Source organism: Vicugna pacos, chromosome 5 (genome assembly GCF_048564905.1).
Source record: "Vicugna pacos chromosome 5, VicPac4, whole genome shotgun sequence".
Taxonomy (NCBI): Eukaryota; Metazoa; Chordata; class Mammalia; order Artiodactyla; family Camelidae; genus Vicugna; species Vicugna pacos.
In genome coordinates this window covers 9270655-9380844 of record NC_132991.1, presented here as the reverse complement: position 1 = coordinate 9380844, position 110190 = coordinate 9270655, and the positions used below count along the sequence as shown (strand labels likewise).

The following is a 110190-nucleotide window of genomic DNA, read 5'->3' as shown; positions in this document are numbered from 1 at the left end:
GCCCCCTTTTTGAGCTGTTCTCATCCGGAGCGACGCATCTAATAAAACCCACCTTCGGGCTGGAAGAAGGTTGGGCTCGTGCCCTGTGACACAGCGGGTGCTCAGTAAATCCCTACTGCAGCTGTTCTGTGGGGCAGCTACTCTATTTCCGATTTTCACTTTATTTCTCTTCCTTACTAGTTACTCAAGCTCATTCCAGAAAGTTTCACACCCATGAGCGCCATCACACTGCAAAGCCTCTGATGATCAGGCGGGATCAAGGAGGACCCTCTGGTGCACCCAGGCGTTTGGGGCTGTGCTGAAGGTGAACCGCCCGGAGGCTTTGTGCTTCCTGGTGTCCCTGGGAGGTTACTTAAGCATCAGGCAGATATGCCCGTAGCTGCTCATCCTGAGTCGGAGTGCTCAGATATCCTGGAGGTTGGATGTTGGCCTCTCAATACAAGGCACCCTCAAATGGCTTTTGCAGACCCAATTCTTTTCATTCTCTGCCCTGGTGCCCACTCCCTTTCCTTTTGTCTCTCCTTCTCGATCTTTCTCCCAGGCACTTTTAAGTACATCAGCTCATTGAATTCTCCCTGAACCCCTAGGTGATTTTATGCCTGTTAGACAGAGGAGGGCACTGAGGGTGGAAGAAGATCAATGACGTTACCAGGAGTGGGTGACTCAGAAGATCAGATGGGAAAGCCTGGATCTACCCTCCCATGGCTGACCCTGATTCTAAGTGAGTGATCTCCTCTCAGATTGCTAAGCAGGTGTTAAAGTAACATGCGGTAGCCCTTAGCTGCCTTCCCTAACTGAAGAGGCTGTTGATAAGGTGAGACTGGTAAGTCACGGCAGAAATAGAAGGGGAAAAAATGCTTTCAGCAATCCCAGGTCCACCGTCAGTGCTCAGCACTTGTCAGCCTAATGTAGACGTAACCACTAACTTACTTTTAGGAACTTCTGCTACACAAGTGTTTACCCGAGGGCCCATGAAATATGTGCAAGGATGTTTGTAGAATCTCTATTCCAGGGACAGAAAACAGGAGGTAACGTGTGTGAAAGGGTACACTTAGCTCCACCCTCAGTGTTTCCTTCTTCATGGAGAACGGCCATTAGTATAATCATCCTGACCTCGCTCTACCCGCTCATTAACCCCCTCCCTCTCCACCCTCCCCACACACACGGAGGTGAGGCAAGCTCTGCATGAATGATGCATTTGGGATAAGGATGGCATGAGGCTCTACACATGCACACACACGCATGCATCTTTCCTTTGATGGCACTCCCACCTGCGGAGAGCCTGTGACTGGATAGCCCTGGGCCAGGCTGTCACTGGAGGTCAAGGCTCTGACTACCTCAATCTGGTGTGGCCAGTGGCAGGTGGAGGTTTATCTAATTCTGGCCCACAAGTATAAACCACATTCTCCGAGACAAACATTATCACCAACAAAAGTGATATTCGGCCCCATCTGTCTTAATCTGATTTATCAGTTAGTTCAAGATTCAGGCTGGAAAGAAAAATGTTACTGACTGGGTCCCTTAAACCTCAATGCTCTCAAGGTGTAGTTGAAAGTGCATGAGGTAAGACTTGCCGTTTTTACCCTATAGGCTTTCATGTTGCTTGAATAGTTTCTGTAACCACCCTCTATGTTGCTTTTTTTGATGAAGAGACAAAGGGAAAACAATACAAATTGCAATCTGTGCTCTAAACTGGAGCCTCCCCATCTCCAGTGAAAAAGGGAAACATTTGTCCTGGGCAATTCAATAAGTTTCTGGCCTGTGGCAAGCCATTCTTCCTTACATAGGAGGCTCTGTCTCTCAGAGTACTGAGAACAGGATCTGAAGAGCTCTGTGAGAGGCCCTTTTACAAGCCTTGGATGTAGCTGCTGACTTTGTAACATCTGCCTGAGAAAACAATTTCATAATAGGGGTGGAAGGAAGAGGGTCGGGAACTAATGATGTATTTAATATCTGCCACGTGCGAGGGAGTCTTTTAATCATTTGGGGGCTGTTATCATCGCCAAGCCTCCAAGACTATATATGAGAGAGATTTACTTTCCTTGATTAATATGATGGAACTTGAGGCTTGGGGAAGATAAGCATGTGCCCCCAGTAACACATCAAGGGGTGGGGCCCGGATGTGAGCCCAGGACTGAGCCCAAAGCTCCTGTGTCCTTTGCACTGTACAAGGATTTCTCTCCATCATGAGGATGAGTCCCTTACCATCAGGATTTCCCAAGCTCTTTGCATGAATCATCTCATTTGATCCTCAAAACAATTTCATGGGTAGGTAGCAGCAGCGCTCAGGGGCTTGCAAAAGAGAGTACCCATTCCTCGCATGGTTTCATGGCAGAGGTGTGGGCAGGGTTAAGGGGACCAACAAGCCATGGGAGGGGCCAAGGGTCAGCAGTAGTGGGTCTGAAGGGGGACAAAGACCCTCCCTGACCAAACTCTACTCAGAGTCCTTTGAGCCCTCTTCTCGACTAGGCTTTGACCTTGGCCCCATCTGTCTCTGGCCTGCCCAGCCCATCCTCTGCAAGGATCCTGCCCTCTGTTTACTGAGAATCCTCCCCCCTTGATATCTGATCACCCCTGATATCTCATCAAGTTCCTCATCCCCCACCTTTGATGTCTAAATCCTGTCCTGCCTTGAGCAAGAATGCTGTTAAGTCAGTTTAGCAAGAATCTCCCTACTCGACATCTCCTCTTAGTAATCTTGCATCCCTTGACACCCTCACCCTGCTCCTTGGCTATAAACCCCCGATTGTTCTTGTAGTCAAAGCTGAGCCCCAGCTCTCTCCCCTATTTCAATACCCTTATCATAACTTCTTGAATAAAGTCTTCCTTATCAGTTTAACAAGTGTCAGAGTAATTTTTGTTTGTCTTTTTTTTGGGGGGGCTGTAATTAGGTTTATTTACTTATTTATTTTTAATGGAGGTACTGGGGATTGAACCCAGGACCTTGTGCATGCTAAGCATGTGCTCTACCACTGAGCTACATACTGCCCCCAGAATAATTTTTCTTTAACTTTTCTCTAAGAGAGAAAGCAGTGTTCCCCAAAGCTGGCAAGAGCTGCCCTCAGAAGTGGAGCCACCCTTAGGATCTTAACCACAGAGGAAGGCAGCTCTTGTCAAAAGTGACCTGGCAAGGGGGTCAGGTGGAAGGACAGATACCTTGACCTCTCTTCTGCCCACTGAATCTCCCGGAGATGCCTTCCATTGTCTGAACCCAGCCCAAAGCCGGAGACAAGGCAGACAACTGGGGGAGAAACTGTCCACAGAGTTTAACCTCCTGGGTAGAGAGGTTAGAAAATAGATTTGGGAGAGATGAGGTGAAAGGAGAACAACCCCACCTGGAAATATCATATCATTCTACCCATTTAACAGATGGAGAAGCTGAGACTGACGGCGCTGTAACTCAAGATCACACAGCGGGGAGGTGGGATTGCTGGTACTGAAACTCTGGTCTTTTGAGCCCCAGCTGTTTCCATCACGTTTATACCCATTACCTCCCAATCCAGTGATGGAAAACCACAGCAATTATTTCTTATTCTTTCACAGTTCTGGGGGTTGCCTGGGCTCAGCAGGCAGTTCTGGTTTAGAGTGTCTTACGTGGCTGCAGTCGGACAGAGTCACTCCAAGATGTGCTGGCTCAGGGGACTGGAGCTGGAGCAGCTGGGGCTCCTCACTGTCTACCTCTGTCTCTAGGTGCTCTCCCCCCATGATCTCGGCATCAGGCAGCTTCAGGGGGCCTGGACTTCTTGCATAGTGGCTCTTGGTCTCAAAGATGCTTGTCCCAAGAAAGAGAGAGTGGATGGAAACTATACTGTGATGTATGACCCAGCCTCGGAAGTCACTGGTGCTACTTCTGCTGCTTTCTGTTGTCAAGACAATCACAAAGCCTGCCCAGGTTCTAGAGGCAGCAGCATAAACTCCACCTCTTGATGGGAGAGCAAGAAGATCCTGGAGGACCACGTGAGACCATAGATACTGTTAGGGTGATTGTGTGGAAGTACTGTATGTCCGCCCTCTACATTTCATTAGAACCCCCATGAGTGACTGAGAGGGGGCCATCTCTTTGATTTTGGTGATTTTTCAGGCCTCGAGTCTAGTCCCTTTCTCCTAGTTACACTGCGGAGGTGGAGTGAGGCATCCAAACCTAAGTCACACTGCCCCAAACACTAGAAGTCAAGTTCTCATCAGAGTAATTTGAAAGTTACTACCCTGAGGATGGGAGATCCTGTATTTGGTTTGAGGGTAACGTGTTCTCTGATGGTCTCATACAGCTGTTCTTATCACCCCAGTGAAGTAGAATAAAGGCTAAGGGCTGAAGGGCACCAGAATCTGTCACCTTCAAATATGCCACTTTGCCATAAGGACAATTTTGAGCTAAAGGCAATTGAGAACACACAGACACAGGAAAAGCTCTCTTCTTCCCCGGAACTGCCCCCAAATGAAGAATAAATATGCCCTTTTGTAAGGAAATTTCTATTTGTGAAAAATCTATATACCTGGAAAAGAGCTACTCCAGAAGACAGTGCTTATCAGCTAAGAGACGCTTGTCTGCATAGCAAGACAAACCTCCTCACCATAATGCTCCTTCCCTCTCCTGCGTAGCCTGCCTCCCCCACCCGGAAGCCCCAAATTCTCTTTTCCTTTGTTTAAGCCTAAGATGGTATATAAACCTCAATCATCTGGTCGCCTCTTCGACTCTCATTTCCTTGTGGGAACAATGCCTAGGTAAGTAATTAAAACTGTTTTTTTCTCTGTCTTTTATCAGATTGATTTGCAAGCTTCAGCCATTGAACCTAGGAGGGGAGAGGGAATGAGATTTCTCCTCTCCTGCAGTGCAAATCCCTCTCCCCCAAATTAAATTTAAAAGTTTCCCCGGTGTCAAAAGGGAAAGAGATCTTGTCTTCTCTCTCTTTTTTTCCAGGATTTCGTTTAGAAAGACTATAAATCCCCTCTGTTTCTTTGAGATGGAGGTAAATCTCTATAAACCTGGATAAGCCTCTCACCAGTTTTGCATCCTAGGAATGTCTTTCTAGAAGGTCCTGGAAGCTTCTATTTGAAATGTGAACATCAAGCAAGATGGTGCGCCATCTTCCTAATGCTGTGAGAGATTAGCCCAGGTTCTCGGCTCCAAGTTGTAGTTTCCTGCTCATCAAAAAGATAGGAGTTTTCTTTTTCCTTTGGTAAAGGCAGCTAGCATATGTGCAATGGATTGTATCCGCCTGGCTATATAAAAGGGTGAGATTTCTGTTTGTCTTTGCCATCTCTTTTGTGGATTGCCGGTGATGTGCATCAGAGTCTGGTTTAATGCTTATTCAGTAATAAACCTGATTCATTTATTTCTTCATTTTGTGGGAAGGGGTCACCTGATTGGCTGCAGGCTTATTTGTAACTACTTCTGAGACAAGAAGGAAGAGGGCAGGGCACAGCCATTCAAGAAGTAACATAGCAATTAACACCAACATGGCAGGAGATTTGGCTTCCCAGTAGACCTTGAGCTTCATTATATGCTCATTGTAATACATTAGCATGGGGAATGACACACACACACCGCCCAACCCCGCGTCGTGACAGTTCCGAGGCTGACCATAAAAGGTCAAAAAGTGGGCAGTGATCCAATTCCTGAAAACCTCAGCCCCTTCCCCAAAAGTAGTTGGAATAATCCTTTCACTTGTTACCATATGAAGTTACCGAGCCCATACAAATGAACAATCCCCACACCTCGTGGCTACTCTTCCTTCTGAGTGAAATGGACTGCACTCTGTCTATGGAGTGTGTAACTACTTCTACTTCAAGCTAAGCACCCAACTCCAACACCTTGTGGTTTTTCTCTTGCCTTCTGAAACAGCCTGCACTCTATAGAGTATGTGTCTCTCTAAATAAATCTACCTTTACTCAACTGTGGCTCGCTCTTAAATTCTTTCCTGTGTGAAAACAAGGACCCACACTTGGCGGGGCACTTCCCAGGGACTCAGCCAAAAGACCTGGGACACGGACGTTCTCTCACCCCACATTCATTTTCCTGTATCACTTCTCCAACAAGAAATTAGGTACACAAACACACACACACACACTCACACACACATGTATTTGCCTGTTTCCAATAGAAATAAACACTTGTTGGAGAACTTAAATTAAGTACATTTATTCAATGAATATTTATTGAGCGCCTACTCTGTTCCAGGTTCTGTGCCAATGATAGAGGCCTCGGGAAACTGTCTGCACAAAGCCCATGGTGCTACGATTGCACCATCAATCATAGCAAGAGGCCCAGAAAGATGCCTCAGGCTGGTAGTCGAAATGTCAGAAGCTTGCTCAACCACACATTTAACAAAGCTATTGGTTGGTTGAAGTAAGAATGTTATCATAAACTGTGATATCATAAACTGTGATAAGTTCTATGGGAACATATACTGAGGGACCAGACTGAGCCTTGTGGGTTAACGTCATAGGCTGAGTCACATCATTCATCATTTTTGTGGGTGAATTACACTTGAATATTGACCATTTTACAAGGTTCGACCTACTAGACATGTGTTGGTTGTGTCTGGCCAGCCTCCGTTCCCTCGTCTTCTGGTACAAGGAGCTCCCTCCCCAGCCCCCACTCTCAGATCACGTGGCTTGGCTGGGGCCGTCACCACCAGCAGCCCACGGGTGAGCACATGAACCAGACCTGGGCAAGGAGCGTCACCTCCACCAACTGGCCACAGTGATTGGTTCAGGGATGGGCACATGACAAAAGCTGGGCCAATAGGAGAGGCACCAACAAAAACCTAGGTATTGGCATCATGCTCAAGTTAGGAGCAAGATGGCAGCCTTTGGATGTTATGGAGAGATCCCAGAGACAAAGGAAGACTAAATCCTAACACCGTCCTCTGGCACCTACGTGCAGCTGTGATGGAATCTTCTCTTAATAGATAGATAGATAGGTAGATAGATAGATAGATAGATAGATAGATAGATAGATAGATAGACAGACAGACAGACAGATAGATAGGTAATTTCTAATTTTTTGTAACTTTTCATTTCTGTCACTTGTAGCAAAAAGAGCCCTGACATACACTTAAGGAAGTCCTCCCAGGAAAGTGACACTCTAGCTGCAGGGTCTGGTTGGGGGTGGGGGAGTGCGGGGCACACTGGGGAAGGAAGGGGTGCCCAGGTCTAAGCCTTCACCAAACGACTACACCAATGACATAAACTTGCTCTGCCCCTACAGCTGCTCAATAAACCAAACAATAAAGTCTGTTCTCTCCTGCATGTGAGCTCTTCTGGGAGTCAAGCTAATGTATTATTGATGAACCATAAATAATGGGGCACGCATGATTTCCTATTCAGTGCTGAAGTACAAAGGCATAACACTGACATTTTAATGAGGTTTTTATGGTCCACCTTCACTGTTTACACTGGAAATGGGGGTTGGCTGTCTCAGAAAAGCAGTTTTTACTTTACTTTTCTTATTGTCCTCCTCCATTTGTCAGCCTCCTTTGGAATATTTGTATGAAATATTATCATTCAAACAGATCCAATAAAAGAGAGCAAATAAAACCATACCTGAAGGACAGTGTTGCTAATGCCCTTATCTCCACTGGATGGAGCAAAGAAAGGTCAGGTGCTCTCCGGCCTCCCAGAGGCCCCCCATAATTCTGCCTCCTAAGGCCATTTGGCTTGACATTCAGAAAAAAAATGTTGGCAGCAGACAAACCTGGACTCAAATCCTGACTCAGTCATCAGTTAGCCACGTGACCTTGGGCGAGTTACTTTAGCTCTCTGAGCCTCGATTTTCTTCTCTATATAATGGGGGAAATAATACCAATCTTTCAGCATTGCCATGAGGTTGTGAGAATAACTCACTGCAATTAAATTGTCTAGATATGGCGATTAAGATGCATTTGGCTGCAGATAATCATCAAACCAGGTGCAACTGGCTGAAGCAGCAATTAGGATGAGTGTCGGCTCACATGACTGAGAGTGGAGACAGAGAGTGCTTCAGGGTGGACTAATGCATGGTCCAGGCTCTGTTTGCCCATGGTCCTCTTGGCTTTGCCCTCTTCTGAGTTGGCTAAGCTCAGGCTGGGGGCAAGATGGCTACAGTGGTTCTGTGGTCTCACATCCACAATCAATGGCAGAGGAATAGAGAATGTGGCCCTTTTAAGATGCTGACACTTCTCCATCGAAAGGTAGAGTTTGTGTTCCCTCTCCTTAGAGCTGGGTGGATTTTTGTAACGGCTTCAACTGGCAGAATGAGGAGGAGGTGATGCTGCACAAATTTCCAGGCTAGGTCATAAAAGGATATTCAGCTTAAACCTGGTTCTCCACTGCAATACTTGCCCTTGGAACCCAGAGATCATGTTGTGAGGGAGTCCAGGCCACTTGCGGGTATTTTGGCCCAGAGCCTCATCCCAGCTTCCAGCTGGCAGCTTTAGCATCAGCTGCAAGATGATACCTTCTGACCATTACACCTCCCAGCTTTCGGGTCTTCCAACTGAAGCCCCAGTCATTCTGGAGCAGAAACAAGCCATCTCTGCCATGCCCTGTCTGAATTCCTGTCCCACTGAAATCATGAGAGATAGTAAACGATTATGGTTGTTTTAAGTTGTGGAGTAATTTGTTATAGAGCAATACATAATGGGTACAACATAAAATTTAAAAAAAAATTCTGCAAGGGAAAAACCATTAACAGCAAAGTCAAATGATAAGCACTGGAAAAAACTTGCAACACTTATCAAGGAACAAAAGACTAATTCCACAATATATAAAGAGCCCCAGCAACTCAATATGAAAAAGATCAAGAATCCAACAGAAAAATGAGTAAGGGACATGGATTTACAGGAAAGGAAACACAAAAGTGACCCAACAGTAGTTATCAGTATTACACATGCACAGAGGAGGGTATAGCTCAGTGGTAGAACATGTGCTTAGCATGCACAAGGTCCTAGGTTCAAGCCCCAGTACCTCCATTAAAAAAAAATAAATAACTAAATAAATCTAATTCCCTCTCCCCCACCAAAAATACACATACACAGAGTCTTTGACCTAGAACTTCTCCTCTGAGGACATTTCCTACAGATACACTTACATGTATATGAATTGATATATGCAAAAGTTTGTAGAAATGATAAATGCATTTGTCTAAATCATTTCAACTTTGTTATAATGGCCAAAGATCAGGCACAACCTAAATATCCAACAATAGGGAACTGGCAATAGGGAACCAGTTACATAAATTACTCAATATTTGCAACCCCCAAAATGAATGAGGAGGTACTTTGCGTACAGATATGGAGTGATGATTACTGAACCAGGTCCGTTTGCCCAACGCACAGCAAGCTAGATGCTGAGACACCCAAGCTTATAGCACAGAGTTTATTTGTCACATAGCCAAAGGAGGAGATGGGAGGACCAGTCTCAAATCCACCTCCCCAAAGGGAGGGGCTTAGGATATTTATGGGTTACGCAAGGTGGTCTCAGGCGTGAGCAAAGGTGATTGGAGGTAGAGGAAAGGTGAGATGATCGTCATTCTGTGCAGGAGTGTCTCTGTTACATGTTTCTGCATATTCAGAATGGAGGCGCTTATCATGATCTGTAGTGGAGTTTTCCAGTCCTCTGAGGTCAACAGGCCATTCATCAAACCTCTGCGCAGGCTCAGTTTTAGGATCAGTAGTCCCACCCAGCCCCAGCCAGCTCCCTCTGGGCAGAAGCTGACTCCAATTTCCTGTAAAATAACTGGGCTGTGTAAAGCTGAGAGGGTATGCAATAAAAGAGAAGAAGAAGGAAGGAAGGAAGGAAGGAAGGAAGGAAGGAAGGAAGGAAGGAAGGAAGGAAGGAAGGAGGGAGGGAGGAAGGGAGGGAAAGGAAAACAAACAATTAATGAGGGCAGTTTATAAGCAAAGGGGTTTTAATGAGCTGTTCCTTTATCTGTTGTTCTGAGACAAGTTCAAGAGTTTTTATTAGTTATCAGCTTCTGTTAACTCTATGGGACATGGTTTTGTGATCACCCAGATCTATTTTTAAGCTAAAAAAAGAAGACAAAAGAGTGATCTATTGGGGCTTTTAAACAGGGGTGAACTGCTTACAAATAGAACCACATATATAATTGCTTATATATGTATAGCATATGCCCAGAAAGATAAATAAGAGCCTGATATCACAGGTTACCTCTAAGGGAATCCTGGAGGTTTAAGGACAGGGTAGGAGGGAAAATTTTTACTTCCTGAATTTTGAACTATATAAATATATTGCCCATATTCCAAATATATATATATTAAATGGAGAACCTGAAGATTGAACCCAAGACCTTATGCATGCTGAGCATGTGCTCTACCATTGAGCTATACCCTCGCCCTCACCCCATGTGTATGCGTGTGTGTGTGTGTATACACACACATATTGTATATGTATATATTATACATATATTTAGAATTCTCTTGGCATAACTCATTAGTGACTTAATTCTACAAATATCTTGGAGGTCCCACCATATGCAGGCTGTGTGCAAGGTGATGAGTATACAGCGGTAAACAAGTCAAACTTCATTGAACTTATAATCTAGGAAGACAGATAGGATAATGCCGTCCGTCTAGAACCACACACCGCGATAAGTGCATTGAACAAAGAGAACCCAGGGCTGGGAGAGAGGATAATGGGGTGGGACCTTACTCAGAAAGGGAAACCAGGAAAAACCCCTCTAAGGAAGGGATCCTTAGGCTGAGTAGGACTTCGCCAAATTTCCGGTTATACACTGCTGCAGCCTCATCTCTCCCAGAGCTGATAGGCTTGAAACAACAACCATTTTTACTTTACCTTATGAATTTGGAGGTCAGAAATTCAGGCAGGACCGGGCTAGGCAGTTAGAGCAGTCACAGATCCACCCAGATTCAATGGGAGGGCACAGGGTCCCCACCTCTCCGTGGGAGGAGCGTCAAGGACTCTTCAGCCAGCTTTAACTCACCAGGAAGAGGGGCCATGGAGGCAGCAGGGGGAGAGAGGGGCTGGCTCTCAGGTCCCGCAGAGCCTTGAAGGTTGTGTTAAGGATTTTGAATGTTCCTTTCTGTACACTGTGAAGCCACCAAGGAATTTTAAGCAAAGAAATTCACTGCTCCCACTGTGCTACCTAAGTTTATAGCTCACAGCTTCTGTGCCCATTGTCACACCCACCTCATTACATTTAGTTTAGCTGAGGCTAGGATAACCTTGTATGTTTTGTTTTTTTTTTTTTGGTTGTTGTTGGACAATTTCTTTCTTTCTTTCTTTTTTTTTTCAAAAACACCTTTATTGTGGTATGATTACCGTACTGTAAACTACATATATTTCAGATACACAATTCGATGAATTTTGAGAGATGTATACACGCATGAAACCGCCACCATAATCAAGACAGCTAACATGTCCATCACCCCCCAAGAGGTACAGATTTCGAATTCCCAATTTATCCCTTCCCACCCTCTTTACCCGTGGTAACCATAGGTTTGTTCTCTATGTCTGTGAGTCTGTTTCGATTTTGTAGATAAGTTCATTTGTGCCCTTTTTTTAAAATATTCCACATATAAGTGATATCATATGGTATTTTTCTTTCTCTTTCTGACTTACTTCACTAAGAATGACAGTCTCCAGGTCCATCCAAGTTGCTGCAAATGGCATTATTTTATTCTTTTTTATGGCTGAGTAGTAGTCCATTGTGTTTGTATGTATATATCACATCTTCTTTATCCTGTCATCTGTGGATGGACATTTGGAGGTACCCTTCTATTCTGCTTATTGCAAATGCCAAGTGAAATCAATGTGAAATACATAAATATATTGATTAAATAATTGATTATCTAAAACAGCTGGAATTGTAGGGCATCAGTTCAGTGATTCCCAAACTTTAATGTGTCCATGAATCTCCTTATTAAAAGGCAGGCTCTGATTCAGTAGATCTGAGGTGACCTGAAATCCTACATTTCTACCAAGCTTCCATGCTACAGTTTACACATTCAGTAGAAAGTGTTGAAAAGTCATTGTATGTCCAAATGCTTTTAGCTGAAAGAAAGAGAGAAAGGATTTGGGTACCGAACACTGAGAAGTGAGGTGATGTCATCTAGGTCAAGTCTTCTTCCTGTCATCCTGCTCTGCTATCCTCCTCACCTCCTTCACCTTCACCTTAACGCTAGGGCCTTTCATGACCTCTGGTGGATGCTACAGTTCCAAGGTGTCACTTCTGGACACCACAGTGTCCAGAAAGAGAAAAATACTGTTAGCTATGTATGTCTTTTACTTAGGAGAAAGGAAGCCTTTTCCTAAGGTCTCCCAGAAGCCTTTTCCTAATGTCTCTGTGGCCAGAACTGAGTAATATACTCAATCATAAATCAGTGGTGGGCAAGAGGTTTGGCAATTCCACGATTGGTGTAGACTAATCAGAATCTACTGCTGGAAGTACGGTCTAGGGAACTGGGGATTAAGGAGAAGCATTAGCAAAGTTGGGGTTCTGTTTGTAAGAAAGTAGACAACTAATGGTGTCCACTACACAATAATATGCCATTTGCTTAATTGACTGTATGAGACCTACGTATTATATCTGTATCCATACCTAACTACCTATATACCTTTACACATAAAAAAGGGAATTTGGCAAACTTAGTTGAAAACTTAAGGGCAAATCAAAAAGCATTACCCAGTACCCATTAAAAAGTGCATGGAAACAAGCATTTGATGATTTCAGCTCAATCATGGTGACTGGAAAGGTCTGGAAATATGGGAAACATAACCCCTGTTCTGAAATCTACAACGTTATTGGGGCAACAAAACAGAAAGAACTAAAGCAATATACTATATAAGCAAATGATTTTTTTTTTTTACTCACTTGGCTGACAATTACTGTGTAATCCCTACGAACAATTAGTTGTGTCAAGGGCTGTGGTAGAGGCAAAGATAAAGCACCTCTCCTCCTAAGAATTTTGCAGCTTAAAACACACAGATAATGAGGGATTCTGTATATTAAAAGTGTGAAAAAAAGATGACAAAACAAAGTGGAAGGAAACAGTTCTTCTGGTCTGGAGGGCTAAGGGAAGGGTAGAGGATATACCATCTCCAGTGATAGGTTTGAAAAACAGGGAGATTTTTAATCAGTGATGGTGCTAGGTAGAAGAAGGGAAATGGAGAGTGGGAAGATGGAAAAAAATGACCATTCCCAGTGGGAGTAGGGAGAAAACAAAAGCATATGCAGTGCAGGTGATGTGGGTGTGGGAAGGGCAGGTATCCTTATTGGATTCCTACTATAATCTCTTATCAACATGAAGGAACATATATGCAAATGTCAAGTCATTCAAAGAGGGAGTGAGCCAAGGACAGCTCCTAGGAAGAGAGAAGCCGGAGTCGTCTGTGTAAAGAATAATGTTTATGGGTGAGCAGGGTGGAGTAGACAGGGCAGGAAGTCTGAGGAGCTGGACCAGTTTCATGGTTAATAACCCCTACATATCAGTATTAGGACAGAAACAGTTTTTTCAATGAATAAATTGCAACAACAGCAAAAACGGTAAGGAGGGAGAATCTATTGGTTAAAAGAGATCTAAGGGACATATAAAATCTATTGTAATGTGTGGATTTTATTTGAATTATGATTCAAACTGTCAAACTAAAAAAAAAACCTTATGACATATAAATGTCAGCTGAGTACCAGGTGTTTGAAGATGTTAAGAAATTATTGTGATTTTTTTAGATAAAGGTATTGTGATTATATTTTTTTAAATAGTCCTTATCTTTTGGAGGTATATTCTGAAATATTTATGGTTGAAATGATGCCTGGGATTTTCTTCAAAAAAAATACAGGGAGTAGAGGAAAGGTATAGATGAAACAAAACTGGCCATGATTTGATCATTGTTGCAGGTGGATGTTGAAGGTTCATCATACTATTCTGTCTGCCTTTGTATATGTTTAAAATTTATTATAATGGAAAGCCTAACCCGAACTTTTAAAGCAGGGCGTCGAGGACTGAACGTCAGTCAGGGAAGCTCCACCCACTGAGCTTGGTAGGCTCCGCCCCCTTCTGCCCGCCGCCATCCACTCTCCCGCGATCCATTCTCAGGATGTATAGTGTATACGTCTCCCAACTATCTCATTTCCCCTCGAAAATTCATTGGTCTTGCACCTCATAAGTCCTTCTATGTCTTCTTCCTCAGTCCCCAGAGACTGCTCCGAGTCCCCAGAAGTGACCCACAGCCTCTGGACCTCGAGCCGCGACCACCCGTATCCCCCCCACGTCTCTGGGGAGTTTGGTTGCGTCCGGGAGGCGACGCCGTGAGCGCGTCTGCGTCGTCATGGCGACGCTCCCGGCAGGTGGCGGCTCCCGCGGCTTCCCGCCAGGGAACCCGCGCCAGTGCGAGGGGCCTGGGACCCGGGCCCGGGAAGGCCCCCGTGGTGGCCGGCGACCTGCGAGGCAGCCTGAACCCCGAGCGGGTGTTCTGCCGGAAGTCAGCCTGGGTCGGGGTCGGAGGAGAGGTGGGGTCTAAAGGGTTAAATGAGGATGGGGGTGGCGCGTGGGCCTGGGGTCTTGCCTACCCCTAACAGGGGATAGAGTAAAGGGGTGCTGAGGGGAACAGGCTTTTGGCAAGAGTGAGAGGACCTGCACCTTGGAGGATGGGGTGACGAAATCGAGTATAGGGGTGTGTGAGAAGGGGGACAGTTCACTTGAGGCTGAGTGACCTGGGATAGGGGCTTGGGTGAGAACGGTTAGCCATTGTGCCTGCCTGGAGTGCAGGCAGGGAATTTGAGGGGAGGGGCTGGAGGGTGACCCTGGAGCAGGCGAGGTGGAAGCTGTGCTGAGGAGTAGGGCGGCTAGTGAGAGGGGCTGGGCCAGGAAGAGAAAGGAGAAACTTTTCAGAAAATGATTATTAAGCACCTTCTTAACTGTAGTCGGTGTATTTTGCTTAATGCTGTAGACTCTTTGGGGAGTCTAAATCTGTGAGCTTTCTTGAGGGGTGAGTATAACTCAGTGGTAGAGCGTATGCTTAGCATGCAGGAGGTCCTGGGTTCAATCCCCAGTACCTCCAAATAAACTTTTTTTTAATTTAAAATATAATAAAGCTATGAGCCTTCTCAAAAGAAAAAAAAAGCACATAAAGATCCACACACGATTTTACATTCAATTTCAGGGGCTTCACAGAACAGCTCCCCAAGATTAGCGGCTTGGCTATGGAAGATACAAAGACGTGTGGGATTTATAAAGTGCCATCACAAGGCAATAAATTATTAACGCCAAATAAGTAGTGGAGGCAGTAATTGCTAAAGAATGTTAATGGATATTGGAATCAGTGTAGACTTTATGAAGAAGGTGGAACTTAAGATGAGTGTATGAAGGGAAGGCCAGTCTGGCAAAGGGTGTGAGAGGCACGGGGACCCTCAATGGCAGTGGAGGAGGTCTATAGCTTCTCCACCTCATCTCTCCAGTGAGAGGCCCAGGAAGGTGGCTCATAAATGCCAGTGTCCTGTGAACAGGGTCTCCAAAAGTTAAAGGGTTTCCTGTACTTCACGTACTTCTAAGAAACCGATTTAGAAATCTCAGAAAGAAGAGCCCTGTTTAACTGTGTACTTTCACATTTTCCAAACTTAGTTGTCTGTGAGAGTCTTTATTTTTCCCTTCTAACCCCTACTAACAGCTCAAGAAGCATCAGGACTACACTTTGGGGAAAATCCTTGAGAATTAAGGACCACAGAAGGGGTTTGAACAATGGCTCAACATTGGTTTGATGTGTGATGCCAGATTAATTGGGACGGTGTGTGTAGGAATGGAGTGGCCGGGAGAGAGACTGGGGGCAGAGGAAGCCTGAGCCACAGCAAACCTCACAGTGACAAGAGGTACATTGGTCAAGGTGGTTTCCTGGGAAATGATTATACTACTCCTGTTTTCTTCCCAGGAAATGACATTTGGCTCTAAAAGGAAGATTCCATTTTTCATGATAAAATGGCAGCAGTGAAAACCCCCAGCAGAGAAGTAAAGACCGCAGAAGAACCATTTCATAACATGTCACCCCTCCTTTTAAGGAGCCTGGTGGAGGAGCCCAAGAAAAGAAAAGAAGTACCGAATTACCTCCTAGAATCAAGTAAGTGCTTAGAAAACAGATATGCTTTACAACTCACATCTTCCCAGGGGATCCCAAGTCCAGAAAGCCTAATGGGATTTGGGGGGCTGATTTATCTATATCATTTTATAGGCTCATAATAATTTTTATTATTAAGAACAGTGGTTCTATTAAGATCCATCCACTTAGCTAGATAGATGGTGTAAATTAGTTGCCAAATTCTGTTGCTTCCATTACCTCAAATACCTTTCTTTTCTGTCCCCACTGCCTTGTTCTGCATCCTCAGCAGGTCGCCAGGACTATTGTACATGTCCCTCTCCCTGGCCATACTCTCCTCCGGTCTGCTCTTCACACCCAGCAGGCTCCTTCCTGTAATCCATGCTGGCTTTGTCACTATCCCCCTTGAATATTCTCAGGCATCCTCTTGCAAAGAGAATAAAGTTGCAATTTCTTTGCTTGGCATTTGGCCCCCTTTGCCGTTGACCTGAACCTGCCCACCCAGTGCCCCTCCTGTCCCCAACTCCAGCCACACCTGCTACTCCTGCTTCTTCAAGACCACTTGCATTTTACACCTTCTTGCCTTTTTCCATGCACCTCCCTCAGCCTGGGAAGCCTGGTCAATCCTCAAGCTATTATGTATAAGGCTAGTCATTTACCTCCATTCTTCTCACTGAATCCATCAAAACATCATGATACGTTCTATTTCTTACTGTTGCGGAAGCTGAGACTCAGAAAGGTCAAATGAAGTCCCCAAGGTGCCACAGCGAAGTGGAGGGTTGGTGTTCGGCTGTTGCTGCCCCGTGTCCAGCTCTCCACAGTCACTAGATTGCTTCTCATTCACCACTCAAGGCTCATGGCCAGGTCTGGAAATGTAGTACATGGTGGGGCTCTTTTGTCACTGTAGAACACGTTGAGCGCAAGTTGGTATACTTGACTGTTTCTGGGCATTGACAGAAAAATGCTCCTTTTACGTTTATTTTGTGGTCCTAAAAACAAAAACAAAATCTTTAGCATTAAAAAAAATTACCAAATAATGCTAATTTCAATACTTGAAAATTTACCAAATGGCCAACAGAGATCACGGTTCCCTGAGGCACCATCCTTCCCTTAATCCAGCCCTTCAGTTTGGCACGAAGCTGACGACCGATCCGCTGGGGAGGAGCAAAAATCATCAGTGACCAGTCACCTGCAGAGCAGTAAAGACACCAAGTTTCACACCCAGTTCAGATGTATACTAGAATCACAGTACTTGAAGGATGGGGTCAGGGTGTCTGGGGCTCACAGGATTTGGATATGGCCAAAGGTGAAAGGTTATCACGGAAACTGGACAGTGCATTTGTATTGAAGGAGAGAGTCTGCTGGTTGGAATCAAACAGGCCTGAGCTTGATTATTAACTGCCAGGTCTGGGTGAGTTGCTCAACCTTGTTGAGTCTCAGCATCCTCATGTACAGAATGGAAGGAACACCTGCCTCATAGGACTGGAATGAAGATTATAAACGAACGCCTGGCACCAAGCACGGAAGGCGCGGAAGTGGCTGTGTAGTGGGTTCCCAGCGTCTTTTCCATATGTCTCAGCTCTTGCTCAGTGAATTGCTGGTATCAGTTTTGTAGCCCTGGACACTTTTGTGAGCTCATCTGTCTTAACCTTCTTCTCAAAACTGGAGGTAAAAAAAAAAAAGACATTCACTTGATAAGAGCAGTTTGAGCGATGATTATTCAGAGCTTTAGGATTACTCTATATCACACTGTAACTCAGTTCAGAGGAAATCAAATCAGAACAGTTAAACACACAGTAGTAAAATGAAACCCTTGGTGTTTGGATTCTTTGAAGCGGGTGTTCATTTCTAATAAGCAGCAACAGCTCTATACAGAAAAACAGGGCTTGTGGTCTTGATGAGCTTGGGTTTTAGTATGAAGACTTGTACCAAATGTGTTCAGAGCAAATTATTGTAATAGATAAGAAACAATAAATGTGAGTTCTTACTGTGATGGTGGTATCTCCCAAGTGATGTGTGAAAAGAGAGAGAGGGCAACGCAGTTCAGTTCATTTGGAACAGGTCGTTCATCTTGTTGACAGCTGTTATTCTCTGTCTGAAACGTTCATATGCTTAAAGTATCCTAAATTAAAGGGAGCCCATGTTAATAGGATCATCTTCCACTTAATATATTTTTTATGTCTCATCTCATGATATACTTATTTTCATTGTTTTTGTAGAGATTTATACACAACTTCTGAATAACAAGGTCATACAGGCAAAACCTGGCATATTGCATTTTGGAGGCTGTCAAGTAGAAAAACACCACCAACAGCTACTGGTAGGTACTTTCGAAGTGGGATAATTAATCATAGGAATGAAATGGCATGAATGTTCTGCATTTGTATTACTCATTTATTTAAAGAGCAGCATGATCAGTAGAAGTGCAGGTGGAAATTGGACCAGAAAGGTAGGATGAGAGATTTTCAAGGTGCATCAGCGTCCTTGGTCAAGTTCCCTCCGCACTGCTGAAGGCTCCTCCCAGCACTCTTTCCAAACAGGTGCTGTTGCGGAGTGACTCTGAGGGGCCAGGAACTGTGCTTTGTGTCTCTCATGATTCGACTTGGCTCTTATACCAGCTTTGTGGAGGTTGTAGTGGTACTGTTTTTGTAGAGATGAGGGAACCGTGATTCCAAAAGGTTAAAGAGTTGCCTCAGGAACACAGAGCTGCTAAGTGATGGAGACAGACTGAACTCTTGGGCTGCCTCCCTCCCAACCAGTGCACTCTTGCTCCACGCCTGCACCACCAGGGAAATGGGTGTCCCCTTCATGGAAGGCCCCAGCAAGGGTTCCGTTTCACCTGCTCAGGTGAGATGCTCACGCCTCAATCAGTCATTCTGGCCAGAGAGATTTCAGCTGGATCTGAGACAGCAGAGGTCAGCGCCACTGAAGGGACAGGTGAAAGGATGGACTTTGAAGTGGCTGAAGCTGTAGTGACAGCAGTCCACCACAGAGTCACACCAAGGTCCAGTCCTTCCCAGGTTCCCTTCATCGACCTGGATGTTCAGACTGGGGTGGGCTCGGAGTGACTGCAGCACTCGTAACGCCCTCACTAAAAGAACCTGAACATTTAAATCAGCTCTACAATCTCAGTGACCTCACCATGACCCTGAGTCACACTGAGCAGGACATCAGAATTACTCCGACTGGGCCCTAGCTCTGAGCCAAACTGGCCTCTGGGTATGTGTTGGAGTTGGGTAGATAGAGGCGGGCTCTCTTCACATGGGCCCTCTGAGACTCTGGCCCTGTATGTGATGTCCCCCTCCCACCACAAGAGTCTCTACTTTCAGAAGTAGTGCTTTCTTAGAAGCCATGTCTTAAAGTGGATCATTTTAAGATAGAATTTTTTTTCATTTATTCAGCAGCATTTATTATGCACATTAATATTCTGGCACTACTCCAGGAGCTGGAACACAGGCGGGAAACAAGTCAGACAAGATCCCCACTTTCATGGAGGTTACATTTTAGAGTGAATAGATATATTAGATGAAAAAGTGAATAACAATCTCAGTTAAAGTGCCAGGAAGGTAAAGTGGTAGAGTGACTTGGATCAGGGAAGACATCTCTGAGCAGGTACTGACACAGGAAAAATGTAGAGTGAGAGGATGGCTGTGTCCCAGGTCTCGGATAAGTCTCTGGGACATGCCCTTCCAAGTGTGGGTCCTTGGCTTCGTGTAGGAAAGAATTCGAGAATGAGCCACAGTTGAGTAAAGGTAAAGTTATTCAGCGAGATACATGCCCCAGTATCAGAGTGCAAGGCTGTTTCAGAAGGCAAGAGAAAGGCCATGGAGTGTAGGGGTTGGTGCTCAGGTTAAAGTAAAAGTAGTTACACACTCCATAGACAGAGTGCGGTCTGGCTTGCTCAGAAGGGAGAGTGGCTTTAAGTTAGAATTTGATTATTGTGATTGTCTCACTTTCAGAGTGAGGAGAATTGCTGGAGGAAACTGACAAATGGTAAAGCTGTCAGGAAGTGAGGTTAGGTTCTATGAGGCCGAGCCCAGTGAACAGAGAATGCAGCTTCCGTGAGTCCTTACACCCGAAATGGGTAGAGAGAGAATCAGGAAAGGAACTGATTAGATGCCAAGTGCTTCCCCTCTGGAAAAGGGTCAGGATTTAAAACTGTGATTAGGAACTTTACCCCCTCAACCTACAAGGACACATCTCTTAGAACACAGTATCAAAGACCAAGGTTAATCATTCATTTTGGAACTTACTTTTCCTGGTTGTTAGATTTGCTAGTTAGATTATGGTAGGATAGATCTACAATAATTGTCATTCATAATTATTTATTGTTCATAATGAGTGAACAATTCATTACCCATCCCCAGCCCCCTCACTCTTCTCATTCCCTTACCTATCCCACCCCAACCCGAGGCACCACTGATCCACATTCTGTTAATATAGATTTGCCTGTTCTGGACTTTTCATTAAAGTGGAATCACACAACATGTGATCTTTGGTGCCTGGCCTCTTTCATTTAGCATGTTTTCAGGCTCATTCAATGTGTAGCATGAATCAGTACTTCACTCCTTTTTATGGCCAAATAATATTCCATCGTATGGATATACCACATTGATCTATTCATCAGTTGATGGACATTTGGATTTTGTCTTTGGGACTATTATGAATAATGCCATCATGACCACTCATGTCCATGTTTCTGTGTGGACATATTTTCAGTTCTCTTGGGTATATACCAAGAAGTAAAATTGTTGGGTTGTATGGTATATTAGTTTTCAGTGGCTGTCATAACAAATTACCTCAAATTTAGGGGCTTGAAAAACCAGAAACTTGCTCTGGAGACCAGAGTCCAAAATCAAGGTGTTAGCAGGGCCATGCTCCTTCTGAAGGCTCTTGGAAAGACTCTTTCCTTGACTCTTTCAGGTTGTGGTGGCTCCAGGTGTTTTTTTGTCTCAAGGCTACATAACTCTAAATCTTGGCCACCATTTTCACGTGGCCTCCTCCTCTGACGCTCTGTGTCTTCGCTTCTGTGTCTTAAAAGGACACTTGTCATTGGACTTAGGGATCATCTGGGTAATCCAGGAAGATCTCATCTCAACATCCTTGACTTAATAGCATCTGCAATATAACTCTTTTCCCAAATAAGGTCACATTCACAGGTTGCAGCTATTAGGGTGTGGATATATGTTTTGAGTTCATCACCCAACTCACTATTGATGACTAATGATGTTGAGCATCTTTTCATGAGCTTGCTGATCATGATGTCAAAAAGGCTTTGGAGGAGAAGCCCTTTGGGATAGCCCAAAAGCAAAGTGAGAAGTGGGGAGAAGACATTCAGGGCATAGAGGAAGACATGGGGAGAGTTGCAGGGGGAGCAAGCACATGGCATATCTGGAGACCAGTGTGCAATGTGGTTTACCTGGTTTGGAGGGTTTTCAAAGGAGGTAAAAGCTTCATTCTGCTGGAGAACAGAGACCATCTCTGTCTTGTATAACACAATGCATAACACACAGAAGGCACTCAATAAACACTTGTCAAGATACTGAACTCCCTTTATTGGAAAAGAGTGACTTGGCAGAGACTCACTAATTCCAAATAAATACAGGGTAAAGTCTAAATTTAATCACATTACTTCTATCAGACATTAAAACAAACAGAAATAGATAAAAGTACAAAATTAGTTCATCTTAATAACCTTCTGGGAGAGCCAGCCTCCCACTTCTATCAGCAAAGTTCAGCAGAAACCTAAGGCAATTACCTTGAGGTTCTGCCAAACAAAGGAGGAAGTGTGACTCTGTTTTTATCTTCGTTTTGTTACAGGAAACTGTGCAAATCACCCAAGAATGGAATGATTGACTGTGTGTTTAAAACCATGATAAATTGTTTATTAACATTCGAGATTAAGCCAGATCTAGTTAAAGGATTTAAAGCCTTTTACTTGAATTCATATTGAAATCAACGTTTCAATTTACTTTAAAAGTTGAAATAATGATTCTTAAAACCAAGACCTCAAATTCTTTTTTCCCCCCACGGAAAGATTTTGTCTGGGAATCTGCATTTATTAAGTAAATAATCAAGTTTTCCGTGAGACAATCAGTGTTTCTGTTGCCAGCCCAAAACAAACTTGTTAGCCTATTCAGGCTTTCTGAAATAATTGTATTAGTTTCTAGTTCCCTGTTGCAGCCTTCAGAGACACCTTCCATCCCAGAATCTCGCTTCTCAACATCGGGGCCATGAACTCCAACAGTTTCTCCTCAGTGTGTAAGGGTGGGGAGACGTGAAGCTGATACAGGAAAATGTGGGGTGCGAGAGGATGGCCATGTCCCAGGTTTCAGGCAAGTCCCTGGGACACGTCCCGTCAAATAAGGGTCCTTGGCTTCGCGCAGGAAAGTAAGCCATAGTTGAGTAAAAGTAGATTTATTCAGAGAGATGCATACTCCATAGACCGAGTGTCGGCCACCTCCAAAGGTGAAGGAGCAAGAGAGGCCGCAAGGCGCAGTGTTGCTAGTTTTTATATGCTAACAAGTGGGAGGATCAGTCCAACTACTTTAGGGAAGCAGTGGAGATTCCCAGGAATTGGGCCACTGCCCTCTCTTTGACCTTTCATGGTTAGCCTCAGAACTGTCATGGCACCTGTAGGTGTGTCATTCACCCTGCTAGTACATTACAATGTGTATAAAGAAGCTCAAGGTCTGCTGGAGGTCAAATCTCCCACCATCTCGGGCCTCCAGGTCTACTGGGAGTTGACTTTTCCACTATCTTGGTGCTGATTGCTGTGTCATTCCTTTAATGGTTATGCCCTGCCTCCTTCCCTCCTGTCTCAAAACCACAGTATAAACACGGTGCATCTTTCTGGAGCATCAATTTTACTTACACATTTTGGAGAAATGCAGCATAGAGCAACATTTTAGAGTCAAGTGCATTACCAACATGCATTCGAAGACAAAACACTAAAGAGCTTATAGGGGCTGCTTGCATTTTGCCCCCAGGTCCCGGGGATTAGGGATTAACCTCTGAGAAGCTGTGTCCCTTGAGGGGAGGGGTTGAAAGACCCCAACTTGGAGCCTGAGATGTTGTGTTTGAAAAAATACTATGATAAGTGCTTGGGATTGAGGTTAGCCCTTAACCCACCCCAAGCCAGCGCTTCACTGAAGGGCTGGTTTTGCTCTGCCCTGTGGAGGGAGGAGACTAGAATCTCCTGAGGGGGCTGGAAGGGAGACAGAGCCAGGAGAGCTGTGAGCAATACTTAAGAAATCCCTGTGAATCTTGAGTAAAAGCTGTTAAACCTATGGTTTTATGTATGGTTGGTGGTTCCTCATTTGATTTGTTGGTTGGTTGGATGGTTGATTGGTTGGTCGGTTGGTCAGTTGGTTGGTTGTGAAGGCAGTTCTAAAAAACTGAAGCAGGGCCTGAATGTCGCCTTAGAGTCAACATGGTGCCCTGTGGAGGCAGCATCAAGGTCGTGAGGACCCACAAGGCCAGAAGAGGGTCAGCTCCCAGGGGAACAGAGAGCTTGGAAGGAGGAAGGACATCTACTGACCCCAAAATTACGAGACAGAGTAGAATTTAGGTAATGTGTCTTGTCTCACCACAAGGATAATTCTGGGTTGCCCGTGTTTTCAAATAAACTTTCAGTGTTAATTTAAAATTTGCAAAGGTTAACCACTATATATAAAATAGATAAAAACAAATTTCTTCTGTATAGCACAGGGAACTATATTCAATATCTTCAATAAAAATGAATAGCAAAGTGAATATATGTATATATGTGCATGACTGGGACATTTTGCTGTACACCAGAAATTTATGCATTGCAACTGACTATACTTTAATAATAATAATAATAATAATAATAATAATAATAATAATAATAATAATAATAAAAATGATAACTTTCTAAATGCTTCCTTCATCTTCTTAAGGCTTTTTTTTTCCCTTTGAATAATTTTTTTTCCTCCCAGTTTGAGTTATAAATGGCAAGATAGGAGTGCCATTTTAGCCCCGAAAGGGTATTATTTTTAACAACTGAAGAAGTAAAACTGACCTGCTGACAAAGTATAAAGAAATAAAGGGAATGCAGTTTAGGCACTGAGATGTCCTGGGCTATGAGACGGTAGTGAAAAGAGCCCTAGACCAGGGCTGGGGACCAGAGTTCTGGACCCAGCTCTGCCACTTAACCCAGGTGCAGTGAGCGGTACCAAATCTTTGTGTCGTCTCATAGTAAGAGGTTGTCCTAAAAGACCTCTTCAGTCCTTCTCCGGCTCAGCACAGGCTTCAGTAGGACAGAGAACAGGGATTATCTTAACATGCAATGAGTATTTGCAGCCAACCAAAAACTGAGAATTCCAAAAGTAATAAACTGCCCTGTGTTCCCAGTATATTTTAGAAGTCAATCTCTTGGATGTTGACTTTGCTTTCCAAAATGTAGAGAACTAAGTTGTTCAACTTTTGCTTTGATTGGTTGTTTGGTTGTTTTAAGTTCATCAGAAAAGCTCGTTGGCAAACATGTCCCTTGGAATTGTCTTAGGCAACATTTGGTTTAACTGTCCTTGTGAGAAGGAATTTTTCTCCCACCATCACTGCAGTCTGCTGGTTGCCTTCTTAGACCTCTGCCATCTGCCCTGCGGGACAGTGGTCCCAGCCTGTCAATCCTAACAAGTCTCCATTCCATTTCAGATCTCAAGTAAAAGCTGAACATTTTCTTACTCTTTCTACACTCCCTATACCTAAATATCTAAATTTTTGTTTGAGCCTGTTAATTCTTATTTCTATGAATCCAAATGTACATTTCCAGATCAAGCATCTTTTAAAGGTGACTCTGGGAAATTGCAGCCAAATAATATATCTTTATTATCGTGAATGGGATCTATATTGTTTTATTCTTTAAGAATATCATTCAATATTTTCTTATTGCTGACTTTTTACTCACTTGACAATATAGATACCATCTCTTGAGTTCTGTGGGACAGCCTTCATGTGTAAATGGGGAGTGGGCATGTTTGGATTTGCTCTGCTACACTCAGGTTGGAGGTTTCTTTTCTTTTCTTTTTTTTTTTATTGAACTATAGTCAATTTACAATGTTGTATTAATTTCTGGTGTACAGCATAGTAATTCAGTTATACATATAAAAACATTCCTTTTCATATTCTTTTTTCATTATAAGCTATTATAAGATACTGAATATAGTTCCCTGTGTTATACAGTAGGACCTTGTTGTTTATCTATTTTATGTATAGTAGTTACTATCTGCAAATCCCAAACTCCCAATTTATCTCTCCACCCCCTTTTCCCCCTCTGGTAACCATAAGTTGAATTTCCATGTCTGTGAGTCTGTTTCTGTTTCGTAAATGAGTTCATTTGTGTCTTTTTTTTTTTTTTAGATTCCACGTTTAAGTGATATCATATGGTATTTTTCTTTTTCTGACTTACTTCATTAAGTTTGACAGTCTCCGGTTCCATCCATTTGCTGCAAATGGCAGTATTTTATCCTTTTATATATATATACACACCACATCTTCTTTATCCAGTCATCTGTCAATGGACCATTTGTTTCCATGTCTTGGCTATTGTAAATAGTGCTGCTGTGAATATTGGGGTGCAGGTTTCTTTACTTTTTAAATAAAAATCTGGCTCAGCCCCTCATCCACAGGTACTGGCTGGATCTCCAGGCTGGGGAGTTCCAGCTCCTGTTCCCCTTGGGACCACTCAGGAATACTGGCACATCTGAGCCAGCCCAGTAGTTCTGAGAACAGACCTGTGGTTTTCAGCCTATAATGCCGCTTGCTGCAAACTGATCTAAGCCAATGAAGTTATTTCTAACTGTCATGTAGCTACTGATCATCTGAGGCTGATGGGAGGTGGGAGCCTTTAGGTTCCCTCCCCAACAGCCTTGCCAGCAGGCTGTCTGCTGTGAAGAAAACAGGTCCAAGAAGAAATTCTGCCATGTATCTCAACACTTATTAGCAAGCAGGCGAGACAAGATCATCAGACTTGTAATCTCCAAGGAGTCTCAGCGTAGCTCCTTGCAGGGAAGCTTTGCAGGCAGTAGACCTTCGGACTGGCTGACAGGATTTTTTGGCAAAAGAGGGCACCTAAGGGACTCGTGGGTCTTTGAACTTTATTCTAAAGGATACTGGGCTCTGGCCTCATCAGATTCTCATATTCCTTTTGTTCAAGAGTAAAAATATCTGTATGATATTTCTAGCCAATCCATGTGTCCTAAACATCCCTTATGCTATCGTAGACGACCTCTGCTGTCAACTCAAGCGAGCATATTGAAGTACTGTTAGTAGCCGCCTCTGGAGTGTGGACTCTGGTATAGGAACTTTCAAACTGCACTGGGCACTCCTAGAGCACAGATTACTGATTTCTAAGGTTAACTACCCTTGGGATACACATTAAAACCAGTGCACATGCTTACAATGCATTTTTTAAAAGTAAATGGCAGATGGTATAACCACTTCTGCTCCGAGTACTTCCTAGACTCCAACTTAAGGTCTTCAGTCCTCTCTCCACAACAAGCATGGGGACAGAGCTCTGTGTCAGGGCTTCCAGGCCCTGGGGCTCAGTGGCCACCTCTCCATTTCCAGGCAGGACTCTGGGTGTGATGGACACAGGCTCCAGGCATCCTGGGTTTCTCCCGAAGGAGCCACTCTTGTGGGTAGGAGGCCCAGGAGCCCACACCTTCACCAAGGGCTGGGCCCCTTGGAGGTCAAGAGAGGCCTGGGCAACCCTTTTTTTTTTCCCCTCAAGTTTCTCACATATTAAAAGATTATGCCATGTTGCTGCAAATGTCAATATCCCATTCTTTTTTATGGCTGAGTAATATTCCATTGTATATTTATATCACATCTTTCTTATCTTATCTACTTAGGTTTGCAGCAACATGGATGAACCTAGAGATGATCATACTAAGTGAAGTCAGTCAGGCAGAGAAAGACAAATATCGTATGACACCACTTATATATGGAATCTAAAAAATAATATCAATCTACTTATTTACAAAACAGAAACAGACTCACGGCCAAAGAAAACAAACTTACGGTTACTAGAGGGGAAAGGGGAAGGTGAGGGATAAGTTAGGAGTATGGAATTTACAGATACACAATACTACATATAAAATAGAGAAGCAGCAAGGATTTACTGTACAGCACAGGGAACTATACTCAGCATCCTCTAATAACCTATCGTGAGAAAGAATCTGAAGCTGTACCCTTGAAACTAACACAATATAGTAAATCAACTATAGTTAAATTAAAAAGAAAAGATAAGCCAAAACAAGGTCACAAAAACTGTGGTACTTTAATAATGTTCAGAGGTGACAAATAAGAACTTTTAACAAATACAGGCATCATTGTAATCTCATCAAGAAATAATGTCTGCAGCGGGTGGGGGTGTAGCTCAGTGGTAGAGTGAGTGCTTAGCATGCACCAGGTCCCAGGTTCGATTCCCAGTACCTCCAATAAAATTTTTTAAAAAGAAAGAAAAAAGATTTTTTAAAATACTGAAAACAAGTAAAAAAAGAGATGATGTCTAAAGTCTAATTTAGGGCCTCAGTGAATGTGAAGCCTTGTACAGCCGGCCCTGTAACAGGCCCAGCCTCTGGCTTGGACTTTGGAAACCAGGGGCCTCTTAAATATCCTCTGGCACAGGTGAAGGCTAGATCCCAGAACCCAGAGCCCTTGGTCCCTTTCCAAGCAGAGGAAGGAAAACCACCTCTACTCAGAGACCCAGTTAATTTATCCAACAGGTTGTCCTGCCTCCCAGGGATGGCCTCCTCCTGACCCCATCAGAGAACTCCTGACCTGGCATTCTTTTTCATGTGCCCCAGGGATGGACTGGAGGCTGTCCTTGCCACACTCCTTTTTCTGATTTCTTGACTGCCTGAGTGTCACCGGGTCCCCACGACCAAGTGGCATGCAGTTAGAGACACTGTGGGAGTGGGTGGGTGACTGACTTCTTAGCTTAGTTGAATCAAGGACTAAGCTGAGTTGAACAAAAAGTTACACACAGTAACCGGTTAGGACAGGGGAGGAGGAAAGTGTGAGTCCAGGTCTGGGGACCCCCTGGGGCTATGGCTCTGGAAAACTCAGGCTGAGCAGAGACACGTGGGCATATTTTATTACTCTTTCAATGGTGTGTGTTGTGCTTATTTCATGACTCTTTAAGTGGCGTATGATAGATTTTAAATCTCTTAAATGTTTGAAAATGCACCAGATCTCCTCAAATCCCTTCAGGAACAAGATGAGGTATCAATACGAGGTGAATATGCCAATCGATAAAACGGTGTATTCATCTCAGTGTTTCTTTTTCTCTCCAGCATCTGGTCAATATTTCCAATGAAGACATACATGTTCATATTTTACCCCCACAAACCAAATACTTTCAGATCAAGTATGTGAAAAAGGTAAGCAGCATGTGGTGGCCTGTGGTCCCGCGGTGTTCTTTGTTGGGGTGTGGTTTTCTGTCGCGGGTCTGCCAGGGACGGGTGTGTAGTGTTGTCACCATGGTCCTGCTCTCTGTACGCATCTCGTCCCAACAAGAGCCCCCTTGTCTTCTAGGAGCACCGTCTTGTCCCTGGCTTGTCCCTCACGGTCACCGTTACATTTTCTCCAGACGAGTGGCGATACTATTATGATTGCATCCGTGTTCACTGTAAGGTCAGTTTCTGAAAAGTGGGTTCTTGGGAGGCACGGGTGGTATCGCAATTTGTTATCTTCAAGGGAAGAAGGGAGACAGAATGGCAAGTTTGAAGCTTCTCAGTCCAGTGCCTCGGGCATCCAGTCTGAGTGGCTTGAGGGTACTGGTCCAGTGATGTGGGTCCCAGCTGGGAAAGCCTCAGGCTGCCTGAGAACTGGGACAGAGCCAGAAGCTGCTGTTTGCCGCAGGCTCCCACCTGCCCTGGCCTGAAAACCTCATTTATCATGCAGTGCTGGGAATGGATGAAGGCTTTTCGAATAACTTAAACATCTTCCTTTAAGCGCTAAGTTAAAAAAAAATCAGTCACAACCCCAAGTCATGATGACGAAACACCTGGGGTGGGATGGGGTCTCTGTAGGAACGTCCTCCGAGGCAGCTCGGGGGATCTGCATGGAGCGGGAGCTCATGCTGCTGTGTGAGTTCTCCCGCACATTTAATTCATTCCTCGCCCCCAAATTCCGGCACCACCACACCTCCCCCTTCTATGCATTTCACACCCAACCCTTGCAAGTTGAAAAGCTTTGAGGCTAACTAAATTTAACTTTTCAATACTGAAGTGGAAGACTATATATGCTGTAGTAAGAAGGTTTTAAAAAAAGAAAAAAAAACGCAAAATGAAGCTAGAATGTTGCTTTCAGGAGAAATTCTGAACCAAGAACAAAGACCCCTAGGCAGGCGTTGTACAGAGTGCGAGAGCGCACGTCCTGCTATTTAACGGTGATGCTATAGTGATACCTTGTGTTCAGGTGGCACTTCCAACTTTTTAAGGGCATCATCTGCTTTAATTCTCAAAAACACCTCTAAGGAAAGGCGGAATTATCACCATCTCAAAGGAAAGGAAGAAAGGAGGTATGGAGTCGGCAAAGGCCTTATTCCAGATCACGCATTACGCAGGACTAGAAGCAGGCTTCCCCGCCTCTGGCCAGTCCCTGGTTTACTGTTCCGTGCTCTGTAGATCAGCTGATTCTGTGTTGGTTTCTCTTGATCTCAGGCCACTAAAGATTGTGCTTCTCTGTAATTTTCTGAAATAGAAACAGACAGATTACTGTCTTCATCTCTATGTGAAGACATCGTTAACCTTAGCTTTCCTGGATAACAGTGGATCTCAATTTCAATGAAATATACTTAAAATTTTCTACATTTTATTTATAGCTAAGAAAATGATATTTCAAATGTATTTAAGCACTCAAGTTTCTTAGGGAAATTTTTTCCCTTTTTTCCTTTTTTGGTAAATATTTTTTTAATGATTGAAAATAAAATGAACTTGTAGGTACTTCATTTCTTACCTTGTTTTCAATGTAGTAAACTTGACCTTCTTCCCATTAACTTTAGGGAGATGAAGCATTGCTTATCCCCATCCATGCCTATCCTGTCGTGAACACACTGGACTTTCCCTCATTTATAAATCTGTCAAATGTTCTACTTGGTGAAAGGTAAGTTATCAAAATGAACTACCAAAATGTCACAGCATGTGAAAAGTTGAAGAAATACTTGTATACGTAAAAGCTGAGATTTGTTTTTCCTAACAGAAGGTTGTCGTTCCAGCTAAGTTAGCCTGGACTTGTTTCTGCAGAGGCGAAAAACAAAAACAAATAAACAAACCAATAAACAAAACACCAAAAACTGAAGTCAGGGGGTCATAAGCAAGAAAGGAATTTGTTGAGTCATTAACCTGAAAGGTGCAAGGTGGATCTTCAGGCATGGCTGGGTCTAGAGGGGTCTAACTCAGGTGCAGGAACCTGCCTCTCCCCGAATCGTGGTTTTGCAGGCTCCTTTCTCAACAGGCTTCCCTTTGCGGAGGCAAGACAGCTGCCAGAAGGTCCAAGTACCAAGTACTGGCAATAAGGGTGGTTGGAGGGGCTGGAGGGGTTGGGGGCAACCATACAAAAGTCCCAGGATTGAATCTTACTGGACCACTTGGGTCTCATGTCCATCTATTAACCAGTCTCTGCTTTTAGATGAAAATGGATAGAGGGAAGGCAAAGACGATGGACAATCATTATAGAAGCCAAGTCTCCAAAGCCTCCCCACTTCTTGTTGGGAAAATAGTTGATAATTCTAGCTGTCCTTTAAGATGGCTGGTTTTTTTAATTAAACGTCTTCTGCCAGGTGTAGTGCTGTCTGTCCCTAGGGCTATAAATAAGATGCATACTTAGCTGTCAGATAGTGCCGGTTATTCGAATATTGAAATAATTCTGTACTAGTGGGGAAACATATACTGTCCTGAGATCCCAGCTGCCTGGCCCCTCTCCTGTCTCCCCTCGCCTCCCAGTGATTTAGTAACTAAGTTGTCAATACCTAGTAATTTGGGGATGGAGGGAGGCACCTGCAGGACTTGGCTCCAGCCTTACATCCATTCTAATTGAGTACGGCATGTAAAGTCCTGGCTGAATGTCACTTTGAATATCACCTATGGTAAAAGGGTAAATAGACAAAAGTTCTCATCGTGAAGGTCCTAAAGTCTAATGGGGATAGAACCACATCATTAATTAGTTACATCAATTGCTAAGTGTTACAATATAGGGTCCTGTGTAGGCCCAGAAGAGGGAACACAAAACTGACTGGAGAGATGGGGAAGTCCTCACTCTTATAGGAGGAACACCTGGTTATCCTGAGGCCACCATGAGGTGGGACATGAGGATGGCCTTCAAGGCAGGGAAGTAGCATGTAGAAGGCATGGTGTCAGCAAAGAGCATAGACTGCGTCTTATGGGTGATGAATCCACCCAGTAGCTGGCAAATACTAGATCCCTCTTGATTTGGGCATGGGAGAGGCACCTGCAGGACCTGGCTCCAGCCTTGTATCCATTCAAGTCCAGACAGTGAGCAAAGGCTGTGGGCTTCAGCATGTGCACAGGGGTGAAAGCAGGCAGCACTGAGCAGGGAGTTACAAGTTGCTAATAATGACCAGGTAATAGAGTTCGAGAGAGGGGCAACTGAACATTTTTGGTGGCGGTGGGGACCAATGGGTATGAGCCTCAGGTCCCTCCCTTTTTTAGTGCCATCTGTGGTCTTTGACTGGAACCCCAACATTTAGATCTGGAACAGGCAGATGTGTGACCCTGTTCCTCCGCCCAACAGCTCCCCATGAGCTGACTCACCATCTTTCTTTACTTTCTTTTTCAGATAACTCTTTAAGAATTGTCAATAAGTAATATATTACAAAAATACGTGTAATAATATGTACAGTTTAAAGAATAATAATACGATGAATATTGATTTTAAGACATTGAGACATAAAGCACTACCGATAATTCTGCAACCACCATTCTGAATTTTGCGACAATTTCTTTTATTTATTTTAATAGTTGGACACGTACGTAGGCACCCCCGAATAACACATTGTTTAGCTTTACCAGTGTTTGATCTTTATATAAATGGAATCATACTGTCCGTAAGTTCTTTTGCAGGCTCTGCTTCATAATGACTGTGTGACCCTGAAAAATGACAACTTTTCTGTGCCTCTCAGAATCCTCGTGTGTAAAATGCAGTTCATAAGAGTACCTACCTTGTAGAATTGGTCTGAGGATTAAACAAGTTAAAATAGAACTTATTAATAGTTCACAGTAATAGTTAAAAGTTTTTAATACTTAATAATAACAAAAACAGTGCTTAGCATATAGTTAAATGTCAACAGCATATAGAGAAATTGCTATGAGAGGCTTGGAGTGGGAAGGCTGGCGGCCAAGTTGAATGTAGGCTTCTAACACTGAGTGACTGGGCTGATGGCAGAGGGGGATGTGTGAAGCCCCAAAGCAGCCTGTCAAGATCCGCGCACAAGCTGGGAGAGTGGCCAAGGTAGGGCAGGGTAGGGATGAGGTGAGGATGTAGCTGTGGGTCTAGGATGGAGAGTTTCTTTCTCTTAGCGTGTATATATTTTTTTCAAGTTTTATTGAGATTTTTTAAACACCTTTATTATGGTATGATTCCTGTACAATAAACTACACGTATTTCAAATGTATAATTTGATGAATTTTGATAGCGTATACACACATAAAAACACCACCACAGTCACTCCCCAAGAGGTGCAAATTTTGAATTCCCAATTTATCCCTTCCTACCCCGTTTACCCTCTGATAACCATAAATTTGTTCTCTATGTCTTTAAATCTGTTTTCTATTTTGTAGATAAGTTCATTTGTGTCCTTTTTTTTTAGATTCTACATATAAGTGATATCATATTGTATTTTTCTTTCTCTTTCTGACTTACTTCACTTAGAATGACAGTCTCCATGTCCATCCATGTTGCTGCAATGGCATTATTTTATTCTTTTTTATGGCTGAGTAGTATTCCATTGAATAAGTATACCACATCTTCTTTATCCAGTCATCTGTCGATGGACATTTAGGTTGCTTCCATGTCTTGGCAATTGCAAATAGTGCTGCTACGAACATTGGGGTGCATGCATCTTTTCAAATTAGGATTTTCCCACCTGAGAGTGGGATTGCTGGATCATATGGAACTCTATTTTTAGTTTTTTCAGGAACCGCTATACTGTCCTCCATAGTGGCTGCACCAATTTATACTCCCACAAACAGTGTAGGAGGGTTCCATTCTCTCCACACCCTCTCTAGCATTTATTATTTGTAGACTTTTTGATGATGGCCATTCTGACTGGTGTGAAGTACTACTTCATTGTAGTTTTGATTTGCATTTCTCGAATAATCACTGATGTTGAGCACCTTTTCATATGCCTGTTGGCTATCTGTATGTCTTCCTTTTAGAAATGTCTGTTTAGGTCTTCTGCTCATTTTTTGATTGGATTTTGTTTTGTTTGTTTTATTATATTGAGCTGTGTGAGCTGCTTGTGTATTTTGGAAATTAATCCTTTGTCAGTCACATCACTTGTAAATATTTTCTCCGATTCCATAGGTTGTCTTTTTATTTTGTTTATGGTTTCCTTTGCTGTGCAAAAGCTTTTAAATTTAATTAGTCGCTTTTGTTAATTTTTGTTTTTATTTCCATTACCCCAGGAGCAGACCCAGAAGGATATTGCTGTAACTTATGTCAAAGTGTTCTGCCTGTGTTTTCCTCTAGCAGTTTTATAGTGTCTCATTTTATGTTTAGGTCTTTAGTCCATTTTGAGTTTATTTGTGTTATGGTGTTAGAGAATGTTCTAATTTCATTCTTTTACAGGCAGCTGTCCAGTTTTCCCAGCACCACTTTGAAAAGACTGCCTTTTCTCCATTGCATATTCTTGCCTCCTTTATTATAGATTAATTGACCATAAGTGTATGGGTTTATTTCTGGGCTTTCTATCCTGTTCCATTGATCTATGTGTCTGTTTTTGTACCAGTACCATACTGTTTTGATTAGCTTTGTAGTACAGTCTGAAGACCTTGGGTAGTATGGCCATTTTAACAATATTGATTCTTCCAATCCAAGAACACAGTGTATCTTTCCATTTGTTTATGTCTTCTTCAGTTTCTTTCATCCGCATCTTATAGTTTTTAGAGTACAGGTCTTTTGCCTCCTTAGGTAGGTTTATTCCTAGGTTATTTTATTCTTTTCAATGTGATGGTAAATGGGATTGCTTCCTTAATTTCCCTTTCTGATAGTTTGTTGTTAGTGTATAGAAATGCACCAGATTTCTGTATATTCATTTTGGAATCTACAACTTTACCTAATTCGTGATGAGCTCTAGTAGTTTTCTGCTAGCATCTTTAGGATTTTCTATATATAGTATCATGTCATCTGCGAACAGTGACAGTTTTACTACTTCTTGTCCAATTTGGATTCCTTTTATTTCTTTTTCTTGTCTGATTGTTGGGCCTAGGACTTCCAAAAGTATGTTGAATAAAAGTGAGAGTGGGCATCCTTGTCTTGTTCCTGACCTTAGAGGAAATGCTTTCAGCTTTTCACCATTGAGTATGACATCAGCTGTGGGTTTGTCATATATGGGCTTTATTAGGTTGAGGTCTGTTCCCTCTGTGCCCACTTTCTGGAGAGTTTTTATCATAAATGGATGTTTAATTTTATCAAAAGCTTTTTCTGCATCTATTGAGATGATCATATGGTTTTTATTCAATTTGTTAATGTGATGTATCACATTGATTGATTTGCAGATATTGAAAAATCCTTGCATCCCTGGGATAAATCCCACTTGATCATGGTGTATGATCCTTTTAATGTATTGCTGGAATCGGTTTGCTAGTATTTTGTTGATGATTTTTGCATCTGTGTTCATCAGTGATATTGGCCTGTAATTTTCTTTTTTGTGTATGTGATATCTTTGGTTTTGTTATCAAGGTGATGATGGCCTCATAGAATGAGTTTGGAATTGTTCCTTCCTCTGCAATTTTTTGGAATAGTTCTGAAGGATAGGTATTAACTCTTCTCTAAATGTTTGGTAGAATTTGCCTGTGAAGCCATCTGGTCCTGTAATTTTGTTTGTTGGGAGTTTTAAATTAGTGATTCAGTTTCAGATACTGAAGTCTTATTTCTTTTCATTCTCATGATTCTAAAAAGATTCATGTTAAATCATCATGCTGTGCAGTTTCTCCAGCAGTGTCTACCTCATACCAAATAACTGGTTGAAGTCTGGAGCAAATCCAGTCAAGTTGACCAGTTGTTCTCTCCATGTGGCACGAACTGATCCTCCTTGCACAAAGCTGACTTCATTGACCAGTTGGTTAGAGCACTATAGACAAGCTTACCTGAAAGTCACCCGGATCCCCTCTTGGACTTCCCTTCAATTCCACACTTTCTGCTCTGAATCTGGTCCTATGGGCAAGGGAGCCATGTTGCTTTTATAACAGGTAAAATCACATGTTCATATCCGGACTACAGCTGCTCTGCAGACCACAGGGCCATATTAACAACACTAATAGGAAAGGTCCCCAGCTACTCCATTCCAAAGCCAGGACATTTTCATCTCTGAAACTCACATCATAAGTTTAAGAACTGACTAAAGGATACGTTTCCTTAGGCAGTGAATTTCATTGTTCATGTTAGACAGTATGGGAATAACCAAGGTCAGAATCGATGTCCAGTTGAAACCTTATTCTCTTGCTTCCCCCCGAGGTTGAAAGCATCTGGGCCACAGGAGAATGTGCATTCCCAAACTAGCACTGAGAGGGAAAGGCTGATGGCGAGGGTTGGCCCCAGCACAGACAACAACCCGATCCTGTCTTGCATTGTGCCAATGAAGAGCCTCTGTGTGAGAGCCCAAGAACAAACCGTAACTGGGTTAGAGTGAAAGGCGTCAGGATAAGACTGTAGAATCCTGAAGGAATTTTTTAAGCTCTCCCTAACCAGAATAGATTCACACTTTTTAGCTGGTGAGGGAATAGGGTCATGATAGGGTCTTATTTTATGTATCCCAAACTTAGAGTTGTTTGGAAGCAGTATTTTATGGAATCATCTGACAAGAGTGACTTGAGCTCATCAACACACTTGTTTTTACTTCAGCCCCTACTTGGATATATTGAGCAATACTGAACTTTTATTTCAAAATTGCTTCAAACTTGATATTCAGATAAAACAATCACTGTCTCCTAACAACAGCCTGAATTGTTGCTGTATGAAGAATTCTTCCACGTTTTATAGTTAAAATTGCTTTGATTTAATATCCCTTTGCTGATCTAGTTACTCATCTTGGCCCAGTCTCTTTTCATGAATTTCAGCAGGCAAAGAAAATCATCTAAACTGCAAGAATCTATATTAATACTGAAAGGGCATAAATGCTTCCCCCTTTCATTTAGCAGAAGTGAGTTCCAACTTGGAGGATGGGTATAGCTCAGTGGTAGAGCACATGCTTGGCATGCACGAAGTCCTGGGTTCAATCCCCAGTACCTCCATTAAAAAAAAAAAAAAAAAGGAAGTCAGTGTCAACTTGAGACAGCCAGCAAACAGAATTTTCATTGGAAGATCGAAATTAGTTTCTTTTTTTTTCAAATTTTTCTCACAAAATTTTGAATCCTAGAATTTTGACTCCTAGAGAAAGCCATTAAAAGGCTGAAAAACTGAAATTTAGGAATGTAATATTAACCTTATTAGTGCCTAGCTCAAAAATTATAATACTCTGCTTTTCTCCCTTAGATTTTGTGCAAATTTGATCTGGAAAATTGCCCAGTGGGTTTGCATGGCGCTAAGAGATGGAGCAGTACAAACGTATCAGCACCTAGAGCAAAAGAATGTGGGTATCAGGGGCCGTGATTAAAGGGAGAATCTTTTTCTTGTTTAGGGTCTTCCTGTCATTGTATAAATTCTTGGACTAATTTGTTAAATTTAACAGCATATATGTTTTGTGGCTTATATGAAACTACCAAGCTAGTATCATGGACTATGCAATCTGAAACCTAAAAATATTGCTATGAAAAATATCCATGGATCAGTTCCCAGTTCCAATATTTAAGAATTTAACATAAGGAGTTTCAGAGTCTAGCCAAAGCACATTCCTAGAAGAAGCAAAGGCAGAAATTGTGGATGGTTTTTGGTCATGGAGAGACACCCTAAACTGAAAGTGTTTCCTGGGCTCTATTCCTTCTTGCTTGGTTTCTGCAGCTGCCAGATCTCACACCAAACTCTGTCCAAGCAGCCACAGGTGGTCACTGCTGCTGCTCTCTGATGCCCAGGATCATAGGTTTGTGATACCTATATGCACTCACGCATGCATACGCATGCACTTTTAATATGGCTTCTAGAATGGTATTATTTAATGCTTGTCAAAATATTTAGAGTACCTAGCAACCAGTCAACTGCATTGTGACTTTTTTCTTCAACAGTTGCTTTCTCTTAAGTACGCCCCAAATTTCTCACTAAAAATTCTTACAGACTGCAATTTCAAAACCAGAAGAATTTGCTTTTAAGCTGCTTTGCTTGAAAAATTCATTTCTTATTCCATTGCCAAGTGAGCTTTTTGTTCTCCTAATTGCTGGTGGGTGAGCCGCGGGAACTAGTGAACTGAGAGCTGGTGCCCTGCTGGCTGTTTCAGGCCAAACCACATGACAGGTCATTTAGCTCCGAGGAAGTGTGATTTGAATACAGCCAGCGTGTGGTTCCCTCCACCCTCTCTTCTAAAAGAAGAAAAGTCTATCGGGAGTTCCTAGAGTATGCTCTTATCTTGTCGCAATAAATGCTATATTTTCTCAACAAAAAATGACATCAGCCTGCAGGAGGCTTTTCATCTCCTTTCACGTCACAATTTGTCTCCTTCCTTTCCCTTTAATGGGACTTTCTTCCTGATGCCATGTCTCCCTGATTTCTAGTCTCTGGCCACAGGCCCTGCCCTAAATCAAATGAGGGTCCCTGAATTTCATTCCTTATTCCATGTTTTCCCACTTTCATCTGCAACTCTAGTGAGTTGTAGGCGCTGTTTTCTGTAGCATTTATTGGTTCTATTAATATTTTCATATGTAAGTAAACTAAGTTAATTTCTAAAAGGCGTTTTATGCTGTATGAGTCCACCCGTCTTAGGAGATACTCAGACTAGTCATGTTTAGAGACAGAAAGTAGACTGGTGGTTGCCAGGAGCTGGGGGAGCAGGGAATGGGGAGTGACTGTTTAATGGTTACAGAGGTTCCATTTTGCAAGATGACTGAAGTTCTGTGCGTGGATGGTGGTGATGGTTGCACAACAGTGTGAATGTGTTGCCAGTAGATGTAACACGTGTCCAGGTTCCTGTCTGATCCCAGAAAGAATTCAGAGACAAGACGTGGAGGTTAAGAAAGTAAAGTGAGGATTTATTAAGGGATAGATAATACATTCTCAAGGGGAGAATGGGCAGGCTCAGGTGAGTGGCGGCGCTGAGTTTCCTTGGCAAGTTGGTTACATGGAGTGTAAAAGTGAATAGGCAGAATATTCACGGGGGAAGAAGCTTTTGGGTTGTATTCCCTGATTTTCATCCCAACTCTCCACCTTCCCAAAAGGAGGAGGGATTTTTGTTAAGTATTTAATCTGGATTGAAAGTGTCCTGGCATTGGTGCATGATGGGTACTTCTCATCTGCAAGGCTAATTTTATTTAAATGAGGGCATAATGAGCAAAAGGTTATATTCGGACACTGGAGATTCCTGCCTTTTCCCACGTTTCTTTGTCGGTCTCCAGGACACTTGTCACCCCAAAATGTGTGACTTCTTATCAGTCCAGAGGTTCCTGCTTTTCTCTGTCTGCCCAAGGACCCCTGTTGTTTATGTGATGTATGGTTTCCTGTATTTGATCTGTGCCTCTCCTTTCTGCCCAATTTCTACCATTTGGCCTGTGTCCCCACTTCTCTGCTCATATCTAGTCATCTGCCTGCTCCATCGAATGTACCTAATTCCACTAAACTGTACACTTAGAAATTGGCAAAATGGTGAAGTTTATGTTATGTACATTTTACCACATTTTTTAAAAATTATTTTAAAAATATGAATAGGGTACATATTATCTCTGCATATGACAGATAACATCACCTGGTCACCTCTGACGTTTTCAAAATTCAGTTCCTTTCCACCTACCTTAACTTCTTTTACCAACTATGCAGAGGTGACCTCATTTAATTCCAGTTGTTCCCTAGTGTTTTCCACAGAATTCCACCTTTTCTTAAATTGCTGAGATGTGGGTGAGGATGCAGGTAGGGAGCCGGGGAGGTTTTACCCATAGGGAGAACTGAGTAGGGTTGGGGGAAGAACTGAACCAAGGGTGAGAAAGGAGCTTGAAGGCCAGGCCAGCAAGAGAAAAACATCAGACTTCCCTCTTTGACTCTCTATCGGTCTTTGCCTCTAATCTTGGTCTAAGCTTAGTCTAAAACGAGGGTAGTGTTTAATTCCATAGGTGCAAAAAGATAACTAGATACCTGTTACTTGAACTTTTGTGTGTGTGTGTGTGAGGGAGGTAATTAGATTTATTTATTTTTGGAGGAGGTACTGGGGATTGAACCCAGGACCTCATGCACACTAAGCATGTGCTCTACCACTTGAGCCATATTCTCCTCCACCATACTTGAACGTTTCTTCATGTAAATTTGTGTTTGTCTTTATTTGACTATATCATTAAGGATCATAGGTCCTCTTTGCTTCTGGTTTGGGGCTCCAATCCCCATGAGATTGTGTCTTTGAAAATCAGATAAACAGCATATGAAAGTTCCTAAGAACATAAATTATCTGAGATAAAAGGGCATACTTTGAAATTTGACATATAATTTACTCTCAACTCTTTATATTTTCACATTGTTTCCCATTTGTTTGGGGGTCTGGCTTCTCAGGCAAAAAAAAATCATTATCTCTGATTTCTTTCTGTGTTGGTTGGTCACATTCTGAATACCGCAATTTACATCTAAAGCTTAAAGGAAAAAAATTAGCCAGTCCCCAGATTTTCTCCTTTCTCTCTCTGGGCATGCCAGTGTTGGGGAGGAAGTTGGTAGCATTTGAGAAAAGGTCTTGGGATTTTATAGGCCTTGGTTGCTGATGGGCCAATTAAAGGAAATGGCTTTCAAAAAACTCAACAAATGAAGCACAGAGGAATCAGTTTTTTAGAGGACGTCAATAGAGAACAAGACGGCAATGCAAACAATGAGATGTCATTGGCTCTCCGTTACTATTAGAGACCGAGGAGAGGTGATGTAGCATCTCAGTTGAGAGCTTGGGGTCTGGGGTCGTGGCTTTAATTCCCACCTCATCTCTTATTAACTGTGTGTCCTTGGCCCTCCCATTAGGTCAGTTTATTTACCCATAAAGTGTGTATAGTAGTACTTATAGGGTTATTAAGAGAGTTAGCTGAGGAGGGGAAGGTATAGCTCAGTGGTAGAGTGTGTGCTTAACATGCATGAGGTCAGTGTCTCCATTAATATAAGTGAATAAAACCCTAATTACCTCCCCCCAAAAATTAAAAAAAAATTTTTTTATAAAGAGGGTTATCTGAGGTACAAGCACGGTGACTGGTGCCTATTAAGGGCTAGTGCCAAAGGAAAAAAAAAGACATTGCCAAATTAAGATTTCAGCCAGAAATGGGGTAAGGTGATCATCTACTAAAGGAGAAATGAGGGAGAAAGAAAGAATGCTGTTTGGGTCTGTTTTTCTGCCGCCGTGTAACAAACCACCCTAGAAGTAAGTAGTGGCTTAAAGTAACAACAGTCATTTGTTTTCCTCACGAATCTACAATTTGAACATGGCTTGATGCAGAAGGCTGCTCTGCTTCGTGGAGAGTCAGCTAGGGCTGCCCAGCAAGGGGCTGAGAGAATGCACTTTCCAGGACGGTCCGCTCACATCCTGGCTGTTTTCCAGGAGCTCAGTTGGGCTGAGGACTGGGAGCCTCCCCACATAGGTCTCTCCACAGGCTGCTTGGGCTTCCTTACAACATGGAGACTGGGTTCCAGGGTGAATATTCCAGGAGAAGCGGGAGATGCCGGATTCTCAGCATGGCCTTAAGAAAGGAGGGCAGCATCAATTCCACAGCCCTCTTGTAGTTAAGTAGTCATAGAGCTCAGATCCCAGAGAAGGCGACATAGACTCCACCTCTCAACAGAAGAAATACTGAAGACATTTATAGGCGTGTTTTAAAACTGCCACGACATGTAGTCCCAAAGCTTGCTCAGACTCTATTTTTTCATGAGTCTTCTGTACGTTTGGAAGGGAATGGATGTCCCACAAATACGTTATTGCTGTCCACATCTTCTGATCTGTAAATGATTCGTATATCAAAGAATAGTTGACAAAGGAAAAGTCCTACTCAGTTGACTAAGTTAGAGTCTATCTTATAGTTTAAATTATACATTTGCCTGTGTGGGAAGCTTCCCTTTGTCTTGATGGTGTTTCCCTTAAATTTTGTGCATGTGTAATAACTAATGGTTCATTTATTATTGTATTGTAAATTATTATAATGGTTAATTTATTGTGCTGTCTGAATCCAGCATTTGTCCTGAGCATCATCAGTTGAACTTCAATCTTTAAAAAGGAGTCAAATCTTATTTATGGCAAGAAGGCTTCCTCCTTCCAGTCTCTAAACATTGAGATTTTTTTAATTAGGGAGGAAATTTGATTTCATGTTATTTACAATAAGTTCACAAGCTCATCCATTCTCTCAAGAAATCATTGATTGCTCCTTAGACCAACACATTGTGCAATTTTAGGGTAAATGATAAAAATCACGTCAGAGTAAGGTAATACAAGTGTTACATAATTTGCTAGAAGTTAATGTGGTGTCTGGCCCTCTACTAGCATTTATTGAGACAAGGAACAAGAAAGATACTTGAGTTTTTTATTATGATTTTATATAAAAATTTTTTTTAATAATTTGTTTTTCTGGCTTTTTGGGGGGTGTAAGTAATTGGGTTTATTTATTTATATGGAGGCACTGGGGATTAAACCTAGGACCTTATGGATGCCAAGCACACACTCTAAGACTCAGCTATACCCTCCTCCTTTTACTGTTATTTTATAATTTTTACTTTCTATAAGGCAGTTTGTACTCTTTTCTTCTAATAGGCACAGAGTTTGTACATGATCATAATGTAAGTCTATTATTTAAAATGTTTGGGTTGGATTTTATTAAAAATAATGTATAATTCTTTCAAAGTACTTAATATCCTTTTATACATAGCCTTAGCATATTTGATTAAATGTTTATATAATAAAGTAAAAGGGATAAAAAGTTGTAATTACTTGCAAAAGTACTAACTTCTAACTGCTTTTTAATTGGTTGCCTTCTATAAGTTATAGAAGAACTCTAATTCAGGCTCCTATTTGCGTCGAGGATTAATGAGATATGTATATTTCTTTATGTTTCTTCATTGCAGATCAGATTTAATTGTATTTAGCAATGGGAATTTAGTTGAGAATTTTGAGTCTCCCCCCCACCCCAGAATCTAATAAGTTTGTTTCTTCACATATGAAAAACTACTAAATAAACTAAACTTCGTATGTGCCAAAATTTCTCTTGATCCAAATTAATCTAGACTGCCCTTGATTTAATGATTAAGGAGGCCCTCCACACTAAGTTGACATCTGTGATATGAATAGCAGCAATGAAAACAAAATTCAGTGATTCCACTGAAATTTGTATTACTGGCACTGCTGTGTCTCCTTCTTAATCCAGGCACTTGGAATTTTGTGCCCTTAAGGAATTGTTTGTTTTTCCAACCGATTAATGCATCAGGAACTTGGCTTCATATAATGATCATTAAACAAATACTCTGACACCTTTTCCATGGGAATTATCAGAGCTCTGAAATTAATTACAGATTGGGTATATATGAAAAGACTTAGCAGGTTTTTTTGTTTTACTTTAGTTCAGGAAAATGCAAACTTCCAACTTTTAGCAGAACCCCAAGCAGCAGACTTGACCTTGCTAGGGCAGCTCTGAGCAGAGCCCTGGGGGTATTGACTGGAGGGATATAAAGCCCATGTATCTGTGTGGGTCACTGGCCTAATGTTCAGACCAGGTTTGGGCAGTTTAATGCTTCACATTGACCATTACCCAAGGCTGCTTACATCCTGAGGGGTATGTAATTTGCGCTGTCAGTTTTATCTACCCGGTGCTGTAAATAGCTGATGCTCAGTGGGGCCTGAGTGTCTGATAGGTTGAGTTGCCTTGAAAACGTGATGACTTTTATGTACCCTGTGTTTCAGAATTAGAAACCATCTCAGAAAGTTAAGATTCATGAACTGATACTTCTAGTAGACCCTGATTTAGGACAGGATTTATGAGTTTGGTGAAAAAAAAAATCTATGAAGTATTCACTTCACTGTGGGCTGAAGTGATTACTCTGTACAATGACCCTTGTCTAGAATTTAGGTCAGTGAGTATAATTGACATAACAAACATCTAGAATGTACAAGTTAATAAGAGAACAGAACAACCCAGTAGGAAAGTAGGCAGAAAACACAAAAACACCCAGGCAATTCATAGGAGAGGAAACCCAAATGGACACACACAAATACAAGCTGAACTTTGATAAAATGAAAATGAAAATAAAATGAGATACCGTTTTACCCCATAAGGTCGGAAGAAGTTAAAATGTCTGGGAATCCTGTGTTGGTTAGCAACAGGAGCTCTCGTATGCTGCTCGTGGAAGTACAAATTGATACAAGTACTTTGGAGAGCACTTTGGCCATATCAGTAAAGCTGATATTTTGACTTTACTGCTAAGCTGTACTTCCATTCCTTGGTTTTAGCTAGAGTAGCCCTGGTACAGATGCAAAAGGAGTCACAGCCAAGGACCGTCATTACGTCAGTGCAGTGGTGAAAGGGTACAAACAACCTAAATGCCTTTCAGCAAGGGAGCAGAGAAATAAGGATGATGTGGTCATACAACGGAATGCCCATCACTAGTTAAAACGAATGAACAGAACTTCAAGTGTCATCATGGATAAATTTCAAAAGCATAATTTTGAGCAAAATTAGCAAGTTTTAGAACAGTATTTCTGAAGGCAAATAATAAATATTATATATTTTATGGGTACATATATATGTGGTGATATTATAAAAATCCATGGGAATGATGGTGAATACAGGTAGCACCCCCCCCCAGGGGAGGGAGGAGAGAGAAGAGAACCAGGGGGAGGCGTACAGGGAGCTTCAGCAGTTCTGCAATGTTCTATGTCTTGAAAAATAATACACTGATTTACCCAAAGCAAAAGACTTGATGGAGCTTGGTAGTGGATAAAGGGACTTTTATTTTATTATTCTCTGTATTTTTCCTTATATTTGGAATATTTTAGACATTTTTGAAGGTGATGAAATTCTCCAAATAAAAATGCTCCTGGCCTAATTTTTAAAACCATATTTGAACTATACTGTATCCCCAAAATCATTATTGAAAAAGAATTATTTCATTTTGCTCCAACAAATATTTGTTGTCTGTGCCGGACTCTGGGATTTTGCTGAGTTATGCCGGAGAAGCAAGTAGACTCAGCTCTGCCTTCGCAGGACTTAAGAGTCTCCCAGGTAGAAAGACAGGTGCTGGCAGGTAAGGATGGGAAAAGCCCATAACAGATTAGGCTGGGATGGCAGCGCCCAGAAGGCAGCGTAAGAGTTGGCCTGGCAGCTCTGCTCAAACCCGTTACTGTCTGGTTCTCCCAGGAGTGTGAGCTGGGACGTGTGAGGGAGACGAGCAGTGGGCAGGGAGGTCCTCATTGGGCAGGTTAAGAGGTAGGGACCAGCCACTGGGCAGAAGGGCGTGGTGGGCCATGAAGGTGAGGGAGTTAGGTGGTGGAGAAGGGAACACACAGCCCAGACGGAGGAGAAGGAGGGAGGCACAGAGAAAGTCAGGGGTGAGGGCAGGGCTGAGTTACTTAGAGGAGGAGCTGCTGAAAGGGGCCCAGCTCCCCGAGGCATGCCAAATGGTGGCTGGACAGCTCTGCTTCTCCCACAAAATCATCCTGCAAACTCTGGCGGACCTGGGCTTGTCCTGATGGAAGGAGAAGATGTTAGGATAAGCTCAGGGCTTACTAAGAAATGCCACCTCTGTGCTGTAAGTAAGTATCTCAGGCTTACTCAGAACACAGCCCTGTCTTGGGTGAGAGCATTTCTGAGAGCACAGCCCCTCTCCAGATCTTCTGCTGATTGATTGTTCAGCTTCTAACCAAATAGAGTCTCTAGCATATTTCAGCCACACACGACCCACAGGGTGGTTTCTTCAATGCGGTCCAGTTCCAGGCTCTGTAAAGGCCAGGGGCTTCCCAGGTTTCTGTGAGGTCTGCTTACTCAGCGTTCCCAGGTCCCCTGGGGCATGTTGTGTGGCAGAGATGCCCTTTCTTGTGACTGTGAGTACCCACGGGATAAACCTGCCAGGACTCGAGAGGCCGCAAGACAGAGGTGTTTGGTGCATAAATGTGGGACAGTTGACTGCACTGAATTCTGGTTCTGCCACTAACTAGCTCTGTCACCTTGTACAAGACAGTAATCCTCTCTGTGCCTCAGTTTCCCCTTCTGTAAGTGGGGAAATCATATTACTACGTGGTAGGATTAGAGTCGTTACTATCTGGGAATTGCGTAGGCTAGCTGTCACCCAGGAATATTGTATGAGCGTTGACTGTTCTCATTGTTGTGATTATTTATTACATAATTTGAGTCTCTAGTCCTTGATACCAAAAGAGCTAGTTATAAAGAAAAGTAATATTTTCCATTTTTCTTTTTTTTTTTTGCAGCAAAAAGTATGTTATTCCTTTGCAATGCAGTTGTCCTGTGGATTTCGAGTTTCATGTCACTTTGATTCAGTCTCATCAAGCCTTTAGTGTTGAGCCAACATCAGGTAAGGAGAGAGAACTTTCAAGTTTCCAATTTCCTGAGAGTTCTCAGATGGAAGAGGATTTGGAAAGTGGGTCTCACATTAGGAAAGAGAACACGCCACATTTGAATAGGTTGTTTTCAAATGTGTAAGAATAATAAACTTTACATATCCGACATAAGGTAGATTGGACTTGGACACTTGGGAATCAAGACACTTTGGGATACTTTGTATCATGCAGATAATTTATAATAATGTCCAGGTAAATTGCTTCCAAAGTCAAAACTTGAAATCAGAAGTCAATCCTTTCAGTTCTAGTTTGGACTCTTGGTCCATGCTTGGTTTTGTAGTCTCCTTTTAGTTTAATTTCAAATGAAATGGGAATATTATTTCTTCTGAGTCTTAGTGAAGGGTCTCAGGCATTTGTCTCATGTGTGGTGTGGACAGCCTGCCTGCACGCCCTGAATGGTATAGATCCCAGCAATGCTCAGGAGCTTTGAAAGCTTTACCTGAACTGATGTCCACTTCTCAGTTTCTGTCTCTTGATATTTAGTTTAGAGTTGTTAATGTCTGTTCACTGTGGTCTGCTGTCAGTGCTAAAATAGTTTTTGTTTTTATTTTTTCAGATTTATTGGCATATAGTTGACATATAAAATTATAAGCTATTTAAAGTGTGCAATGTGATGATTTGATGTATGTATACATTGTGAAAGGATTCCCACATCGAGTTAATTCACACATCCATTCACCTCACATAGTTACCTTTTGTGTGTGTGCGTAAGAACATTTAAGTTCTAATTCTCTTAGTAGATTTCAGTTTTACAATACAATGTTATCAACTATAGTCACCATGTTTTCTATTAGATCCTCAGACCTTATTCATCTTAGAACTGAAAGTTTGTACCCTTTTGCTAACCTCTCCTTTTCCCCCAACTCCCAACCCCTGATAACCATTTCTCTACTCTTTGTTTCTAGGAACTGGATTTTTTTTTCTTCTAGATTTGCATAGAAGTGATACCATGGCAGGGTTTGTCTTAGTCTGGATTGTTTCACTTAGCGTAATGCCCTCTGGCTTTCTACGTGTTATTGCAAATGGCAGGATTTCCTTCTTTTTTTAAGGCTGAATAATATTGTGTGTATATGTATATATATGTGTGCATGTATATATATATACCACAACTGCTTTATCCAGTCATCTGTTGAAGGACACAGGTTGTTTCCATGCCCTGGACATTGTGAATAAAGCTGCAGTGAATATATGGGAGTACAGATATCTCTTCAAGATAATGGTTTCATTTCCTTTGGAGATATACCCAGATTGTTGTTTCATATGGTATTCTATTTTTTTTTTTTTGAATGTTCTGAGGAACTTCCATGCTGTGTTCCGTAGTGGCTGGACTGCTTTATATTTCCAACAGTGCACGAGGGTTCCCTTTTCTCCACAGCCTCTCCAGGATTTGTTATTTCTTATCTTTTTGATAATAGCCATTCTGACAGGTGTGAGGTGATATCTCATTGTGGTTTTTATTTGTATTCCCCTGATTATTAGTGATGTTGAGCATGTACCTGTTGGCCACTTGTATGTCTCCTTTGGACAAATGTCTGTTCAGGTCCCCTGCACATTTTTTTTTTAATTGGGTTGTTTGTTTTTTTGCTACTGAGCTGAATGAGATCCTTGTTATTTTGGATGTTAATGCCTTATTAAGTATGTGATTTGCAAATATTTTCCTCCGTTCTATACACTGCCTTTTCATTTTGTTGATAGTTTTCTTTGCTGTGCAGAAGCTTTTGAATTCAATGTAGTCCCACATGTTTATTTTTATTTTTGTTGCCTTTGCTTTTGGTATCAAATCCCCAAAGTCATTGCCAAGACCAGTGTCAAGGAGATTTTTTCCTATGTTTTCTTCTGGGAGTTTTATGGTCAGGTCTTACACTCAAGTCTTTAACCCACTTTGAATTCATTTCTGTATATGGTGTAAGATAGTAGTTTAGTTTCATTCTTTTGCATGTGACTGTTCAGTTTTCCCAACACCATTTATTGAAAAGACTGTCCTTTTCTCATTATATATCTGGGCTCCTTTGTTGTCAGTTAATTTGCCATGTATACATGGGTTTATTTCTAGACTCTAATCTTTGCCACTAATCTGTCTATTTTTATGTCAATATCATACTATTTTATAGCTTTGTAATACTGTCTGAAATCATAAAGTGTGATGCCTCTACCTCTTTTATTTTATCCCAAGTCTTTTGTGATTCTATACGAATTTTAGAATAGTTTGTTCTATTTCTGTGAAAAATACCATTAGAGGTTTGATAGAGATTGCATTGAATTTGTGAATCTCTGGGTACTATGGACATTTTAACAATATTAGTTTTTCCAGTCCATGAACATGGAATATCTTTTCATTTATGTGTGCCTTCTTCAGTTTTGTTCATCAATGTCTTATAGTTTTCAGTGTACACGTCTTTCATCTCCTTGGTTAAATTTATTTCTCATCACAAGGAGAATCATTTTTCTTTTCTTTTTATTGTATCTGTTTGAGTGATGGATGTTAACTAAACCTATTGTGGTAATCATTTCACAAATATGTACATCAAACCATCATGCTGTATACCTTAAACTTATACAGAGATGTATGTCAATTATTTCTCACTAAAACTGGAAAAAATATTCTTAGGTATTTTATTATTTTTGTTGCTATTGTAAATGAGATTTTTTAAATTTTTAATTTTTGATAGTTTGTTGTTGGGATATAGAAATGCAACTGATTTTTCTATATTGATTTTGTATCCTAAAACTTTAGCGAATTTGTTTATTAATTCTAACAAGTTTTTTGGTGGAGTCTTTACAGTTTTCTATACATAATATAATGTCATCTGCAAACAGAGACAATTTTCTTCTTCCTTCTGAATTCAGGTGTCTTTTATTTCTTTTCCTTGCCTAATTGGTCTGACTAGGACTTCAGTATTATGCTAAATAAAAAGTGGCAAGAATGGGCATCCTTGTCTTGTTCTTGATCTTAGAGGAAAATCTTTGAGCTTTTCACCACTGAGTATGATGTTAGCTGTGGACTTGTCATATATAGCTTTTATTATATTGAAGTACATTCCCTTTATATCCATTTTGCTGAGGATTTTTAACATGAAAGGATGTTAAATTTTGTCAAATGCTTTTTCTACATGTATTGAGGTGAATATATCATTTTTATCCTTCATTTTGTTAATGTGATATATCACATTGATCGATTTACAGATACTGAACCATTCTTACACCGCTGGAATAAATCCCACTTGATCATGGTATATGATCCTTTTAATGTATTATTGAATTCAGTTTGCTAGTATTTTGTTGAGGATTTTTGCATCTATGTTCATCCAGAGAAATTGGTCTGTAATTTTCTTTTCTTGTGGTATTCTTGTCTAGCGTTAGTATCAGGGTCATATCGGTCTCATAAAATGAGTTTGAAAGTGTTTCTTCGTCTTCTAGTTTTTGGAAGAGTTTGAGAAGGATTGGTATTAGTTCTTCTTGGAATATTTCATAGAGTTTACCAGTGAAGCCATCTGGTTCTGGATTTTTGTTTGAGAGGTTTTTGATTACTGACTCACTCTCCTTACTAGTAATCAATCTGTTCACGTTCTCTAGTCTTGGTAGGTTGTATATTTCTGGGAACTTATCCATTTCTTTTAGGTTGTCCATTCCATTGGCATGTAGCTGTTCATAGTATATGAACACATGTTCAAATAGTATATGAACTGTATTAGTACAATGTGTCCATGGGAGGAGGGAGTCAGAAGCCTCCTATGTTGCCATCTCGGTTGCCCTCCTAGTTTTGTTTTTTAAAGTCTTTGTATTTGTAGCTACTCATTTGTTTATCGGTCATTTATAATTGCAGATGTGTATTTTATTCAACAAATGAGGATTTGAAGCAAAAACTTTGAATTACTTCTAAATTATGAAATGTATATAGATTATTTTCTAAAAACCCAGGAGCTGTTCTGAGGACTTTTGTAATATAAGGTAGCTACTAGCTATATTGCAAAAAAAAAAAAAAAAAAAGGATGTGATTCTCTTTCCAGAGAGAAGAGGTTTATTATCTTCAGGTATTTGGGCTTTAAAAAGAAGAAAAATTGAGTGGTTACCAAAATTACACTGAACAGGATAATATTTCTCATTTTCAGTATGGTTGATGTTCTCACAATAGGCCTTTTGGCAGAATAATAATAGTAACATTTATTTAGCGACTACTATGTGTCAGGTACTAGTCTAAGCCATAGATGTAAGCATATGTATATATTTAATGTATGTATGTATGTACACATACATATAACCTTAATCTGTACCACAGTCATATCAGTTTGGTACAATTATTATTTCCATTTTATGGATATGGAAATAAGGCACAGGGGGGTTAAAGAAGTTGCCCAGGGACCCTCAGTAGTAAGTGGCAGAGGTGGGATTTGAACCTCTTTAGTCTGGTTCTAAAGTCTATGCACTGCCCCGTAAAGTGCAAGCTGAATTTTCACCTTAACTCTGGAGAAGTTATAAAAATTTGACTTTCAAGGTGTGTCAGTAGAGTGAGCTAGCTCCTGTGATCTTAGTCTAGACTCTACTTAAAGGAGCAGAGCTTGTAGCAAAAGGAGGTGCTCCTGCCCCTCCCTGGGCCATCACAGCACACTGGACATCTGGGGCTGTCTCCCTGAGAGTCACACGCTAAGACAGATCCAGATGGGTCCCAGTGAAAGGATACTGGGGTCAGTGAAGGAATGGGGACAGTGGCCCCCAAAGGAGAAGGCATCAGAGGCAGGCTAGCTGTGCTGATTATGAGACTCACTACGGCGTGGGGAGGAATGAGCTTGTGCCGTGTGGCTCCAAAGGGCAGAGCTACCACCAGCACACCGTCAGTGACGCCCAAAGGTGAATTTGTTGCTTATCAAACAGCTAGTTCCCCATCGCTGCAGACGAGTGGGGATGTTACGGAGGACAGTCAAACATTAAAGGGGGCCTTAGACGAGGTCATAGCCCCAAAATGTTGTTACTTGTGAAAACTATGATGCCTGAGGACCCAACCCGGGTGATGGGGGGTTAGCAGCTCTGGAAGAGCCTGGTTGTTTGTACTTGTAACAAGCACTGCCAGCTGATTCTGTTTTGGTCGTTCCTCAGAGTGCTGTTTGGGAATCACTGGACTAGTTCCATCATTAAGCCCTGCCCCACCTGTTGGTCTGCAGTTCTCTTACATTCTATAGGCAGAAGGGAACCACAAGATTGCTGAGCAGTTATGATGGAAGAGCGTTTTAGGAGAGTCGGTGTGGCTGTAGTATGCAGGTGTAACTGATGTGGATACAGGCAGAGAGCCAGAAATCACTGTGTTGGGAATGAAATAATGTAGGCCTTGAGAGCCTGAACTAAGCTGGTGTCAGTGTCAAGAAAAAGGACAGGAGAACTTGGGAGAAAGCTAGAAAGTCCTATGGCCAAGGCATACTTCTCTAAAAACCTGTGTCCTAAGACACAGAATATTAATGTACCAAAAGGGTTTTGAAACATAACCTCTTCAAAGCCTGGGACTACCTAGATAAGCAGATACAGTGCTGAGCACATATAAGTGACAGTTGTATGTGAAACACTTTAGAGAGATGGTGTTCGCCTTTCCCCTAGTCCTCAGCGTATAAATTACACAGTCACAGAATTCAGACAAATGGATGATTTGTAAGCTACTTTGAGCCATCTGATAGGTTTTTCTGGTTGTTCTGGTGCTTTGTTTGTTGCTTGTCTTTAAAATTCCTCCTCTAAGTAAAATTAAACTGAATATACCAGTTTGCAGTTGAGAGAGAGGTGAGAGCTAGTGGCGTGAATTTAGGCATCACCTGGGTATTGATGGAATGAATATATCGCCGTGGGGCGTGAGTGTGGCTGGAGAAGGGAAGTGGACTGAAGACCAGGCCTTGAGCATGCAGGCACTCAAGAGGACAGTGAGGGAAAGTAGATGCAGAACAGAGACCAAGGAGGGAAACCAGGAGAGTGTGGTCAAGAGAAGACATGAGTGAATGAATGGATGAACTTTGGGGATCCTGCCTTTTCCATTTTAAGTGAGCTGGTTCACGTGGATGGTGTTGCTGACATGGCTTTAAAACTGGTCTCCTAGGCTGGATGTTGCAGCCTCCACAGTTGTGACTTTATGAGGCTGAGTGCATCCCTGGTCCACTGGTCTCTCAGGCATTTTCTTTTAGTTTCCCACTTTGCTGATACGTATCAGTGCATCTTCAGCTGTTATACTTTGGAGGCGTTAGGATCTAGCAATGACTTTGAGTCATCTGCAATAAGAAACATTGATATGAAATATGTATATGTATATGCATGACTGGGACATCGTGCTGTACACCAGAAATTGACACATTGTAACTGATTGTACTTCAATTAAAAAAAAAAAGAAGAAAGAAACCTTGGCTGCAGAGACAATGAGTACAGTTCAGGCAGCATGCAGCCCACGCATCTAGCCTGACTCATAGACCGTGCAGTTGGACAGTCATGGATCACTTTAGGCCAATAAGTCATTACTGCCTTCATTTTACACAGTGGGCCCAGATAGGCTGAGAACCGTGGGCTGATTGTACACAGCACGTATATTTGTAGGACACCGTTTCAGGCACATTTTAGGTTGTCTGAAGTCCACAGTCCATTAGGTTATAAAGCAACATCTTCCCTAGGAGCCAGGGAGGCATCATTTATCCATGCCTTCCAGGCATTTTGTGCACGGGCTTCCCAAATGAAAAAATTTGAATAAGGCTAATTCCATTTACAAGGTACGAGTCTGACATAGTGCCCTCAGCTTTAACTCAACTGGCCATTTGCCCACTGGGCATCCTTAAGATACAGGTGTGCACTGCAGCTGTCAGAAGCTGGATCTGTTGACAGTGCCAAGATTTTCCTGAGAGAGGAGGAACGGAGTAGAAAATTCTGTGACCTTCCTTGTACTGCTGACAAGAAATCACAGACAATTAAAACATCAAGAGTATTCAGTTGGTGATTTTGGAAGAGCCAGCAATACATGACTTCAGCCAAGATCTTATTAGTGTTGGAAACCAGCCAAATGCCACTAAAAAATTGTGAAACTTGTTTCGTTTTGACCACTTTGAGATCCTGGACATTCGCCTGGTGTCACATACACTCAGGATGAGCACATCCAAGTCCTATAAATGTTAAATTGTGGCAGAGAACGACACATCCAGCAGGAGTTCCTAGGGGCTCTTGCCCAATGTTCTTATATAAAGTTTCAATACTTTCTTTCTCTTTTTTTTTTTCAATCATGAAGAATGTATCAGCCATTAAGAAATAATTTTAAATTTTGCGTTTTCTTCTCAAATGCAAATTTTACAACTTTATATTGAGTTGGGAGTAATCCCAGAGCCTCTGCCCTTGCTTTGGCTTCTCGTTTTTGGTTATGGGCGTTATCCATAGGCCGGGAGCCACCAACCCAGCAGACAGCACATCCCAGCCGAGAGTGAACTCCCCTTCCCCGGGATAAGCAGTGGGACGCTGTAAATGTTGCACGTTGCCTGTCGAGGTGCACGACCCCCATGTACCTTCTGTCCAGCCCTGTCGTCTCAGTTGGACTCACTGATACTCCTACAGTATCTTCCACGTGCTGCCCACACTCTGTGTTTACCCATTTAGATCAAAAGGAAGCGAATGTTGACTCCTTTTGCCTCTTTTTCCTCCAAAGGCCTCTTGACCCAGACTAAGGTATTTTGTCAAGCCTCACCTGCAGAGTCCAGAATCCTTTGTGAGTTCATGGGCAAAGCCATTCCTTCCAGACTGGAATATGAATAAGGAAGGTTGCCCCTGCTTCTCCTCCTCGCCTCACTGCAGAAGAGACAGGCAAGACAGAGGACCTCCCTCCCCAAACCTCAGCACAGACTGTGCAGGGGACAGATCAGGATTGTCAAGGGGATGGTCAGGGCTTTGGATCTCCAGCACACAAAGTCTGCCCCCACATCATGTTTTTTATTAGTGATTAGGACCATCATGAATAGCCTCATCCCAGAAAATATATACTGATGAGACATGGAGACACAGATATAGCTTTGGCAATTGATAGAAATGAGTAAAGTATACCAGCAGAATCCTTCTGATAACCTTCCAGTTCAGCCAATGGGAGAATAGCCAGAGACCATATGGGAGGTCCAAAAAGAATGTTTGGGAGAAGCAAAACCAAGAGATCATACTTTAAAAAATTTTTTTTATTATTTTTTTGTTGTTTTTGGTGGGGAGGTAATTAAGTTTATTTGTCTGTTAATTTGTTTAATGGAGGTACTGGGGATTGAACCCAGGATCTTGTATATGCTAAGCACACACTCTACTGTTGAGCTATACCCTCCCCACTGTTGTCATCACCTTTTTGGGAAGAGGGTAGATAATCAGATTTTTGTTTGTTTGTTTGTTTACTTATTTATTTAAATGCAGGTACTGGGGATTGAACCCAGGACCTCATGCATGCTAAGCATGAGCTCTGCCACTGAGTTATACCCTCCCCACTATTATCATCACCTTTTTACAGCCAAGGACAGGGAGGCTCGGGGAGACCAGATTACTTGCCCGAGGCAACAGGGACATTCTGACTCCAGGCTCCATCTCTCAGCACTAGCCTAAGCTGGCAAAGGAGTGACACCAGAATGCCTTGAAATAGGAGGCAGATAGAATTGCTTCCCAGACTGAGAGTTGAGGAAAATTCTCTTTGGTGAGGGAAAAGTTAGAGAAATTAATCATAGCTCTCATCTTAAGTCTCAGTATTCATATCGCCTTCAGGGGCTCTACGTACCCTCTGTTCAAGATGAGCGTTTGGTAGTGTGTCCGTCTGACCTAGTGGTTGCAGACCTAGAAGGCGTGGTTGTCTGAGAACGTCTCTGCTGCCTGTAATCTCAAAGAGCAACTTTACTGGGTCTGAAAGTCTTGGTTTACGACTTTGTTCACCACAGAACAGTGGGGACATTGCTTGATCTCCCTCTGCTTGGAATTTACAAAAGAGAAAGTATCACATGTTCTCACTTCTTTCCTCTCAGGAATAATTCCAGCTAACGGGAAGGTGAATGTGACTGTGACCTTCACCCCCTCTCAGTACGGGACGGCACAGATAAAGCTGCAGTTGTGGATTTCCCAGTTCAACTCTCAACCATACGAGTGTGTCTTCACCGGAACCTGCTTTCCTAACATGGCTTTAAAGTAGGGCCGCCTGGGGTTGTTCTTGTTTCTTCTCAAAACTTTCAAAAATATAAGTCTTCCTTTCTTCCATTCTGTTTTCCTTTCTTATAACAGAATACCATCAAAAACTTACTTAATATGCCTGAAACTAATATCATGTGTCAGTTATACCTCAATTTAAAACCTTATTTAAAGGAGGAAGCTGCATAAAATATGCGCTTTAGAGTATGATTGTAATGCTTGTAGCAGTAGCTGCTCCTGCCAGGGGCAGAGGAGCTGACTGAGGAAAGGGATTTTTGGGGGGAGACTTTCTTTCACTGATGGTTTCTGGTGTGCTGTTTGAATTGCTGGCCATATGTATGTGTTACTGTCTATCTGAAAATTTAAATCATAAAGGCCAGAACAACATAGCTATTTTCAAAGTTTCAGTATAACGCCATAATTCATTGAGTGCCTGCCGTGGGCAGTGTCCGCTGCAAAGCCCCATGGGAAATGGTCCCCACCCTGAAGATACTCACGACAGAGGAGCCCAAATAAGTCACATGTAGCAAGTGACATTGACATAAGGCAGAAAAGGAAACAAGCCAGCGGGAGCTTTTCTTTAAAGTGCCATCGGTGCTCAAGTCAGGGTAAAGACGTGAAATGGGACTAAGTTTTACCTCATGACAGATTATCCCTGGACATCCATTTCCTTTTGAATGTGAGCTTGTGTTTTTATATTCAAGTGTATCTCGTTAATAAACTGTTTTCTAATATGCATGATTTTCATAAAAGTGGAAAGGATAATTTTTCACAGCATAAATACCGTTCCTTGAAAATCCTTACGAATATCTTGATAAAGAAAAAGTTTGATTTTTCCTTCTCTCCCCTTCACACATAGATACATACCACGTATTAGCATCATTAGACGTATTAAAAGTGGAGTACCAACCTAATATCAAAGTGTGAACCAACTCCTGATTTATTATATTATAGTTTTCTTCCTCAAAATCCAAAGCAGCCTAAATAGCCTATAGAATATTAGTGTGGCCTGCTGAACTCAAATCCTTCAAGTTACCACAGTGGAACTAAAATGACTCGGCCAATAAATAAGTAGCATTGGCTATAAATGAAAAACAGTGCTCATTTTTCTAGTGTCATGTTGCTGGCCAGATACACACATGCGCTACAACACACAAATGACCTTCTCAAAGGCATCCCTTGAGTGGGACTTTCACTTACACATCTTTCCATAGACGTGCTCTTACCTACCCTGGAGCATTTCACGGCAGAAGCACCACATAGATGCAGACATACATCTTTTCTAAACTACTTTATTTCGGTTTCCCAGCTAGAGCTTAATACCTTGTTTAGTGTGCTCTTGACATTTTCAAGGACTACATCTCAAGACCCGCACGTCTCCCCAGGCTGCAGACAGTACGATAATGCAGAAAGTCCACCCAAAGGAGACGAGCATTCCCACTGCAGTGTTCTCTGAAAGTTTCATAGGTTGCGTTTTTGGTTTCAGAATAGAGTGTGTGATGGACTCACTCACGTCCTGAATTTGGCACCGCCAAATTCTGCATGTCACTCTTCGGTTTATCCCTTTCTCTGACCCCTTTGTTTTCATCATCAACACTAGCAATTAGGCTTCTTTTGTTTTTTGCTTTTTGGATTTTTTTTAGGGGGGTAAGGTAATTAGGTTTGTTTGTTTGTTTGTTTATTGGAGGTACTGGGGATTGAACCCAGGACCTCATGCATGCTGAACATGTACTCTACCACTAAGCTATACCCTTTCCCCCACAATTAGACTTCTTGAGGAGACTTTTATTTTTAACACCTCCAAAAGTTTTGACTGTTCCCTAAAGATTTACAGCAGAGGTGATGTCAGACTCTGTTGAGATAGGAGTTGCGGGGCCACAGGTCCCTCCCTAACCAAGAGCCTCATCCCTGCACATCCCACATGTCAGTCAGCATACATTCTGCCCAAGGACAGAGTCTCCGGTGCTGTGACCTTTCAGGACTCTTACACAGAGCCTGCTAAATTTGGGATTGCAGGTGTATCACCCATGTTGTGCAGCAGGGTCTGTTTAATAGGCGCTCGGCAAATGCACACGGACTGTCAGAATCCAAGGATGGTGCAATTTCTCACCTCCTTTCTGGAACCGACATGGATGTGTGTCATCCTACCAAACACATGTTCACATATTCTTTGTTAAATGCTTCATGGGTAGCATTTATGAACATGACCTGGTTCTGCTACATCTCTTGATAAATAAATAGCTTCTGTAGACACGGAAGCCACACTGTCTATACCTGTATATGTTCAAAGTATTTTTCATTTACAGAAAAGATCTCAAACATTAGCTTGAATCACTTTTTAAAAAATAGATCTTGCTACGAATAGTGGGAGTAATTATTCTTTTACAAGGAACATAAGTCCATGTAAGAGTTTTTTTAATGAAATAAATTAACTATGGAAAGCCAATAGACTGCAAATGAATTATGCTAGACCATGAGAGCATTTTTCAGCATGTCCTGTTTTCCACTTATTTCCTTTGGCAATGCAAGGAAAACAGCCATCAGCAGGCTGTTTATATATGATTATACTCTGATCTACTAACATTGTGTTTATTTTAGTAAACCACTGTTTAAGCACCGAGATTGATTTCCAGTTTAGATATAGTAATTAATGGACTGGTATTATCAGAAGGAACATGAAAATAGGAACCTTGAATTGTTAGACTATATACTAATTTAATGTCTGTTTTAAACCCTAGATTAGAAGAATTTGAAAGATTGAATACTCTTTCTAAGAAAGTAGTTGTCCCTCCAGAAAAGGCAATGACACGTGTACATTTTCACCGATCACCGGCAAAGATAAAGCCTCCAAAAGTTAAGGTAAAGTGGACGTTATGCTAACCACGATGGAAGGAATGACAGAGAAGCAAAACAATGAGTTTTCCTTCCTGATTCGCTCTCAGGAAATTGAATACCAGAACTTGAGATTTCCGGTAGATTTATCGAATCCATTCGCTGTGGCAACCGTTTTAAACCAGGAACCAGGCAAATTGAAGATTAAAGAACTGAGAGAAGGTAAGGAGTTGATCCGGTGTAAACCAGCCCCCGGGCAGAACTGAAAAGAGTTACTTCTTGTCACCTTTACTCTCTATGAGCAAAAACAACAAAACGCAGTCAGATCGCTGTTCTGTCTCGCCATTAGAAATGTGTTTTTCTCTCCGCAAATGGTTCTGATTTGATTACTGGTATCATCATTGTCTTCTCCCGCCCTCAGTTTTGGACCAAGGCACTGAGATTTCAAAAACCAGACAGATGAAGGAAGCACTCTTTGAACAGAAAGTCAGGCAGGACACTTACGAAGAGATCGAAAATCGCCTGAAGTGGTAAATATTGTGCAGTTGATCTGTATCAAGTGACAGTGTTTTGAGTCATGGCTTTTGATACCTGAGACACAGTGAGATGTAATAACTTTGTATGCCCTGTGAAAAATGTGATGATTCTCTCCCCCTTTCGTGGGCCTTCTATTTCAGAATGAAGTTTCTGTTCGAAATAAATCAGTGTGATCAAACTGCACTCTTTCCTAAGTGTGACCAGTGGCAGGACCAGAGTGAACCACAGGAGAGGCGGGGTCACTGCTTCTTGGCCACCGCTGCCGGCACCCGCCTCGCTCCAGACAGATCTGGGGGACTCGGGCACCCCAAGCCTTACCCCACTGTCTGTCACCCTACCCTGAGCCCCCTGGACCCGGGGCTGTGTGCCCCACAGGCCTTCTGGGGAGCCCAGCAGAGCAGACGGGGGCGGGCAAGGCTCCTGGTGCAAGTTTTAAAACTGAGATGCAAGACTTCGGCTTTGTGCTCCTGCAAACAAAATAGAATCCTTTGAGAAGTTTTGACCGGATCGCACTAGGCCTATCTGTGTGTACAGATTCAGCTGAGTGGAGTTTTAAAACAAAAAGATACGCCTGGAAAGGGTCGTTGAGAGGCCGCCTGGTCCATGCTGCTGCATCCACACTTCCCAGACAGAGAGAACACACCCTGAGGTCTGGGGCCCTCCCAAGTGTTCCCCACCCTGCACCCCCCTTCCATGGGGGGGTGGGGGACGCCCATTTTTTCTCACCGAAATCCTTTCTGTGAATTCACAGAATTCTGGGAGTCTCTATTTAGGGTCTGGCCTCAGTTGATTGGTAGGTATGCCAAGTAACCCAAACCATTAAAAAAAAATACTCTTTCCCTGTTACATATTAAACACACACACACACACACACACACACACACACACACACACATTGTCATTGTAGAAAACTTGAAAATATTTTTTAAATTTTTAAAAAATTTATTTGTTTTAATGGAGGTACCAGGGATTGAACCCAGTATACCACTGAGCTATACCCTCCCCCTGAAAATATTTTTTAAGTGTAGAAAAGAAAAAAAAAAATCACTCTAATGCAGTGGCCACTGTTAACACTGCTGTGAAGCCTTCCTTCTATGCTTCTTTGTAATGTACTTGAAATCACATCTTGATTCAGTTTTGAATCGTGTGTTTGTTCACTTGATTATTTTCTCCCAATTTTTTTGTTGAAAGGTTTTCAACCTGCTGGTAGCACCCATGTGCACTGGGTATAGGTTCCTCAGTTGTTAACTTTATACCATGTATGCGTCCCTCACCCTCTGCACACACATGTGTGCACAGGCACAAATACACACATGCACACACACCCCTTTTATTTCCCTGAACCGTTTGGAAGCAAGTTGCAGATATCATGAAACCTCACCCCTAAAGGCTGTAGCATGAAGCTCCTAAGAACAAGGACGTTCTCCAGCACTACCACAATCACTTCCAAAAAATTTAACAACGCAAGATTAAATAAATCAGCCTAGTTGCAAATTTACCCAGTTGTTGCAATAATGTCTCTTATAACTGAGATTTTTGGCTTTTAGAGAGGGGAATCCAAGGTCCAATCAAAGCTCATACAATTTGTATTAGTTTTCATGTCTCTTTAGTCTCCTTTAATCTAAAACAGTTCTCTAGACACCCCCTTCCCTTTTTAAATCATAGCTACCATTTACTTTGAACACATGCCAGGCTACTTGGGTACCTTACATACCAGAGTTTTTAAGTGTGACAAATTCATGTAACATAATATTAATATTATTACATAATATTAACTGCTTTAACCATTTTTAGAGGGGTAGGTAATTTACTTACTTGTTTATTTTAACAGAGGTACTGAGGACTGAACCTGGGACTTCGTGCACACTAAGCTTGCCCTCTACCACTGAGCTATAACCTCCCCACCAACCACTTTAAAATGTACAACCCAGAGGTTCTTAGTACGTTCACAGTGTTGTGCAACTTCCAGAACATCTGCATCACTCCAAAGAGACACCCTGTAACCATTAAGCAGTCACTCCCCATTCTCCTCTTTCCCAGCCCCTGGCAAACAATCATCTACTTTCTATCTCCATAGTTTTGCTTATTCTGTGCATTTCATATAAATGGAATCTAATAATATATGGCCTTTTGTAACCAGCTTCTTTCATTGAACATGTTTTTAAGGTTCATCCAAGTCATAGCATCTATCGGTACATTATTCCTTTTCAGGGCTGAGTAATATTCTATTGTATGGACACACTACATTGTGTTTATTCATTCATCAGTTGAGGGACTTTAGAGTGGTTTCCACTTTTTGGCTATTGTAAATAATGCTGCTCTGAACATTTATATACAAGTTTTGTGGGAACATATCTTTTCAGGTCTCTTGGGTATATACCAAGGAGTGGAATTGCTGAGTCATATGGTAATTCTATGCTTAATGTTTCAAGAAACTGCCAAGCTGTGTTCCATGTGGCTGCACCATTTTACATTCCCATCAGCAATGTACGAAGGTTCCAGTTGCTCCACATCCTTGACAATACCTGTTATTTTCTTTCATTATGATTGTTATCATCATAATCTGTCATCATAGCTATCCAAGGGTGTGTCAAGTGGTACATCACTGTGCTTTTTAATTTGCATTTCCCTAATGACTAATGACGTTGAATATCCAGATTTTTTTTATTCCTAAATATTTTAGCACGTGCCACTAGAAGATGAGCTTCATTTTGTAGAACACATTATTCATCATAGTTATGTCGCTGGCATCTCTACAACTACTCTCCCCCATGGCATCTCCTCCAGTACCTCAGCATCCATCTTCAGTTGTGGAATACAGTTAAGACACTCCATCCTGGAAAGGACTATGGTATCCTGACGGGTTTTGGAAGCTGGTTTCTTTCTCCGCAGGCAGGTGCACCTCGGTAAAGATCCCATGTCCTTTAAATTAAGAAAAGACATTATTGAGGAGCGGCAAAGAGTAAACAACAAATACAAGGTCAGAATTACCACTAATTTGATAACATTTATTTCTGTAAATATTTTGAATTCCTGTTGTATGCAAGGTGCTGTATCAGGAGAAAAAAAAAACTTATAGTTAAGTCAGGAGGGGAGACTACTGACGCATCCATGGTTAACCATAAGTCAGCTCTGGCTATGAATGTCACAGGGGGCCTCTGGAAAGTATTGTGGGGATTCAGGAGGCAGAGGGAGAGAGAAGTCATGGAATTGGAAAGCTCCCTAGTATGATATAATTTTGAAGAATTGTAAAGAGGGCAGAGGTGGGGAATAGCTCACGTTCAGGTGGGAATTCTGCACCTGTCCCATGATCTGCAGAGCATGAAGGTAGGAGAGACCCATAGACAGTGGGCAGGAGCCAAGCCAGAGCCACATCCAAACTAAAGTCCCAAATCAGAGACACTCAGAGAGGCTGAGCGGAGAGGGGGTATCTGGTCAAGGGGAGAGGCCACACCTGGGTCACCAAGGCAGGACATGTAGGTTCAAGGGAGGAAGAGAGTAGAGATGGGAACTGTGGGACTTTGCCACACCCGAGGGCTCACAGTGGTGAGAGAGACATCATTACGTGCAGGGCAGATGCAGAGAGCGCCAGGGGCAGGGCCATCGTGGCTGAAACTCAGGATGCTCGTGGGAGTGAGGAGACAGTCTCAGCTCGGGCTTCATGTTACATGGGTTTGGACTTAATGGGCAGGACTTCTGGAATCATAACACTTTGTATCAATTTGCCATGAAGAAATAACCCTAGACTGGGTGGTGTAACAATAGAAATTAATTTCCTCACAGTTGGAAGGTGGACATCCAAGATGTGTTGTCAGGGCTGGTTCCTTCTGAGGGACATGAGGGAAGGATCTGTTATCTTCTTGGCTCATCGATGACCATCTTTCCCCTGTACCTTCACACTGTCTTCCTCCTGTGTCCAAATTTCCCCTTCTTGTCGGGGTACCAGTCACACTGGATTAGGGCCCACCCTAATCACCTCATTTCAACTTGGTTACCTCTTTAAAGAAAGTATCTCCAAATTGGCACACCTGAGGTACTAGGAATTAGGATTTCAATGCATGCATTTTGGAGGGACACGTTCAGCCATAACACATGTATCTGAGTTTGGGAGCATGAGCTCCCCACTCAGTGCTGCATACAGCGGCAGTAGTGGGGAGGTGGGGTTGGGAAAAACATGTATCTTGTCAGATAATGAATATATTACTCATATAGAATACATTTGTTCCCTAGATTTGGAGTCCAAATCAGATATTTGAATAAAGTCATCTTTTTGTTTTCATAAGACAAACAAAAGAATGTAAAATCATTACATTGGTATGTCAGAAAGGCACATATTGGATGGGCAATTCAATTTACTTTGGGGGGAGGGTACAGCTCAGTGGTTGAGCACGTGCTTAGCATGCATGAGGTCCTGGGTTCAATCCCCAGCACCTCCATTTTCATTAATTAATTAATTAGTTAATTAACCTAATTACCTCCCCCTCAAAAATAAATAAATTTAGTTTCTATGTTGTTTGGATTCTTTGCATGTGATTTAAAAAAAACTTTTTGGAAAGAGAGATAATTAGGTTTATTTATTTATTTGTTATTTTTATTTTAACAGAGGTTCTGGGGCTTGAACCCAGGACTACATGTACACTAGGCACACACTCTACTACTGAGCTATACCCACCCCCTCAACGCTGCATGTGATTTTAAAAGCAAAATAACAAGTGATTTCTGTCAACCCCACAATGGAATATTTGCCAACTATTTTCAAGACTAAGGTGATAAAAATATGGCAAGACCACGTTCATGTGAAAGTTAAGGCTGGAATTGGAGTACCTGGTCAACAGGCAAACCATACCGTTTATGCTTTTGGCAGGTGCATTAATGAATGCCTGTGTATGTGAGATTCTGTGCCGGGGGCAAGCCACAGTGCCCGCCCTCAAGAAGGTGACAGAAGGGGCCCAGAAACATTAAGAGATGATTTCCAATGTGCTGAGAGCAGTGGTAGAGCCAGGACTTGTAGATAAATTGGAAATGAGGGCGAGGAAAAGGATGAGATAGAGTGACTCCTAGGTTTCCAACTTGGATGTTTGTTGGTGGTTTTAAATGAGATCCCAAATACTGAAGAGAAGTGGTCTCAGGACGTATAACATCTGGGGTGACTGGGGGGCATTCAGGTGGCGGCTGAAGGAACAAATCTGAGCTGGAGTCAGAGGCTGGGTGTGATCAGTGCAGAGACCACGGGACAAGTGTGATGACCTGGGGAGAGAGAGGAGCATCAAAAGGGCAGGAACTCAAGGCAGGAACCTTGGAGAACTTCCTGATTTAAAGGGAGAGAAGTGGGATGATGAAAGGACAGAGGAGAGGTGGTCTGGGTGGTGAGGAGACTCAGAGAACACAGAGAAAGCAGAGGGAGGGATCAGCCAAGTGCAGAGGGTTCTAGGATGACGGAGCCTGGAAAGTCCATGTCGGATTTGGTGACCTGGGGGTCCTCATCTACCTCAGTGACAGCAATTCCAGTGGACTAGAGGAGGTAAAAAGCCAAATCGTATTGTCTCGAGGAACGTGTGAGAGTGAGTACATGGCTTCTTGAGTGTGAAGAGTAATGGCGTGGACTGTTCAAGGGGATGAGGCTTCTAGGAAGGGGTTTTTGAGTTGGAAGAACTTGAGCATGTTTGTAGGCTGAGGGCACAGAGGGATCCCCGAGGAGAAGTTTGAAGAAGCTTGCGAAGAGGCCAGGGTCGGAGGTAAAGATTGTCTTTGAACAGGAGGAAGGGCTGCGGGGGTTGAGGCGGGGGAGGGTGTCAGGCTGGCAGAGAGGGCCGTTGAAGGATGCCCATGGCCATGTCTTCCCCGATGACCCAGGACGCGGGCCGGCCGTAGAGACTGCGGTGCCCAGGGACTGGAGGGAGGCCGTGGGGAGTGATGAGCATTTGCACAAGTGACTGAGGGGCGCAGGAAAGAAGCAGTCCCGTCCTTCATGTCATCACCCGGACCCTGAGTTCCCAGGGTAGTTGGAGAGCAAGCATGGCAGGGCCCCTGTTCTGTATGACCGGAAGATTTCATCTGGCAGCTGAATCCTGGCAAGTGACCCCGTAGCCAGGAACACGTGGAGACCCGGGGCAAATGGCAGGAAGCAGAGAAAAAGAGTGCGGCGGGGATGCAGAGTGAGTCGGCGTTAGAGCGGGTCTGTCTCGGGGGTGATGAGCTTTCACTCAGGAGGGATGGTCAATAATACTAAGTTCTGGAATGTTCATCATAAAGAAGTGAGTCCTCATAAAGACATAAGAAATCTCCCTGCTCTTTCTTCTAGCTAACAACCCATTTGCCAATCTTTTCTTTCAACTGCCTGTATTTTACTTTATTTTCAGTGGTGCTGGAGGTCTGGGTCTCTCCATAAAGTCTGTATTTTGAACCAAAGGTTCACAATCTTAAACTCTGCCTCCTGATGTGTGCCAATCAGAGCTGGGTGGTTCAGCGCCCTGGTGACAATACATGTCTCCTATTTCTGAATAGGGTGTTAATCTGGTGATCAGAATAGATTTCTTCCAGTTGAGTCTTTAGAAATAATTGTGAACAGGGCATGGAAGAGCGAAACTAGTTTCAGAAGTTACCTAACAGGCAAATAATAAAAGCCACAGATAGGCAAAACCTAACACGTTTTGCAGTGTGCACGGTCCTTTTTTCCATAGAGGCAGGCTTGTGTGGACGCTGATCCAAGCCCAGCCAGCCTTCTTAGGAGTGACCCGGGAGTATCCAGTGGCTCCTGGGGAATAGGAAGGATTGTTCAGGGACCACGGGGAAGCAGGCAGTGGAGGAAGGGGAGCAGCCAGGGGACACTTCAAGGAAGGGACAGACTCTGTCAGCCTCCACCACCCAGGAAAAGGGAGGGATCAAGTGCCTTTGTTAAAACGTGATACTTGGATAATCAGCTCTGAGGGGCTCAAAACTTCACTGGGTCATTTGTTTCTGTTTTTTAATTTTGGAGGGTTTTAAAACATTTATTTTTTATTTTTTGAAGAGTGAGTTTACTTAGGGTTTTAGGGGGAGGGGAGATAATTAGGTTTATTTATATATTTATTTGGAGGAGGTACTGGTGATTGAACCCAGGACTTCGTGCATGCTAAGCATGTGCTCTACCACATGAGCTATACCTTCCACCCTAATTTTTTTTAATGAAATCTCTATACACTCATGTTTACATGGCTTCCTAAAATCGTTTCTGTGAATTATCAATGCCTCAGAAATAATTTCCAGAGACTATCCTTTGATTATAAAAAGAAGGTATTGGATTCGTGCTTCTGAAAAAACTTCCTTCTTCTATAAAAAACATGTTTGAACAGTAAGTGTAATTACAATGGTCATTTTAACCACTCTCCCAATGGGAACCTCATAGGTAGATTTGACTAAATGCTTAATGGGTTTCTATCTGTTTTAAAGAGAAATAAAACTCGTGCATTTGTATTCAATTTTAACATTTCTGATGATTGAAAACCCCAGCTAGATAGAGGAGATCCTGTTTTGGATGAGGAATTTCAGCGATTCAAGACAGAAGTTAACTCCAAACGAGTTGTTCGAGACCTAGAAGAAGTGAGTAACTTTCCTGTGTTTGGAACCTAATGATCGGTAGCTCTTTATATGCTTATCTTTAAAGTGCTAAACAATTTTATGGAAATCCTTTTACCGAGAGATCTTTGATAATTTTTAATACGCTTACATTGTCAGAATTTTTTTTCCACTACATACCCACAAGTAAAGCATCAACTTGTAATTAATGTTTGTTTCCTTTGAAATTAACAACATCATATATTTTGGTTCCTCCTTTCCACACTCCTACTTTCTCCTCTTGGTCTCTTTTTTTTGCTTCCCTTTGCTCTCCGTGCCTCTATCCACAGGTCCTCGGGGTGCCCCCCCTCTTCCCCTTAGTGGAATGGATACAAGACAGCAAGTCAGAAGCCAGAGTTCTGGTCCCAGCTCTACCACAGATATGGGGCCTGGGGAAAGCCCTCTTAGCCTCGGGGCCAGTGTCCTCATATGTAAAATGGGGACAACGGACCCGCCACCCGAGTTTCCTCTGTCATGTGATGGTTTCTGGGTAAAACCCCAATTTTTAATTTTAACAACAAAAAAATTCATCCTAATTTCCTCACCTCCTCATTCTCACTATTCTTGGTTTGCCACATCTGAATTTTTTTTTCCCTTTTTTCTTCTCCCCTACATTTAATCTGGCCACAAAGTCTTGCCAGTAGCTCTTCCACAAGGCCTTACCAAAGTCCAGCCTTCATGTCTCACCGTCTCCTAATCTAACAGGTTGATGGTTTGTAGATCTGCCCTCCTGCATCTCCTCAGCGGCCCGCTGCATGTGCCAAGGCGAGACTAATTTGTTTCCCATGACTTTTCTTCTTCTTGTTTCCCTGTTCAAGAACCTGCATTGCCTGAGGCTCTGGCTGCCTCACAACACCCCCAGGCACCCTTTCCTTCGCATTTACTGATCCACGCACACTTGTACCCACGATGCGCAGACACCGTGCTGGCGCTTGGTGGGCAGGGCTGAGCACGTCAGTCCTCCTTCATCAGCATCACACAGCCTGCACCTCCCAGTTCCGTAGGCAGTGCCAGCACCCAGCACATGGGGCTGACTTCGGTGTGACTTTATTTTTCCTCCTCAGGCTCGCCTGTGTTTGCTTGAGTTTTTCTGTCTAGACTGTAAATTTTGTAAAACCCAAATCCTGTCTTTCACTTTTGGTCCCTAACCCAAGAACTAGTCCCTTTGAGGGTGTGTACACTAAAAGTGCTTAATAAATGTTCATTAAACGGAAGAGCAAATAATAACCTGACTTGAGATCAGACTCTGAAACATTTTTATTAAATGCTTATGCCCGGAGTTAAACTTTAAACCTAAGATATGCTTATATTTTATGTTCGCAGAAAACCAGGGAATTTCATCCTAATTTTGATCCACTCATTAATAATACTTGGGTCAACAGGTTCAGGGCGCTAAGACGGTTTCAACAAGCAGCACGCAAGGTAAGTCTCAGCACTAGACTGGAATTTTAATTTGTTTAGTTATCAGCACAAGGAAATTGAACGATGAGCTTTTTTTAATAACAGTTTTCTTTGAGGTGTAATTCACAGGCCATAATATTCACTCTTGTAACGTGTATAATTCAGTAGTTGTCAATATATTCCCAGAGTTGTACCACCATCACCATTATTTTAAAACATTTTTTCTTTTTTTTTTTTTTTGTGGGGAGGAGGTAATTAGGTTTATTTATTTATTTTTAGAGGAGGTACCTGGGATTGAACCCAGGACCTTGTGCATGCTAAGCACATGCTCTACCACTTAAGCTATACCCTCCCCTCTTAGGACATTTTTATCACCACGTGAAGAAACCTAGTTCCCATTAATAACTCCATCCCCCAGTCCCTGACAACCACTCATCTACTTTCTGTCTCTATGGATTTGCCTTTCCTGAACATTTCATGCACATAGACTCATACAACACACACATAGCCTTCTGTAACTGGCTTCTTTTACTTTACATGTTTTCAGTGTTCATCCATAATGTAGCTTATTTCAGTACTTCGCTCCTTTTTAAGGATGAATGCTATTCCATTGTATGGATATACCGCACTTTATCTCGTCATCAGTTGAAACATTTAGGCTGTTCTCACTTTTTGGCTAAAATGACGGGAATAATGATGCTACAAACATTTATGTACACGTTTGTGGACATATGTGTACAATTCTCTTGGGCACGTATACCTAGGGGTAGAATTGCTGGGTCACGTGCTAACTCTAAAATGAAAGGGTGCTGCTCAGCTGTTTCTAGAGGGAACAATGGAGCATTCCTGGGGGATCGTGTGTCTAACATCCAGGCTTATGGCTTCATGTTCACGGATCTTCCACCCAGCAGCTTCCTAAGGTCAATAAAGGGTGTAAGGAGATCCCTGGTCTGGCTATGACCACACCTCTCCAGCTGCCCCCCACTGCCCCGCCATCCTCTATGTTGTCCCAGTTTTCATCTTCTGAAAACACTGGCTCGTTCCCTGCTCCTCACCGTCACCTGAAATGCCATTGCATCTCACCTCCATCTGTCCAAACCTGTCCTTTGGCCAGTTCAAGGCTACCTCTCCTCCAAGAAGCAGTCCTGTAAATTTTAGCACTGAGCGCTCTCCACGGTGCCTCTTGCATCTTATGCTGCCTGAAGATCTCTTGTCCCTGCCGCTGGAGTAAAGCTGCCTTGAGGGGCAGAACCACCTCTCAAGCAGGGAGAGCAGAGGATAATACTTGGGCTCAGAAGCCAGGCTGCTTGCCCTGAACTCCTGGTGCAACTTCTCGTGAGTTTTCTGATCTTGGACAAGTTATATAACCTCTGGGCCTTAGTTTCTTCATCTGGCACTGAGGATAACAATTAGACCTATCTCAAAGTGTTGCTGTGAAGATTAAGTGAGTCAATGCGTATAAGAGACTACAAAAGTTTATGTATGGGCTGTGTTTCAAGGAGTGCTTCCCGCTTGACCTGATGACAGTCTGGGTGGAGACAGACAGAGCTTGATGCATCCGTGATCTACTCATCAACCTCCAAGGCCCTGTAAACCCATGTCCCTGCTGGGGCTTTGTCTGGTGGGCTCTGTGCAGGTGCAGCACAGAGGTGGCCACAAGATGCTTGCTGTGGGGAACTGGTGGAGAGAGGCAGCACAAAGCTGTGCTCTGAGGGAAGACAGTGGGCAAAACACAGCAAGACACTGGCTAGACAGGCTTCCCACTAGTGGGACCTCCCCAGCCGTTTGTCAGCAGTTATGTGTTTGGCTGTGAATGGTGGCTCCGTCTTTTCCTCATGCTCTCCGGGAAGTATTGTCAGTTAGATGCACAAATGTGCCCTGAGCCTATGGCCCCTGCTGTCTCCGCAGCTCGGTCACAGCCCCATGGTCTCTCGCCTGAACCACTGCCACTGACTTCCCTGCTTCCGGTCCCCACACAGCAGCCAGAGCAGTATTCCCAAAGCTTAGCGATGGTAACACCTCTCCCCTGGTGAAACTCTCCAAAGGCTTCCCACTGCAATTTGAATACAACCCACAATTTTTACCAAGGCAACAAGGCTGTCCTGGATCTCTCTCTGTCCTTGAAACATGTCTCCTTTGTTCCCGATTCAAGATCTTTGTACCTGCTGGTTCCTCTGCTCCCAACTCTCTTTCCAAGGTTATTGTCTCCTCATCACTCGAGTCTCAGATCAAACCTGACCTCCTCCAAGAAGCCTTCCTTAAATCCTTGCAGAAGGGGCTAGACCACCCCCCTTCCCAGCCCCACAGTCCTGCCCTCGTGCATTTACTCTTTTTCTTCAGATTTCTCTATGGTGTCTATCTTGTTTATTCGCTTAAGTGTTTACTCTTATCCCTCTCCACACACCCACTCCCTGCCATACACACACATGCCAATCCTATACATTCCCCTATTGTAACCTGCCAGTACCATGAATGCATCTCCAGAGACCAGCAGTTGTCCAACCAGTGAAAAATACACAAGATTTAATCAGAGGATCCGGGTTCAAACCTAGTTCATCACCTTCCCAGACTGGCAAGTCATTAAAACTTTTTGAGACTCAGTCTTCTTATGTGTAAAACAGAGATGACAGTTCCTTACGGACCACTGTGAAGATGAAAATGACTGTCAAATAAGACTGTCAAAAGAGAAGTGTTCAAAAACCAAGATGCTAGAATTCTTAAGAGGAAAAACGCAAAGTGGATATAAATGCTAAGTAAATGGCAGTAAATAAATGCTAAATTTATAAATGAAAATGTTTTCAAAATATAAAATATAAAAAAATGTGGGGACATAACACACACGCACACACACACACACACACACGGAACGTCAGCTCCACGCAGGCAGGACATTTATTTGCTTCCCACTGTATCTATAGTACCTTGAACAGAACTGTCCACAGAGACTCAATCATACTTGTTAAATAAAAGAGACCGTCACAGGTTGGGAAGGAGCGTTAATCGTGGAATGAACAGGCCCCCTATCACAGCTGTGTTCGCAGCAACATCTGCTCTGAATGCCAAGCCCAGGAGTGTGCAGTCAGCACCGCCCTCATCCACAGCCCAGTTTCCACCGAATCGTCCATTTAGTTTGTTCTTTGACTCTGAAATTGACACGGTGGGAGCCTGGCTACTCAGATACACCGAAAAGAAAGAATGCAGAACTAGTCACTGGTTCCACTCTGGAAATATGAGAACACTGGGGCTCGTAAATTGGGTGGGACAAGGCCAGATAACAACCTGGTCGTTTTTTGTATTCAGGCCAGTCAACAGTGCCCAGACCTTGAAGTCCCCACGGCCTCGGCCCAGGGCAGATGCCCCTCTCCCTGTGAATTCTGATTGAAGTGGTGGTCTCAGCCTTTGGTTGTGGTTGGGGAAAGTGAGCTAAATTGAAAGTCAAAATAAGCCTGCACCGATTAATCACTTGAAAACATTATTTTTTCTAATTCCAGGTTATGGTACATCGACGCTTACTTAGGATGCTGAGTGCCATTCGCAACATGAAAAAAGATGCTATCATAAGAAAGTTCACTCAAGGAAGACAGTCCATAGCATCAGGTAAGGCAGGGCTGTGAGGAACAGCAGCGCTTCACCCGTGTGTCCCCTGAGTGTGAGACTTCTTCGTCCTGAAGTTACCTGTTAGAAATAAACGTTTTCATAAATCACATACATTAGCGTTTTTTCAAATTGAAGTATAGTCAGTTACATGTGTCAGTTTCTGGTGTACAGCATAATGTTTCAGTCATGTATGTACATATATTCTTTTTCATTATAGGTTACTACAAGATATTGAACATTTTTTCACTGCACTATACAGTATAAACTTATTGTTTACCTATTTTATATACAGTAGTTAGCATCTGCAAATCTCAAACTCCCATTTTATCCCTTCCTAACCCCTTTCCCCCCAGTAACCTTCAGTTTGTTTTCTATGTCTGTGAGTCTGTTTCTGTTTTGTAAATAAGTTTATTTGTGTCTTTTTTTTTTTTTAGATTCCACATATAAGTGATATCATATGGTATTTTTCTTCCTCTTTCTGGCTTACTTCACTTAGAATGACATCTCCAGGTCCATCTATGTTGCTGCAAATGGCATTATTTTATTATTTTTTAAGACTGAATAGTATTCCATTGTATAAATATACCACAGCTTCTTTATCCAGTCATCTGTCGATGGTCATTTAGGTTGTTTCCACATCTTGGCTGTTGTAAATAGTGCTGCTGTGAACACTGGGGTGCATGCATCTTTTTGAATTAAGGTTCCCTCCAAATATATGCCAGGAGTGGGATTGCTGGATCATTTGGTAAATCTATTTTTAGTCTTTTGAGGAATCTCCATATTGTTTTCCATAATAGCTGCACCAAACTGAATTCCCACCAACAGTGTAGGAGGGTTTCCTTTTCTCCACAGCCTCTCCAGCTTTTATCATTTGTGAACTTTTGAATGATGGCCATTCTGACTGGTATGAGGTGATCATTGTAGTTTTGATTTGCATTTCTCTGATAATTAGCAACATTGAGCATTTTTTCATTTGCCTACTGGCTATTCATATGTCTTCATTGGAGAATTGTTTGTGTAGGTCTTCTGCTCACTTTTGGATTGGGTTGTTTGTTTTTCTGTTATTGAGTTGTATGAGCTGTTTATATATTCTGGAGATTAAGCCCTTGTTAGTCGCATCATTTGCAGATATTTTCTCCCACTCCGTAGGTTGTCTTTTTGTTTTGCTTATGGTTTCCTTTGTAGTTTTTTTTTTTAATATAACAAATCACAACAAATTTAGTGGTTTAAAAATAACACAAATTCATTATCTTACAGTTCTGGAGGTCAGAAGTGTAGAATCAAGGTGTCACAGGTCTGGTTCCCTCTGGAGGCTCCAGGAGGAAGCCTGTTCTGGACATTTTCCAGCTGCCAGAGGCTGCTTGCACTTCTTGGCTCATGGCCCCTTCCTCTCAGCACCCTGACCTCTTTCTTGGGTTGTCACATCTTCTCTGACTCTGACCCTCCTGCTTCCCTCTTACATGGATCGTGTGATGACACTGGGCCCACATGGATTACCCAGGACCATCTCCCCATCTCAGGATCCTTTACTTACATTTGCAAAGCCCCATTTATCAAGCAAGGTGATGTAGTCACAGGTTCCGGGCAATAGAATGCGGACGTCTTTGGAGAGCCATTATGCAACCTACCACCTGACATAAATCAGACCTCCATAGCAGGTGTGGCTGAAATCCCTGCCCAAGCAATAGTAAGTAAGACCCACCACCCGACCAGGTTGTAACATCCATGAAGTTTGGTTGTGACTTCCTGTTTCGTGCCATCTGTTCTCTCCTGTCACCAGAGAGACCAGGACAGTTGTCATTTATACCTGTTGATTGTCTGGCTGCATCTGGTCATGTCTCGAGTGTTTGTACATAAAGCTTTCTATCTCGTATCATCTTCACTAAAGAAATTCCAATCCTCTGATGCCCCGGTTGGCCAGGTCTGTTGGAAGCCTACTCTCAGTAGCTTCTGGGAGCCCAAAAGCCATATCACCATCTTCTGCATCTGTGGTTTGTGTGCAGACCCATAGGAGGTCCTGTCCTTCCAAGCCCTCCTCCCCTCCCTAGCTGTCGGCCCTGGGGCCTGGCTCTGGTTCCCCATCCTCCCCAGGCAGCAGCTACACTCCTCCTCTTCCTCTCCTTCAAGATCCAGATGGGTATTTATTTTTCACAACATTTTATCACATTTTAATTACTCTATTTTCCTTCCATATTATTTTTATCTCTGGTAGTAAAGTTTCTAATGAAGAAACTTTTTTTAACTATGGGTTTTTTTTTAAGCTTTAAAAACAATTTTTTTAAACACTTTTTTGGTCGAGGAGGTAATTAGGTTTATTTATTTATTTACTTTAATGGAGGTGCTGGGGATAGAACCCAGGACCTTGTGCATGCTAAGCACACACTCTACCACTGAGCTATACCCTCCTCCCAAGAAACTCTTTAAAAAAAAAATTGTAAAATTAACGTGTGAGTTACATTTGGACACCTGTAAAATGTCTTCATATGCTTCTTTAATTGAATCCTTTTCTTCACTGAGAAGGACAAAAAATATTCATCAGAGATACATAATTAGGAAGCGCAGTTTTTTGGGAAGGAAAAATAAATTTTTTTAAATTGGAGAAGATCTTGAGGTAAAGAACAAAGGAGAAACTGAAACCGAGACTATACACATACATACCTATAGGTTTGGGAGTTTGTTTTTTTTTTAATGGAGGTACTGGGGCTTGAACCCAGGACCTTGTGCACGCTAAGCCTGTGCTCTGCCACTGAGCTGTACCCTCTTCACCTAGATTCTTTTTGAACTAGTGTGTGGCAAACACATAACTAAAGATGGTAGTTTCACAAAAATACCTTAAGAACTCCCCAAAAGTGCTGTTTTGTTTTTTCACCCGCAGAGAAGGATTCCTCCCAGTACCTTCACCCGCGGGTCAGTCAGGATGACTATGCCAGCCGGTTCTCTGTGTCGCCCAAGGAAGTTCTGCCCTTCGCCTTCCCATCCTACAGCTCCCCTCAGGGCTCCAGCGAGCTGGTGGGTGCCTGGTGGGTGCCGCTGGGCTGTGGGGTGGGGCCAGGCATGAGCAGGTGGTTGTCAGACAGGTACCCGGGTGAGACCCACCTCAGTCTCTGGCCCTTTGCGTCCTCCTGGGAGGCTCCCAAGGGAGATCCGTGCCCAGGTTATGGGGACAAATATGACATGCTGCCCCCTGCCTGGCACCTGGGACACCTGTGCACAGCTGGCTCATAGCCTGGCCCAGTGCCTGCCCAGCCTAGACCCCAGCGAGACCACTGAGCCCCGCCGGACTGCGGGAACAGGGCCTGAGAACTAAGGGGCAGATGGAGAAACCGAGAGAGCCTGGCCTGGCCCAGGGAGGCAGGAGCTCAGCCCAGCCCTTCTGCTGCTCGGGAAACCGAGGGGCCAGCAAAGGGCAGCCCTGGAATCTGCCAGTCTAACCCAACAAACTCACAAGTCCACCTCTCCCCTCTCTCCCTCCCTCTTGGTGGCCAGAAGTGTGATAGTTCATCAAATGATGCGTTATCATAATAAAAGCTGCAGCTAACACTTTCACTGCATTTTTCATGAGTCAGGCAGGTTCTTAAGTGCTTCAGTTGTATCAGTTCATTTAACCTTTTTTTTCAAAATTCTTTTCTTTGTTTAATTGAAATATAGTCAGTTTCAATGTGTCAATTTCTGGTGTACAGCATAATGTTTCAGTCATACATGAACGTACATATATTCCTTTTCATATTCTTTTTCATCATAGGTTACCACAAGATACTGAATATAGTTCCCTGTGCAGTACAGTAGAAACTTGCTGTTTATCTATTTTATATATAGTAGTATCTGCAAATCTCAAATTCCCAAGTTCATTTAATCTTCAACAAATCTACATGATAGGTTTATCATCTCACAGATGAGAAGGAAACTGAGACACAAGGTCACGTAGCCAGTAATAAAATGTCGCTCAAGTTCCCCAAGTTCACATCGTTAGGAATAAGAAGTGTGTTTAAATTGATATTGGAAGTGCGCGTGCAAAATACTTGTTTAGTTTCAGAGAATGAACTTGCTGGTCATGTCTCGTGAAATGTGTTAAGCATGGCTGGTTAATCTACTCAAGATTTACAGGACTGACTTGAAATTCCATGTGTTTCTGCATTTGATAATTTAATGACTTAAGAGATCAGATTATTTCACTCCTAGGGCATAATAAATTTGTGATTTTCTCTTTTTTTTAAGTTTTTGGTTTTTGGAGGGGGAAGGTAGTTCAATTTATTTATTTATTTCATTTATTTTTTAAATGTAGGTGCCGGGGATTGAACCTAGGACCTCATGTATGCTAAGCATGGACTCTACCACTGAGCTATGCTCACCCCTCCAAATCTGTGATTTTCAAGCAGTAAGAATTGCCTGACACTCAATAATTAATGGGTGGAAAGAGTGGTAGGGATGAAAAGAGATCTTCACTGTGCTGTGCAGGCCATCTTTTTTTTTTCTTTTTTAAATAATTCAAAGTTTGTGCATTTCATTTGGTACTTTAGTTAGTTCTACAAAGACTTCTCTGCTGCTCAGGGTTGATGAAAAATAGAATGCTCAGCATTCCTGTCCATAAAGAATTTTGTAATTCATCCTATAAATACTGTATTTCATCTATCCTAAGGTCACTTTTTTTAAAATATAGTATCTTTGAAATTGAGAAATGTCTTATAATTGATGGCATATTTGCACTGCATCATATCAGTGTAATGATGGTGTCTTAGATTTGGTGAAGTGTAGTATTTCTTGAGTGCCCATAATATGTCAGGCACTGTTCCAGGTTCTGTGAGTGATAAGGCAGACCAGCATGTATGAAATTTATTAGGTAGTGCTTTTGGGATTTTAGCATCTGTGGAAGGGAAGCAGCGGGATCAAGAAGGGACAGAGGGAGAATAAGATTGCAATCCTTTGACAAAGGCCTCAGCTGAACTCAAGAGGAGCTCTGAAGCCGGGACTGGGTGAGAGGACCCGCATCTGTACCTTTGCTTCAACCTCAAGGAGGTGGCTGCCCGGGGAGGGGCACTTGATCTTCAGTGAGGCCTCCTCCTTCCTTCACGGAGGCCACTCCTGAAAGGGCTGAGCCCTGAGAGTTGTTTCTGTCGACAGGACTCCTACCAGCTGGGGGACGAAATCCTCACTCAGAAACTAGAGCCGTTCACTGAATGTTCCCAGTTGTGTAGAAATAAAAGCATAGCTGTTTTTGCTCAGCGCTGATCGTGTCATTTGTTTGGAATTTTCACATTTTAGGCTCCTGATGGCCTTGGACCAGTCCCGATAAAATCTTCAGAAATTCAAATCAAACAGGCCTTTTCGTTCCTCGATCTGCAGGTCAGAACTGTCCTACGGTTCCATTAATCAGGTTTCTTATGAAGTGAACAATGTATTCTTGAATTCGAGCCTCTCTGTTTTGTCGTTTCTGTTCTACTCCGGATTATACCGCAAGGCACACTGTGTGTCTCTTCTGCTGTTATTATATGCGACATGCGAGGTATAACAGATTCTTTTTTCCCAATGTGGCTTATGGAAGCCAGAATCTTAATTCTGTGGATAGAGCATGTGTACCTGAAGTGATCTGAAGTGCAGATGTTAGAAACTTGAAGAAAAAAGGAAAGTGAATGAAAGTGAGTCAGCCTTTCTTGAGGTGTATGACAATCTGCTGTTGAAAATATGTATATTTGATTTATCTTATTTTATTTTTTATTGGGGGGGAGGGTAATTAGGTTTATTTTTTTAAATGAAGGTGCTAGGGATTGAACCCAGGACCTTGTGCATGCTAGGCACGCTCTCTACCACTGAGCTGCACTCTCCCCCTGAAAATGTGCATATTTTAAATCAGCAAACCAGTGATCAGTGTATTTCTAGAGTTAAGCCTTAAGATAGGGGTGGGTGACTGTGAGTGTTGCTGGATGCTGGGACCCAGGACAAGGTTCGGGACTGCTCTGAGGCCTCTTCAAGGCTAGTCCAAAGCAACCCGAGCCATAACCTGGTAGTTAAACACGGTGCTAGTTTTCCTTTTACTCTCAGGAAGCTGGCAAATACCTCTCAAGGGCTTTGAGTCCATTGTCTTCTCTCACCTCCAGGTCCCTCAACTGTACAAGATTAAGAAGTACCAGCCCATCTCTGTCCAGAAGTGCTCAGCGAGCTACCGACCTCAAAAACTTGCTCGAGCCCTGAAGCAAGGAGCTGAGGTAACAGGTCCCCACCTCCGAAAACCGCTCCCACCTTCCCGCTGCCCTGGCGTCGGAACTAACGTGTTGCTCTTGGTCCTCGCGCAGGATGAAGCCACAACCGTCATAGCCCTGCCCAAGCAGGACGCCGTGCCCCAGCTCCCCGGGGAGACCTCAGTCTTGAGTGTGAAACTACCCGAGGCCTTGGCCAGGGCTCCAGATTATGACCCGCTTTATATTTTTGTAAGTGACCATTGGCGGAAGTCACTGTTCCACGTTCCTTTATTTCAGCAGTTGCTTCATGAGAAAACAGAAGCGCTTAAAGAAAACAAACTTATGGTTACCAAAGAGGAAAGGGAGAGGGGAGCGGTGAATTAGGAATATGAAATTAACAGATGCATGCTGCTATACATAAAATAGATAAACGACAGGGATGTCTGTACAGCACAGGGAACTATATTCACTGTCTTGTAATAACTTATAATGGAAAAGAATCTGGAAAAAAACATATATGTAACTGAATCACTTGGAGGTACACCTGAAACTAATGCAATATTGTAAATCAACTATACTTCACTTTTTCAAAAAGATATAAAAAAAAGAAGACAGAAGCACCAATTGGGAATATTTTTCTCTTTTTGGAATTTCAAGAGTTAAACAACCTCGCACCTTTGAAATTGCGTGCCAGCCTTTATTGTGTGGAGAATGTGTTTCTGTCGTTTAACAACTCCAGCATGCATTTTTGTGACAATAGCTCTATGATCTTTTCTAATTATCTATAATATGCACATGTATATGTATATACTTTTGTATTTATTGAAGTATATTTGCTGTATAATATTATATAAATTACAGGTGTACAATATAGTGATTCACAATTTTTAAAGGTTATATATACATATATATTTTTTAAAAAGAAAGCACAACAGGGAAAAAAGAGGAAAGTCTCCCCAAATGCCATCACTCGACACCTTGTTGATTCCTGATTCGGTCCCTGGGCGCCGCGCCCCCGCCGCACTGCCGCCTCTGTCTCCCTGGTGTCTGGTTCTGCTTGTTCCTGTAGCCGCGCTTGCACGCCCTCCCCACCCCCTGCCCACTCCACGTGCGGCACGGACTCCCCGCTTCCTACCAAATGAAGTCCAAGCCCGGGGCTCCGTGAGGCCCAGCCCCGTCGTCCCCTGCTCCCCTGCACATGTCCCCGCCAGACTGTGGGCTTCCTCCTGTCCCCATGTCCTTGCTTAGCTGATCTGACCTGTTTCTAGGTCCCCAAATCCTTAGTAACTGAAAGCCCAACAGGAAGTCTGACGAGGGTGTCTATGAAAATGGAATCATCGGTGAAATGTCGCAGCAGTTGCCCTAGTTATGGGCTGTTTTTTAAGGGACAAACACGTGCACACACAGAGAATGAGAAAGGACCTTAGACGCTGCCTGGAAAAGTCTCCTTTGTGGGAATCACCACGTGGGAATCTGTATCTCTAATGCGGCAGAAATGCTGGTGGTCACACCCAAGAACTGAGACGGATGTCTGTGTGTTTCCTGACTGTTGGCCTGGTACAGAGAGAGCTGCGATCTTTGTGTCTTGGCCATTAGGGGGCATGTTCTTATAGTCTCATTGGTTAAGGGGGCTGTTCCTCAGAGACTTAGAATCTTAGAGCTGAGATAGCCTCACAGGACATTTAACTCAGTGATTTTCAGACTTCATTGAGCACCAGAACCCTCTCATCCGCTGAAATTTTACATAGAAAGGCAATATGTAAAATAAAGTCCTCATTGCAGGGTTGGGAGTAGGGTAGGGGGCTCTGCTGAGGAGGGTGTCCCTGCCAAACCCTGGGGTTCCCCACAGCAAGGTTTGAAAAACACTCTTCAGTCTTATCTCCCAGACCCACCCACCGCCACCCCTCACCACTCTGAAAGTATATAACATATGTCCAGATGAAACATGTATCAACATATACCAAATTGTATACTTTTAATATGTGCAGTTCATTGTATCAATTATACATCAGTATAGCTATAAAAGAAAGAATTTTGAAACCCTAAGAAAAGAAACAAATAAAAGGAAGGAAATACTGGATGCAGTGAGTAAACATTATAGTGAAGTCTTGGGATGGTATCTGTGCATCGTCTGTAGGAATCAGGGTAAACGGCTCTGGGGAAGAGGTGTCCAGGGAAGTGTGGACTCCATGCACTAACAGTGCGGTTGAGAGGATGGAAACGGTCAAGGATTTTATAAAGGCACATCATTAAAGCAGAAGAAAAAGCCATTACAAACTCCAGGGAGGGAAATTAACTAAAAATCACTATGTGTTCCCAATAGGAAATCAAACTAAAATTTGTCATGATTTTTCAGTTGATGGAAAAATTTTTAAAAATAGACCCCATCCAGCCTTGATACGAGAACCGTCCTCTGTCACTGACCCACAGGTCGTGGTGTGAACCTTCACCAAAAAAACCATAATCCAAGCCTCAACTTGGCCAGGCAGAGAAAGATGTTTACACAGTTGAGACAAAAATCAATGCTATTTCCTAGTCTTTAACTTTCAGAGACAGCCTTATGAACAAAGCGTAAAGGTCTTGATTGTGGTTCTAGAAGGCTGATGGTAAGAATCTCAAAAATAGGAAAGTAAAATTGTGGAAGAGAGGAGGGAAGGTACAAGAAAAAAAAAATAAGGATGAAATGTTTTCCTTTCACCTGAGAGGGAACTGAAATACTCAACTAAAGATGATAAAGCAAGAAACGGGCGTATCAGAACATCATTTCCAGCCACAAAGATAACCGACAGCAGAACTAAAAATAACAACATAATTTTCAAAATTGGACCAAGGTTTGAAAGGAGCATTTGTGTACATGAGCCTTCCTGAGTTGAAAACATCACCAAAACAATGTTAAATGTTGACATTTCCTGATGTATCAAATTCCACCCTCTTCTCTGTCTTCCCTTTAAAGTAGTTTTTAAGAAGCTAATTTTGTTTTCAAAACCAGACGTTTGTTGGCTTTTTAAAAATCGATTTGCTTATTTAATAAATCCCCCTAATTTATCAAACTTAGAAACAAATACTTGAAGCTGTTTAAGCTGTGGTTTCATTTATCCTTGTTTCCGTGGGAGCTTGGTAAATCCACGTGGCCTGTGATGAAGCTCTTAAAGCAGAAGAGTGACATTTATGAAAGACTGTGATCACTGCCAGTTTAAAGCCGCCTCTGCTCCTTCTCTTTCCCAGACGAGCTGACATGGGGTCAGAGTGTTAGTGCTGGCGGGAGCCATGGAGGACATTAGCTGATGCCTGTCCTCTGCCCAGCTAAGAAACTGGTACCCAGAAGAGAATCCTTTTTGCGCTCTCTCTCATGCAGAATCCCAGCCCAGGATTGTTTGCTGTGATGCACCCTATGACCTATGCGGAAACCTTGATAGATTACCACCTGTGCTCTCACCCCAAGTACAAGTTCACCAAGGAGTCCCACACTGGGTCCAGCATTCCTCTCACCCAGAAGCAGTTTCTCCATCACACGGTAAGGACATCACCCGCCTCACTGGCCTCACTGGCCCTGGGCTGCAGGGAAGGGCAGGGGAGAAGGATGGAGGGTCACAGCTGGAACTGAGAAAAGAAGGTTTGCAGCCAGAACTGCAGAACAAGAATGGTAACAGCGGTGGCTGCGTATCCTGAAGGGGCACAGGTTGGGGACTCAGCACCACTCCCGTCCTGCCCACACCCACCTCTCTGGCCTCAAGGTGCCCTTTTTTCAACATTCTTACTCTCTTTTTCCCTTGAAGGCCACACCTCATACTCATTTTACTCCCATTTCAACCATGTGAAAACAACCACATGATGGCCATAACCCTGTAGTCTGACCTCCTCTTTCTTTGGTCCCGAGTAAGTACAGAAACAGAGTGGACAAGGTGGTGATGTGATAAATGCACAGTTGGGAAGAGGCTCCCAGCATCCCTTCTCCCCTAGATCACCAGCCTGACCTGAACACCCATCCACATCTCTTGGGCGTTGCCCTCAGGCCCTTCAAACTCAATAAACCCGCAACTTAGTCATTATCTCTTCTTGCTTCCGCCAGCCACACCTCACACCTCTTCCTGCGTTCCCTGCTTGTCTTTTGATTCTGTGACTTGTGCGGTGACCCACGTGATCCTCGATCCTGTCCTCTCCCTCATTCCCCATGTCCAGCCATCCCTGACTCCCACCAGCCTGCATCAAACGGCACGTTACGCTCCCTCTCCTCCATCCCAGGGCCCCACCCTGGACCATCCACCCTCCCTAGAAATCTGCCTTCCATGCAAATCTGATCATGTGGTTTTCTGGTTTGAAAACCCTCTGTGGTCCCTGCTGCCCGTGGGAGCAGCTCCAAGCTCATGAGCTTGGCCCACAAGGCCCTCCTGACCAGCCCACCTCTCCAGCCTGCACTCAGCTGGGGTTTCCTGACAACACGCTTGCCCAGCATCTCCAAGTTTCCTCGAGCTTACCCCTGCCTGGAAGACCTTGTGATGAATGACCCAGCCTCTCTGAACGTTGCATTAGCATCACATCCACAGTAATCAAAACAGATCCAACAGTCAGATCTACCCGCCATCACCAGGACCGTTGCTCGTGTGTCTGATCAATCAGGAGAACCTCTCCGCATCCCAGCTTTCACTCATGTGGCCTTGTTTGATGCCCGTAGCTCATGTGGTAGTCTTTTGTAGCTTCAGAAAAATTCCTACTGAACTTCATGAAATTATACATTTTGGAACTCAACTTTTAAGACTGAAAAATAGCCAGTTGAATGGAATGAAAGTCCTTGCTAGACTTCACCGCACCAGACAGTTCCTTTCCATGTAAAACCCCTGTGCGGGCTCTGGTTACAGGACATAATTCCCGGAGTGATGAACTGGAAGAGGTTCCAGTGCCTGGTTCTCTCATCCCTGCCCGAAACCTCTAAGACCGAGACGACACTGAGGTAAGCCACTCACCCGTTGTCTCCCAGGTGTATGTGTGCCCCGTGGGTGGCAGAGCCTGTGATTCCCTCAGAGTTACAGGCCAATAATATAGCAAATCATACTTTTAGTGCATGAGGGGAGTTTGCTAGTCAGAGAACTAGGGTGTGTGTAACTGACTTTCATATTTTGACTTTATCTTAATCAGGATCTACATGAAAAAGTCAATGTCACAGGCGGCTAATTGGCCATATTTCAATAAAAGACAACAACCAGTCCAGATAATTCAGCTGAAATAATCATTGTCCATTTTTAACATTTTTAAAAGGACCCACTTCTCTCTCATACCCCAGCCTGGCCATTCCCTGGGAGGTCCCACATCTGCCATCACACAGAGGCAGAGACAGAACAGGTCCAATGAGAATATTGTTAGACCAAAGAAAGAAGAAACTGAGAGTCACCACATTTTTTTCCCATTTGCTTAACACCTCTTCAAAGCCCTAAGGTGTGAAACAAGTAGCTTGATGCCTTTTCTTTAGGACTCTGCCTGGTCAATAACCTACTCCCGGGCTCTTGAATCTGCTTCCATAGTCCATTGTCCTTATAAACATAGTTAAAGGAGTTGCTGGTGAGGAAATGTGACTAGTATCCCAACTTGATTACCATCGGCAGACAAGCCAACCGGACGAGTGAAGATCGTGCTCTGCCTTGACGTTATAGTTTTAGTAGAAGTAAGAAAGCTCCCCCAGTGTGCCCCGACCCCATGTGTACAGCCCATTGATGACCCAGCCCTCCCTGAGCATCGGGGGAGATAGTTGAAATCCAGTCGATGACTGTAGAACACTTAACACGACTTCTTCCTTCGCGGCCAGCAGAAGAGCTCTTCCTGAATTAAGCAAACTCCAACCTGACTTCCCAAGGCTTTTCCACATGCTGCCCCTTTTGGGTTGTTTCCTCAGGGCTTTTCTACAACGCTCCTTTGCCTGGAGACTAACATGAGATTACACACAATATTTGGGACACGGGAGGAGCGCAAAAATATTAGTTCCTTTTCTGTGAGTTCATCTGTGCCTCATCCACCCCAATGCCGTCTCATAATAAACCCAGCGTTTTTATTTTTCATCTTGGCATGTTTCTAAAATCTGAAGTCTCAGAAATCGAAGGCAGGAGGAACAGTGACACTGTGGAGAAAACGAATGCTTTGGCGTCTCACAGACCTGCCTCCGGTCCCCACTAGCTGTGTCACCCACTCTGTGTCCTCAGGGCGAGTTACCCATTCCTGAAGCCCTTGGGGCAATCATTTCCTCATCTGTGAAACAGGGATGGTAATGGCGTCCCCACCAGCCATTGTGAGGATTAAAGGGAGGCATCTCGCTAGTCTTTAATAACTCCTCCTGCTCCCACCCCCACCCACAAAACCTTGCCGTCACTGTCTTGCCACCAGACGGCAATGATCTGCAACCGCCTTGACACACTGCCTTATTTTGCCGGGGGGTGGGGGGCGGCGGTGAGAACACTTCCACATTGAACCCTGGAATCAGTAAACCCAACATAGCTGGGTGTGGGGTACCGGAGAACACTGAAGAAGCAAAATGAGAAACAGTGGGAGGAGAAGACTGCCAGTGCCCACCAGCTGTTAGCAAGCACATGTCCCAAGAATTAAGAAAAAAAAAAAATCCCATTTTTTTTTTCCCAAAGCAGTGGCCTTGGAAAAATCTCCTGAGGCTGTTCTTTCAAAAGGCACTCAGAATGCAGTTACCTGGGGCTTCAATTAACCATGAATTAAACATGAATTCTACATGAATTAAAGAAAATTCTCTATGAGTTGTTACTTTTAGCTTCTGTGCCTGAGTGCTCTGATGGGCCAATTTGTTTCAAAATAAACCATAATTGCATAACAGATTATAAAATCAAGAGCAGATTCTTTATCTCTTTATTGTGGATTTCCATGATTTAAGATTGTAGATCATGTTTTTGTTTCTGCAAGAGTTATAAAATAATAAGGGTGTTCCTTTCTAACTTCCTACAGGTCCACTAATGAGACTCCACCTTTGCAGTCATTTTCCTTGAATAGATGACCTGTTTCTTAGCTGGTATTTCCCTTGTATTTTTGCTCCTGAGAGTTGTCTGTTTATTGGTAAACCATGCAATATCATTATTTAGTATTTATGCCAAGTCACTTTTGTATTCATAATAATCAAAACGGCTCACTTGGTTTCTTTGCTCATTAATAAATTCAGAGAGAACTTGTTGAATCTGTAGGACTTCCATTAAATCTGACAGTCAGCAGCAACTGAAGACATCATTTAATCCAGTAGTGCCCAGACTTTGGGATTTTATAGACAAGTAAAAAGTCCCGAAGAATCTTGGGAACTGACTTAGGGCCGTCGGAGTTTTACTTTGCCAAGAAAGGCATTAAAACAAAGCAAAGCAGAACAAAACTCCCAAACACCATCTTACTGCCTCCACCATTTTCAATTCCAAAGGAACAGATTAGCCCCCAGAAAAAGCAAGAGGGGCATAATCTCAGAATTTAAAAATTAGAGAAGTGTTGTCTCATGGAAACTCTTGGTGGTCGCCTTTCTGTCTTCTGGACCAGCCTGGTCTCTGGAGAGCGGGCCAGGCTTTCGCCTTCTCTCACTCTCTTCTCGGCCGTGATCCCCTCCGACTACACGTGCTCTGAAGTTTCAGTGGGACTGTCAGTTAGGATTTGCAATCTCTGTCATGAAGTCAGTAAACAGGACTCATCTCTGGGCGGTGGAGGCCAGGTTCCTTTTAGTGAGAAATGGTATTAAAGACCAAAATCTGGGTTCTAGGTGCACACGTTGCTACTGAGGGCAAGGGGTGGGTCTTTGTTTTTGGCCTCCTCAGCAGACAAGTCAGAGTGCGTGGGGGTGAAATACATAAATGTATATACGTCTGTATCTGTATATGCACACAATACATATATGTGTGTATATATATGCACACACGTACACATATATATTCATACAAAAATTCATGCGCACATACATATGTACGTTACTGAACTCAGATTCAGCTGCAGGCGGCTCAGAAGCCAATAATTCAAGAGGCAAGTGTCAATAGGGAAGAAAGATGCTTTAATCAGAAAAGCCATCAGCCTGGAGAGAAAGTGGACTCATATCCAGAGACCAACTCCAAAGATTCTGCTCAGCCATGACAGTTTTTAAAGGGAAAAATGGGGGGAGGAATCTCAGTGAATCATCGAGGCAGGAGGTTGGCTTCTGCATCATTCTCCATTGCGTGCAGACTGGCTGACTCTCTCTTCACATGTGATCTGCCTGCAGGATCGCTAAGGGGGCTTTAGGGGCAGAGAGCTAATCAGCAGGTTAGACAAGGCGTGGTGTGCATTCAGGAGGGTGTAAGTCAGGAGTTTGTTTCAGTTGCTTAGTGATCTCATTCCTATAATTGGGTTCTTTCAAGGTTAGAGGGGGACAGAAATGGGCAAACAGGAAGGGGGCAAAAGAGCTGCTGCTTTCAGTTCCCCACTGTCAAACATCATTGCATGTCTGCGGGATTGGGGCAAATCTCCATCTTCTCTAACTTCTGCATGCTGACATAGGGTGAGTATTCTGAGTGGAATGTGTTGACATGGGTCTGCAGCATCTCTTTGCTGACAATTTTAGTTGCTCACTTACATGTACGGGCAGAGCAAGCTACAATTATTTGATGCCCACAAAGGTATAGATAATTATGAGCAACAGTGTTAATCCTGTTCTCTTGAGGCCAGTTCTTGGACATGTGCTGGTCACAGATTCAGTCCTGCCCAAGATGGAGCAGCTTATGTCATGTCTACCGTCTGGTCATCATACAGTCAGCTTTTTATTTCCTCTGGTGGTAATCATAGTATCTGTAAAACAACTCAGGAATGTGCATCAGACACTGAGTCTGTGACTTTTGTCCTGATCATTAACTGCCGGGTTTTGTACTTGGCAGGGGTGGTCCTGCGGGGTTCTGCTCGGCTCCATATACCCATATGGACATATACATGTGCACATAAACACACCCATACACACATATGCCCATTTTAGAAATCATGGATTCAAACCAGTGCTCATAATTCCAGGCCGTATCCGTAGGGTATTGCTTGCTTTTGTCCGTTCCATATTTGTCTGTCTCTTCTTCCCCTGTGAGAGCTCTGGTCTCCTAACACATTCACCCACTTACTCAGTTTCACAGCACATCAAAAACAGTTTCAGAATTGCTTCACCTATAACCACTTCAAATAAACAAGCATAATAAATAGAGTTCAGATTTATTTGGGGTTTTCGCCCTGCCTCCATCCCATTGTGTAGTCAGATACTGTATTTAGAAGTTACTTGAATGGTTCCTCCCTCTTCTCTTCTATTTCTTTTTCTTTTTTTAATTGAAGTGTAGTCAGTTACAATATGTCAATTTCCAGTGTTCAGCAGGATGTTTCAGTGATCCATATACATCTTTTTCTTTTCTTTTTTCTTCTTTTCTTTCTTTCCTTTACTTTTCTTCTTTCTTTCTTTTCTTCTTATTTTGTTCTCTTCCTCTTTCTCTCTTTCTTTTCCTCCAGTGTGATTATGGAATTCATATGAAATATTATGTCAGTCTGCTTTCAGTTTTTCTAGGGGAGGGGTCCCTTCCCTTTCTTATTGACTTAATTTTATTGTTTGAATATGTAGAACATTAACATGCTCATTACCAAATTCAGAACTACACCAAGAGTCAAACTGAGAGAAACGTCTCCCTTCCACGCCTTGTTGGCAGCCAGCCTGGTCTTCTCACACCCTTCCTATGTTTCTCTTTGTAACACTAAACAGAGTATATGTATTTTTCTTTCTCCTCTTTCTTATACAAAATGTGGCCACTGGATATGCTCTTCTGCAATTTGCTTTTTAAACTTAAAATATCTCCTGAAAATTGCTCTATATTATAGCTTTCCCCCTCACTCTTGTTTATCGTTTATAGAACTATTTAACCAGCCTCTGTACTTGTCAAGCAGGTGCATTTTTGTTTATTAAACAACAAGAAGAAACAGCTCCAAGACATAAGTGCACACCTCCTGTTTTCCCATTCCTGCCTCCTGCCTCCTGCCTTACCCTCACCCTGCAGCCTTGCTAAGGCCTGTGAGGAGGTCAGTTTCCTGCCGTGGGTCATTTTTTACTCTTTTTTATGAGACGGCACTCCTCCCAGCTTCTAGAAACATATTCCAGAAAATTATTAGAAATGTTTACCCATTTGTGTCTTTTTTTCCTATTCTCTTTGCTGTTGTGTGTTCAGTTTTTAGCCCTTTAATTTTATTAGAGAGGTGTGTAAGGAGGAGTGGAAACTGAAAAAAAAGGAAATTTTTTTTTTAAAAAAGAGTCTTTGTTCCGCCAACTTGAAACAGAAATCTGCTTCCAACTTTAAAAATAACAAAATGTTCTTTTCTCCCTATCTCAGTTCTTTTAATGTCCTCAATACCCAGGAATTTTTATACAAAGCTCTAAAATTATAATACCAAACAATAGGTAAGAGGGTGGGGAGGAAGATTTGAAAATGAAAAAACAACTAATGAAGAGTATAAATGTGGGGATAATATTAAGAATAAAAAGTGAACTAACTACTGTCCCCCTTCCCCCGCACTGGGAAATCATATAATTTTAGACACTACAAGTTTGAAAATTCTATGTTTCTAAACTCTGGGAAATGGCTTTTTTGGCACCAAGCTCTTGGATTTGACTGGTACCCATCATCCCCCCTGCCTTTACCTCTAGGGAAGCGTGAGTGGGTTTCCAGGAGTGAAAGAGGACAGAAGGGGAGAGTGAAACACCAGTGGTAAAAAGAAAAGTGCTTGAGGAAATTGTGTAAAGACCCCAAGACTACTAATGTGATCATTCATCCTCGGCCGCTTGTGTGATTTTTCCACAGCTGTGATTCTTTCAATTTAGTCATGCTCCCTATAAACGTCCCTGCCGTTCTTGACGCCTTACCGGAAGAAGACAGGATGGAGACAGTTGAACGGTACTTTGTCACCTTTAGTCTCTCATGTTTTCCAAAAATATGCCAGCTGATGTGAGAAATTTCAAAAAAGCACACAGTGCCTGAGCTTGCAGCCCAAACAAGACGAGGTTAACACCCAGCCATACCCCTAACTAGATAAGATGCTAGATTTGTGATGGATTAATAGTCTCTAAGGTCTCGAATTTGCTGATCTTTAAGGTGCTGCAGGAGCTCGAGGGAGGGGCGAGGAGAGGTTGTGCTAATGGGCTTAGAAGTTTTCAGCGCTCACAAGGACCTGGGGTAGTACTTCGAGGATGGGGAGGATTTGGAGAGGCATAAAGAAACAGAAGCTTTAGACCAAGACACTTACATGTGATATAACTCATAAGCATCCAACAGCCAGTGAGAATGTGTCCTTGAATCTCCTGCAGCTGTGCCCACTGAAACATCTTTACATGTAAGTAATCAGTGAATGAAACCTGAATATCTGAGACGTCGATCTAGTTTCCCTAAGACCTGCCCACACGCGGTGCTACTTGGCAGTGCTTAAGCAGCTGAAACTCGGAATCCAGGCGTGAACAGGGAGGTTGAGTGCCTGCTACTCAAACCACTGCACGGGGGCGTTGGCTGGGAACGCTGCGGCGGGGCTGGAATGATCCACGTTTACTGCAGGTGCAGAGGAGCAAGTCCTGTTTGGTGGGGCTGCTGGGGAGATGCTACTGATTTCTGTTCGAATTCCAATGTGGCCATAGAACCTCCTCTGAATCAGTTCAATCTTTTGAAACATTCAAGCTTTCTTTGTGGTCCCAGATATGGTCAATATTGGTAAATGTCCCACGTACACTCGAAAAGACTATGAATTCTATAAAAGCCATTCCAGCTAAACATCTTATTTCCTTCTCAGTGAGCTCTGTGAACAGAGTGTAGAAGTTATGTTGACTCCAGAAATGATTGAAGTGGAATTCCCTATGTTGGATGACAAGGACACCAAGAAGGAGAAGTAAGTGGATGCTTTCATGCCTTAGTAAGAGGCATCCCTGGATAAAATTTGTCCTACACGAAGTACAGAACTGCCATGTTGTTTGAATCTAAAAACATGTTGAAAGAGACACTTTTCCAATGCTGTAGATATTTAGATATGTACTTTATGCATAACGACATTCCCTTCAACATTGGCAGCAAGTAAACCTTTGAAACCTGAATCCAGTTTTTCCATTTGCTTGTCATTTCACTTGAGAGATGTGTTTGTGTCCTATTAACAGCCGAATGGGTTTCAGTCAGTACAGGGAACCCAGACTCTCAAGCCGGACGAGACCTGGGGCTGCAGCCCAGCTCCACACGTATGACAGGGGACATCTCCAGCCACGTTACTTATCTTCAATAACCGGGCCTCAGTTTCCTCATTTGTAACATGCAAAACTGAAACCTCTCAGAGGCCATTGTGAGGATTAAATGAAATGCCGATGTGAAAACACCTCGCCAGGTGTTTGTTGTGAACCAGATGCTCAGCAAATGTGGATTCTTCCCTTGGCCTCTCCAGCGGGGGCCAGCCAGCTAGCACATATCATCGTCATCCTTAAAATGATTGGTTTTCAAGAACACTTTTGTAATGTCAATAACCACCAATAGTTCGTACGGTTTGTAAGTTTGAAATTCCAGGTATCCTTTCAAAAATTTTTTCTTTTTTAAAAAAAGTCTTTATTATTATTAAAACATCAGAAAACTCAGGGGAAAATATAGAGAGTAAAATAAAAACAATAATCCCACTGCCCAGAGGTGGTAACTTGTACATTTTGATGTGTGTCTTCCAAATACGTATGTATTTATTTACTTAAGTAAACCATAAATATCTATTATATTTCATTAAACCATACATACAGTGGTCCCCTGGTACTCATGGAGTGTTAGTTCTAAGATTCCCCACAGACACCAAAATCCTTGGAGGCTTAAGTCCCTTACATTAAATCGTATAGAATTTGTACATAACCTACGCACGCTCCTCCCGTATACTTTAAATCATCTCTAGATTACTATAAGTAATTATACTGTAAGTAATTATAAATTCTGTTACTTAATACAGTGTCAATGCTGTGTAACTAGTTGTAAATACAATGTCAATGCTTTATAAATATTTACTACACACAGCAAATTCAAGTTTTGCTTTTTGGAACTTTCTGGAATTTTTTCTCTCGGGGTAGTTTGAATCTGCAGATGTGGGACCCATGGATACAGGGGGCCAACTGTATGTGTGTGTGTGTATAAATTCAGTAGTAGCATTCATATTGTTTTGTCTTCTACGCTTTTATTTAACAATATATCATGAACATATTTTTATTTTTTAATTTTTTTAAATTTAAAAATAGAGGTGCTGGGGATTGAACCCAGGACCTCGTGCATGCTAGGTACGCTCTCTACCACTGAGCTACCCACCCCCAACATATATTATGCATGAAAATCAACATCATCTTCATATTTCACCACTAGGTGTACCATAATTTGTTTAACCAGTCCTCTACTGACAACCATGTAAACTCTTTTCAGTGTTTTGCTGTTGCCAATAGCGCCGCCGTAAACATCCTTGTGCCATAATTCCTTACAAACTTATCAGACTGTTTCCTTAGGATCAATTCCTAGAAACATAAATGCTAGATCAGTGTTCCTTTTACGGTCTTAATATGTAGTGCTTGATAGCCATCCAGAAAGTATATCCACACGCCTCCTACCAGCAGAGGTCAGGATGCCCACATTCAAATGCCCTGAACAACATGGAATACTATCATTTTTTTTTCCTTCTTTACCAGCAATGATAGATTTTTAAATGACCATATCATTGTTTTAATTTTAACTTCTTTGTTTACAAGTGATAGTAAGAATTCTCCTAAGTTTATCTACTCTTTTTCTTCTTTTATGAGGGGACTGTTTTACCTATATTGTACAAAGTGTTTATCTTTTTCTTATTTATCTGTAAGAGTCCCTTACAGATTAAGGATAATTACCCTTCCTTGTAAATTTCTCAGGTGTCTTCTTCCTTTGTTTGCAGTGTTTGGGGGAGGCCCTGCCTTTTCTGGAAGGAATGCCCTCATGTCTTAGCCTAGTGTGGGTTCCTTCAGCTTAATAGTGGTAGTAGCAGGGGCCTAAAGCAAACCAGCACTTCTCAGAAAGTAGATTGGCAGTTTCTGCTAAAAGAAACTTTAGCAAATAAAAATTTTAAATAGAATTTCAACCACTGTTTTGATCAGCTAATTAATAGTAAAGTACCACGTTACACTACATAGTACATAGAACCTCTTACACCTCAAGAAATAGATGCACTTTGCATTTTGTTTCAGGTTTCAAACAATTGACTAAGAGTTTTAAATACAAACCTTTTTTTTTTCAATTTCAAAAATTACCCCTAGACTTTGAATGGTAATATCCAATACCTCTTTGCTTACTTACTATTTAACTATTTACTAATAGTTTACTATTACCTATTTAATGGTTTTCCACCATTTTTCCTACAGAGCTAATGTCAAATGCCACCTGGTTATCAAATTATTATTAATGGAAATACAACTTATTGCTTTATATATTCACCCATATATTTTTTTTATGTATTTCAACTACTTTACCAAACAAACAAAAAACCAACAATGAACTCTAAACATTTTCTGCACACCAACTTAACTTCCAATTGCTCTCAAAATACACATCCATTTCACACATTTTTCAATAAATATATCCATGTCATTTTGAATCCCCCTATTTTGTGGTGCAAATTTTTTTTGTATATTTTTTCACATGTCAAAGTTGTCAACATGATGATCGTTTTATTGGCTGCATAGTATTCCAGATGGTTTTTAAAAGCTATCTGGTTCTGAAATTCTCTTCAGCTCATATACCAAGCATCACCCGATGCTCAGTTTTTTGTCTTCTCTGTCCTTATTTGTCCCTTTTCCTCACCTCCCACAGCCTCAGCCAGAAACTGACAAGAGTCCTCACTGTCAGACACACACACACAACCTGAGCCTGGACAGACAGGGACAGAAAAATAGGAACACATCAGTGGTATTTAATGTCTCTGTGAAGACTGCTGTCGTTTTGGTTTCTGGCAAATATTTATTTCCTTGGATGCCAAGCCTCATCCGCTCTCCCTCAATGACTGTAATTAACCCAAAATTCTTTGTTGCCTTTATGGTATCTCACCCTCTCAAGACCCAGGAAGGGTAATCGTGTAGCAAAGTGTCCAAGAAACTGTTGACACATCATTCAGCTCTCCTTAGATTATCCTCATATCATTCAATCACTAATATCTTAAAGGGCTGACCTGATCTATATATTTTTAGACTGATTCTATAAAGTGGTGCCAATTAGTCTTTTTTTTAAATTATATGCATTAGGGAACATTTTAATTCTTCATTTTTAGATACTTCCACTTTTTCAAACCTTTCAGATGTTTGCTAAAACTTTATCTTTCAGCCTTTCAGCCTCTTTAGGAAATGTTTCAGAAGCACTTAATTTTATATGGAATTCTTCTATCCAGGCAGGTTGTATCACTGAGCTCACAATCTTTGGACATCTATGCTTTCAACCAAATACACTCATCACGTCCTCCCAGGTACTTGGAAAGCTCTACCCCTTGCCACACCAGCAACATTCTGGGCTCCCCATCAGCCACTCCACAGCCCAGGTGCAAGAGGTCCTCCCTTTTGATCCCCGCCCTTCTGGAGACATTATCAGTATCAGAGATATTATGTGTCTACTTTGTCCATAAACATGAACTATCCACTAATGCTGACTGTGTGTTTAGAAGATACCATGCTCGGATGTCTACAAATAAGTTCTCATTCCACCTCCGCAGCAATCCTGGGATATGGGAAATTGTCACCATTGGTACATCTGGAAACAGAGATTGAAAGTTTGGGTAACTTGGCCGGGCTAGGAAACGGGTGCAGCTGGGATTGGAAACCAGGTTTGAATAACTTGGCAGCCAGGTACTTTCACTGGTAACTAAATTATTACTTAATATAGTTTAAACTATGTATGTATATGAACAACTCCTCCAGCCTTCACGCGGCCTCCCTGGCAGTGCTGCGCTCGGCAGCCGGGTCTTGATGGGTGACTTGAGTGTTTTATGACATGCCCTGATGTGTCCTTGTTGGGATTTTTGTTTTGTTTTGTTTTGTTTTTTGATATTTAGAGAAGCGAAAGACCAAGACCAGCCATTGGAGAAGGCGAGAGAAAAGGTGCTTGAGGAGATGAGGAACCTGCGGAGCAAAGCTCTCAACTCATACCTGATTCTAGAATAAACATCGCCAGTAGGTCGGTCTCTGTCACGTGCTTTCTGCAAGTCACCGTGGTCCTTTGTGTCTATTTCTGTCCCAGCCATTTTTTGGAATTCAAGTTTCTAGAGAGAAAATATCAAAATGTGGATGAGGTATATATCTGAAAATTATTTTTCTTTTTAAAAATAAAATGTCATTAGTACAATGGCCATGTTTGGGAGCTTCTTGGTGCAAGATTTAGCGTGGGTACAAAGGCCTCCTGAGCCAGGCGTGCACTGTGGTGATGAGGCTGCAAGCCAGGCGCTGCTGATGTTCTGAGACATTTTGGAGGGCGGTGCCCAGGGGCTGGAAGCAGGAAGGCTTGGGGAAGGGGCTGCTCCTGCACCAGCTCCTGCTGGGCCCCCTGAGCATCCCTGAGTCACGCTGGCAGCCGCTTCTGGAAAGAACAGCGTTGGTGAGGTCGCTGGCTCCCCACGCAGCTGTGCAATGGTAAACCCAGGCGAGGGGACTGGAAACAGAGGGGACATTGCAGGTGACAAGAGCCTGCAGCCTGCTTTGGGAGAAATGGATAACACCTCTGTGAGCCCTCTCAGAGGCACCGAGGCCAGGAAATCTTTGGCAAGGGGCCAGGAATCCCTATGAATTGTCAGTAAAATCCAGGCTTTTTGACTTTGTGTTCACAGCTCCATTCACATGCACAAGCTCGTAAGGCTGACAGCATTTGCTTTAGATGATAACCACCCATAATTATCCAAATATATTTGGATATATTTCCCCCATTCTTTTTTCTATGCATACCTTTAACAGCTGAAATCAGGCTGTCTGTATAATTTCAAAAGGACTCTTCATTAACTTATTGATTCTGATGTTTTCCTGGAATTTGTCTTTTCAACATGAAGCCAAAACTCTTTAGGGACGGGACCCTGCTGCGGAGTGTTTGAGGTAGTTCTTTACATACTTTAGATAATTCAAGGTTAATGACCATTTACCTGTTGTCATTCAATGCAGGAAAGTGTTATACCCTTAAAGGTCAGAGCCTTGAGAATGGGCTGTCCTGTATACTTCAGGCTATATCGGCAACTTTCTTTTACAAAAGGTGCAGAACCCGCATGACAGCTCAGGAAACAGAGCCCAGGGTTAGAGCCAAAGGAACAGATCTAACATGGAGTCAGATTCGTTCTTCCCTATTACAGTACCTCCCCTGCCCACTGCCCTATGCCAGGCAGGTCGTACTCAAGGGCTCAGACGTGGGTGGACAGTGGCCAGGGTCTACTCTCAGAAACGATCCCACTGCTCCTCTTAGACAGAGAGCCCTCACCCTGGCCACACGGCAGAATCACCCGGAGAGCTTCGTAAAAACCCAGCTGAATCAGACATTCTAGGGTAGGACGCAGGCAATAATAATTTTTAAAGCTCTTTGGGTGGATAATAAAGTGCAGCCAGGACTGAGAACCACTGGACTCCAGGATCAAGTCCAAATGCCTCACCGTGGGACTCCACGCCCTCGCTTCTCAATGTTTTGCCCCTAGTTTTCTTCTGCAACTTCTCTTCCTGTAAGGAAGTGGGGAGAGCCTGGCTTTGGCACCTGGCTGGTTGCAGGTGAATCCTCATCGTTCTCTTACTAATTGTGGAGCTCTCTTAACATCTCTGAACTTCTGTTTTCCCTAGTGCGAAGACAGGCTTCAGTACTCACCTCACACAGGGCTGTGGGGGTTAAATTAGGAAATGCGAAAAGTATACTTGTCATTAAACAATAGTTCAAAATACAAGTTCCCCTTAATTAACAGGGCAGCACCTAGGCGTCAGTAATTAAAAAAACTTTTTTTTAATTTTGAAATAATTTTAGACTTAAAAACTGGAACAGAAAACTCTCATATCTATTGTACCCAGCTTCCCCTAATGTTAACATCTACTGTGGTGCAATTATGAAAAATAGGACATTAGACTTGGCACAGTGCTATCGACTAACATGCTTTTACTGTTCAGGACACCACATTGCATTTAGTCATCGAGTCTCCTCAGTTTCTTCTCAGTTATTTTGTAGAATCTCCTTCAGTGTGGGTTTGTCGAGTGTTTTCTCATGATTGGGATGAGATTATGTATTTTCAAAAGAATTCTGTGGAAGGGATGTGTCTGTCTTGATGCATCATGACCGAGCAGGACCCTGTTGTCAGAATTGGTGAGTATCTGATATCTGTAACAGTGTTTGTAACCGCTTAGCTGTATCATGGTTTAAAGGGCTTTTCTCATGCTCTTGCTGACCAGGGTTGGGCTAGAGAGGAGGGAGCTTGGGTGGTCTGCCCAACCCCTCTTGGTGCCCTGCTCTTGCCCCCAGTGCCCTGCTCTTGCCCCCAGTGCTTTCCTCTTCACCCGTTGTGGTTTCCTTGTATCCTGTTGCTCAAGCTGCAGGCCTCAGCCTGCAGCAGTAGGTCCCAGGCCTCAATCTGCTTAAAAGGCTGAAAGCATTTATCAATCTGACTTAAAACTGCACAAGTTTTTCTCTACAGCTCTTTTCCACAGAGGCCCTTCCTGTGCATCCTTTGTTCTAGGTACAAGAATATTAAGAGGGTCCCAAAGCCAGAGGTGAACTTCATACCAGCAGGGACCACTGCATCTGCAAAAACAAGAAAAACTTTGCAGCAATCCATTACCCTGTATGAAATCTCTATGGAAACTAGCTCTGCACCGTGAACTCTTAAACTTCTACTATAAAACCCCCTGCCTTCTCTCCCCAGCAGGCTAACAGTCTTAGAGGCATTAGTCTACTGTGGCCTACTTTGCCTGGCAAAGAAATAAAGCTGCCTTTTCTACTATATCCAAAACCCTGTTCTTCAGTCTCAGTTCAGTAACTGGGGTACAGAGGCTGTGTTTCAGCAAAAGCATCTTATTAAGGAGTGTGTGATGTCCCTATGTCTTATTACTGGTGATGTTTACCTTGGTCACTTGGTTAAAGTGCTGTCTGCTGCGTTTCTCTACTGGAAAATTTTCCCTTTGGTAATCAGTAAATATCTTGGAGGAGATACTTTGAGATTCTGACAACATCCTGTTTCTCCCGAACTTTGCTCCCAGTCATTTTAGCATCCACCAGTGGATCTCGTCTACAACAATGATTACTGTAGTGTTTGCTTAATGATGATTTCCATGAGCTGCCCTTCTCCCTCATTTACTTACTTACTCGTTTACTTATTTATTCAGTATTTATTTATATCAGAGTGGAATAATGGATATTTACTTTATTACATAGGTTATAATCCAACACTCATTTATTTTGTTGCTCAGACTCCTCCAACTTTTGGCCACTGGAAACTCACTCAGGTTGACTCTGTGTCCTTTCAACATGCTCCCATCCTTTTAAAAACACTTCCTTCCTTCCTGGCATTACAAGAGTTTCCAAGTTCATCTTGTATTTGTATTTTCTCTGCTTCAGCCCTGGAGGCTGCCATTTCTCCAAGGAGCCCTGCCTCTTTTTATTGGAGAATGGTGCTTAGAAACTAAGACCAGGGTGCTCATTGAATTGCGGTCTCACTGCTTCTAGGCTCTTTCAGTGGACATAGCTTGAAAATGTATGCATTTATAATAATCCACACATACATGCATCTATCTATCTATCTATCTATCTATCTATCTATCTATCTATCTGTCTATAGCATGAATTGATACTGATACTTCCCATTCATTCCAGCACCATGAGGTTCAGTTTAGCCACCCCCCTTTTCTCATTTGTAACTTCTTTCTCCTACAGTGATTAACCTCACTCTCTTTATCTACAATATGTTTACTTACGTGTTCAATCTTAGTATGTTCATAAAGTAATGTTGGAACTGCTAACCTACATCCCTGGGAGAAACACGTGTACTCACTAGATTATAGCATTTGTGTTCTCTTTGTCTTCAGCATTATTGGGTCCAGTTAAAGTACAGCCTTCCAAAGTTACTTTGGTTAGTCCTTCAATTTTTTTCTCCAGTCCAATCCATGGGGTTATATAATTCATTTGGGAAACTGTTGGGCTAATTTCTGACTGTTTTTTGTTCCTAATGGGTTCACTTTTTACTTGGTTTTAAATATTGAACTCTTTGGGGTTTGTAAAGGAGATGTGGGGCATGACTGTGGTTCCAAGAGCCAGAGCCACATGAAAAGACATACCCAGGGAGGTATCACCCCCTCATTCCCAATCCCCCGTTCCCACCCTCACCTTATTCCTTCATTTGTACCTACGCCCTGTAGGTAACCAATCTCTTTAGCTTCTGGTTTATCCTTCTCATTGGTAATTTTTTAAAGCCCCCAAGGGCTGAAACCGTCTTTCCACATTCCTCCTCTACCTTCACTGGTCTCAGCAGTTTCCTAAACACAGTGCCTTTGCACATGCTGTTCCTCAGACTCTGCCACCTTCTGGCCTTTGTGCCCCTTCTCAGCTCAGGCCTCTCTGGCCACTGGCCTGCCCTGCACTACCTCTGAGGTAGGGATAAGTCTTTCATCTTTGGCCATCTTGTCCCTGCCAATACTGAGGAGGGAGGCGCCCAGTCAGTGCTTGTTCAGGGAATCGCTTTCCTCAACGCCCAGATTCAGCCCCACTCTGTCTACTTTGTTTCGTTCAGCCCACCCAGTGGGCAGTTACTGGGCCCCATGGTAACACCATCAACCCCTTCTTCCTGGGCATATTACTTCTTGCTCAGTGCTGTTACACAGCTTTAAACCTGTCCTCACATCAGTGCATGTATTTGTGCCCTTCTTGTTTCCCTACCTATAAACCAGAGCCAGTTTCTTTCCTTTCCCAGCTGCCCAGGAGCTCTGTTGGGCTGTGGCCCCTGGGAAAGGCTGTACTGGGGATCTGGTGCCACCTGGTGGACACCACGAGAAAGGCCTCTTCTGCCTCCCCAGTTGTAGCCTCAGATTCCCACCATGAACTAAAGCAACTTCCAAATATGGATTACCGTCGGTGCTTTTCTCCTTTTTTCAGACCACCTTCAGGTGGGAAAAGGCAAGGAAACCATATATGTATTGTTTTCCATGCTCCATCCCCTAGAAGAACTTCCCACCATGAGATCACTGACCACATGAAGTTTGGGAGCCCCCTGTGGGATCAATTAGCCAGGTTTCCCGGGGGGTCGTGGATACAGTCAAGGGTCTGCTGCATGAGTGAGAAGCTCAGAGCTGAACAGCTGTCCCTGAAGACCTGCCTCTTCTTCCCTTTACTCATTTATCTCTTCCCTTTACTTCCCTTTACTCATTTCCCTTTCTCTTCCCTTTACTCATTTATCACGTCATTTGTCCCCTAGAGCCAAAGAAGCATAAAACCAAAGAAGCCCAGTTCAGTTCACTGCAGTCCTTTCATTTCACGAGTAATTATAATCGCTTCCTGAGGACTTTCAGTTTGTGAAGTATTTTCCCAACCACCCTCTCAACATTCTGAGACACACAGAGGATCTGTTATCATTGTGAGTTATACGTAGGAAAACTGAGGCCCAGAGACGTTAACGGACTTGCCCAATTAACAGAGGAGTCAGATTTGGGCTGAATCCAGGTTTTCTGATTGATTCCCAATACACACTTCTCTCTACCACGTGAAAATCAATGGACACATTACAGATTTATATTTATTTACTTTAAAAAGTTTTGTGGGGCAGGTATTTAAGTTTGTTTATTTGTTTATTTATTTATCATTTTTTTAAATCTAGGTACTGGGGATTGACCTCGTGCATGCTAAGCACCCACTCTACTAGTGAACTGTTTCCCTCCCCATTTTAATTTACTTTTTTTACTTAAACTTTCAAAGTTTGGGTATCTAAGCATCAAGATATTCCATAATGATATTTACATTTTATGTAATTATTTGCTCTTTAAAAATACATAGTCTTGGGAAAGTACAAAGGAGCAAATGTCCCAGCTCTAAAAGCAATCAGTTTGGAGCTAAAGAAATCAGATGGTATGTTTGCCCCAGCGGCCACATTTCTATAACCCCAGCACACAGCAAGATGTTTGGCACAATGTAGGCTCTCAATAAATGTTTGTTGAATCAAAGAATATAAAAGAAATATGAAAACTCTATGTCTAATACCCATTTACTTTTGCATGGACATACGTATTTACAGAGTATATTTGCTATAGGAAAAATAGGAGTTAAACCTAGCAGATGAATTTAGATTCTGGAACATCAGAGATGGAAGGATGTGGAACATCGTCTAGACTGGCCGTGGTAAATATGGGTCCGGTCTCTGCCAATTTAGCAAGTTCATGCAGTTTCCTTACCTTTTATTAATTGGGAGTAGGGGTCGGGGACGCAGTGTTGACTTCACGAGATTGTTGTGGGATTTCATGAGATGCTACAGACAGCACAGTGCACAGTGAGTGCGCAGTGAATATTAGCTATTATTAAGATCTCAATATTGATTTGTTGAGGGAGTGAAGCTGACTTGTTACCCACCACCCCATCCTCCTCAGTTCCTTACCCCACCCTCTACCATCCAGCTCCCATTTTCCAATAGCTAAGTTGAGATCTGGGCATGAAAGAGAAACTTCCGGGTGGTAAAGGGGATGAAACATTGCACTAAGAATACTAAGTCACTCTCTTCGAGCAGGGTTTGGGGACATGGGCTCAGATAAAGGTTTAAAAAGTGAGACGGGTTGGGCTGTAGGCCTCCCTGAAGGCAGGGAATGGACTGGTTGGTCGCCTTGTCCAGACCTTGCAGCCTTTTCCATCCTGGTCAGACCACAGGCCAGTGGTCCTTCTCTCACTAGATGGCATCACAGGGAGGGGTTTTGTTATGAAGGCAAAAAGACCCACCTCTTCTAGGGGATGCCTTGTAGAAGGACCCTTTATCCAGGACCGCTGACCTCTGACATGCAGAGCCCTCAAAACGCCCCTCCTCCTCACAGAGGATTCCATCAGAGCAAGCAAGCGCCTTACCCGAAGGCTGCTGGTCAACAGGCAGACCAGGCACCAGTAGCCTGGCATTAAAAGATAGGCTGAGCCCTTTCCTCCGGAATCTAGCCCAAGGAGTAGAGAGAGACTGGGCAAGTTAGCCCCAAGGACAGAAGCTGGCTGGTTATGAAGTAAAGAAGTTGGATGAGGCAGTTCACGTTGGGCCCTGAGCAACTGAATTTAAGAGGCAGTGAGGAAGTGGGGTCATGGTATTTGGAAAACCCAAAAATAAAGCAGATGCACCAAGAAATAATAAGAGGCAGGTCAGGATGGAAGCTGAGTGCACCTGTCCCTGAGCTGCATCCTTCCCAGCCCTGGTCCCAGGGCCCTACCTTACATGCTTTTTCCTGAAGAAGTTTAAGGGAGTCTGTTTCTTACCACCAAAGAGACTAAGCAGATCTCAAGACTTAGCCAAGGAATGGGCACAGGGATCTGGAGATACATTATCCAACAGCGTTGTCTTCCAAAACTGTTTCTTTTCAAATACTTTGCAGGAAGTTTGTTAAAGTCATTGTGGAAAGACTTTAGAGGAAGTCATGCAAATGAAAGAGCTTGAAGTATATAGAGAAGATGGAAGTGATTACTCCCTTGGTAATCAACAGTGCAAGCCCTTACACACATAGACACACACACACAAGTACATGCCCTTCCCCAGATCCAGATCAGTATCTCAACAGCTAGAGGCCCACAAAAGATGGGACCCTTTTTTATGTGCTTATTCTCCCTGATGGTAGAAATTTTCCTGGGTTAGGGCTGAACCTAGGGACAGGCTACTCTTAAGGTCCCCTTTGAAGCTATTGGTGGGAATATAAAATGATAGCCTCTGTGGAAAACAGGGTGCCAAAGCCTCAAAAACTTAAAAATGGAATTAACATATTATGCAACAATTCTGCTTCTGGGTGTATACCCAAAAGAATTGAAAGCAGGGTCTTAAAAAGATATTTGTACATTCATATTCATAGCAGCATGATCATAATAGCAAAAATGTGGAAGCAACCTAAGTGCCCATGAACAATGGATGGCAAAATCTGCTATATTCATACAATGGAATATTGTTCAGCCTTAAAAAGGAAGGAAATTCTGACGCATGTTAAAATATGGATGGACTTTGAGGACATTATGCTCAATAAAATAAGCCGGTTGCCAAAAGGAAAATCCTGTATGATTCCACTTACATAAGGTATGCAAGAGTAGTCAAAATTATAGAGACAATGTAGAATGGTGGCTGCCAGAGAGTAAAGGGAGGGAGGAATGGAGTTACTGTCTAATGGATATAGAGCTTCAGTTTTACAAGATGAAGAGTAACGGAGATGGACAGTGGTGATGGTTGCACAACGTTATGAATGTATTTAATACCACTGAACCATATACTTTGAAATAGTCAAGATGGTAAGTATTAACGTGTACTTTACCACAATGGAAACACACACACACACACACACAAACCATCAGATGCCCTATAATCCATCGTTCCCTGGGTGCTTACCGCTGTGTTTATTTCCTGTTTATCCCCTAATCTAGTCCCAATCACCCACCCCTTGCAGGCCTCCCAAACTTCACTGGGACCTTTAGAATGCTTGGTCCATCATCAGCAAATTCCCCGCACTCTCAGGCATCCACAGACCTTTTCTGTAAAGAAACAATGAATAAATATTTTAGGCTGTCTGGGCCAGACTGTCTCTGTCCTCCCTACTCACTTCTGCTCTTCTAGGTACAAAGCAGCCATAGACAGGGTGGAATGGGCCTGTGTTCTAATAAAACTTTATTTACAAAAACAAGTGGCGAGCTGGGCTTGGCGCACAGGCAAACTGACCCCTGACCCACTCATAGAGCTGTTAGGAAAGAGGTGACAGATGTGACGCTGCTCTGCGGGCTGTACAGTGTGGATTACTTGGGAGAAACTGGGAGGCAGAGGCTACGGTAATAAAAATCAAGTTCAGAACCCCGGGCCAGCAGAGAGCGCTTCCAGACAGGAAAAGACATGGACCTGGCCGTAAAGACCTGGCATAGGCTCTGATGGGGCTCTGCCATAGGCCGCCTCCTACCCCACGCGGAGTCGTTGTTTCCTCCAGGGCTAAACGGGATGATTAAGCTGTTGAGTGAAAAGAAGAGCTAGCCAGCATTCCTCAGACCAGGCCAGGGGCTGCAGGCCGAAGACGGTCCCCAGCGTTCACTCGGGGAGGAGCCTCAGGCGCGGGCCTGAGCAGCCAGTGGGCTCCTCCCTGCGCCATCGGCCCCGCCCCCAAGCCTCCCGCCCCGAGCGTCCCGCCCCCGAAGTGAGATCTGCTCCTGGCCCCGCCCTGATCCCCGCCCCCGGACCACCCCGAGCCCCGCCCCCAGAGCCGGGCCAGCGTGCTTTGCGCCCGGCCCCGCCCCGCCCCGCGCACGTGCTTGGCGTCCGGGGGCTGCCGCAGAGGAGGAGGTGAGCGGGCAGAGCGCGGCGGGTAGACGTTGCGGACCCGGAGCGGGCTCCGTCCACTGCCTGTTCCAGCAGCGGGGCGTAGCCTAGGGGCCCTGGCTTGGAAGTAAGGGTCCTGCAGCCGGTCCTTGCTCAGCCGCCTGCGGGGGGTGCGGCACCGCCTCCGGGGCCGGCCCTGGAGCGCGCGGCCTTGGCGTTGGGGGTCCTGGGGCTTTGGCACCTTCGCTAGGACCCTTCCTTTCTTGGCCTCGCTTCCCTCTGGCAGAAAGGCCCTAGTGATGTGACTCTTTAGGAGACTTTAATTAACACAGGCCGAGCAGTACGCACCCTTCCTGTTTGCAGCAATTTATTTCCTAATTAAACAGTTTTCACAGAGAGGAAGACAGTAAGCTTCAACCCAGGTTAAGTAATTGTGAATTTTTACTGAAATATTTTCGAATGAAATAATAGGATGCTGCAATTGCTTCAGAATAAACCAGTTGGAGGCAGGTACGGTTGGGAATAGAGACAAAATGAGATTGGCCATGAGTTGATAATGATTGAAGTTGGTTAATGATATACTGTTTTGTGTGCTTTTCTATATGTTTGTAATTTAGCATTAAAAATATTCTATAATGAAAAATTTGTTATGGACGCCTGACAGCCTGTGTTCAAATACTGGGCCTGTATGATGTGCTAGGACTGCAGTGACAGAAACTGAGTGGCAGAAATGTATTTTCTTGCATTTCTGGAGGCTAGAAGTCTAAAATCAAGATGTTAGCAGGGCTGGTTCCCTCTGAGGCCTCCCCCATGGGCTTGTAAATGGTCACCTTCTGGCTTGAGTCCTCATAGTCTTTTCTCTGTGCCTGTGTCCTAATTTCCTGTTCCCGTAAGGACACCAGTCATATTGGGTTAGGGCTGTCAACTGAAGAACTGCACAACCTTGAAGTTGAGAGTTGTGTCTTAATCAGTGGACATTTCTGAGAACTTAAGCCCGGGATGTAGCCTCTCAGATGGCTCTGCAATACTGATCCAAAGAGACAGGGGAGGAGCCAGAATAGATAGGAGTTTTTGGAACAAAAAACATAATTGGAACATCAAAAGGTTATTGTTAATGAAAGAAAACCAGATATCTGAAGTTAAGGAGTTTAGCACTTTTCTATTTATGGGAAGGTGCAAAAGTCTGGGCTCATTGAAATCATTCCCTTGATATGCACCTTAACTATCTAGGGTTCGTTCCCATCCTGAGTTCTTCCAGGGTGCACTGTTAGGGGTGGGGCTGTTGGCTTGTCTCTGTCCTGAATTCCCTCCGGCTCACTGTCAGGGCCGTGTGGCTGACGACTTGATGGCCGCAGCATCCTTTGTTTACTGATAAGGCAGGCAATATTTTTCATTCACAGGGCCTATCCTAATGACCTCATCTTAACTTATTTACCTCTTCAAATATCCTGTCTGTAAACACAGTCACAGTGTGAGGTACTGGGGGATTTCAACATACGAATTTGGAGGGACACAACTCGAAAGCCCATCACCCTGCCACCTTCCTAATTGAGGATTTTGACCAGTTTGTCTGTGCCTCAGTTCTCACTGTTTTAAAATAGGGACAATAGTAGTAGGTCATGGAGTTGTAAAGATTCAGTTGTTAAATAATATATGCAAAGCTCTCAGAACTGTGTCTAGCATATAGTAAATACTGAATAATCTGAACCTGTGTCTCATCGTAGTCACTTGTGGGATGAATTGTGGAGGGAGGGAGTTGAGTGCTTAGTGCTGTGCTTAGCCGTGGGAATAACCACAGCCATCGCTCCACAGGGTGTCTGCTCCTGTGCTGGACACTGATTGTCTTTTGTGTGTCCACTTGTTTAGCACAGACACCCTGGTGTGGGCCACTGTCACGTGCGCATTTGGCAGAAGGTCAAGCACAGAGCTAAAGCTGGGCCTGGATCTCAGGATCCAGAGTCCATGCACTGACCGCTGCGCTGCACTGCTGCATCAAAAGAGGATGTGGCCCCGGGCCCTTTTCAGTGTGCAGGCAGACCCAGGGAACTGGCAGCTTACTTGTCTTTCTCTTGGCCCAGGTTTCCAGCAGTGGCAGCATTCATGGCAGGGCCCCTGTGGCGAGCCACTGCATTTGTGCAGAGACACAGAACGGGCCTGTTGGTGGGCTCGTGTGCAGGCCTGTTTGGAGCTCAGATCTCGTACCACCTCTTCCCAGATCCTGTGGTCCAGTGGCTGTACCAGTACTGGCCTCGGGGCCAGCCGGCGTCGCTCTCCCCAGAGCTGCAGAGGCTCTTCCAAGAGGTACTGCAGGACATCGGCGTCCCCTCAGGCCATCGCTTTGTGGCCTTCACCACCTTCACCTTCCAACCTGTGAGTGCCGGCTTCCCGAGGCTCCCTGCTGGGGCCGTGGTGGGCATCCCCGCCAGTTTCCTTCCAATCACCGACACCGAAGAGCCTGTGGTCGTCCATGGGCAACAAGTGGACTGGCAGAGCCCGGCAGGTGCCCGGCTGAGAGATTCCCTGACCCTGTCCCATGCCGCCCAGAAGTTCGCCCTGGCCAGGGAGGTGGTGTACCTGGAGAGCAGCACAGCAGCCCTGCAGGCCCTCCCGGCCCCCGCTTGCCTGGTGGGCACCTGGGCCCTGGGCGTGGGGGCCAAGCACGCGCTGGGGCTCTATGGGGGCCCCATGAACTTACGGGCTGCCTTCAACTTGGTGGCAGCGGTGGTGGGCTTTGTGGCCTATGCCTTCTCCACCGACTCGCTCACTCACGCCCTGGAAGCCTGGCTGGACCACCGCACCGCGTCCCTGTCTGCAGCCTACGCCCGGGGTGGAGTGGAGTTCTACGAGAAGGTCCTGTCGGGCAACCTGGCCCTGCGCCGGCTCCTGGGCAAGCCTGGAGAGAAGCTGTATACGCCCAGCGGGAATGTCGTTCCCAGACACTGGTTCCGCATCAAACATTTACCCTACACCACCCGCCGGGACACTGTGCTGCAGGTGTGGCGGGCGACGCTCAACCCGGGCGGCTCCTGAGGCCCCAGCTCAAGGACAGCTCCCGCGCGTGCAGGCACCCCCTGCCGCTGACTCTGGGGGACACTCTGGGGGACTCTGCGCCCACAGCCCAGTGGCGGAAGACTCCCAGGCTCTGGAGTTAAACAGCCTTGATTTTACCCCAACCCACCACTTAGGATCTCAGTGACCTTGGACACCGCCCTTTGTGACTCTGAGCCTTGGTTTCCCCTCCTGTAAAGTGGGGCTATTGTAAACTACCTGGGAGGGTTACGCACTTGTACAAGATCATGAACTTAAGGGCCTGGGAGGGGTGCCAGAAATGCACGGGAAGTCCCTCCTTGTTGGTCTTTGAATAGTGAGCTGTGGGGCTCAGACCACATCTCACCACCGGAGGTGTTTGCGGGATGTGAACACTTTCTTATAGCGAGGAATCACCCCAGAGTAGAAGGAAATCCCAGTTTCCTACTGTGGTAGAGAGTCAAAGTTTTGAGAAGCCAAGAGAAGCTGGTGTGGACCCGAGAGCCGGGTAATGGGAGCTCGAGGTGGGGCTTTGAGGGCTGTGTATCCAGGGCAGGTGACACACTCGGAGAGGGCCAGGCGACCAGCAGGGCTTGGCGGGGCCCCCAGAGAGCCCTTGGGCCTGAAGGGGAGGGAAGGAGTTGCTGGAACCTGGCGAGACCTGTGGCGTGGTGACCTCCTGGTAAGAGCTCTAGCCGAAGGAGGGGAAGGAACAAGCCATCAAAACAGGCCCTGCAGGAGGGAGGCTGCTGATACTGGCCCCAAGCTGGCAGCCTCTGGGGCACAGAGCTTGATGAGGGCCTGGAGGATGGTGGTGGGGGCAGTGAGGGGAGGTGGAAATGGGCCAGCTTGGCTCACAGGGGCCGGTGAGGAGAGCAGAAGGGTGGAGGTGAGCAGTGGGCCTGGCCTGGTGTCGGGACCCAGGGGAGGCTGCAACCTTGTCAGGCCTGTTTCCTTCGAGGCCTCTGGTGGTGGATAGAGCAGACCCCACAGGGCAGGTGGGGAGAGTTGTGATGAGCGCGCCAGCTCACATGGCCATTCTTGTGTTTTCGCTGGTGATTATGGTTTCTCTGCAAGAGATGAGTTCAGGCCTGGTGTCAGCGCAATTCAGGGCAAAGGGATTAGGCTGCTCCGAGGAAGGGTGCTGAGCCGTCTGGGGAGGCCTGCTCAGTGCTCAGTGGTGGCCCACAGTCCCTGCAGAAGACCATGAATGGAGAGAGCAGCTGGGGTGGCCCACCCTCCTGCCTGGTCCCTGACAGCAGACTGGCACTCAGCGCTCCGGCCCTACTCTGTGCCAGCCTGGGGGTCTCCGCCCTGGGCCCAGGCAGGTGAGGTCAGAGCACCATGTGTGTCCGGCTCTTGGGGCAGCACTGGGTACAGGCTTGATGAATGTATAGGTGGATGGATGGGTTAGCGAGCAGGTAAACGAGTCTCCGCTCAGGAAGAAACCACTTCGAGGGCCCTCTGGGTGTGTCACCCAGCTGCCGCCACCACGTGGGGTGGATTCCTGGCTGCAGAAGGGCAGTTCGGGGCCTGAATTTGGTGAGTGCCACCAGCTAACCCCTCTCCACCCCCACCCCAACTACTCTCAATACAGACGGTCCTGCTGCTCTGTTCAGATGGTGAGGTGAGGGAGCCCCAGTGTGGGGGCGGAGGACGCCACCCCCTGAAACAGCTGCTCTCTTGGCTCCCCTCTGCAAGTCACAAACTCTGTCTCCACCCATGGGCTGTTCCCAGACCCGACACGTGCTTTCTGTGTCCCAACTCCAACCTCCCCACGTTCTGCACATCCCTGCTTCACGGCTCAGGCCCAGCCGTTACCACCTGAAGCCCTCCCACTGCAGCCCTGGCAGGCAGGCAGCAACTCTGGCTGAGAACTTGCTTTGGGCTGGGCCATTCCTCCCTTCCCACCATCCCACCTGGTGGCTAAACCAGTGCCCAGCCTCCCCAGGCAGTTCCTCACATGGGCTTCCTGGCCATTCTCCCCACCTCTCCTCGCTCTTGGAAGTGCAGGTCTGACTGCGTTCTCTCCTGCTTCAAACCTTTTGCAGGCCTCCCCTGGCTTTTGGCTAAAGCCACATCTCCAAGCCTGGGCCTGCAGGCTGGGTGACTGTCCTGTGACCCTCTTCCCCTGCTCTGTGAATTCTGGCCTCACAAGCACTTTGGTTCCTTCATCTCCCCCCACAGGCCTTCATCTGGAGTGCTCTCTGCTGCCCTGCCGTTTGCTCCGTTTTCAGTGCTCCTCCTGCAGGAAGTCCTCAGGGACTGATTCCATTCCCCTTCCCCATTCCCTTGCTGTTAACTGTAATTAAGCAACTACGTTGGCTTAGCATCTCCTCTGCTGAAATGTACTCTCTACAAGGGCAGGGTTGTGTGACCAGTTTACAGTTCTACTGAGGCTCTCCACGACATTTGTGAATAAATGAACAAGGCTCTTAGGCTACAACGGACACAGGCCTGGCCCCTTAGAGTCTCCTTTGAGCAACTACAGGAAGGCTAGCTGGACACCCTGGGCAAGGCCATTATGGGTCATATGTGACCCTGTCCTGTCTTCCCAACTTGGGACTTTCCAAGGACATGGCCTGGCACCAGTCTTCCAGGACTGCTGACTTCAGTGGAGAAACCAGGACACTTGTGTGTCACTTCCTTTAGGGCACAGATTACTACCCAAGGCACCAGGGGCCCCCCAAATTCTGTGATACTTTGTACCTCTGAAAGCAGCTCAGGGATTGATCACAGAAAGGTGAAAAACCACGTTCTAAGGCTGCGCAGATGGGCCAGGTGGCAGCAAGTTCCCCTGTAAATGTTGCCCCGCATCCTTCCTTCCCAGATGCCTGCTGCGGGCCTCGGTCATCAGTCTCTGCCTGGATCCCTAGAGAACGTATTCTGTTGAATCGTGTCCCCTACATGTTCAGAATATGAAGAGTTGGGTCCCAGAGTCATGGTGCTGGCAGGGGCCCTGCCCATCCCTGACCCTCGTCTCCGCCAGCCAGAGTTCACAGCACTGGGCCCCATGCAACCATGCCCGGAGCTGGGCGCATCCTTTTCTCCATGTGTGCACGTATCATAGACTAGGTCCAGAATGGATTCGTGGGTCCTCACCCAGTGAGACCTCCTGCCTGCTACATCCTTACAGTACTGTTTACAGGATCTTTTGGGGGCACCAGACACTGCTAGGTTCTTAGAGATATTTTTTAAATCTCCCCAAATTGGAATATGTAATTGGTAATGTTATTTTGATTTTGCAGGCAAGCAAATAGCACAGAACGGTGAAGAAGTTTGCCCCAAATCATAAAGCTTTCTAAGTGGAAGAACCAGGATTAGGAGCTGGCAGTCTGGCTCCAGATCCCAATCTCAAAACCCTACATTTATACTGTCCTAGTTATCCTGAGGGTTCCTTAGTTCAAACTTGTACTATGGACTGTGTAATCTTTCTCTGGTTAGAGAGACTTTCCTGATTAAATGCTGGTTAAAGGTGACTTTCCAGATCACCTCTTTTATCAGGAAAAAAATGGTCACTGAGCAGAGCCTTTTGGAACTACCAGGGAAGACCCTTTCTGCTAACTGAAGAGGAAGGGGCCACCTAATCTGTCATGTGTAGTGCTGAGGTGGCAATGGGGTGGAAGCGGGGTGTTACAGAGCCCGGCTGAGGACAAGGGGACCTCAGGAGTCAGAGAGGGAACCTAGACTGGGCAACCAGTTATGGGTTCAAATTCTGGTCCTGCCACTCTAGCAGAGTGATCTGGAACAGGTGATTTTGCACCTCTGATTCTGAGTGTCCTATCTGTAACATGGGGACATTGATATATATCTTACAGCATTGTTTTGACAGTGAAAGTAAAATGAAATTTGCAAAATGTGAATCCCAGAGAGGGTTTACAGTAAGTTTTTAAAGAAGACTGGTTCCTAAATGTTAGTGCTTTTAAGTGGTACAAGTACCAGGGGGCTCAGGTCTTGGAGTTGCTTCCAAAATACCAGCAGCGTGTTGAGGCTGGACCCCCTGCCCCACCGGGAACTCCCTGCTGCCTCACACAGGTCTCCTCTCAAAGCTTTCAGAGCCCTGGTGCAGGTGGTTCTTTAGGTTGCTCTCAGTTGACACCTTTTGGGAAATTACTTGGCAGCAGCTGAGAGCAGAGGACCCAGGTGGCCCTGGGGGAGAAGACATCTCTGCATCTCTGTACCTGCAAGTGCCATCTTTAAGGAGAAAACTACATGACGTCACTTTCAATAACTTGATGTGTATATTAATAAACGTAATTCAATCAAAAAAAAAGCACTGGAGAAGAAGACATTAAATGGGAGATGGCCTTTTACACCTCCTATACTGGTCATTTTTAAGTACTAGAGAATTTAGCATTAGTGAGGTGGTGGGGAAATTGGTACAAGCATGCGCTCTTGGTACATTTGTAGCAGGCAGCCTCCAAGGTGGTCCCCAGTGATCTCAGCTCC

General features: G+C 43.6%; 2 protein-coding genes across 6 annotated transcripts; both read left to right on the top strand.

Moving 5' to 3' along the window:
* The first annotated feature begins 14307 nt into the window (after window positions 1-14307).
* Window positions 14308-93604, top strand: CFAP221 (cilia and flagella associated protein 221). Of its 2 annotated transcripts, XM_031678657.2 has the most exons (24): window positions 14308-14467; window positions 15883-16068; window positions 18264-18364; window positions 28365-28451; window positions 28606-28704; window positions 30077-30177; window positions 45809-45912; window positions 54943-55102; window positions 57841-57961; window positions 58045-58156; window positions 58356-58464; window positions 61364-61451; window positions 65960-66049; window positions 67388-67486; window positions 70957-71062; window positions 73938-74071; window positions 76322-76402; window positions 77155-77262; window positions 77350-77484; window positions 80591-80749; window positions 82092-82183; window positions 88062-88154; window positions 89038-89133; window positions 93313-93604. In XM_031678657.2, the coding sequence occupies exons 2-24, from the start codon at window positions 15930-15932 to the stop codon at window positions 93419-93421; spliced, it is 2523 nt and encodes an 840-aa protein (XP_031534517.2). In that variant the 5' UTR covers window positions 14308-14467; window positions 15883-15929; the 3' UTR covers window positions 93422-93604. The 2 variants fall into 2 exon arrangements, with proteins under 2 accessions (XP_031534517.2, XP_072816937.1); XM_072960836.1 differs by lacking the exon at window positions 88062-88154.
* A 9079-nt stretch (window positions 93605-102683) lies between these two features.
* On the top strand, window positions 102684-109220 carry TMEM177 (transmembrane protein 177). Of its 4 annotated transcripts, none has more exons than XM_015240665.3 (2): window positions 102684-102738; window positions 104793-109220. In XM_015240665.3, the coding sequence occupies exon 2, from the start codon at window positions 104815-104817 to the stop codon at window positions 105742-105744; it is 930 nt and encodes a 309-aa protein (XP_015096151.1). In that variant the 5' UTR covers window positions 102684-102738; window positions 104793-104814; the 3' UTR covers window positions 105745-109220. The 4 variants fall into 4 exon arrangements, with proteins under 4 accessions (XP_015096151.1, XP_072816936.1, XP_015096196.1 ...); XM_072960835.1 differs by having other exon boundaries at window positions 102714-102841; XM_015240710.3 differs by lacking the exon at window positions 102684-102738 and adding an exon at window positions 102857-103136.
* Window positions 109221-110190: the final 970 nt, after the last annotated feature.

Bases quoted from the DNA above. Each gene is read 5' to 3' on its own strand.
- CFAP221 (XM_031678657.2), top strand. From the start codon at position 15,930: ATGGCAGCAGTGAAAACCCCCAGCAGAGAAGTAAAGACCGCAGAAGAA. The intron at 66,050-67,387 runs GTGAGTAACTTT...TTATGTTCGCAG, and splicing joins TTGTTCGAGACCTAGAAGAA to AAAACCAGGGAATTTCATCC. The intron at 82,184-88,061 runs GTAAGCCACTCA...ATTTTTCCACAG, and splicing joins AAGACCGAGACGACACTGAG to CTGTGATTCTTTCAATTTAG.
- TMEM177 (XM_072960834.1), top strand. From the start codon at position 103,187: ATGCTGCAATTGCTTCAGAATAAACCAGTTGGAGGCAG. The intron at 103,225-104,792 runs GTACGGTTGGGA...CTCTTGGCCCAG, and splicing joins AATAAACCAGTTGGAGGCAG to GTTTCCAGCAGTGGCAGCAT.